Source organism: Rhinoraja longicauda, chromosome 16 (assembly GCF_053455715.1).
Source record: "Rhinoraja longicauda isolate Sanriku21f chromosome 16, sRhiLon1.1, whole genome shotgun sequence".
Taxonomy (NCBI): Eukaryota; Metazoa; Chordata; class Chondrichthyes; order Rajiformes; family Arhynchobatidae; genus Rhinoraja; species Rhinoraja longicauda.
Window position 1 is genome coordinate 46,920,775 of NC_135968.1, and position 101,711 is coordinate 47,022,485.

Below are 101,711 nucleotides of genomic sequence, written 5' to 3' on the forward strand. Positions count from 1 at the left end.
CGCATGTTTTTTAAGTTACAGAGTTTTTAAAGCGCTGCCCCCCCCCCCCTTTTCAGGGGGGCGCTGCGGTGCGGATTTAGTCTTCAGCTTGTGATGTCACAATGCCCCTGTGAGATGAGCTCGAGCTGATCCCCCCCCCCCCCCTTCAGCGTGTGATGTCACAATGGACAAGCAGCTGCTATTAGGTTACATTTTTTTATGAGAAGCACTTGGTCAAGTCAAGTCAATTATATTTGTAGAGCACATTTAAAAACAACCCACGTTGACCAAAGTGCTGTACATCTGAATAGGTACTAAGGAAAAAAATGAGACATACAGTGGCACGCAAACAGTTCACAGCACCTCCTCAATGAGCCTCAAACGCTAGGGAGTAGAAATAGATTTTGAGCCTGGACTTAAAGGAGTGGATGGAGGGGGCAGTTCTGATGGGGAGAGAGATGCTGTTCCACAGTCTAGGAGCTGCAACCGCAAAAGCTCGGTCACCCCTGAGGGACTGGGGAGGGGGACAACAGGGGTCATTGCGGAGGGGGCTTGGTGGTGGGGGAAAGAGGGGTACTGGGAAAAGGGGAGGTCCCCCTTCCCCCCTCAACCCCTTCATCCCCCCTCCTTCCCACCTCCATCCCCACTCCCTCCCCCCCTCCTCCCCAACTCCCTCCCCCCTCCCCCCCTAACTCCCCCCCCTCCCTCCTTCCCTCCCTCCGTCCCTCCATCCCAATCCCTCCCCCCTCCCTCCACCCTTCCATCCCTCTCCCCCTCCCCCCTCCTTCCACCCTCCCTCCCCCCTCCCGGTTACAATGGAAACCCTACGAGGACGGGCCCAACGGGGAAAGAGGGGTACTGGGAAAAGGGGAGGTCCCCCTCCCTCCCCCTTCCCCCTCCCCTCCCCCCCTCCCTCCCCCTCCCCCTACCCTCTCCTCCCCCTCCCCCTTCCAACGTCCCCTCCCCCCTCCCTCTCCCTCCCCTCCTCCCTCCACACCTCCCTCCTCCCTCCCTCCCCCTTCCCTCCCTCCCCTCCTCCCGGTTACAATGGAAACCCTACGAGGACGGGCCCAACGGGGAAAGAGGGGTACTGGGAAAAGGGGAGGTCCCCCTCCCTCCCCCTTTTCCCCTCCCCCCTCCCTCCCCCTCCCCCCTACCCCCCTCCCTCCCCTCTCCCTCCCCTTCACCCCTCCCCCCCTCCCCCCCTCCCTCCCCCTCCCCTCCTCCATCCTCCCTCCCTCCCCTTCCCTCCCTCCCCTCCTCCCGGTTACAATGGAAACCCTACGAGGACGGGCCCAACGGGGAAAGAGGGGTACTGGGAAAAGGGGAGGTCCCCCTCCCTCCCCCCTTTTCCCCTCCCCCCTCCCTCCCCCTCCCCCCTACCCCCTCCCTCCCCTCTCCCTCCCCTTCCCCCCTCCCCCCCCTCCCCCCCTCCCTCCCCCTCCCCTCCTCCCTCCTCCCTCCCACCCCCTTCCCTCCCTCCCCTCCTCCCGGTTACAATGGAAACCCTACGAGGACGGGCCCAACGGGAAAGAGGGGTACTGGGAAAAGGGGAGGTCCCCCTCCCTCCCCCCTTCCCCCCTCCCCTCCCCCCTCCCCCCTACCCCCCTCCCTCCCCTCTCCTCCCCCCTCCCCTCCCCCCTCCCTCCCCTCTCTCCCTCCCCTCTCCCCTCCCCCCTCCCCCCCTTCCCCCTCCCTCCCCCTCCCCTCCTCCTCCCTCCCCCTTCCCTCCCCCCACCCTCCCCTTCCCTCCCCCACTCCCCCTCCCGGTTACAATGGAAACCCTACGAGGACGGGCCCAACGGGCACACTTGTGCTAGTTCATACTTAAAATTTTCAGAGAAACATACTCTTATTTTTAAATCATCATGGTTTTCAGCATATTTTCAGCTATTTTATATTGTACGTTCTGAAATGCCTGAGGTTGGAATGAAAACTAATTAAACAATTCGTAGCAGGATAGTCTTCATTTGAAAATAAGATTACTGTCCTTTCTTGTCATGGGAAGCAAAAGCAATGTAAAAGCTACATATGTATTTGCCTGGTTCATATAAGCTATCCTGTAATCTGGCAGGAGGCTATTCTTTGTCTTTGTCTAGTTTAGTTTAAGTTATTGTCACGTGTACCAAGGTACAGTGAAAAGCTTTTGTTGCATACTAACCAGTCAGCGGAAATACAATACATGATTACAATCAAGCCATTCACAGAGTACAGATACATGTTAAAGGGAAGTAATGTTTAGTGCAAGGTAAAGTCAGCAAAGTCTGATCAAAGATAGTCCAAGGGTCACCACTGAGGTAGATAGTAGTTCAGGACTGCTCTCTGATTTTTTCTTGTGGTCTTGGATGGAGCTGTTCCCAAACCAAGCTGTGATGCATCCTGATGAAATGCTTTCTGTGGTGCATCAGTAGAAGTTGGCGAGGGTTGTTGGGGACATGCTGAACTTCCTAAGCCTTCTTAGGAAATAGAAGATTCCCTCCAAATATGTGGGAATTAACTTCCTACCTTGCGTGAGACACATTGTCTTCAGAGTGGCACATGCTGTAGCTGGCCAGTCAAAGCCTGGACGAGTCAAATCGCTGGCCTTTCGAGTATAAACCTTGGGGGCCCAGTGATAATCCTACCACCCAGTTTGCTTTATAGGATAAAACTTGGTCGAGCACATTAAGGAAACACTCACTTGGTTTTTGCAAGTTTTGAGTTGTCTGCAGTGCTGTGTGATGTAGTTCCCCAGGCTGTAATATTTACCAACAATGGTGTATTCATTAGGAATGTTTATCAATGTGGCCCCAGGCAAAAGTGTACATTAGATATTGCATGTTACTCACAGGAATTGGCATTGCCAGATAGGAAATTTACAGTCAACACCCTTCCCATAAATTACCAACTAGGAATGCCACTTGCTTTCCTAGGAAAAGCATGCATCGAAAAAGCGACAATCTTTGATTGGACCTTACTGGCTTGACCTTGCATTAAACGTTATTCCCTTATCATGTGTCTATACACTGTAGATTGTAATCATGTATTGTCTTTCTGCTGACTGGTTAGCAAGCAACAAAAGCTTTTCACTGTACCTCAGTACACGTGACAATAAACTAAACTGTAATGAATGAATCCTTTGTCAGAGCCTGAATTTAAATGCTTACCCACCAATTTCTATCTGGATCTTGTTATCAAAACTAAAACAACGAAGAGCCTGACTATGGGTCCTTATCCTAAATCACATGAATATCTTTCGACTTAGGCTGCATGAGAGAAACATTGATAAGAAGTGTAAAGCACTTTATAAGAAAAGACACAAAAGTCCTGAAATAACTCAATGGGTCAGGCAGCATCTTTGGAGAATATGGTTGGGTAACATTGCGGGTCAGCATTCTTGTTCAGAATGATTGTATTGGGGGAATGAAAGCTGGTAGAGAAGAGAGACAAAGTCAGGCAGGTAAGAGGCTGATACAGATGAGGACGTTAATTTGATAGGCAGATGGATGGATAAAGGCCAGAGATGAAAAGACAGAAGGTTGGAGACAAAAGGATTGAAGAGTTGTGAATTGTACAAATTCACATTACATAGATATATAGAAACATAGAAAATAGGTGCAGGAGGAGGCCATTTGGCCCTTCGAGCCATCACCGTCATTCATTGTGATCATGGCTGATCATCCACAATCAGTAACCTGTGCCTGCCTTCTCCCCATATCCCTTGATTCCGCTAGCCCCTAGAGCTCTATCTAACTCTCTTTTAAATTCATCCAGTGAATTGGCCTCCACTGCCCTCTGTGGCAGAGAATTCCACAAATTCACAACTCTCTGGGTGAAAAAGTTTTTTCTCACCTCAGTTTTAAATGGCCTCCTCTTTATTCTTAGTCTGTGGCCCCTGGTTCTGGACTCCCCCAACATTGGGAACATTTTTCCTGCATCTAACTTGTCCAGTCCTTTTATAATTTTATATGTTTCTATAAGATCTCCTCTCATCCTTCTGCGGATATCCAGACCAGACCATCCCACACATGGTGAAGGATGGCTCACTGAGGCTTTTCCCTGGTGGCATCAAGGCCATCCACCCAGCAACTGATGCTGCCCTGGTCTGGATGTCCACCCTTGACCTACAACTTTAGGCTGTGCATGCCATGCACAAGAAGTCCAGTGTGGATGGAAGGGCAGGGAGAAGCGAGAAATAGGTGGACGTCCAGGTGGGGTACGGGGGAAAGAAAGAAAGGGGAGTGTAGGGGAAGAAAAGAGGGGGAGAGGCTTGTAGTTATTTAAGATTAGAGAATTAAATATTCATACCCTTGTGTTGTAGTGGAATATCAGGTGCTGTTCGTCCAGTTTGTGTATGGCAATAGAGGAGGACCAGGAGAGAAAGTTGAGTGTGGGAATGGGAGGAGGTGTTAAAGTGGTTGGCAACCATCAGATCCAGTGGGCTTTGGTGAACCTAGCGCATGTTTGGTGAAACGGTCGCTGAATCTACGCTGGGTGCAGGAGGTCACATCGGAACACGGGATGCGGTAGATGCTGTTAGAGGGGTGATCAGTCCTCAGTGGAAGCCTTAACTTTGCAGCTCTATGTCCGCAGCCCAGTGGGTCCCCACTCTCCATCACCATGATCTCTTCTTCCGTTACCTCTGCCTCCGGGCATTGTTGTCTGGTTAGGGGTCCTCACTGTCCTGTGATAACCCAATCTCATGTCTCCAACATTCCTCCTCCTCATGGACTCTTTTTTGGAGAGATACAGTGCCCTTCGGTCCACCGGGTCCGCGCCGACCAGTGATCCCCGCACGCTAACACTATCCTATACCCACAAGGGACAATTTTTTACATTTACCAAGCCAATTAAACTACAAACCTGTACGTCTTTGGAGTGTGGGAGGAAACCGAAGACCTAGGAGAAAACCCACGCCGGTCACGGGGTGAACGTACAAACTCCGTACAGACAGCACCCGTAGTGGGGATGGAACCCGGGTCTCCGGCGCTGCATTCGCTGTAAGGCAGCAACTCTACCGCTGCGCCACCGTGATGCCCGAAAGTCAGTGAAGTCAGTAAAGTCAGTGAGGTCAGTAAAGTCAGTGAGGTCAGTAAAGTCAGTGAGGTCAGTAAAGTCAGTAAAGTCAGTGAGGTCAGTAAGGTCAGTAAAGTCAGTAAAGTCAGTAAAGTCAGTAAAGTCAGTAAAGTCAGTAAAGTCAGTAAAGTCAGTGAGGTCAGTAAAGTCAGTGAGGTCAGTGAGGTCAGTGAGGTCAGTAAAGTCAGTGAGGTCAGTGAGGTCAGTGAGGTCAGTAAAGTCAGTGAGGTCAGTAAAGTCAGTGAGGTCAGTGAGGTCAGTGAGGTCAGTAAAGCCTTCTTGACCTTCCACCCTCTCTGCACCCTTTTATTTCTTTTTTTCACTTAAATTTTTATTGATTTTTCACAGAGATATATACAGAACAGTACAACAGCATCAACATAAATAAAATAATTATTATTTTTTTAAATAGAATAAGACAGTGTGGTTCACTTACCAAATAAAAAATTAAAAAGTAACAATGATTGGTTATCTGGAGATATTTCAATATTCGCACAAACATACCATCTAGTTCTACATAACACAATCTTCCAATCTCTAGCTAGGCATTAATCTAGTTGGTGTTATGGCTCAAATAGACGATCCATTTCCCCCAGATCTTCTCAAATGAATTCTCCTTGACTCTCAAGAGATATGTTAGTTTCTCCACAGTAAAGATGTCTCGCACAATTTCTAGCCACTGTTCCTGTTTTGGACTTTTTTGCATTAAGCCACTGCCTGGTAATGGCCTTCTTACTTGCTGCAAGTAAATCTTTAATCAAGTAGGTATCTTCTATCTTCACAATATCTTTAATGCACCCCTGATATTTATAACCCAAAATATATTTAACAACTTCGTTAACATTTTTCCAGTATGGCCTTATCTTTGCACAGTTCTGTAAAATGTGCGAGTGGCCAGCCTCCATACTCCCCACAGCCTCCACACTCCCACACAGCCTCCACACTCCCACACAGCCTCCAACAGTGTTGTTGTGCAGCAAGTCGCCTGCTTTTTGTTTTGAGTGTTGTAAAAAACGAGTTAAATTCTTCCAGCAGAATTCTCTCCATACTAGTGAGTTTGTGGATGTGCATTGTGTCTCACACATTTGATACCATTCTCCTTCTGTTATTTGAATCTTTAACTCTGCTTTCCATTTTGTTTTTATGTAGAGCGTTGATTCTCCCCTGCTGCCCACCAGAGCTTGGTAGAAAGCAGCAATTACTCGAGGCCCCTTCTGTTTGTATGCATCCACAATCACCTCAATCACATTCTTTGAGGTTTCATCTAGTTCTGGCCTTATCTCTTTTGTAAAGTAGTCTCTTAATTGCAAGTATCTAAAACAATCTTGGTTTTCCAGACCATACTTTGCCTTTACATCTTGGAAGCTCATAAACACGGCATTTTCTGAAGCTGTAATGCCTTTATGTTATGTCATTGTCGTTATGCCTTTTTGTGCCCATTCTTTGAATCTTGAATCATACACCCCTGGCTTAAACTTTGAGTCATATGCGAACCACTTCAATGCGTGAACCCCTCTTTTAAATTTGTAGTTTTCCACGAAATCATTCCATATTTCTAACGTAAATGCTACTATTGGATCCATAGCATGTCTCAGATATTTGTCTCCCACCAAAATCTGGGTCTGATAACCCTGTATCTCCCTTTCCATTCCTTTCCATCGAGACTCATAATCAGGTCTACACCAACAAGCCAGAGGTCTAAGTTGAGCTGCATGAAAATATTCCCTCAGAGTTGGGAAAGCCATTCCCCCCTTGCTTTTCGGCAGTTGAAGTGTTGTTCGTTTTATTCTTGTTTTTTTTGCTATTCCAAATGAATCTAGAGATCATTTTATCCCAGGCTATGAATTTGTCTCGGGGAACATTAATTGGAAGAGATTGGAATAAATATAGTAGTTTAGGCAGGATATTAATTTTAACCGTTTGTATTCTGGCATTGAAGTCTAGAGGAAGGGTAGACCACCTTTCAACATCCTTTTTGATGTTTTCTTCAATTTTGTTATAATTAGTTTCAAACATGTTGGAAAGTGTTTTGGTTGTAGTTACACCAAGATACTGCATTGTTTTAGAATTCCATTTCAGATTATATGCATCTGTGATTTGTTGGGATGGAGAATATTTAATGAAAGAATTTGTGTTTTTGTTATATTCAGTTCATACCCTGAGTGGTATCCATATGTTTCAAGTAGGTTCATTAGATTTGGGAAACATATATCTAGTCGTTCAAGAAAAATAATGACATCATCAGCGAAAAGTCCAATGATATGTTCTTTCCCCCCTACTTTGACCCCCTGCAGGTCTTTTCCCTGCCTTATTGCTTGCGCTGAGGGTTCAACATACAAAACGAAGAGGGTAGGAGAAAGACAGCATCCTTGTCTTGTGCCCCTCTCCAACTGGATCCTTTTTGACAGGTTTCCATTTACCTTAATCCTAGCTGTAAGCTCCTGATACATTCATTTAATACACCGAATTGCATTTTCATTGAAACTAAATCTCTTTAGTACTTCATATAAAAATACCCAACCAACACTATCAAACGCTTTTTCTGCATCCAAACTAACCAAGACCATTTTCGTACCCTGTTTTTGAGCATTACCCACAATGTGGAGGGTTCTTCTAATATTGTCCTGTGTTTGGTGCCCCCTAATAAATCCAGCTTGGTCTTCATTAATCAGATCTGGTACAAAAGTCTGTAGTCTTTTGCAAATGATTGAGGTAAATAGCTTGTAGTCTACATTTAAAATTGAGATTGGCCTGAAATGTTTACATTGCTCTTTGTCTTTGCCTTCCTTAGGTAAAATGGTAATAATTGCTTTCTTCCAGTTAAAGCAAGGCAGGAGCAGAGGTCTTCTAGCTCCTTCTTAAAGGTCTTGTACCATTCTGGTGGAAACCCATCACTGCCTGGTGATTTACTAGCCTTAAGTCTACTGATTGATCTTTTTATTTCTAACTGCCAGCAAATGTCTCCACTCCCCTTACCCAATCCAATCTCACCCCCTGTGAATGCACAGACCTTCACTTTCTCAGCAACAGTCTCCACATTATCATAAACGTCACCGAGCAGGGAGGTGCCACTGTGGTCTGGTTCCCTGTCCTCATTGTAGGCTAGGTGGCTGACCTCTACTGTGCTGAGGCCAGGTGCCAGCTCCTGGACACCTCCTCATTGTAGGCTAGGTGGCTGACATCTACTGTGCTGAGGCCAGGTGCCAGCTCCTGGACACCTTATCATTGTAGGCTAGGTGGCTGACATCTACTGTGCTGAGGCCAGGTGCCAGCTCCTGGACACCTCCTCATTGTAGGCTGGGTGGCTGACATCTACTATGCTGAGGCCAGGTGCCAGCTCCTGGACACCTCCTCATTGTAGGCTAGGTGGCTGACCTCTACTGTGCTGAGGCCAGGTGCCAGCTCCTGGACACCTCCTCATTGTAGGCTAGGTGGCTGACATCTACTGTGCTGAGGCCAGGTGCCAGCTCCTGGACACCTCCTCATTGTAGGCTAGGTGGCTGACATCTACTGTGCTGAGGCCAGGTGCCAGCTCCTGGACACCTCCTCATTGTAGGCTAGGTGGCTGACCTCTACTGTGCTGAGGCCAGGTGCCAGCTCCTGGACACCTCCTCATTGTAGGCTGGGTGGCTGACCTCTACTGTGCTGAGGCCAGGTGCCAGCTCCTGGACACCTCCTCATTGTAGGCTAGGTGGCTGACCTCTACTGTGCTGAGGCCAGGTGCCAGCTCTTGTTGGACACCTCCTCATTGTAGGCTGGGTGGCTGACATCTACTGTGCTGAGGCCAGGTGCCAGCTCCTGGACACCTCCTAATGCGTACCTCGACTATTTCCCCACAGTTTACAGCACGGTGGCGCAGCGGTAGAGTTGCTGCCTTACAGCGAATGCGGCGCCGGAGACCCGGGTTCCATCCCGACTACGGGTGCTGTCTGCACAGAGTTTGTACGTTCTCCCTGTGACTTGCTTGGGTTTTCTCCGAGATCTTCCGTTTCCTCCCACACTCCAAAGACGTACAGGTTTGTAGGTTAATTGGCTTGGTAAATGTAAAAATGATCCCCAGTGAGTATAGGATAGTGTTAGTGTGCGGGGATCGCTAGTCGGCGCGGACCCAGTAGGCCGAAAGGGCCTGTTTCCGCACTGTATCTCTAAACTAAACTGAACTAAAAAGTTGAACATGAGACCATCATCTCCCAGAGTGCTTCTTATCTCTTCACCTCTAGCCATCTCCCCTCCACAGCCTCCAACCTCATTGTTCCCCAGTTACCCATTTCCAGCTTCTAATCTCCTTCCCAAAATCCACAAACAGGTCAGCCCTGGCAGGCCGCTTGTTTCTGTCTGCTCCTGCCCCACTGAACTCATCCTCAAACACCTTGACTCTATCCTCTTCCCCCTTGTCCAGTTCTTTTCGATCTACATCCAAGACACCTGAAAGCCCTTCAACTTTTCTATAACTTCAATTTGTGGGCTGGCATTGCCTCACCTTGACCATGGATGTCTAGACCCTTCATGCCTCATCCCCCACCAGGAGGTTACAATGGCCTCCGGTTATTCCTTGAACAGAGCGCCAATCAGTTCCCCTCTATTAACGCTCTCCTCAGCCTGTCAGAACGTCCTCATCCTCAACAACTTCTCGTTGACTGCTTTTACTTTCTCCCAGATAAAGATGTAGTCATGGTCACTCGCGTGGGCCCCATCTTTGCCCGCCTTTTTGTTGGTTACATCATACAGTCTTTGTTCCAAATGTTCAGTACCACTATTCCCCCAAATCTTTCCCCACTACCATCGATGACTGCATTGGGCTGTTCCCTGCTCCCGTGCAAAACATGCTGATTTCATAAACTTTACATTAACTTCCCCCATCTCTGTGTACTAAACTTGCCCTGCACATCTATAAACTAAAAATCTCGTTTGTTTGTTTGTTTGTTTGTTCCTGAACTACAGCCAAAACGGTGCATGATAGCGTGACAATTTTAGGCCCACCTTACTCACCGTCATCCCTTTGGTGCTAATGGAAGAAGTTTCATTGAAATAGGTGTTATATTTTTTAAGTTATTCACATTTTAAAGTTTAAATCTATCTCCTAGGGAGGGAGGGGGAGGGAGGGAGGGAGGGAGGAATAGGAGGGAGGATAAGGGGTGTTGAGGGGGATGGAGTGGGGGGAGGGGAAGGGGAAGGGAAGGGGAGGGGAGAGGGGAGGGGAGGAGGGAGGGGGAGGGAGGGGGAGGAGGGAGGGGGAGGGAGGGGGAGGAGGGAGGGGAGGGGAGGGGGAGGAGGGAGAGGGGGTGGGGAGAGGGGGTGGGGGGGAGAGGGGAGAGGGGAGGGGGAGGGGGAGGAGAGAGTGCTGCACCAATGCAGGAGGTTTAGAGAGTTAGATAGAGCTCTAGGGGCTAGCGGAATCAAGGGATATGGGGAGAGGTTGGGCACAGGTTACTGATTGTGGATGATCAGCCATGATCACAATGAATGGCCTTGCTGGCTCGAAGGGCCTAATGGCCTCCTCCTGCCTCCTCCTGCACCTGCACCTATGTTTCTATCTAAGTCTTCCCTCAACCTCCGACATTCCAGAGAAAATGATTCAAGTCTATCCGACCTCTCCCTGTAGCTGAAACCCTCTAATCAAGGCAACATTCTGGTAAATATATAAATGACATGGGTGAGCATGTGTCTGGGTTAGTTGGTCAGCTTGCAGATGGCATCTGCATTGCTGGAGTTGTGGATTGTGTGGAATGCTGTTCATGCAAAAAGTAGGATAGATTTCCGATATATATGTATAGAAATGTGCAGAGAAATGGCAGATGGAGTTTAATCCAAGCAAGTGGAAGGTGTTGCACCTCGGTTGGTTGAATGTAAATGAAAGGTATGCAGGTGATGGTGAAATCCTATGTGTAGGAAAGAACTGCAAATGCTGGTTTAAAGCAAAGGTAGACACAAACAGCTGGAGAATCTCAGCGGGTCAGACAGCATCTCTGGAGAAAAGGAAAGGGTGATGTTTTGGGTCGCCCTTCAGATGGACGATTCGGGTCGAGACCGTTCTTCAGACTGAGAATGGGTCTCGACCCGAAACGTCACCCTTTCCCTTTCTCCATAGATGATGTCTGAGCAGTAGTCAGTCAGAAACTTTTTCCCAGAGTGAAAATGTCAAAAAATTACAGGGCATAGCTTTAAGGGGCAAAATGTAAAGGAAATCTGTAGAGCATGTATTTGACACAGAGGGTGGTGGGTGCCTGCAACCAGCTGCCAGAGGTGGTGGTGGAGGCAGAGATAATAATGGCATTTAAGAGGCTTTTAAATAGACACGTCGATATGAGGGACATAGATTGTATGCAGTTCATCCTGACATCATGTTCGGCACAGAAAGGTCTTTTGCACGTTCTACTGTATGTTCTATGTTCCTGTTTCTGCCTTTTATGCCTGAATTTCCGTGTGTTTCAGCATTCCCTGGATTCCCTGGATTCCAGGGTCGATCCGCAGATTGATTACCATCTGCAACCAGTTTGAGTCGGCCACAAGAGCCAGCTCTTTGGCAACAGGCCCGACCGATCTTCCATCCCCTTCACCATCAAGCCTGACTTCTTGAAGGTGCTGGGGATCTGGTTCGGGGGGGCTGAGGCGTGTGACAAGAATTGGCTGGAGCGGATAGCCAAGGTGGGGAAACAATTGGGTCTTGTGGAAGCAGGGTTTCCTCTCGAGAATGTGGAAACATTTGATCAGTGTGAGGTGCTCTCGGGGCTGCTGTACTTGGGCCAAGTGTGGCCTGTCCCTCCCTCCTACACCACAAGATCACCCGTCTTCCGCTTCATCTGGGGGTCGAGGATGGACTGAGTGCGACGGGCCACAATGCACGGCAGACAACGGGGGTAAAAGCGTGCCCAATGTCGCGCTCACCCTGATGGCCACCTTCGTGTGTGGCTGCATCAGGCGGAGCGTAGAGCCAAGGCATGTGGGCACCAAGTGCCACTACCTGCTGAGGATCTACCTGTGTAGGAAAGAGCTGCACCTGTCCCCGGTGTTGCGAAGGATGGGCCTGGCGCAGATGCCACGCAATGTGCCAGTCAGCTGGACAATGCCGCACCATCTGTCATTCGTGGAAATGTTCTTCCGGACCAACACCTTTGACCACAAGTCCATCGGGCAGTGGTCAGCACAGAACGTCCTGCAGGCACTGCAGGGGAATGACTCCATGGATCCTGTGGCGTGGTTCCCAGAGCAGACTGCCCAGCTTGTCTGGCAAAATGCCTCATCGCCAGAACTAACCAACAAGCACCAAGACCTGGCTTGGCTGGCGGTGAGGGGAGCCCTCCCAGTCAAATCTTTCCTGCACCGCCGGAACCTCACTACCGGCGCACGCTGCCTCCGGGACGGCTGCTACGGAGAGGAGACGGTGGCCCACCTCTTCACAGAGTGTGGATTTGTAAAGAGAGTCTGGAGCGGTTTGCAGGGGTCCTCGTCACGATTTATGCTGAACAGCTCCGTCACAGAGGACTCTGTGATTTACGGACAGTTCCCAGGGATGCATTCAGAGACCGACATCGAGTGTTGCTGGAAGGTCATCAACTCGGTGAAAGACACTCTTTGGTCTGCCAGAGCTTTGTTGACCTCCCAGCGGAGCGAGCTGTCCGTCAAGGAATGTTGCCGACTGGCCCACTGCAGACTGCAGGAGTACGTGCTGAGGGACGCTCTGAAGCTTGGTGCAGCCAACGCCAAGGCTCTGTGGGGGAGGACCACAGTCTGGGGTCCTTCCGCTAATGGACACTGAGGGGCAGAGTCTAGTGGAGACACCCCTCAAACAAGGGAAGGGATATCACCCCAGGGGGGGCACATTAGTTCAGTATAGTTTAGAGATACAGCGCGGAAACAGGCCCTTCGGCTCACCAGGCCCATGCCGACCAGCGATCCCCGCATATTAACACTGTCCTGCACCCACTAGGAACAATTTTTACATTTACCTAGCCAATTAAACTACAAACCTGTACGTTGTTGGAGTGTGAGAGGAAACCAAAGATCTCGGAGAAAACCCATGCAGTCACGGGGAGAACGTACAAACTCAATACAGACAGCACCCGTAGTCGGGATGGAACCCGGGTCTCCGGCAGCAACTCTACCGCTGCTCCACCGTGACCACCATGAGCAGCAAGGATGCCTGGTTCGAGGATAGATTGTGAACACAACCAAATATGTCACTGATGAATGTATAAACGCAGTGAATGTTGGCAGAATTTTTGTATTGTTCTTGTTCTGTGTATAATTTTTATTATTCTGAATAGTTCATTTTTGGAAAAAAACTGTCTTTTAAATGTTGTTACTTTACCTCCGTCAACTACTTCCTCTGGCAACACATTCCATTTGGCTCCCTACTCTCTGAGGACAAGGTTGGCCCTCAGGTTCCTATTAAATTTTCCCCTCTCACCTTAAATCCTGCTGCCTCGTTTCCGATTCCCCTCTCCTGGTAAATATTCACCTCATTTATTTTCATGATGATTTTTATATCTTCCCTAAGATCACCCCTTATCCTTGTGCACTTCAAGGAGTAAAGTCCTGGCCTGCCCAACCTCCCCTAAAGCTCAGGCCCTTGAGTCCTGGCAACAACCTTGTAACTGGGTGGCATAGCAGCAGAGCTCCTGCCTTACAGCACCAGAGAACTGGGTCCCATCCCGACTACGGGTGCTGTCTGTACGGAGTTTGTACGTTCTCCCCATGCCCTGCATGGGTTTTCTCCAAGATCTTTGGTTTCCTCCCACACTCCAAAGACGTACAGATTTGTAGGTTAATTGGTTTGGCATAAATATATAGTTGACCCTAGTGTGTGTAGGATAGTGTTAGTGTGTGGTTAGTGTGTGTGGATCGCTGGTAGATGTGGACTTGGAAGGATAAAGGGCTTGTGCTGTATCTCGAAACTAAAAAAACGAAATCTTCTCTGCATTCTTTCTCGTTTAATGTCAGGTTGATGAGATCCTAATGGGCCGTTGCTAATCGTGCTTGGCTGAACTTCATGAGCCACTACGGATCTGATAGAAACATATAAAATTATAAAAGGACCGGACAAGCTAAATGTAGGAAAAATGTTCCCAATGTTGGGCGAGTCCAGAACCAGGGGCCACAGTCTTAGAATAAAGGGGAGGCCATTTAAAACTGAGAAGAACCTTTTCACTTAGAGAGTTGTGGATTTGTGGAGTTCTCTGCCACGGAGGGCAATGGAGGCCAAATCACTGGATAGATTTAAGAGAGAGTTAGATAGAGCTTTAGGGGCTAGTGGAATCAAGGGATATGGGGAGAAGGCAGGCACGGGTTACTGATTGTGGATGATCAGCCATGATCACAATAAATTGCGGTGCTGGCTCGAAGGGCCGAAGGGCCGAATGGCCTCCTCCTGCACCTATTTTCTATGTTTCTATGTTTCTAGTCCTCTGGTGAAGATGCTTGCACAGTACTGTTGGATTTACATCCAGCAGGAATAAAAGAACAGAGATGTATTTTCAAATGGAAATAGTATGCAACCTGGAGGAGTGCCTGCAGGTGGCAGTGTAACCACACACCTACTGCCCTTGTAGCTGGTGCCAGAGGTCGCAGGTTTGGGATGTGCATTTTAGTCGCTCAGGTGAGCAAACTCATCAGCGGTCACAGGAAGTGAGTATGACTGTCCTCGCCATAGGGTCGGACGCCTGTGTGTGACTTTGTTTAACGTGGGGAGACTGGTGCACAGACTGCCACCACACGGTCCTTAACAGATCTGGGTCAGGATCCAGTGGCATGGAGTCCAAGACGACCAGGGACCCTTTTCTGCTGCAGCCTTCATCCGCCTTCCCAGCCGTTGTGATGCTCCACTAAAGTCAGCCATCATCCTCCACCTGTTCCACCGTTGAGGTCTTGGTTGGATTGTTCTTTGTCAGGGACCTCCCCCTCGACCTGACCCTACCAGGAGTGTAGCTCCAGACGGCATCGCTCGGCTGAGCAAACTACAATGCAATGTGTAGATGGTGCTTATTGTATGCCAGGGGTGAAAGAAGCGTCTGTCTGGTGTTTGGTGGAGTGCAAATCCAACAGACTGTTTAGCTCTAGATTATTTCAAATGTCTTGGTAAGTGGAGAATATGTCATCATACTCTTGGCATGTGCCTTGTAGAGGGAGGGAAATCTGTGATGTATGAGGAGATGAGTTATTCTCGGCAGGATAGTTAACGCAGGATAGTTCATGTAGCCGTGGTCTATTAAGGCTTGTGATCACCAGAATGTTCATTATGGGAGGGCACAATGATAGCAATACAATTGAATCCCACGCTTGATCAAAGTGGTCATTGCCTATCATTTTACAGCATTAGTTTAGAGATACAGCGTGGAAACAGGCCCACCGGGTCCGCGCCGACCAGCGATCCCCACACATTAACACTATCCTACACACACTAGGGACAATTTCTACATTTACCAAGCCAATTAACCTACAAACCTGTATATCTTTGGAGTGTGGAAGGAAACCGAAGATCTGAGAGAAAACCCATGCAGGTCATGGGGAGAACGTACAAACTCCGTACAGACAGCACCCGTAGTCGGGATCGAACCCGGGTCTCCGGCGCTCCATTCGCTGTAAGGCAGTATCTCGTGTGACAGCGCCTAACGGCTGTGGCTCGCTGGCAGTCTGTTTGTCTTTTTTCCTTTTTTTGTTTGTGTGTTGGTGTTGGGATGGTTTTTGTTTTTGTTTTTGGCTGTGTATGTGTGGGGGGTGTGGGGGGGGTGGGGTGGGGTGGGGGGTAGTGGGGTGAGGGGGTGGGGGAAACATTTCTTTTTTTAGGTCTCTTCCTTGGGGCGCAGCTCAGCTGCGGGGCCTTCCATCGCCCGCGGGGCCTTCCATCGCCCACGGGGCCTTCCATCGCCCGCGGGGCCTTCCACCGCCCGGCGCGGCTCGGCCGCTGGACTTAACATCGCCGGCGCGGCTCGGCCGCTGGACTTAACATCGCCGGCGCGGCTCGGCCGCTGGACTTAACATCGCCCATTGCGGCTCGGCCGCGGGGCCTTCCATCGCCCGGTACGGCTGCGGGACGTTTCAGTGCCCGGCGTGGCTCGGCCGCGTGGCCTTCCATCGCCCGGTGCGGCTCGGCCGTGGGGACTTCCGTCGCCCGGCTCGGCCACGGGACCTAACATCTCCCGGCGCGGCTCGGCCGCGGGGCCTTCCATCGCCCGGCGCAGCCGCGGGACTTAACAGCGCCCGATACGGCTGCGGGACGTTTCAGCGGCCGGTGCAGCTCGGCCGTGGGACTTCCATCCCCTTGCGGGGGCTGTGCGTGTCGGTCGCCTCGGTAGGGGTCGAGTTGCCTGTCCGTGGGCGTGGGGGGAAGAGAGTTGAAGTTTTGTTGCCTTCCATCACAGTGAGGGGGTGTTTGGAGTCACTGTGATGGATGCTTGTGTTGGGGTCGTGTGTCTTGTGTTGTTTTCTTTTTTGTTGTGTTCTGTGACTGCTGGAAATGTAATTTTGTTCGGTATCTCGGTATCTCATGACAATAAAGCTCTGTAGCTCTGTAATCTGTATTCTACCGCTGCACCACCGTGAGCGCCCATCCACCCATGATCCACCCATGCCTGTATTTTGTCTCGGTCTCGCTACTTACAAACATAGGCGGCTTCATTTGCTGAGGTTGAGAGAGGAATTGTCCTTTGCTCTATTGCTTGTGAATGTCCACCTCTGATGAAATACAGATCTTTATGGACACGGATAAATATGATTGGAGCTGAGGACCCCCTGCGGTGGTGCTCTAGGGTTGGAATATTTGACCTCCAACATCCACGGTGGCACAGCGGTAGAGTTGCTGCCTTACAGCGCCAGAGACCCGGGTTCAATCCTGACTACGGGTGCTGTCTGTACGGAATTTGTACATTCTCCCCGTGACCTGCGTGGGTTTTCTCCAAGATCTTCAGTTTCCTCCCACACTTCAAAGACGTACAAGTTTGTAGGTTAATTGGCTTGGTATAAATGTAAATTGTCTCTAATGTGTAAGGTAGTGTTAATGAGCGGGGATCGCTGGTCGGTGCAGAATCGGTGGGCCGAAGGGCCTGTTTTTGCGGAGTTGGGGGAGTCCAGAACCAGGGGCCACAGTCTAAGAATAAAGGGGAGGCCATTTAAAACTGAGGTGGAAAAATCTTTTTCACCCAGAGAGTTGCAAATTTGTCGAATTCTCTGCCACATAAGGCAGTGGAGGCCAATTCACTGGATGAATTTAAAAGAGAGTTAGATAGAGCTCTAGGGGCTAGCGGAATCAAGGGATATGGGGAGAAGGCAGGCACGGGTTACTGATTGTGGATGATCAGCCATGATCACAATGAATGGCGGTGCTGGCTTGAAGGGCCAAATGGCCTCCTCCTGCACCTATTTTCTATGTTTCTATGTTTTTATTAAACATTTGTAAAGCCATGGTGAAAGAATGGGGGAGTGAGACTCATCAATAGCTCCTGCATGGAGCTGATGGAGGCATTCAGGGCCAAAGGACCTCCTTCGCTGCCATGTTCTCTGGCAATTATCATTACAGCAAGGTGGACTGATGAGATTGCATTCAGGTATATTTGGACAATGAGTTTATTCTGTGCATTTTATTGGTGATCCTCTATCCTGAATTATAGTTTTTCATAATGCATACTTAAGTGAATAAGGGAGGTGGCATTTCCTAAATTATTTACTCTGTTGGTTTTCCAAACCATTCAAAATCCATATCACAACCTTAAAATGTAAGAAGGAGAAACAAAGAATTGCAGATACTGATTTACCAAAAAAGATACAAAGTACGGGTAAGGCAGCATCCCTGGAGAACGTGATAGTGACGTTTTGGGTCGAGATCCTTCTTCAGACTGATAAATGTAAATTAGGTTTCCAATTAGATTGGGAACACCCAGTTTAATTATGTAATACGCCTTCATAGTGGATACCTGCAGTTGTAGGTCAACCTTACCCTTTGTGGGAGGGATATATTTGAATTATTTAAATATAATAAATAAACTAAATCATGTGTAATTAGAAATGAAAAGAAAGAACACAATAACATCTATATATTTAAAAATCTCATCTTGTATATATATATGTATGTTCCCGAAATACAGCCAAAACAGTACACGATAGTGCAACAATTTTAGGAGCACCTTACTCACCATTCACCTGCGGTGTGCAGTATCAAGTTTCGTTCAAATTGTTGTGCTATTATGTACCGTTTTGGCTGTATTTCAGACACATACCCCATAAAATAAACATCACCATTTTGATCTAATATTTAGGTGTTCAATGTTGTCAATAAATGCATGCTTCGTTGAATGATGACTCGAAGCAAATGCTCAAATTTTCTTCAAATTAAAGTTTGACCACTCAATAATATTAAAATTTTGTGTCTTTTTTTTCATCAACCGCTGTCACATCAGGAACCCAATGGGTCCACGGCTCGTCTAGTAAATCTATACATTCATAAGTCACAGGAACAGAATTAGGCCATTTGGCCCAACAAATCTACTCTGCCATTCAATCATAGCTGATCTATTTTTCCTTCTCAACCCTATTATACTGCTTTGTTCTCCATAACCTTTGACACCTGTACCAATCAAGAACCTGTCAATCTCCGCTTTAAAAATACCCAACGACTTGGCCTCCACAGCGGTCTGTGGCAATGAATTCCATAGATCCACCATCCAAAAGCAATTCCTCCTCATCTCCTTTCTCCTTTTATTCTGAGGCTATGACCTCTGGTCCTGGACTCTCCCACTAGTGGAAACATCCATTCCATATCTACTGTATTCAGGCCTTTCATTATTCGGTAACTTTCAATGCTTCCCTCCCCTGCCGCTTCATCCTTCTAAAACCAAGCGAATACAGGCCTAGAGCCATCAAATCACATCATACATTAACAAAATCTTCCCAGGATCTTTCTTGAAAACCTTCTCTGGACCTTCCCAAACTGCAGCACATCCTTCCTCAGATATGGGGCCAAAACCACTCATAATACTCCAAAAATGCAGTCTGACCAGTGCCTGAGAAAGCCTCAGCATTACATCCAGGGTTGCCAACTGTCCCGTATTAGCCGGGACATCCGGTATTTTGGGCTAAGTTGGTTTGTACCCTACGGGACCACCCTTGTCCCGTATTAGTCCCGGAAACTGTAGGCCCGGACACTGTAGCCCGGGGGTCGCGGCAGTCCCGGACAGTGTAGGCTCGGGTGCCGCCTAACGGAGGTTGCATAACAACCTGCCTCCCGGCCCGGGCAGCTGCCATTGGTGGAGTGGGACACGTTGGGCGGTGATGTCACCTTGTCCCTTATTTGGGAGTGAGGAAGTTGGCAGCCCTAATTATATTGCTGCTTTTATATTCTAGTCCTTTTGAAATGAATGTTAACGTTGCATTTGCTTTCCTTACCACCAATGCATAACGAAACATCAGAGATTTCTGGAGAAATCAAACTGATTCTTAAAAATCTATCTTCCCTTTTATAAATTTAATGAGATCACATGGAATGAGCTAAGAGGTAAGAGTGAAGCTAAAGTGTTTCATATGCACCAGGATCACAACAATGACAATAGACAATAGACAATAGACAATAGGTGCAGGAGTAGGCCATTCAGCCCTTCGAGCCAGCACCGCCATTCAATGCGATCATGGCTGATCACTCTCAATCAGTACCCCGTTCCTGCCTTCTCCCCATACCCCCTCACTCCGCTATCCTTAAGAGCTCTATCCAGCTCTCTCTTGAAAGCATCCAACGAACTGACCTCCACTGCCTTCTGAGGCAGAGAATTCCACACCTTCACCACTCTCTGACTGAAAAGGTTCTTCCTCATCTCCGTTCTAAATGGCCTACCCCTTATTCTTAAACTGTGGCCCCTTGTTCTGGACTCCCCCAACATTGGGAACATGTTTCCTGCCTCTAATGTGTCCAATCCCCTAATTATCTTATATGTTTCAATAAGATCCCCCCTCATCCTTCTAAATTCCAGTGTATACAAGCCCAATCGCTCCAGCCTTTCAACATACGACAGTCCCGCCATTCCGGGAATTAACCTAGTGAACCTACGCTGCACGCCCTCCATAGCAAGAATATCCTTCCTCAAATTTGGAGACCAAAACTGCACACAGTACTCCAGGTGCGGTCTCACCAGGGCCCGGTACAACTGTAGAAGGACCTCTTTGCTCCTATACTCAACTCCTCTTGTTATGAAGGCCAACATTCCATTGGCTTTCTTCACTGCCTGTTGTACCTGCATGCTTCCTTTCATTGACTGATGCACTAGGACACCCAGATCTCGTTGAACTCCCCCTCCTCCTAACTTGACACCATTCAGATAATAATCTGCCTTTCTATTCTTACTTCCAAAGTGAATAACCTCACACTTATCTACATTAAACTGCATCTGCCATGTATCCGTCCACTCACACAACCTGTCCAAGTCACCCTGCAGCCTTATTGCATCTTCCTCACAATTCACACTATCCCCCAGCTTAGTATCATCTGCAAATTTGTTCTTGCTTCAGATTTATTGCCACGTTAAACACAAGAACACAACAAATAAACATACAGTAAATTACCAGTTATTCTGGGTAATCCCGACCAGGATAGTGTAAGCAAAAGTAAGTTAGTTAGAGAAACTCCATTGTAGTTCGGTTCTGAGGTAAGGTTTAGTTTAATGTTAGCTTCAGAATTGAGGGACAAAGGTTTAGGGGTAACATGAGGGGGAATTTCTTTACTCAGAGGGTTGTGGCTGTATGGAATGGACTTCCGGTGGAAGTGGTGGAGGCTGGCTCGATTTTATTATTTAAGAGTAAATTGGATAGGTATATGGATAGGAGGGGATTGGAGGGTTATGGTCTGAGTGCAGGTAGATGAGACTAGGTCAGGGAGAATGGTCGGCGTGGACTGGTAGGGCCGGACAGGCCTGTTTCCATGCTGTAGTTGTTATATATATGTTATATGTTATATGTCATGGAAACAGCCCTTTGGCCCACGGAGTCCAAGCCAGCCAGCAATCACCCGTACACTAGTTCTATCCGACATACTAGGTACAATTTACAAAATAAACTAACCTACAAACCTGCACATCTATGGAATGTAGGTGGAATTCAGGATTAAATGGAATTTAATACAGAGAAATGTTGCATTTGTGAAGTCTAACATGGGCAGAACCTATACAGTGAATGGTAAGGCTCTGGGGAGCGTTGTAGAGCAGAGGGATCTCGGAGTGTAGGTACATGGTTCCTTGAAGGTGGAGTCGCAGGTAGATCGGGTGGTCAAAAAGGCTTTTGGCATGGTGGCCTTCATCAGTCAAAGAATTGAGTATAGAAATTGGGAGGTCATGGTTGGTGAGGCCGCATTTAGAAGATTGTGTTCAATTCTGGGCACCATGTTATAGGAAAGATGTTTTTAAGCTGGACAGGGTACAGAGAAGATTTACGAGGATGTTGCCAGGACTAGAGGGTCTGAGCTTTTGGGAGAGGTTGAAAAAGCTGGGATTCCATTCCCTGGAGTGCAGGAAGTTGAGAGGTGATCTTATAGAGGTGTATAAGATCATGAGAGGAATAGATCGGGTAGATGCACAGTCTCTTGCCCAGAGTAGGTGAATTGAGGACCAGAGGACATAGGTTCAAGGTGAAGGGGAAAAGATTTAATAGGGATCTGAGGGGTAACTTTTTCACACAAAAGGTGGTGGGTGTATGGAACGAGCTGCCAGAGGAGGTAGTTGAGGCAGGGACTATCGTTGCGATATCCCGAATGATCACCCCTCCAACGGTTATTTGAGCTTACCTGCTGCTTACCTTCTGAGACCAGATGGTTTAGCTATTAGTGCAACCACTTCACACGTCAGTGGACCTAGGTCAAATCCTAACCTGGGCTTTGTTTGTGCATGGCCTTTCTCTAGATGTTCCCATGCCCTCCCGCAGTTCAGTTATGTTGGTAGGATAATCAGCCGTTCTACGTTATCTCCAGTGTAGGTTAATGTAAAAAAATAAAGTGGAATTGATGGATGTGTGCAAGAGAGAATAAGTTGCAGAGATGTAGAGATAGGGATGTAAGGAGAGGGGAATGACTTGCTCTGTTGGGAGCTGGCATGGACCAAGAAGGTTGTTGGCTGCAACCTTCCCCCCTTCGACGAACTGTACACTACAAGGGCCAGGAAGCAAGTGGGTAAGATCATCTCTGACCCCTTTCACCCTGGCCACAAACTCTTTGAAGCACTTCCCTCTGGAAGGCGACTCCGGACTGTCAAAGCAGCCACAGCCAGGCATAAAAATAGCTTTTTTACAAGAGCAGTAGCTCTACTCAACAGTCAAAATGCGAGCAAAGTACCAAGGCAAATTCCTTGTATGTATACATACTTGGCGAATAAAATGTATTCAATTCAATTCAATTCAATTCAATTCAATTCAATTGGCTGAGGGGCCCCTCTTGCAAGTAGCTGTAAGTAAACATAAGATGTTGTCAACATTGTTAGAATGACACACACAAAACAAAAAATCAAAATGAGTTCAGTTATTTTTGTGCTTTGAGTCTACTGGAATATCTTCATTAATTTTCCTCGTCTCGGACTCATTGTGACTCATTCTGTGCTATGACTAACCCATTCTATTCTCACTCGTGGTCAATTTCATTGAAATTATTTTTTTCAAACCATCTAAAAATACGCAGGGAATGTTGCCGACTGGCCCGCTGCAGACTGCATGAGTACGTGCTGAGGGACGCACTGAAGCTTGGTGCAGCCAACGCCAGGGCTCTGTGGGGGAGGACCACAGTCTAGGGTCCTTCCGCTGCTGGACATGGGGGGCAGGGTGTGGTGGAGAGAGATGCCCCTCCAAATAAAGGATACTGGGTTAATGTCTGTAAATTTGGAAATGAATATCTGCATTGAATGTGTAACCTCCAGAAATGTCGGAGGGGGTTTTGAAAAGAAGATGTTTTGTAAATATTTACTACTTGAATAAAGTATTTTTTGATATTTTTTAAAAATCTAAAAATACTTTGATCACATTTTCACAGGGTAATCGGTATGCTCTCTGCTGCTTACCCTGCAACTTTCACTGCATTGCTACAGTTGAGTCATCATCTTCCCTTGTTCCCATTCATACCACTTCACTTATCTCTGCAAACCCTGCCTTTGCAAATGCATAAATTCCTCTCAAAGAGTAGTGTATAATTTTCACTGTGAAAGATGATTCATGCTAGTATTTCCATTCACTTGTATGAAGTTGTGCCTTACTGTTTCATTTTATTCAGTTAAGGTGTTCTTAAGACTAATTAAGCTTTAACAACAAGATCATATGGACCAAAATAAGCACATTTATACACAGTTTACCACACCACAATAGAGTATTATACAATTTACTATGCTTCAGAGACAGTTCCTTCCCAGCTGAATCATCCTACCACAACCAGAGTGCAGTGCTGAACTACTATCTACCTCTTTGGTGATCCTCGGACTATCCTTGATCGGACTTTACTGGCTTTACCTTGCGCTAAAAGTTATTCCCTTATCATGTATCTATACACTGTGAATGGCTTGATTGTAATCATGGTTTGTCTTTCCGCTGACTGGATAGGACACAACAAAAGCTTTTCACTGTACCTTGTGATAAGAAACTAAACTGCAACTAAACTGTGACTGTAACTATCATTATAATGCACAATTAGGTAGAGTTTCTGCTTTGGGCTTATTTGCATGAAGTTTCTGGATTGGGTTCTTCTCAATTCACTCAAGATTGTCTTTCACTATAATGCTTTTTAAACCGACATAAAAATTTGCCGTTCAGGCAAGACAGAAAGATAAAACACAAGGCTGGAGGTAAAAATCACTGGGCGATCACAGTGTAAACTGAGTAGGAAAATAACTGCAGATGCTGGTACAAATCGAAGGTATCACAAAATGCTGGAGTAACTCAGCAGGTCAGGCAGCATCTTGGAGAGAAGGAATGGGTGACATTCAGACTGATGTCAGGGGGGCGGAACAAAGAAAGGATATAGGTGGAGACAGGAAGACAATGGGAGAACTGGGAAGGGGAGGGGAAGAGAGGGACAGAGGAACTATCTAAAGTTAGAGAAGTCAATGTTCATACCGCTGGGCTGTAAGCTGCCCAAGCAAAGGATATAATAGAGAAATGGAGGATATTTAAAGGTGAAATTTTGAGAGTACAGAGTCTTTATGTCCCTGTTCGGTGGAAAGGAAAGAATAATAATTTGAAAGAGCCGTGGTTTTCCAGGGAAATTGGACACTTGGTTCGGAAAAAGAGGGAGATATACAATAAATATAAGCGGCAGGGAGTAAATGAGGTTTTTGAGGAATATAAAGAATGTAAAAGGAATCTTAAAAAGGAAATTAGAAAAGCAAAAAAAAGATATGAGGCTGCTTTGGCAAGTAATGTAAAAGTAAACCCCAAGGGGTTCTACAGATATGTCAATAGCAAAAGGATAGTGAGGGATAAAATTGGTCCATTAGAGAGTCAGAGTGGACAGCTATGTGCTGAGCCGGAAGAAATGGGGGAGATATTAAACAATTTCTTTTCTTCGGTATTTACCGAGGAGAAGGATATTGAATTATGTGAGGTAAGCGAAACAAGTAGAGTAGTGATGGAAATTAGGAGGATTAAAGAAGAGGAGGTACGGACACTTTTGAAGAATATAAAAGTGGATAAGTCTCCAGGTCCTGATAGGATATTCCCTAGGACATTGAGGGAAGTTAGTGCAGAAATAGCAGGGGCTATGACGGAAATATTTCAAACGTCATTAGAAACAGGGATGGTGCCGGAAGATTGGCGCATTGCGCATGTTGTGCCTTTGTTTAAAAAAGGTTCTAAAAGTAAACCTAGCAATTATAGACCTATTAGTTTGACGTCTGTGGTGGGAAAATTAATGGAAAAGATACTTAGGGACAATATATATAATTATTTGGATAATCAAGGCCTGATTAGAAACAGTCAACATGGATTTGTGCCTGGAAGGTCATGTTTGACTAATCTTCTTGAATTTTTTGAAGAGGTTACCAGGGAAATTGATAAGGGCAAGGCTGTGGATGTTGTCTATATGGACTTCAGTAAGGCATTTGACAAGGTTCCACATGGAAGGTTGATTAAGAAGGTTAAATCGTTGGGTATTAATAGTGAGGTTGCAAGATGGATTCAACAATGGCTGAATGGGAGATACCAGAGGGTAATGGTTGACAATTGTATGTCAGGTTGGAGGCCAGTGTCTAGTGGAGTGCCCCAAGGATCTGTGTTGGGTCCACTGTTGTTTGTCATTTACATTAATGATCTGGATGATGGTGTGGCAAATTGGATTAGTAAATATGCAGATGATACTAAGATAGGTGGAGTAGTTGATAGTGAGGTAGATTTTCAAAGTCTACAGAGAGACTTGGGCCTTTTGGAAGGGTGGGCTGAAAGATGGCAGATGGAGTTTAATGCTGATAAGTGTGAGGTGCTGCATTTTGGTAGGACAAATCAAAATAGGACGTACAGGGTAAATGGTAGGGAATTGAGGAATGCAGTGGAACAGAGGGATCTGGGAATAACTGTGCATTGTTCCCTGAAGGTGGAATCTCATGTGGATAGGGTGGTGAAGAAGGCGTTTGGTATGCTTGCCTTTATAAATCAGAGCATCGAGGATAGAAGTTGGGATGTAATGTTGAAATTGTACAGGGCATTGGTGAGGCCGAATCTGTAGTATGGTGTGCAGTTCTGGTCGCCAAATTATAGGAAGGATGTCGACAAAATGGAGAGGGTGCAGAGGAGATTTACTAGAATGTTGCCTGGGTTTCAGCACTTAGGCTACAGAGAGAGGTTGAATAGGTTGGGTCTTTATTCTTTGGAGCATAGAAGGTTGAGGGGGGACTTGATAGAGGTTTTTAAAATTTTGAGAGGGACGGACAGAGTTGACGTGGGTAGGCTTTTCCCTTTGAGAGTGGGGAAGATTCCAACAAGGGGACATAGCTTCAGAATTGAGGGACAAAGGTTTAGGGGTAACATGAGGGGGAACTTCTTTACTCAGAGGGTTGTGGCTGTATGGAATGGGCTTCCGGTGGAAGTGGTGGAGGCAGGCTCGATTTTATTATTTAAGAGTAAATTGGATAGGTATATGGATAGGAGGGGATTGGAGGGTTATGGTCTGAGTGCAGGTAGATGAGACTAGGTCAGGGAGAATGGTCGGCGTGGACTGGTAGGGCCGGACAGGCCTGTTTCCATGCTGTAGTTGTTATATGTTATATGTTATATGTTATGAGGTGCAGTTCCTCCAATTTCCGGTGGGCCTCACTATGACACTGGAGGAGGCCCATGTCAGAAAGGTCAGACTGGGAGTGGGAGGGAGAGTTGAAGTGCTCAGCCACCGGGAGATCAGGTTGGTTAAGGCGGACTGAGCAAAGGTGTTGAACAAAATGATCGCCGAGCCTGCGTTTGGTCTCGCCGATGTAGAGAAGTTGACATCTGGAATAGCGGATACAATAGATGAGGTTGGAGGAGGTGCAGGTGAACCTCTGTCACACCTGGAAAGACTGTTTGGGTCCTTGGATGGAGTTGAGGGGGAGGTAAAGTGAAGGTGTTGCATCTCCTGCAGTTGAAGGGGAAAGTGCCTGTGGAGGGGGTGGTTTGGGTAGGAAGGGACGAATGGACCAGAGAGTTATGGAGGGAACAGTCTCTGCGGAAAGCAGAAGGGGGAGGAGATGGGAAGATGTGGCCAGTAGTGGGATCCCATTGGAGGTGACGGAAATGTTGGAGGATGATTTGTTGGATATGCTGGCTGATGGGGTGGAAGGTGAGAACGAGGGGGATTCTGTCCTTGTTACGAATGGGGGGAGGGGGAGCAAGAGCAGAACTGTGGGATGTAGAAGAGGCCCTAGTGAGAGCAAACAGGGCTTCCCCTCTTCCCTTATAGATGAGGCTCTCACTAGGGAAACGTCACCCATTCCTTCTCTCCAAACCTGCTGATTTACTCCAGCATTTTGTAATACCTTCGACAGTGTAAAGTGAAACAAGTTCTAAAATAGGGATTGGAATTTGGTACATTGTTGTTTTGCAGATAGCAGTAGATTACTGCTCCAAATAGACGGGGACATACAGAACTGAGACAAGTCAAGGTCTCTCAAATGGAAAAGATCTTCTTGCAGATCTTCCAATGGATCTGCGGTATTTGCCCCAATGCAGGACTACAAGGGTGGTAAACAGGATTATTAACAGTGCCACAGGTTGCACCTGAACTGGAGGGGCACCAACATCTTTGCTGGGAGGTTTGCCAGTGCTACTCGGGAGGGTTTAAACTGGAATGGCAGGGAAGTGGGAACTAGAACAGCAGGGCAGCAAAGGGGAGGGCTGATGAGAAAGTGACGGTTATGACATGTAAGTCTCAGAGGAAGGGCAGGTAGGGGGAGGTTCGTGAATATGAGGAGAATGAAGGGCTAGAGTGTGTTTACTTCTCACTGGTGCAGACCAGTGGCATCAACGCCTGGTTTTAATGTGAAACGGCACACTGATAAGTGTGAGGTGCTGCATTTTGGTAGGACAAATCAAAATAGGACGTACAGGGTAAATGGTAGGGAATTGAGGAATGCAGTGGAACAGAGGGATCTGGGAATAACTGTGCATTGTTCCCTGAAGGTGGAATCTCATGTGGATAGGGTGGTGAATAAGGCGTTTGGTATGCTTGCCTTTATAAATCAGAGCATCGAGTATAGAAGTTGGGATGTAATGTTAAAATTGTACAGGGCATTGGTGAGGCCGAATCTGGAGTATGGCGTGCAGTTCTGGTCGCCAAATTATAGGAAGGATGTCGACAAAATGGAGAGGGTACAGAGGAGATTTACTAGAATGTTGCCTGGGTTTCAGCACTTAGGCTACAGAGAGAGGTTGAACAGGTTGGGTCTTTATTCTTTGGAGCGTAGAAGGTTGAGGGGGGACTTGATAGAGGTTTTTAAAATTTTGAGAGGGACGGACAGAGTTGACGTGGGTAGGCTTTTCCCTTTGAGAGTGGGGAAGATTCCAACAAGGGGACATAGCTTCAGAATTGAGGGACAAAGGTTTAGGGGTAACATGAGGGGGAACTTCTTTACTCAGAGGGTGGTGGCTGTATGGAATGGGCTTCCGGTGGAAGTGGTGGAGGCAGGCTCGATTTTATTATTTAAGAGTAAATTGGATAGGTATATGGATAGGAGGGGATTAGAGGGTTATGGTCTGAGTGCAGGTAGATGAGACTAGGTCAGGGAGAATGGTCGGCGTGGACTGGTAGGGCCGGACAGGCCTGTTTCCATGCTGTAGTTGTTATATGTTATATGTTATAAAAAGTGCTGGAGTAACTCGGCTGTCTGAATCAGTCTGGGGACGGGTCCCAATGTCATCTATCCATGTTCTCCAGAGATCTTGACCCGGTGAATTACTCCAGCACTTTGTGTCCCTTATGGCCGGTTGTAACGAGGATTTACTGTAAACGCACTATAGACTGAGTCTGAAGAAGGGTCTCGACCTGAAATGTCACACATTCCTTCTCTCCAGAGATGCTGCCTGACCCGTGGAGTTACTCCAGCATTTTGTGACTATCTTCAGTTTAAACCAGCATCTGCAGTTCCTTCGTACAACGTAGTGGAGGGAGTGTTGTCGGTTATTGCCAAAGACTGCAAGTGATGGTTAATAGACAAAAGGACACGAAGGGGTCAAGTAGACGGAGTGATGGGAGAAGCGGCAGGTGGCGCTGGTCAAGTGGGGAGCGGATAAAGCCACTGCCAACAGCTAGAACAACCATCAGCTGGTGAGAGGGGCTCACTACTGCAGGTGGCGACTCGCCAGTGGGGGTCGGAAGCTGGGGCTCTAAACAACCAGGGAGACGGTGGGTCGGCAGGCCATTCCATTCACATTCAGTTTTCATTTTATATTCGTTTTTTTTGTGTGTCATGAGCAGACCAGGGATGTATTCGCTCTGTCCGCCTTATCCAACCTGATCTCCCGGTGGCTCAGCACTTCAATTCCCCCTCCCACTCCCAATCTGACCTTTCTGTCCTGGGCCTCCTCCATTGTCAGAGTGAGGGCCCAGCGCAAATTGGAGGAACAGCACCTCATATTTTGCTTGGGTAGTTTACACCCCAGTGGTATGAACATTGACTTCTCTAACTTCAGATGGTCCCTGCTTTCCCTCTCTATCCCCTCCCCCTTCCCAGTTCTCCCACTAGTCTTCCTGTCTCCGACTACATTCTATATTTGTCCCGCCCCCTCCCTGATCAAGGTTCTCGACCCGAAACGTCATCCACTCCTCTCCCGAGACGCTGCCTGACCCGCTGAGTGACTCCAGCATTGACCGTCTACCTTCATTATTTAATGACCTCCGCTGGTCCGGGAAAACAGATAATCTAGAAAAACTCCTGACCCATGGATGCCGGAGTGATAGTGTTCAATCTGTAGTGACTGAAAACTTGCAATTGATGTAAAGCATAAAGGGTCTTTTGTGTGTGTTGCTTTATCACTGCGACAATATTATTGCGAAGTGGTATGGTAGGAATGGCCAGAAGTGTATTGTACCTGGTCATTATGTCACAATCCAGGGTCTTACTCTCCGAGACAAGGAATTGATGGTACCGTTGGAGGAAGAATCGATAACAGTAATCTTGGTTGTTCTACGGAATTATGTGGAAAGACATTAAGAAGATTTGTCGCAACCAAATTTCAACCGATATCACATCTCCACGTTGATTGGGAGACACTGATGAAGGAGGGTGAGATGGGTCTTCATGAAACGTCTGAGTGCAAGAAGACTATTCGGATGCATGGCAGAGAAACACAGGACATTTTGAAAACATTGAGTTTGGGGGGAAAAAGCCCGGAACTGGGCACGATGCAAATGTTCACCCATAGATTAGAATTTTATCACATATATTAGTATTTGCACAGTTATTGGTTGTAATTGTTTTGATTTTCTGTAACTTTGTGTAATTGTTCTGTTTTGAGTGCTAGAATTACTCAGTGGATTAGGCAGCATCACTGGAGAACATGGATAGGTGACGTTTCAGACGTTTCCTTCTTCAGACTGAAAGTAGGGGGGTGGGCATTAAAAAAAATTGGTCCATTAGAGAGTCAGAGTGGACAGCTATGTGCTGAGCCGGAAGAAATGGGGGAGATATTAAACAATTTCTTTTCTTCGGTATTCACCGAGGAGAAGGATATTGAATTATGTGAGGTAAGCGAAACAAGTAGAGTAGTGATGGAAATTATGAGGATCAAAGAAGAGGAGGTACGGACACTTTTGAAAAATATAAAAGTGGATAAGTCTCCAGGTCCTGATAGGATATTCCCTAGGACATTGAGGGAAGTTAGTGTAGAAATAGCAGGGGCTATGACGGAAATATTTCAAACGTCATTAGAAACGGGGATGGTGCCGGAAGATTGGCGCATTGCGCATGTTGTGCCTTTGTTTAAAAAAGGTTCTAAAAGTAAACCTAGCAATTATAGACCTGTTAGTTTGACGTCTGTGGTGGGAAAATTAATGGAAAAGATACTGAGGGACAATATATATAATTATTTGGATAATCAAGGCCTGATTAGAAACAGTCAACATGGATTTGTGCCTGGAAGGTCATGTTTGACTAATCTTCTTGAATTTTTTGAAGAGGTTACCAGGGAAATTGATAAGGGCAAGGCTGTGGATGTTGTCTATATGGACTTCAGTAAGGCATTTGACAAGGTTCCACATGGAAGGTTGATTAAGAAGGTTAAATCGTTGGGTATTAATAGTGAGGTTGCAAGATGGATTCAACAATGGCTGAATGGAAGATACCAGAGGGTAATGGTTGACAACTGTATGTCAGGTTGGAGGCCAGTGTCTAGTGGAGTACCCCAAGGATCTGTGTTGGGTCCACTGTTGTTTGTCATTTACATTAATGATCTGGATGATGGTGTGGCAAATTGGATTAATAAGTATGCAGATGATACTAAGATAGGTGGTGTAGTTAATAATGAAGTAGATTTTCAAAGTCTACAGAGAGACTTGGGCCTTTTGGAAGGGTGGGCTGAAAGATGGCAGATGGAGTTTAATGCTGATAAGTGTGAGGTGCTGCATTTTGGTAGGACAAATCAAAATAGGATGTACAGGGTAAATGGTAGGGAATTGAGGAATGCAGTGGAACAGAGGGATCTGGGAATAATTGTGCATTGTTCCCTGAAGATGGAATCTCATGTGGATAGGGTGGTGAAGAAGGCGTTTGGTATGCTTGCCTTTATAAATCAGAGCATCGAGTATAGAAGTTGGGATGTAATGTTGAAATTGTACAGGGCATTGGTGAGGCCGAATCTGGAGTATGGTGTGCAGTTCTGGTCGCCAAATTATAGGATGGATGTCGACAAAATGGAGAGGGTACAGAGGAGATTTACTAGAATGTTGCCTGGGTTTCAGCACTTAAGCTACAGAGAGAGGTTGAACAGGTTGGGTCTTTATTCTTTGGAGCGTAGAAGGTTGAGGGGGGACTTGATAGAGGTTTTAAAAAATTTTTAGAGGGACGGACAGAGTTGACGTGGGTAGGCTTTTCCCTTTGAGAGTGGGGAAGATTCCAACAAGGGGACATAACTTTAGAATTGAGGGACAAAAGTTTAGGGGTAACATGAGGGCTAACTTCTTTACTCAGAGGGTGGTGGCTGTATGGAATGAGCTTCCGGTGGAAGTGGTGGAGGCAGGCTCAATTTTATTATTTAAGAGTAAATTGGATAGGTATATGGATGGGAGGGGATTGGAGGGTTATGGTCTGAGAGCAGGTAGATGAGACTAGGTCAGAGAAAGTGGTCGGCGTGGACTGGTAGGGCCGAACGGGCCTGTTTCCGTGCTGTAATTGTTATATGGTTATATGGTTAATATGGCTGTAGCTGGAGGTCAGAAAAGACCAAGACATATCAGGGCCGACAACAAATGACCTTAGGCTGGGTGATACCCTGGGAGGTGAATTGTTGGTGATGTCGGAAAGTTTGAAAATTACATGGTAGATGAGTAGCTTATAATCTGTTTGACCCAAGAGCTTACACATGAGGGAAACATGATGGGAAACATGGCCAATACAGGGGATTTAAGGATGTTAGTGAGATAATAAATAGATGTGTCATGGTGTTTAGGTTCCACAGCACAGCTTGTTGAGTTAAAATAAACATTGGGGGTTGTAAACTAAGCTGAGGGCAATAAAACTGATCAGGGAATACTGACTTTTATTGTGCCCATTTGTTATACAAATGGGAGAGTGGTTTTCTAAGTAACAGGGAGCCTAAGCAGCTTCGGTGGGTTGTTGCTGATGTGGAATCTTGTCTTCATATTGCCTCTCCTTTCAAGACATTTCAAATATATTTATCTTACCAGTACAATGGAGCAAATCTTGGTGCCCAATTTCACTGAACCTCAAAGCCTTACATTCACTTGGTTTGGCCAGATGTGGAGGGTCTTCCTCACTAGTGCACAATATACTGAGATCAGAGTCAATTTGGCTCTGGGTGGTACAATATAGAGCCTCTGTGCAAAAGTTGTGACCACTGCCCAGTCCATCACCGGCTCTGACCTCCCCACCATTGAAGGGATTTACCGGATTCACTGCCTCAAAAACGCAGCCAGCTTCATCAGAGACCCACACCACCCTGGCCACACCCTCACTGACCCACACCACCCTGGCCACACTCTCACTGACCCACACCACCCTGGCCACACACTCACTGACCCACACCACCCTGGCCACACTCTCACTGACCCACACCACCCTGGCCACACACTCACTGACCCACACCACCCTGGCCACACACTCACTGACCCACACCACCCTGGCCACACTCTCACTGACCCACACCACCCTGGCCACACACTCACTGACCCACACCACCCTGGCCACACACTCATTCCACCCCTGCCATTGGGGAGAAGGTACAGGAGCCTGAAAACTGTAACGTCCAGGTTCAGGAACAGCTTCTTCCCTACAGCCATAAGGCTATTAAACACCACAATCTCAAATAAACTTTGAACTGCATAGATTATTATTGTTATTATTGCACTATTATCGGTTTTTTTTAAATGTACGTATGTGTGTGTGTGTGTGTGTGTGTGTGTGTGCATGTGTGTGTGTGTGTGTGTGTGTGTGCATGTGTGTGCGTGTGTGTGTGTGTGTGTGTGTGTGTGTGTGTGTGTGTGTGTGTGTGTGTGTGTATACACACTGAACTTTTTTCTCGTTTATTATATTGTTTACCGCGTACTATGTTTACATACTCTGTTTTGCTGCTGCATTTCATTGTTCTATCTGGGACATATGACAATAAAACACTCTTGACTCTCTCTCTTGACTCTGCACAATATCCAAAGGATGTGGTGAGAAAGATTGAGAAAGGGGCAAAGGTACCCTTGTATGACACTGGTTTTCATTGAGATTGACTGATATCCAGGTATATCTGTGGGTTGGCATCATGACTTACATGCCATGGTGGAACAGGTCATTGGAGAGACCTCTCCATCTCAGGTTTACCTCTTTTCCAAAAGATAGTCAAGATCATAGTACCTCTATGGTCCTCTAATATACACCAATCAGCCAAAACATTATGACCAATGACAGGTGAAGTGAATAACAGGGGGGGCGGGACAAAGAAAGGATATAGGTGGAGACAGGAAGACAGTGGGAGAACTGGGAAGGGAGGGGGGAAGGGAGGGACAGAGAAGCTATCTAAAGTTAGAGAAGTGACAGGAATTATCTTGTTACAATGGCACCTGTCAAGGGGTGGGATATATTAGGCAGCAAGTCAACAGTCAGTTCTTGAAGATGATGTGTTGGATGCAGGAGAAATGGGCAGGAGTAAAGACCTGAGCGACTTTGACAAGGGTCAAATTGTTATGGTCAGATGACTGGGTCAGAGCATCTCTGAAACGGCAAGGCTTGTGGGGATCATTGTCTTGCTGTAGAATGAACCGGCGGCCAATGAGTTTTGAGGCATTTGTTTGAACTTGAGCAGATAGGATATGTCTATATACTTCAGAATTCATTATGCTACTACCATCAGCAGTTGTATCATCAAGTGAGCCAGTACCTCCATCAGCCATACATGCCCAGGCCATAACAACCCCACCACCGTGTTTCACAGATGAGGTGGTATGCTTTGGATCTTGGGCAGTTCCTTTTCTCCTCCATACTTTGCCCTTGCCATCACTCTGATATAAGTTCATCTTCGTCTAATCTGTCCACAAGACCTTTATCCAGAACTGTGGTTGCTCTTTTAAGTACTTCTTGGCAAACTGTAAATTGGCCATCCTATTTTTGCGGCTAACCATTGGTTTGCATCTTACAGTGTAGCCTCTGTATTTCTGTTCATGAAGTCTTCTGCAGACAGTGGTCATTGACATATCCACACCTGACTCGTGAAGACTGTTTCTGATCTGTCGGACAGGTGTTTGGGGATTTTTCTTTATTATAGAGAGAATTCTTCAGTCATCAGCTGTGGAGGTCTTCCTTGTCCTGCCAGTCCCTTTGCGATTACTAAGCTCACCAGTGTTCTCTTTCTTCTTAATGATGTTCCATACAGTTGATTTTGGTAAGCCTAAGGTTTGGCTGTTGTCTCTAACAGTTTTATTCTCGTTTCTCATTCTCATAATGGTTTCTTTGACTTTCATTGGCACAACTTTGGTCCTCATGTTGATAAACAGTAATAAAAGTTTCCAAAGGTGATGGAAAGACTGGAGGAAAGACGAGGTGCTGAGCTCCCTTATACCTGCATTAAGGAGGCATTTAAACGCATCTGAGCAATTACAAATGCCTGTGAAGCCATGTGTCCCAAACATTATGGTGCCCTGAAATGCCCATTTCAGTGTACATTATTCATTGTCATTATACATGGTTTATACCCATGTAGAAACACAGCTGTAATTTGTGCATGGTGAAACCAAAATGTATAAAAATGGCCTTTAATAAAATCTGACAATGTGCACTTTGACCACAAGTGATTTTTTCTATTACAAATCTCAAATTGTGGAGTACAGAGGCAAATAAATAAATGATGAGTCTTTGTCCCAAACATTATGGAGGGCACTGTATATGAAATGGCATTTCTTTCTGTCTATTCACCACCATAAAATTATTTATCCATAAAATGGATAAGCTTTATCCACCACCATAAAAATGGCATTAGCAAGAAATAATATTAAAAGCCATTACTAAGTGAACCTCCAGCAATCAATGACTTAATTTTTTTTATCACAGAATTACATTAAAATTCCAATAATACCAATTTTAACACGAGATTTGGTGATTTATCTTGATGATACTGCACAAGCCTCAATTCCTCAATTGCCATTTAATAAATTTACAGTATTTTGACAGCGCCAATGATTGAATTATTGATCATCAGAGCACAGATGAAAGCACTGCTGGAATTGAGTAATAAAAGGTTTCTGGCCACGAAGCTAAATTTAGTAAATATTGAACATCCAAATAATTATTCCAAAAAATTACAAATACATTTTTGATATTCAAAGTAATAGTTTTTAGGACTAAAATAAAATAAAAACAAACATTAGAAATAATCACCTGGTCAGGCAGCATCTGTGGAGTAAGAAGCAAATATTATATTTGAAAAATGTGAGGTGTTGTATTTTGGGAAATCAAACATGGACAGGACCTACACAGTGAATGGTTGGGCTCTTGGGAGTGATTTTGAGCAGAGGGATCTAGGAGTGCAGGTCCATGGTTCCTTGAAGGTGGAGTCGCAGGTAGATAAGGTTGGCACATTGGCCTTCATCAGAGTATTGAGTATAGAAGCTATACACAAAATGCTGGAGTAACTCAGTCTGAAGAAGGGTCTCAAGCCGAAATGTCACCCATTCCTTCTCTCCGGAGATGCTGCCTGTCGCGCTGAGTTACTCCAGCATTTTGTGTCTACCTTTGATTTAAACCAGCATCTGCAGTTCTTTCCAACACATATTGAGTATTGAAGTTGGGAGGTCATGTTGCAGTTGCATAAGACGTTGGTGAGGCCACATTTAGAGTATTGTGTTCAGTTCTGGGCTCCATGTTATGGAAAAAATGTTATCAAGTTGGAAAAAATTCAGAGAAGATGTACGAGGATGTTGCCAGGACTAGAGGGCCTGAGCTTTAGGGAGAGGTTGAGTAGGCTGGGGCTTTATTCCTTCGAGCGCAGGAGGATGAGGAATGATCTTATAAAGGTGTATAAAATCATGAGATGAATAGATTCTGGTGGATGCATAGAGTATCTTGCCTAGAGTAGGTGAATTGAGGACCAGAGGACATAGGTTTAAGGTGAAGGGGGAAAGACTTAATAGGAATCTGAGGGGTAACTTTTTGCACAAAAGGTGGTGGGTGTATGGAACAAGCTGCCAGAGGAGGTAGTTGAGGCAGGAACTATCCTATCATTTTAGAAATAGTTAGACAGGTACAAGGATAGGACAAGTTTGGAGGGATATCGACCAAACGTGGGAGTAGTGTAGCTGGGACATGTTGGGCGGTGTGGGCAAGTTGGGCCAAAGGGCCAGTTTCCACACTGTATCACTCTCTGACTCTATATTTCATATTTCAGATTCATAACTTTTCATCTGAACTAGAAAGAGTTAAAAAAAATTGAGATGCAAAGAAAGGGAGAAAGAAGGAAAGAACAAAACAAAAATTAAATGAAGATGACAGGTCAGGATGAGGATTGGCGATGGAAAGGTAATCTCCACATTTGGTACGGTGAGCAGATTGTACGGTGAGCAGCAAATACAATGCACTAAATTAGAAGTGCAACTAAATTGATACCTTGTCTGAAAGGAGAGCTTGCAATCCTGGATAGTGCGGATGGAACAGCCGATGAAATCCAGTCATTCCCTCTGGAGGCATTGCTTCAACCACAACCTCACTTGTTCCTTCTCTCCAGAGATGCTGCCTGTCCCATTGAGTTATCATATCATCATATCATATATATACAGCCGGAAACAGGCCTTTTCAGCCCTCCAAATCCGTGCCGCCCAGCGATCCCCGTACATTACTCCAGCGTTTTGTGTCTATCTGATATTTTTCTTGTCTGTGTCCAAAATGGATCAAGACAAACCATCACCATGCTTAACCCATTAGTAATTTTGCTAAGTAGAATTCCAACTTGCCCAATATAATCTCTGCACACTAAGAAAAGGGAGATGACAAGGAACCCCATCATGTCTGTGAGAAGGAGATTCACCACAATATTGCCTGGGTTGGAGGTCTTTAGTTCTGGGGATAGATTGGATAGGCTGGGCTAGTTTTCGGAAGTGGATGAAGCTGAAGGGGTGACCTGGTAGAAAATGACGAGAGGCACTGAGAGAGTAGACGGGGAGTATCTGTCCCCCATGGTAGGGGTATGAAAAGAACAGGGCATAGGCTTAAGGCGAGAGGAAAGATATTTAAAGCGGACCTCGGTTTTTATAGAGAATTGTCGATCTCTGCAACATACCGCCGGAGGTATGTTTAATTTAGAGATACAGCGCGGAAACAGGCCCTTCGGCCCACCGAGTCCGCACTGACCAGCGATCCCCGCACATTAACACCATCCTACACACACTGGGGACAATTTTACATTTTATACCAAGCCAATTAACATTCATACCTGTACGTCTTTAGAGTGTGGGAGGAAACCGAAGACGAAGATCAAGTCACAAACAGCACGCTGGAACCCGGGTCTCTGGCGCTGAAAGACAGCAACTCTACCGCTGCGCCACTGTGCCGACCTGAGAGAATCAAATACAACTATTACCTTTGAGATGTCCGTCTACAGACACAGATAAGGTAATGCGTGGAAGTACAAGGTGGTGGTGCTGGCTCGAAGGGCCGAATGGCCTACTCCTGCACCTATTGTCTATTGGCACAATGTGTATGAAGGAACTGCAGATGTTGTTTTAAACTGCAGATAGACACAAAAAGCTGGAGTAACTCAGCGGCCTTCTCTGGGGAGATGTTTCGGGTCGAGCGAGACCCTTGTTCAGACTGATGCGGACAAATGGGATGAATGTAGATGGACAAAGTGGCCAGTATGGATATCACAGTTCTTAGCTAGTTGTGACTATTCATTCCCAACATGGCAATTGCGTGTACAATGTATACATCCATCCCCACGGGAGAATAATCTCGTCGTTGGGTGTCGGTCAGCGATCACACCACTACCAAGAGTAGATTGTTTGCTGTCAATCAACATTGCAACGCTGAATTAATCTTACTTTCTGAATTAGTGAAAGACTAAATTTCGTCTCGTGGGGAAAAAAAAATCAAAATGAAAGCGCAAATGAAATAAATATTTGTTTCTATTTATAACGCATGAAATAAATAACGCAGTAAAAGGTCACCCTTCAAAAGCAGTGCACTAAATCATTTCGAGAGTAAGCCGTGAAATGCTTGCGTTGCCAGCTTGTCTGTGGCATGGTTGCGAGACCTCACTTGCCATGAAGCAGCAACGCAAATAGAGCCAGTGGTTTACCCAGCTGAATCAATATGCTGAATAACCCGAGGCTCGCCGAGTGACATTGATATCATCACCCAGCGTTATTCCCTGCCACGTCAGGCGGCGGGACATATTCCACACTCGCTTTCAAAGTGTGCGAGCGAGCGGAGCGGAGCGCTGCTTCCATAACCTGCTTACGGCGAAACAGAACAGACCCGCGGGGAAATGAATGGACGAATGAATGGGTGAGTGAATGAGTGAATGGATGGATGGATGGATGGATGGATGAATGGATGGATGAATGAATGAACGAATGAATGAATGAGTGAGTGAGTGAATGAATGGATGGATGAGTGAATGAATGGATGGATGAATGGATGAATGGATATACGGGTCTGAAATTAACTTGGATACTCTCGATGGGAGAGAGCCGCCGATGAAACTGACGATATAGAACGAAGATGGGGTTGCAAGCATTGATGGGGAAGGGTTAATGCCGGGCGGGACCACGTGAAAAGTGACCATACTGAGGGAATTCCCACAGAGATGAAGCGGAGAGAAACTAACCGCGAGTTCTGAATGTAACTTGGGCGTTGGGCAGCGAGGCTCGCCCTGTTTCACTGTGGTGTCCAGCACCAGTTGGTACAACTCGGACTGCATGTCACACGGGAGAGAGGCTTCCTCTCCGTCCCAAACTGCTGCATTTTGGAGGGAATTAGCGCAACGCCGGGGAGGGAGATGGGGTGGGAGAATTTCGCCGCGGGCACGCCTTGGGCAGATGGATCTGCAGAACCCACCCGTTTACATGGACTTCCCAACCGTCTGAATGTCCTCCACGGCGAATCTACGGAATGATTGGCGTGCGAAGGCAAGGCCAATGAATGGCCATTGGCTGTATGGACATCGTAAACTGTAAAGGTTCCGCGCCGGCCAAGTGCTGAGAGCATTATGGACATTAACGGCAGCTACACAAGCAAGCTCAGCTGGCACACCACCCTAGAATATCTCAACTCCCCGGCCGACCCCGACCATCATCAAGTTACCCAACTCACCACCCCAAGCTCCCCACTGCACAACGGCAGTGAGTGTGGGGCCGAGATCCTGCCTTACGGCGACACGGAGAAGCTGATCATCGGGGCACTCCTGTCCATGGTCACCCTGCTCACCATCTCGGGCAATTGCCTGGTCATCATCTCCGTGTGTTTCGTGAAGAAGTTGCGCCAACCGTCCAACTATCTGATCGTGTCCCTGGCTCTAGCCGACCTGTCGGTGGCCTTGGCTGTGATGCCCTTTGTCATCGTGACCGACCTGATCAGCGGCCAGTGGATTTTCGGGCAAGTCTTCTGTAACGTCTTCATCGCCATGGATGTGATCTGTTGCACCGCTTCCATCATGACGCTGTGTGTCATTAGTATAGACAGGTGAGCTCTCCAACTCACTGCCTACAACCCGCGCTAGCGGAGTGCACCAGTGATGGCAAACTTCAAAGACATCGAGATAGTTTGGGCAGCGTGTCCGTGCCACGTCGAAGCCGGATAAGCTCACGTTTTACCGGGATGTACTTAACTGCCGACGCCAGGGCAATGTTGCTAGTAACAGGGCCTCGGAGAGGAATCTTATCATTGGGTACAAAGTTTATTTCGCCCCCCCCCCCCCCTCCCCCCTTCCCCCCTTCTACACTAGTCATCCTGTATTGTCGGTAGCGCAGCGGTAGAGTTGCTGCTTTACAGCGAATGCAGCGCCGTCGACTCAGGTTCGATCCTGACTACGGGTGCTGCACTGTAAGGAGTTTGTACGTTCTCCCCGTGACCTGCGTGGGTTTTCTCCGAGATCTTCGGTTTCCTCCCACACTCCAAAGACGTACAGGTATGTAGGTTAATTGGCTAGGTAAATGTAAAAATTGTCCCTAGTGGGTGTAGGATAGTGTTAATGTACGGGGATCGCTGGGCGGCACGGACTTGGAGGGCCGAAAAGGCCTGTTTCCGGCTGTATATATATGATATGATATGATATGATAAACAATGATGTTCAAAGCAAATGTGCTTTCTTCACTCTGATCCTTTCATTTTATTTATATTAGTTTATATTTATCATGGAGGGAGTATAGGAGCAAAAGACAAATGCAGAAAATCAACAGAGCGCTTCATTCCACCCCTCTCTCATACAGCTCATGACAGAGAACCGCAGTGGATAAAAACAGGATGACTAGTGGAGACGGGAAAGGAGTGGGGGGGGGCGAAAGAAACTTTGTACCCAATGATAAGATTCCTCCGAGGCCCTGTTACTAGCAACATTGCCCTGACGTCGGCAGTTAAGTACATCCCGATTAGAGGCCCCGGTAAAACGTGAGTTTATCCGGCTTCAACGTGGCACGGAAACGCTGCCCAAACTATCTCGATGTGGTCAGGTCTTTGAAGTGAATCCTTGCCTTCCGTCACTGTGGGGAAGGTGGGTAATGCGCTGTGGTGGATGGTCATGTTAACCTTTATGTCGGTGTGTGTCTTGGGTTTTTTTAGTATGGTAATATGGTAATGCGAATATCACTGGTACACGTGACAATAATTCATTTGAAAATACTTGTCAGTAGAATAAACGAGTAATCTCCATGAAAAATGGAAATACTGTGGTCGCTATAAAGGAGAAAGCTTACTTTAGTTTAGAGATACAGCGCGGAAACAGCAACGCCAGGGCAATGTTGCTAGTAACATGGCCTCGGAGAGGAATTTTATCAGTGGGTACATAGTTCGCATCGACCATTAACACTACTCTACACACGCGAGGGACAATTTACACTTACACCAAGCCAATTAACCTGCAGACCTGTACGTCTTTGGAGTGTGAGAGGAAACCGAAGATCTCGGAGAAACCCACGCAGGTCACGGGGAGAACGTACAAACTCCGTACAGACAGCACCCGTAGTCGGGATGGAACCCGGGTCTCCGGCGCTGCATTCGCTGTATCCCGCTGCGCCACCGTGACCGCCGTCAGGGCTAACGGAATCAAGGGATATGGGGAGGCAGGAACGGGGTAGGGATTTTAGATGATCAGCCGTGATCACATTGAATGGTGGTGCTGGCTCGAAGGGCCGAATGGCCCACTCCTGCACCTATTTTTCTATGTTTCTATGAATGGTGCTGCTTTCGCTTGTGGTGTAAGAGGTCATTAGAGACGTGGTGTTCCGAGTGTATCCCGTGGGTGAGTGCACAGTCATGTGTGTGATGGTCTGTAACACACCCTCACGGTCACGCATATATATGCCTGCTCCAGTTGTTTGTGCAGGAGTACAGTACTCATGTTGGGAATGTGCGGGAAGGAACTGCAGATGATGGTTTATACCGAAGATAGACACAAACTGCTGGAGTAACTCAGCGAGTCAGGCAGCATTTCTGGAGAGAAGGATTGGGTGATGTTTCGGGTCGAGACCTTTCTTCAGACTGAGTCGGGGGAGAAGGAGACACGGAGATAAGGAAAGGGAAGGTGTGAAAACGAGACATCAAAGGAGATGTGGCTCAAGGGAAATGAAGAATAGGTCATTGTGTAGAAAAAAATCTGCAGATGCTGGATAAAATCCAAGGTTGACACAAAATACTGGAGTAACTCAGCGGGTCAGGCAGCATCTCGGGAGAGAAGGATTGGGTGAGGTTTCGGGTCGAGACCCTTCTTCAGATAGCTCATTATTAGCTAGGAGAAGGTGGCAAACCAAACAGAGATACAATGTAATGGGGGACAGTCAGACTGGTCGAACTGGGAATGGGGAGGGATGGAGAGAGAGGGAAAGCAAGGTTACTGGAAGTTAGAAGTCAATGTTCATACCGCTGGGCTGTAAGCTGCCCAAGCGAAATATGAGGCGCTGTCCCTCCACTTTACGCTGGGCCTCACTCTGACCTGTTAGGATTTATTTGTTTTCACTTTCACACAAATGAATTGTTCAGAAACACGCGTGTTGTCCCCACTGCCTTTACATATACAAAACAGAGCCGATGTGGAGGGGTCGGTCCCAGCTGACGTGGGAACTCTCTCGGCAGTTTGGGTCGCAGCTGATCTCCGTGATAACTGCGGGTGGGATTGTACACGAACCCGACACTGAGCGTCAAAAACAGCGTCAAAAAAAGCAGCTCTTTCGACCAGTGTTACTATCAGTTGTTATTTTGTGCGAAAATAAATGTTGCGAAGCACAACTTGGCCGGACCTGTATAGTGCAGGTGATGTCACTCAGCGGGTCAGGCAGCATCTCTGGAGAGAAGGAATGGGGGATGTTACGGGTCGAGACCCTCCTTCAGACTCGACCCGAAACGTCACCCATTCCTTCTCCCCAGAGATGCTGCCTGACCCGCTGAGTTATTCCAGCATTTTGATCTACAGTTCCATGCTGCACTTTACAATTTTTAAACCCTCAAATCAAAATGATGAACGTTACTCAACTTTCCCGTCCTCTTTAGGCCAATCAAGTAGGCATTGGATCTGCATCCAAACCTTGCTTTTACATTTTAATAATGACCCAAACCCATTTTCCCCGTAGCATTTACCTCAAACTATCAATGCCGAACATGGCGACAGACACTGATCTTAATTGGAAACTCACCTGATGTTTAAAATGCCACGGTGGATTCTCTTTAAATGCACATGTTATCTGGTTCAGATGCAGCAAGTCTATTTACACGTGTTAAGTTTACACGGATAATGTTGCGCATCTTACGATGTGAAATGTAAATGAACCCAGTTGATGGATTTAGTTTTAACAAAATGTTTCTTTGCGATTTCATTCACCGGTCTCATATATTCTGGAACACGGGCTTGGGAAATCAATTATTTTCGTGACGAGTAAGTGGAAACAGGGATGCAATTGTGAAAGCTCATTATCAGAGAGCTTCACCATAACAATATCCCAGACCTTTGATTCCACTTGTAGTTTAATTTAAACAATCTATCCCAGATCATTTATACAGAACCTTTAGGCAATGCCCACATTCGCCACAAATATACATATTGGCGATTGCAATATTTGATGAATCAGCGAGAAATTGCAGGGAATTGTGGACACAGCCCAGACCATCACACAAAGCGACCACGCTCCCATTGACTCCATCTACACCTCACGCTGTCTCAGCAAGGCTAGCAGCCCAGACCATCACACAAAGCGACCACGCTCCCATTGACTCCATCTACACCTCACGCTGTCTCAGCAAGGCTAGCAGCTTATTCAAGGACAGTCGCACCCTGTTCACTCACAAGATCATAGATGATAGGACCAGAATTAGGCCATTCGGCCCATTAAGTCTACTCCGCCATTCAATCATGGCTGATAACATATAACATATAACAACATATAACAACTACAGCATGGAAACAGGCCTGTCCGGCCCTACCAATCCACGCCGACCATTCTCCCTGACCTAGTCTCATCTACCTGCACTCAGACCATAACCCTCTAATCCCCTCTTATCCATATACCTATCCAATTTACTCTTAAATAATAAAATCGAGCCAGCCTCCACCACTTCCACCAGAAGCCCATTCCATACAGCCACAACCCTCTGAGTAAAGAAGTTCCCCCTCATGTTACCCCTAAACCTTTGTCCCTCAATTCTGAAGCTATGTCCCTTTGTTGGAATCTTCCCCACTCTCAAAGGGAAAAGCCTACCCACGTCAACTCTGTCCGTCCCTCTCAAAATTTTAAAAACCTCTATCAAGTCCCCCCTCAACCTTCTACGCTCCAAAGAATAAAGACCCAACCTGTTCAACCTCTCTCTGTAGCCTAAGTGCTGAAACCCAGGCAACATTCTAGTAAATCTCCTCTGTACCCTCTCCATTTTGTCGACATCCTTCCTATAATTTGGCGACCAGAACTGCCCACCATACTCCAGATTCGGCCTCACCAATGCCCTGTACAATTTTAACATTACATCCCAACTTCTATACTCGATGCTCTGATTTATAAAGGCAAGCATACCAAACGCCTTCTTCACCACCCTATCCACATGAGATTCCACCTTCAGGGAACAATGCACAGTTATTCCCAGATCCCTCTGTTCCACTGCATTCCTCAATTCCCTACCATTTACCCTGTACGTCCTATTTTGATTTGTCCTACCAAAATGCAGCACCTCACACTTATCAGCATTAAACTCCATCTGCCATCTTTCAGCCCACCCTTCCAAAAGGCCCAAGTCTCTCTGTAGACTTTGAAAATCTACCTCACTATCAACTACTCCACCTATCTTAGTATCATCTGCATATTTACTAATCCAATTTGCCACACCATCATCCAGATCATTAATGTAAATGACAAACAACAGTGGACCCAACACAGATCCTTGGGGCACTCCACTAGACACTGGCCTCCAACCTGACATACAATTGTCAACCGTTACCCTCTGGTATCTCCCATTCAGCCATTGTTGAATCCATCTTGCAACCTCACTATTAATACCCAACGATTTAACCTTCTTAATCAACCTTCCATGTGGAACCTTGTCAAATGCCTTACTGAAGTCCATATAGACAACATCCACAGCCTTGCCCTTATCAATTTCCCTGGTAACCTCTTCAAAAAATTCAAGAAGATTAGTCAAACATGACCTTCCAGGCACAAATCCATGTTGACTGTTTCTAATCAGGCCTTGATTATCCAAATAATTATATATATTGTCCCTAAGTATCTTTTCCATTAATTTTCCCACCACAGACGTCAAACTAATAGGTCTATAATTGCTAGGTTTATTTTTAGAACCTTTTTTAAACAAAGGCACAACATGCGCAATGCGCCAATCTTCCGGCACCATCCCCGTTTCTAATGACGTTTGAAATATTTCCGTCATAGCCCCTGCTATTTCTGCACTAACTTCCCTCAATGTCCTAGGGAATATCCTATCAGGACCTGGAGACTTATCCACTTTTATATTTTTCAAAAGTGTCCGTACCTCCTCTTCTTTAATCCTCATAATTTCCATCACTACTCTACTTGTTTCGCTTACCTCACATAATTCAATATCCTTCTCCTCGGTAAATACCGAAGAAAAGAAATTGTTTAATATCTCCCCCATTTCTTCCGGCTCAGCACATAGCTGTCCACTCTGACTCTCTAATGGACCAATTTGATCCCTCACTATCCTTTTGCTATTGACATATCTGTAGAACCCCTTGGGGTTTACTTTTACATTACTTGCCAAAGCAGCCTCATATCTTTTTTTCGCTTTTCTAATTTCCTTTTTAAGATTCCTTTTACATTCTTTATATTCCTCAAGAACCTCATTTACTCCCTGCCGCTTATATTTATTGTATATCTCCCTCTTTTTCCGAACCAAGTGTCCAATTTCCCTGGAAAACCACGGCTCTTTCAAATTATTATTCTTTCCTTTCCACCGAACAGGGACATAAAGACTCTGTACTCTCAAAATTTCACCTTTAAATATCCTCCATTTCTCTATTATATCCTTTTCATAAAACAACAATTTCCATTTCACTCCTTTTAAATCCTTTCTCATCTCCTCAAAATTAGCCTTTCTCCAATCCAAAATCTCAACCCTTGGTCCAGATTTGACCTTCTCCATAATGATATTGAAACTAATGGCATTATGATCACTAGACCCAAAGTGCTCCTCAACACATACCTCCGTCACCTGACCCATCTCATTTCCTAACAGGAGGTCCAACACTGCCCTTTCTCTGGTAGGCACCTCTACGTATTGCTGCAAAAAACTATCCTGCACACATTTTACAAACTCCAAACCATCCAGCCCTTTAACAGAATGTGATTCCCAGTCTATATACGGAAAATTGAAATCACCCACAATCACCACTCTGTGCTTACTACTAATATCTGCTATCTCCTTACATATTTGCTCTTCCAAATTCTCGTTCCCTATTTGGCGGTCTATAATACACCCCTATAAGTGTTGCTAAACCTTTCTCATTTCTGAGTTCCACCCAAACAGCCTCCTTAATCGAGCCTTCTAGTCTGTCCTGCCAAAGCACTGCTGTGATATCCTCCCTGACAAGCAATGCAACACCCCCACCTCTTGCCCCTCCGATTCTATCACATCTGAAACAATGAAATCCTGGAATATTTATTTGCCAATCGCAACCCTCCTGCAACCATGTTTCACTGATCGCCACAACATCATACTTCCAGATGTCAATCCAGGCTCTAAGCTCATCCACCTTTCTTACAATGCTCCTAGCATTAAAATATACACATTTAAGGGACCCATCATTTCTTATTCTCAGTTTATTTCTTTTCCCTTCTTTCTCTCCTATATATTGGGTCTGAGTGTTTCCCTTTTTTGCCTCCTGCCTCACACACTGCCTATTAGCTATCTGTGTTTGAGTCCCTCCCCCCAACCATACTAGTTTAAAGTCTCCGCAGTTATTTTAGCAACTCTCCCCGCCAGGATATTGGTTCCCCTCGGGTTCAGATGCAACCCGTCCTTTTTGTACAGGTCATACTTCCCCCAGAAGAGGTCCCAATGATCCAGAAACTTGAAACCCTGCTCCCTGCACCAGTTCCTCAGCCACGTATTTATCCTCCACCTCACTCCATTCCTATTCTCACTATCGCGTGGCACAGGCAGTAAGCCTGAGATTATTACTTTGGAAGTTCTTTTTTTTAACTCTCTTCCTAGCCCCCTGAATTCTCCTTTCAGGACCTCTTCCCTTATCCTACCTATATTGTTGGTACCTATATTGTTGGTACCTATATGTACCATGACCTCTGGCTCCTCTCCCTCCCCTTTCAGGATATCCTGGACACGCTCAGACACATCCCGGACACCGGCACCAGGGAGGCAAACCACCATCCGGGTCTCCCGACTGCGTCCACAGAAACGCCTATCTGACCCCCTCACTATAGAGTCCCCTATTACTACTGCTCTCCTCTTCCTTTCCCTACCCTTCTGAGCAACAGGGCCGGACTCCGTGCCAGAGGCCCGGGCACCGTCGCTGCCCCCAGGTAGGCTGTCCCCCCCAACAGTACTTAAACAGGAGTACTTATTTCCAAGGGGTACAGCCACCGGGGTACTCCCTAGTCCCTGCCTCTGTTCCTTGCCCCCCCTAACAGTGACCCACTTGTCTACCTCCCGTGGTCTAGGAGTGACCACCTCTCTGTAACTCCTATCTATAACCTCCTCACTCTCCCTGATCAGACGGAGGTCATCAATCTGCCGCTCCAGGTTCCTAATACGGTCCCTTAGGAGCCCCATCTCGTCACACCTGGCGCAGATGTGGATGTCTGGAAGACTATCAGACTCCCAGATTCCCCACATCCGACACCCAGAACAAAAAAACTGCCCTGGCACTCATACTCTCCAAACAAAGCCCCGTGCTCGGTTACTAAACCTACTGCCCGGCCGCTGCTCCAACCGCTCCAACCGCCCACCCAAAAGAACTGAGTGATCTCTTGGGAGAGGCGAAAAACCGGATTAAAAACCCAGGCCAATTTGGGAAAAAATCCGGGAAATTCCTCTCCGACCCCAAGCTAGGCGATCGAAACTTGTCCGGGAGATCACACAGGTCTTACTCCTTACTATCCCCACACAATCCCCACACACTACTTCCCAAGCAACACAGCTTGGTGCTGCTGCTGCTTGCTGCTGCTGCTGCTTGGTGCTGCTGCTGCTTGCTGCTGCTGCTGCTTGCTGCTGCTGCTGCTTGCTGCTGCTGCTGCTTGCTGCTGCTGCTGCTTGCTGCTGCTGCTGCTTGCTGCTGCTGCTGCTTGCTGCTGCTGCTGCTTGCTGCTGCTGCTGCTTGCTGCTGCTGCTGCTTGCTGCTGCTGCTGCTTGCTGCTGCTGCTGATTGCTGCTGATAAACTAACCAACTTAGACAGTAGGCAATCAACTAACCAACTTAGACAGTAGACAGTATTTATTTCACAAAATGCTGGAGTAACTCAGCAGGTCAGGCAGCATCTCAGGAGAGAAGGAATGGGTGATGTTTCAGGTCGAGACCCAGCAAGATCAAGAGGCAAGAGTCTTGAGTTGTCATATGTAATGGCAATGGAACAACGACATTCTTACTTGCTGCAGTTTAACAGACCCATTAACGCAATAATATATAAGGTTTCAAGACTTCAAGTTTCATTGTCAGAGTTAGGCCCAGCGCAAATTGGAGGAACAGCACCTCATATTTCGCTTGGGTAGTTTACACCCCAGCGGTATGAACATTAACTTCTCTAACTTCAAATAGCCCTTGCTTTCCCTCTCTCACCCCTCCCCCTTTCCAGTTCTCCCACCAGTCTTCCTGTCTCCGACTACATCCTATCTTTGTCCCACCCTCTCCCCTGACATCAGTCTGAAGGAGGGTCTCGACCCAAAACGTCACCCATTCCTTCTCTCCCGAGATGCTGCCTGACCCGCTGAGTTACTCCAGCATTTTGTGTCTTCCTTCGATTTAAACCAGCATCTGCAGTTATTTCCTACACAGGTTTCAAGGGCAAGGTCAGTTTATTGTCACATGTTCCGGTTAAGTTACAGTGAAATTTGAGTTACCATACAGCCATACTAAGTAAAAAACGACAAGACAGACAGCCACATAAAGTAAAATTTAACATAAACATCCACCACAGCGGATTCCACATTCCTCACTGTGATGGAAGGTAATAAAGTTCACTCATCTTCCTCTTTGTTCACCCGCGGTCGGGGCTGTTGAACCATCCGCAGTCGCCGCTGCCGACTGTCCGAGGCCCTCGTGTCGGGATGATTGAAACTCCGGCGTCGGGACGGTTGAAACTCTCTTTGCGGCATGGAGCTCCCGAGTCGGCCTCTTCTTACCAGAGACCGCGGGCTTCACGGTGTTAAAGTCCACAGGCCCCGCGGTTGAAACTCTCCACAGTCGATCCCCGGCAAAGGATCACAGCTCCACGATGTTAAAGTCTGTACTGCGCCGTTTCATAAAACCCATTGAAGAAAGTTCAGGTGGTTTGCAGCCTGATTGCTGCATGAGAGCCTGATCTACAGGGATCTCCATGGCATTGCTGCAGAGATCATAGCTGCCACATCTTCCCAGCCTGGGTCCACGGGAAGTGAGTCAAAACCCAAAGGAGCAATCTCAATATCACTCAGAAATGTTGTAGTTAAGGCAATGTGACACACGTATTCAGTCTGGATTCATACTGCTCCTTCAACTACGGCACAGTGGTGCAGCGGTAGAGTTGCTGCCTTACAGCGCTTGCAGCGCCGCTAACCCGGGTTCAATCCCGACTACGGGTGCTGTCTGTACGGAGTTTGTACGTTCTCCCCGTGACCTGCGTGGGTTTTCTCTGACATCTTTGGTTTCCTCCCACACTCCAAAGACGTACATGTTTGTAGGTTAATTGGCTTGGTAAATGTAATAATTGTCCCTAGTGTGTGTACGATAGTGTTAGTGTGCGGAGATCGCTGGTCGGTGCGGACTCGGTGGACCAAAGGGCCTGTTTCCGCGCTGTAACTCTAAACTAAACTAAACTAAAAAAAAACTAGCCTCACAATGGGAATCCCTTACCTCATGCCTCTGACACCCCAGGCCCATGCTTCACCCGCAGACCATAGTATATGTGTATTAACGATGTTGTTTAATGGTTGGAATAAACATTGTGAGCTGTAAAAACAATTATTATTATTGGGAACTCTGGCAGACATGTGCAAATAGAAACATATGGTGTTTTAAACTATGTCACTCTGCTGTTGAGTTTGCTTGATTTATTGGGTTAAAATTGAAGGTTGTAGATTGTACATTGTTGCTCTAATTTCTCCCAATGAGTGAGTGATACCGGTAATATATAAAACCAACCAAGGTGGAGTTAAGAAGTCTATTTCTCCAATGGGAAGGATACCCATTAGAAATGTGCGTCATCACGTGGAAAGGCTTCTACCTACAAGTTACACGCAAGCTAATGGGTGCTCTTCTCCAATTCTTAAGCTAATCTTCCGTAATCTTGGTGTGGGCAAGCTTTTGTTTCATTGAGAATGCTAATTCATAACAATGATGAATATTTATCTGTGCTTTAACAAAGAGAAATTATCAAAATAACAGATCAAGCTTTTAACATTGAGTTGTTGCTTTAATATTCGTGCACAGTGTTGGCACGAAGGGCCAAATGGCCTCCTCCTGCACCTATTTTCTATGTGTCTATGTTTTAATAACGGTAGTCATGCATCAACTATTGTTACACTTGGTTTCCTTGCTATTTCTGTCTTTAAATGGATCACTTCAGTTCAATCTGACATGTCAACATCGAAGCAATGTTAACTGCTGTTTAAGTGTCGGTGCCTAAATATGATAGATTACTAATTGGTAATGTCTACTTGTTTCCTTTCCAATTGCTCTTGCTTTTGTTAGCTTGTCACTGTTATTTATTTTTGATGATCCATGCAATAAAACAACAAGGGATTATTATTTTCAACAAATATTTAAAAACATTAAATTGCTATGCTTCAGAAACAATGGTAACCTAGATGGAATTGTGTTTAATTTTGGCCCTGTCACATTTTCTGTGATAGGCTTCAAAATAATACAGAGATATTATATCCAGAAATTAGAAAGTGAAGAGGCCTCATGGTATGCCAAACTTCCATAACCTCAAAAGACATAATCAACGGATTCCATGAAGCGCACTAAACAGATCTTTATTGGTAAAGGTAGACACAAAAAGCTGGAGTAACTCAGCAGGACAGGCAGCATCTCTGGAGAGAAGGAATGGGTGACTTTTGGGGCGAGACCCTTCTTCCAAATTGGTAAATGTCCACTGCTCCATTCAGAATGAACGGTTTTATTAGATAACAACAATTCCAAAGTTGATCAATGTGAAAGTCGCAGACTTTCTGGTCAATAATAGGTCTTATCTGTCAAGTGCTTGTGAATGTTTTAATTATTTTATGAAACATCAATGACGTAAAATTAAGAGAACTGCATTTATTTCATTTTTAGGTGGTATTTAATAGTCTGATAGCCAAATGAGGTTTTGCTGACTGCCAGAATATTAAATACCACCTAAAAGGTATTTCAGGGTGGACCTTGCTCAGTAAGTCATTGGAGGCCTTGTCATCATTTAGACAATAGACAATAGGTGCAGGAGGAGGCCATTCGGCCCATCGAGTCAGCACCGCCATTCAATGTGATTGTGGCTGATCATTCACAATCAGTACCCCGTTCCTGCCTTCTCCCCATACCCCCTGACTCCGCTATCATTAAGAGCTGTATCCAGCTCTCTCTTGAAAGCATCCAGAGAATTGGCGTCCACTGCCTTCTGAGGCAGAGAATTCCACAGATTTACAACTCTCTGAGTGAAAAAGTTTTTCCTCATCTCCGTTCTAAATGGCCTATCCCTTATTCTTAAACTGTGACCCTTGTTCTGGTCTCCCCCAACATTGGGAACATGTTTCCTGCCTCTAAAGTGTCCAATCGCTTAATAATGTTATATATTCAATAAGATCCCCTCTCATCCTTCTAAATTCCAGTGTATACAAGCCTAATCGCTCCATTCTTTCAATATATATGACAGTCCCACCATTCCGGGAATTAACCGAGTGAACCTACGCTGCACTCCCTCAATAGCAAGAATGTTCTTCCTCAAATTTGGAGACCAAAACTGCACACAGTCCTCCAGGTGCGGTCTCACTAGGGCCCTGTACAACTTCATACGGACCTCTTTGCTCCTATACTCAACTCCTCTTGTCATAAAGGCCAACATGCCATTAGCTTTCTTCACTGCCTGCTGCACCTGCATGCTAACTTTAAGTGACTGATGAACAAGGACACCCAGATCTCTTTGGACTTCCCCATTTCCTAACGACACCATTTAGATAATAATCTGCCTTCCTGTTCTTTCCACCAAAGTGGATAACCTCACATTTATCCACATTAAACTGCATCTGCCATGCATCTGCCCACTCACACAATCTGTCCAAGTCACCCTGCAACCTCATAGCATCCTCCACAGTTCACACTACCACCCAGCTTTGTGTTATCTGCAAATTTGCTAATGTTACTTTTAATCCTTTCATCTAAGTCATTAATGTATATTGTAAATAGCTGCGGTCCCAGCACCGAGCCTTGGGGTACCCCAATAGTCACTGCCTGCCATTCTGAAAGGGACCCATTTATCCCCACTCTTTGTTTCCTGTCTGCCAACCAATTTTCTATCCATGTCAGTACCATGTGCTCTAATTTTGCCCACTAATCTCCTATGTGGGATCTTATCAAAGGTTTTCTGAAAGTCCAGGTCCACTACATCCACTAGCTCTCCCTTGTCCATTTTCCTAGTTACATCCTCAAAAAATTCCAGATTAGTCAAGCATCATTTCCTCTTCGTAAATCCATGCTGACTCTTAACGATCCTGTTACTGCTATCCAAATGTTCTGCAATTTCTTCTTTTATAATTGACACCAACATCTTCCCCACCACTGATGTCGGGCTAACTGGATTATAATTTCCTGTTTTCTCTCTCCCTCCGTTCTTAAAAAGTGGGATAACATTAGCTACCCTCCAATCCACAGGAACTGATCCTGAATCTATAGAACATTGGAAAATGATCACCAATGCATCCACGGTTTCTAGAGCCACTTCCTTAAGTACCCTGGGATGCAGACCATCAGGCCCTGGGGATTTATCAGCCTTCAGTCCCATCAGTCTACCTAACACCATTTCCTGCCTAATGTGAATTTCCTTCAGTTCCTCCGTTACCCTAGGACCTCTGTCCACTAGAACATCTGGGAGATTGTTTGTGTCTTCCTTAGTGAAGACAGATCCAAAGTACCTGTTCAACTTGTTTGCCATTTCCTTGTTCCCCATAATAAATTCACTTGCTTCTGTCTTAACTATTGTTTTCCTCTTCACATATCTGAAGAAACTTTAACTATCCTCCTTTATATTATTGGCTAGCTTACCTTCGTACCCCATCTTTTCTCCCCGTATTGCCTTTTTAGTTATCTTCTGTTGATCTTTAAAAGTTACCCAATCCTCTGGCTTCCCGCTCATCTTTGCTATGTTATACTTCTCTTTTATTTTCATACTGTCCTTGACATCCCTTGTCAGCCACGGTTGCCTCTTACTCCCCTTAGAATCTTTCTTCCTCTTTGGAATGAACTGATCCTGCACCTTCTGTATTATTCCCAGAAATACCTGCCATTTTTGTTCCACCGTCTTCCCTGCTAGGGTCTCTGTCTAGTCAACTCTGGCCAGCTCCTCTCTCAGGCCTCCATGGTCCCCCTTGCTCAACTGCAACACTGACACTTCCGATTTTCCCTTCTCTCTCTCAAATTGTAGATTAAAACTGATCATATTATGGTCAATACCTCCTAATGTCTCTTTTACCTTCAGTTCCTTTATCAAATCCGGTTCATTACACATTTAGTGTAGTTTAGTTTAGTTTAGTTTAGTTTAGAGATACAGTGTGGAACCAGGCCCACCAAGTCTGCATCGACCAGTGATCCTATCCTACACACTGTCCCACATACACTGGGGACAATTTACAATTATACCAAGCCAAATAACCCACAAACCCTTACGTCTTTGGAGTGTTAAACTGAAGATCTCAGAGAAAACCAGTGTGGGCACAGGGAGAATGTACAATCTCTGTACAGACAGCACCCGTAGTCAGATTGAACCCGGGTCTCTGGGTCTATAAGGCAGCAACTCTCCCGCTGCGCCACCTTTAGGCCAGGCCTCTGGAGTCCAGCAACCTGGCCTTCACACTGGGAAGATGTGGTGTGATCCCAGGTATCTTACGCTGGCAATAAGACGGAGAGCTTTGGCGCAAGGTTTGTCAGTCCCTGATCGAAAAAATAATCAATGCACTTTTAGAATTTCCATTTTGATTTACAGTCCAAATGTGACCAGTCAAGATTGAACTTACAGCATTAAATTCTGCAAAATCAATCAATTCATGAAAGATCTAAAAGTTACATTAGGACAAGCTTTTTCATAGAGTGATTGGTTGGAATTTGCAATGCCCCCCTCGAATAATGGAAGCAGTTTCACATGTGCAATTTCAAACATAACAAGGTATGTTTAGTTTAAGATAGACACTAAGTGTTGGAGTAACTCAGCGGGACAGGCAGCATCTCTGGAGGGAAGGAATGAGTGACGTTTCGGGTCGAGACTCTTCTTCAGACTGTCAAGGACTGATGGGCGGTACGGAGATAAAATGTAGCTGGAGACAGTCAGACTGGTAAGAGAACTGGGAAGGGGAGGGTATGGAAAGAGAGGGAAAGCAAGGCCTACTTAAAGTATGTTTAGTTTAGTTTAGTTTTGAGGTACAGTGCATTCAGAAAGTATTCAGACCCCTTCACTTTTTCCACATTTGCTACGTTACAGCCTTATTTTAAAATGGATTAAATTCAGTTTTTTATCATCAATCTACACACAATACCCCATAATAAAATAGCAAAAACAGGTGTTTAGAAATTAAAAGTAATTAAAAAGAAATAACTGAAATATCACATTTATATAAGTATTCAGACCCTTTGCAATGACACTCAAAATTGAGCTTATGTTCATCCTGTTTCCATTGATTATCCTTGAGATGTTTCTACAACTTGATTGGAGTCCACCAGTGGTAAATTAAATGGATGGACATGATTTGGAAAGGCACACACCTGTCTATATAGGATCCCACGTTTGACAGTGCATGTCAGAGCAAAAACCAAGCCATGAAGAAGAAGGAATTGTCTGTAGACCTCCGAGACAGGATTGTGTCGAGACACAGATCTGGGGAAGGGTATAAAACAATTTCTGCCGCATTGCAGGTCCTGAAGAGCACAGTGGCCTCCGTCATTCCTAAATGGAAGAACTTTCATAGAGCTGGCTGCCCGGCCAAACTGAACAATTGGGGGAGAAGGGCCTTGGTCAGGGAGGTGACCAAGAACCTGATGGTCACTCTGACAGAGCTCCAGAGTTCCTCTGTGAAGATAGACAATAGACCATAGGTGCAGGAGGAGGCCATTCGGCCCTTCGAGCCAGCACCACCATTCAATGTGATCATGGCTGATCATTCTCAATCAGTACCCCGTTCCTGTCTTCTCCCCTGACTCCGCTATCCTTAAGAGCTCAATCTAGCTCTCTCTTGAATGCATTCAGAGAATTGGCCTCCACTGCCTTCTGAGGCAGAGAATTCCACAGATTCACAACTCTCTGACTGAAAAGGTTTTTCCTCATCTCAGTTCTAAAAGGTCTACCCCTTATTCTTAAACTGTGGCCCCTTGTTCTGGACTCCCCCAACATTGGGAACATGTTTCCTGCCTCTAACGTGTCCAACCTCTTAATAATCTTATACGTTTCGATAAGTCTCATCCTTCTAAATTCCAGTGTATACAAGCCTAGTCGATCCAGTCTTTCAACATATGACAGTCCCGCCATTCTGGGAATTAACCTAGTAAACCTACGCTGCACGCCCTCAATAGCAAGAATATCCTTCCTCAAATTTGGAGACCAAAACTGCACACAGTACTCCAGGTGCGGTCTCACTAGGGCCCTGTACAACTGCAGAAGGACCTCTTTGTTCCTATACTCAACTCCTATTGTTATGAAGGCCAACATTCCATTGGCTTTCTTCACTGCCTGCTGTACCTGCATGCTTCCTTTCAGTGACTGATGCACTAGGACACCCAGATCTCGTTGTACGTCCCCTTTTCCTAACATGACACCATTCAGATAACACTCTGCCTTCCTATTCTTACCACCAAAGTGGATAACCTCATACTTATCCACATTAAACTGCATCTGCCATGCATCTGCCTACTCACACAACCTGTCCAAGTCTCCCTGCAACCTCATTGCATCTTCCTCACAGTTCACACTATCACCCAGCTTTGTATCATCTGCAAATTTGCTAATGGTACTTTTAATACCTTCATCCAAGTCATTAATGTATGTTGTAAATAGCTGCGGTCCCAGCACCGAGCCTTGCGGTACCCCACTAGTCACTGCCTGCCATTCTGAAAGGGACCCATTTATCCCCACTCTTTGTTTTCTGTCTGTCAACCAATTTTCTATCCATGTCAGTACCCTACCTCCAATACCATGTGCTCTAATTATGCCCACTAATCTCCTATGTGGGACCTTGTCGAAGGCTTTCTGAAATTCGAGGTACACCACATCCACCGGCGCTCCCCAGTAAATTTTCCAAGTTACATCCTCAAAGAATTCCAGAAGATTAGTCAAGCATGATTTCCCCTTCGTAAATCCATGCTGACTCGGAACGATCCTGTTACTGCTATCCAAATGCTCCGCAATTTCGTCTTTTATAATTGACTCCAGCATCTTCCCCACCACTGATGTAAGACTAACTGGTCTATAATTTCCTGTTTTCTCTCTCCCTCCTTTCTTAAAAAGTGGGACAACATTAGCTACCCTCCAATCCACAGGAACTGATCCTGAATCTATAGAACATTGGAAAATGATCACCAATGCGTCCACAATTTCTAGAGCCACCTCCTTAAGTACTCTGGGATGCAGACCATCAGGCCCTGGGGATTTATCAGCCTTCAGTCCCATCAGTCTACCCAACACAATTTCCTGCCTAATGTGGATTTCCTTCAGTTCCTCCATCACCCTAGGATCTCTGGCCACTAGAACATCTGGGAGATTGTTTGTATCTTCCTTAGTGAAGACAGATCCAAAGTACCGGTTCAACTCGTCTGCCATATCCTTGCTCCCCATAATAAATTGCCCTGCTTCTGTCTTCAAGGGACCCACATTTGCCTTGACTATTATTTTCCTCTTTACATACCTAAAAAAGCTTTTACTCTCTTCCTTTATATTATTGGCTAGTTTACCCTCGTACCTCATCTTTTCTCCCCGTATTGCCTTCTTAGTCATCTTCTGTTGCTCTTTAAAAGAGTCCCAATCCTCTGGCTTCCCACTCTTCTTTGCTTTGTTGTACTTCTGCTCTTTTATTTTTATGCTGTCCTTGACTTCCCTTGTCAGCCACGGGTGTCTCTTACTCCCCTTGGAATCTTTCCTCCTCTTTGGGATAAATTGATCCTGCAACTTCTGCATTATTCCCAGGAATACCTGCCATTGCTGTTCCACCGTCTTCCCTGCTAGGGCCTCCTTCCAGTCAATTCTGGCCAGCTCCTGCCTCATGCCTCTGTAATCCCCTTTGCTATACTGTAATACTGACACTTCCAATTTTCCCTTCTCCCTCTCAATTTGTAGAGTAAAACTTATCATATTGTGATCACTGCATCCTAATGGCTCTTTTACCTCGAGTCCCCTTATCAGATCAAGTTCATTACACAACACAAAATCCAGAATTGCCTTCTCCCTAGTAGGCTCCAGTACAAGTTGTTCTAAGAATCCATCTCGGAGACACTCCACAAACTCTCTTTCCTGGGGTCCATTACCAACCTGATTTTCCCAGTCTACCGGCATGTTGAAATCTCCCATAACCACCGTAGCATTACATTTGCGACATGACAATTTTAGCTCCTGATTCAACTTGCACCCTATGTCGAGGCTACTGTTTGGGGGCCTGTAGATAACTCCCATTAGGGTCTTTTTACCCTTACAATTCCTCATTTCTATCCATACTGATTCTACATCTCCTGATTCTATGTCACCCCTTGCAAGGGAGTGAATATCATTCCTTACCAACAGAGCTACCCCGCCCCCTCTCCCCACCTGTCTGTCTTTTCTATACGTTGTGTACCCCCTGAATATTCAGTTCCCAGCCCTGGTTCTCTTGTAGCCATGTCTCAGTGATTCCCACAACATCATACTTGCCAATGTCTAACTGAGCCTCAAGCTCATCCACTTTATTTTTTATACTTCGCGCATTTAAATACAACACGTTAATTTTGGTATTCACCTCCCCTCTCACACAATTGGCCCTGACCTTACTCTCTTATCCCTTCTAGAACTTCCCTTCCCATTCATACGAGAGTCCTTTGCAATTTCTCCTGTATTCGCTTCCCCTTTAACTCCATCTCCACATTCCCAGTTTGTCAACCCCTCCCCCCCACTACTTAGTTTAAAGCCACACGTGTAGCACTAGCAAACCTACCTGCCAGAATGTTGGTCCCCCTGCTGTTAAGGTGTAACCCGTCCCTTTTGTCCAGGTCACCCCTACCCCAGAAGAGATCCCATTGGTCCAGAAATCTAAATCCCTGCTCCCTGCACCAGCCCCACAGCCATACATTCATATCCCCGATCTCTCTATTCCTGCCCTCACCAGCACGAGGTACAGGCAGCAGTCCAGAGATAACCACCTTCGACGTCCTACTTCTCAGTCTTCTTCCTAACTCTTTAAACTCACGTCACAGTATCTCCTTCCTCTTCCTCCCGATGTCGTTTGTGCCCACATGCACAACTACTTCCGGTTGACCGCCTTCCCTCGCTAGGATGTTCTGAAGCCGGTCCGTGATGTCTTGAACCTTGGCACCAGGGAGGCAACAGACCATCCTCAAGTCCCGCCTGCCGCCACAGAATCTACTGTCCATACCTCGGACAATGGAGTCACCCACTACTATGGCTCTTCCCGACTTCGGCCTCCCCGGTCGAGTCTCCTTGCCTGGATTGGCGCCACCAACACATCCGCCACTCGGACTGGAAGCGTCTTCTGCCCCGACAGTTCCCAAGAGGGTGCACCTGTTTGTAATAGGCACAGCCACCGGGGTCTCCTGGAGTCCACATTCACTCCCCTTTGAAACGGTCTCCCACCTTCGCTCGACCTGGACCCTTGGCGTGACAGCCTCACAGTAGGTCCTGTCCAGGAAACTCTCGCATTCCCGGATGGCCCTGAGGTCATCCAACTGCTTCTCCAACTCCACCACACGTCCATTCAGGAGCTGCACCTGGACACAGTTCTTGCAGGTGTAGCTCCCAGAAGCTCCAGCGGTGTCCCTACCTTCTCACATCCTGCAGGAAACACACTGCACCAACTTATCTGCCATTACTTCATTGTTTAAAAAAAAAATCTGTCTCGAAAACAAGTGTAGCCTCCTCGCCGAAGACTTGCAGCCGAAGACCCGCAGCCGAAGACCCGCAGCCGAAGACCCGCAGCCGAAGACCCGCAGCCGAAGACCCGCAGCCGAAGACCCGCAGCCGAAGACCCGCAGCCGAAGACCCGCAGCCGAAGACCCGCAGCCGAAGACCCGCAGCCGAAGACCCGCAGCCGAAGAAAGACTCGCAGCCGAAGAAAGACTCGCAGCCCAAGACTCGCACTTTTCTCACAGGACACTTCCCTCAACAGTGCTGCACACCTTGTGCAAGCCGTGTTAATATCAGGCTCTAAATCACCTAATTGGCCAATTTGCCAAACTTCCAATTTAATTGATCAGCCAATCCACGTACTCACTTCTATCCTGTCTTCCTGACGAGCGTGGAGGTATGTGCTTTATTAACTGACTGCTAGCGTCCCTTTGGTGCTCTTTGTAACTGCCTTTCTACCTGTGATTAACACTCACTTACTTTGCTCGCTTTCAGCCAACAGTCGTCCTTGCTCCTTCTCTCCCGACCTTATCCTGACTGGAATCACTTTTTAATTACTTTGCAAAAATTTCTAAACACCTGTTTTTGCTTTTTCATTATGGGGTATTGTGTGTAGATTGATGTTAAAAAAAAAGAGTTTAATCCATTTTAAAATAAGGCTGTAACGTAACAAAATGTGGAGAAAGTAAAGGGATCTGAATACTTTCTGAATGCACTGTACAGCACGGAAACAAGCCTTTCGGCCCACCGAGTTCGCACCGACCAGCAATCCCCGCACATTAGCACTATTCTCGACACACCGGGGACAATTTACAATTTTACTAAGCAAATTAACCTATAAACCCGTACTTCTTTGAAGTGTGGGAGGAAACCAAAGATCTCGGAGAAAACCCACACAAGTCACAGGGAGAAGGTACAAACTCCGTACAGACAGTTCCCATAGTCAGGATCGAGCCTGGGTCTCTGGCGCTGTAATGCAGCAACTCTACCGCTGCTCCACCGTACTGCCCACAAAGTATGTACTTGAAGAAAAATATTTGCTGGGTTCGGAAAAAAGAATGAACTGGTTGGATTGGCTGGATTGCTCTTGCATTTCTCAATGCCATGGTTTTTTTGTCATTTTATACTGTACCTGTAATTTATCTGGCAGCTTTTGTAACTTTGAGATATAATGTATTTTACTGTATTCACATGCACCAGTTAGAAAGCACCTCCCTCCATTTTCAAGGTTAGCAGGAAGTTAACCTCACCAATTGATTAAGTGTGTTTAGAAACATAGAAACATAGAAAATAGGTGCAGGAGGAGGCCATTTGGCCCTTCAATTCATTGTGATCATGGCTGATCATCCATAATCAGTAACCTGTGCCTGTCTTCTCCCCATATCCCTTGATTCCACTAGCCCCTAGAGCTCTATCTAACTCTCTTTTAAATTCATCCAGTGAATTGGCCTCCACTGCCCTCTGTGGCAGAGAATTCCACATAAGGGGGCGTGGCTGCCTTCTGCAGCTGTGGCTCAACGGCAGTCTCTCTGTCTTTTTTTTGTTTTTGTCTTTGTTATCGTTTAAATGTTTCTTTTGATTTATTTTTAACTCTGTATATGTGGGGGGTGGTGGGGGAAACCTTTATTTCTAATCTCCTCCTCAACGGAGATGCAACCTTTACCGTGTTGTATCTCCGTTCGCGCTACGGCCTAACACTGTGGAGTCGGCGGCCACCAGCTGGGATTGACCTTGAAGACTCCGGTCGCAGGGCCTGGACTTACCATCTCGGAGGCTTCGGCCGTGGGCCCTGCAGACCGCAACATCGGGAGTTCGCAGGTCCCTGGCTGGCGACCGGCTTTCGGGAGCTCCAGCCGTAGCAGCTTCGACCGCCCCGGAGCGCGAGGTTTGATTGACCCGCTTGTAGGCCCTTCATCGCCCTGCGTGACCTGGCCGCGGCACTTTCCATCGCCCGGTGGGGGCTCAGGACTTTCATCGGCCTGCTCGGCTCGGCTCGGCCCTGGGACTTTCCATCGCCTGGTGGGGGCTTCAAAAGTCAGGAGCCTCGATCGCCTCGTGGCACCACAGGAGAAGAATGAGGAGGAGATAAGACTTTTCTTTGCCTTCCATCACAGTGAGGGTGTGCCTGGAGCAATCACTGTGATGGCTGTTTGTGTTAAATATTGTAATTGTGTGTCTTGTGTTCTTTATTGTTTATTGCCGGACCCTGACGTGAGAGGACGCTGGCGATATTTGTTCGCCGCTTCTCCGTCAGGATAGTTTGTCTGTTTGTTTTTATGTCTTGACTGTTTTTGTAAAGCGTCTTTGAGCATCTGGAAAAGCGCTATAAAAAATAAATGTTTATTATTATTATATTATTATCATATTTGCATCATATTTTTGCCTAATTGCCTGCAAAAGATACTTGGAAATGCACAACACTTTTCGGTGTAAAGGGCAACTTTGTGATATCAAGCCCTTTGTCAGGTGGGGACATCTCTTAACTGCTTAGGACAGTAAGAGTCTTATTCACTGTGATATCAAGTACACTTATTTGCAAATTCATACAATTTAAATGTAAAAAATGCAATGTAATGTAATATTAAGAGGTGTGATTGATTACAGTCTCTATAGATTTGATTAATCTCTGTTGTGTAGGAAGGGACTGCTGATGCTGCTTTAAACTGAAGATAGAAGCAAAAGTAACTCAGCGGGTCAGACAGCATCTCTAGAGAAAAGGAATAGGTGACGTTTCGGATTGAGGCCCTTCTTCAGACTGAGAGTCAGGGGACTAATATCTGTTTCTGTTTCTTGACATAGAGTCATAGATTGATACAGTGTGGAAACAGGCCCTTCGGCCCAACTCGCCCACACCAGCCAACAATGTCCCAGCTACACTAGTCCCACTTGCCTGCACTTGGTCCAATCATGACCTATCCATCTACCTGTCCAACTGCTTCTCAAACGAGGGGATAGTACCTCCTCTGGCAGCTTGTTCCATCCACCCACCACCCTCTGTGTGAAAAAGTTACCCCTCAGATTCCTATTAAATCTTTTCCCCTTCATCTTGAACCTATATCCTCTGGTCCTCGATTCCCCTACTCTGGGCAAGAGACTCTGTGCATCTACCCGATCTATTCCTCATGATTTTGTGCACCTCTATAAGATCTCCCCTCATCCTCCTACGCTCTATGGAATAGAGACCCAGCCTACTCAACCTCTCCCTATAACTCACACCCTCTAGTCCTGGCAACATCCTCGTAAATCTTTTCTGAACCCTTTCAAGCTCGACAATTTCTTTCCGATAACATGGTGCCCAGAACTGAACACTATATTCTAAATGCGGTTTCACCAACGTCTTATACAACTGCAACATGACCTCTCAACTTCTATACTCAATACTCTGACCGATGAAGGCCACCTTATCTACCTGCGACTCGACCTTCAAGGAACCATGCACTTGTACTCCGAGATCCTTCTGTTCTACAACACTAACCAGAGGCCTACTGTTTACTGTGTAGATCCTGCCCTTGTTCGATGTCCCAAAATGCAACACCTCACATTTCTTTGTATTAAATTCCATCAACCATTCCACCGCCCACCTGGCCAATCAATCCAGATCCTGCTGTAATCGTCCACAACCATCTTCACTGTCTGCTAAACCATTAACTTTTGTATCATCATGGTAAGTGTAATTTGTCCTGTCTTCTCGTGAAATCTCTGCTGGCAATCCATTATCTGAGTAAATCTGAATCAGGGACAGCATTATTGGTTCACAGTTGATTAGCTGCCAGATTCAGAGATATATTTTGCCTGTTTTGAACACTAACTTTCACATCGTGAAAAATTCAGGCAAAATGCCATTTTGAAGTTTAAGAAAATCCTAATTATTCATGGTCCATTTAGTTTAGTTTAGAACTGTAGTGTGGAAACAGACCCTTTGGCCCACCGAGTCTGTGCTGAACAACAATCACCCATATACTAGTTCTATCCTACGCCCTAAGGACATCCTTCCAGAACCAGGGGCCACAGACTAAGAATAAAGGGGAGGCCATTTAAAACTGAGGTGAGAAAAAACTTTTTCACCCAGAGAGTTGTGAATTTGTGGAATTCTCTGCCACAGAAGGCAGTGGAGGCCAATTCACTGAGTGAATTTAAAAGAGAGTTAGATAGAGCTCTAGGGGCTAGTGGAATCAAGGGATATGGGGAGAAGGCTGGCACAGGTTACTAATTGTGGATGATCAGCCATGATCACAATGAATGGCAGTGCTGGCCAAATGGCCTTCTCCTGCACCTATTTTCTATGTTTCTAGGACAATTTACAAAAATTAACCTACAAACCTGCAGGTCCATTAAATTGACCAGCCAGCCAATAGGTCCCAATTCCAAAAATCATGGATTCAGGTATTGCACCAAAGATCCACCTGCATTTGCTGAAAGAAATAGTTTCAATCGACAAAAATATCATGAATGCTATTTCTTTTTTTTTCATTAAAAAAAGTAGAAAAACTCAATAGGCCAGGCAGCATCAGTGGTTTTACCAAAAACTCAATAGGCCAGGTGATTTTTCTTCAGAACTGCAAGATGAACAGTTTTAAAACAACCTATGTTCAAGATGTCCTTCCCAGCTGAGTATTTCCAGCCATTCCTGTATAAATTAAGAGCTCTGTGTTGGTGGAGAGCATGAGTGATAAACTGACACAAGGATTGATGCTGCTGCTGCAAGGATTGGTGCTGTGGATTAATGTGCAGAAAGAAATGGCCCCATGAGAGCAAACATGAGAGGGAAACAGGGCAGTCTGCCAAAACACCAAAAACCCATAGCCTGAAAATATGGTAAAAGTTCCCGATTTGGCTCCAGGACACAGATCGTTCGTCCTTGCATAAAACCTTTCCCCAAGCCTTCATCCACACCGCCTCTACTCCCCAGGTCTCATTGTCCTAATGTCTCTATGAGCTGAGCAAGAAGCTGGCAGGATCAATGAAGAAAGCCGTGGCAGATTTTTGTAGTGATAGGCAACTGATGTAAAGAAGTGGATCCATTTAGGATGCATTCTCCAGAGATGCTGCCTGAGCCGCTGAGTTACTCCAGCATTACTCCACTATCTTTGGCAGAAAACCAGCATCTAAATTACTATTTAGGATGTGATGCATTAAGGATTATATTTTGTCAGATAGCTGTGGTCAGAACTTACAATTACTGTTAAAAGCAAAATTCATAAATTGAATCTTTTTTCATGTCCATCATCCATGTTTCAAATGTTACATCACTGTCATCGTCCGTCCTGAAAAGGCCACAAGCTTCGGGCGACACTCAGTGGGAGCCATCACTTGTACAATAGACGGTGGTGGTAGCAGAATTAGCTCAGGACACTTCCAGTTTCCAGCCCCGCGATGTGGACACTTCTGCTGTGGGGCCATAAATTGAATGAAGCAATAATTGCTAATTTCCACAGTACACTGGTGCAATAATATCACAGTGTAAAGCAAGAAGGATTTTGCCATTCAAAAATTGCAGCAGAAAGATTAGCACACAAATGAATTAGCACACAAAATGTGCTTCTTTTGTGTAGGAACCAAGCATATCAAAGGTTGTATTTAGAATTAGCAAACATGAACACATATCGAATTCAGGGTTAAGAAGAAATGTATTTAGAATTATATCCAGGAGATTAATGTTCTGCTGGTACCACTGCTAATTGACCACGTCTTAATCACCTTTTAAAGATACTGGAAGAGTAACATTCACGTATAGTCTTTTCTTTGACTAGATAGCACATGAACAATAGCTTTTGACTGTAACGGCACACGTGACAATAATAAACTAAACTAAAATGGCCGCACGGTGGCACAGCAGTAGAGTTGCTGCCTCACAGCAAATGCAGCGCCAAAGACCCGGGTTCCATCCCAACTACGGGTGCTGTCTGTACGAAGTTTGTACGTTCTTCCCGAGACCTGCTTGGGTTTTCTCCGAGATCTTTGGTTTCCTCCCACACTCCAAAGACATACAGGTTTGTAGGTTAATTGGCTGGGTAAATGTAAAAATTGTACCTAGTGGGTGTAGGATGGTGTTAATGTGCGGGGATCGCTGGTTGGCACGGACCTGGTGAGCTGAAGGGCCTGTTTCCGCACTGTATCATCTCATATCATATCATATATATACAGCCGGAAACAGGCCTTTTCGGCCCACCAAGTCCGTGCCGCCCAGCGATCCCCGTACATTAACACTATCCTACACCCACTAGGGACAATTTTTACATTTACCCAGCCAATTAACCTACATATCTCTAAACTAAACTAAACTAAAACTTAAAAAAGGTCAATCAGAAACCGCTTCAAGGAAACATCAATCACTTCAGTTCTTAAGAAAAAATAGAGTAATCTGTTTCATTGATTTCAGCCCAGGGGCTCCAATATCGACCTCACTCAAGGGATTTGAAAGAATTATTAATGGCCCACATCTGTGCCAAACTTTAGAGATACAGCACGGAAACAGGCCCTGCGTCCCGCCACCACAGCTAGTGATCATCCCACATGCCAACACTATCCGACACACTAGAGACCATTTTGTTTGTGGAAAGGCTCTTCAGCCCAGCAAGCCCACACTGACCAGCGATTACCCATACACTTCTTCTATCCTACACACTAGGGACAATTTACCGAAGCAAATTAACCTACAAACCTGGACATTTTTCAGGAAAGTGGAACACCCGGAGAAAATCCACGCGGTCACGGGGAGAACGTACAAACTCCATACATCCACGTGGTCACAGGGAGAACGTACAAACTCCATACATCCACGTGGTCACAGGGAGAACGTACAAACTCCATACATCCAGCACCCGTAGTCAGGATCAAACTCGGCTCTCTGTGAGGCAGCAACTGTACTGCCGTGGTGCTGTGCTTCCTGGAGACATCTGAACAATCTGGAGAACCAAGAAACTACATATCTTGAAAAACATTGTCCTCAGCAACAGAGCTGCTGCAGAGATGCTCAACAGTTTTAGGTTCATTGACACTCATATCATCAGCAACCATCCCTCGTCCTGTCACACAGATGCACTGACCAAGAAAGTGCTCAGTGCATTTATTTTCTGTGACTTTTGAAAAGAGTTGTCTTGTCCACGAGGATTCTCTCAAACTTCTAGAGATTACTTTAGAAAATATTAATAGACAATAGACAATAGACAGTTGGTGCAGGAGGAGGCCATTCAGCCCTTCGAGCCAGCCAGGGGGGAGGATGGTAGGGAGGGGGAGGAGGGGAGTGAGGGGGAGGAGGGGAGTGAGGGGGAGGAGGGTAGGGAGGGGGAGGAGGGGGGTGAGGGGGAGGAGGGGAGTGAGGGGGAGGAGGGGAGGGAGGGGGAGGGGAGTGAGGGGGAGGAGGGTAGGGAGGGGGAGGAGGGGGGTGAGGGGGAGGAGGGGGGTGAGGGGGAGGAGGGGAGTGAGGGGGAGGAGGGGAGGGAGGGGGAGGGGAGTGAGGGGGAGGAGGGTAGGGAGGGGGAGGAGGGGAGTGAGGGGGAGGAGGGTAGGGAGGGAGGGGAGGGTAGGGAGGGGGAGGAGGGGAGTGAGGGGGAGGAGGGTAGGGAGGGGGAGGGGAGTGAGGGGGAGGAGGGTAGGGAGGGGGAGGAGGGTAGGGAGGGGGAGGAGGGTAGGGAGGGGGAGGAGGGGAGGGAGGGGAGTGAGGGGGAGGAGGTTAGGGAGGGGGAGGAGGGTAGGGAGGGGGAGGAGGGGAGGGAGGGGGAGGAGGGGAGGGAGGGGGAGGAGGGTAGGGAGGGGGAGGAGGGGAGTGAGGGGAGGGAGGGGAGTGAGGGGGAGGAGGGGAGGGAGGGGGGGAGGGGGAGGAGGGGAGTGAGGGGGAGGGGGAGGGAGAGGGAGGAGGGGAGGGAGGGGAGTGGGAGGGAGGGGAGGGAGGGGAGTGAGGGGGAGGAGGGTAGGGAGGGGGAGGAAGGTAGGGAGGGGGAGGAGGGGAGGGAGGGGAGTGAGGGGGAGGAGGGGAGTGAGGGGAGGGAGGGGAGGGAGGGGATTGAGGGGGAGGGGAGTGAGGGGGAGGAGGGTAGGGAGGGGGAGGAGGGGAGGGAGGGGGAGGAGGGGAGTGAGGGGGAGGGGAGTGAGGGGGAGGAGGGGAGTGAGGAGGAGGGGAGTGAGGGGGAGGAGGGTAGGGAGGGGAGTGAGGGGGAGGAGGGGGGAGGGGGAGGAGGGGAGGGAGGGGAGTGAGGGGGAGGAGGGGAGTGAGGGGAGGGAGGGGAGTGAGGGGGAGGAGGGGAGGGAGGGGAGTGAGGGGGAGGAGGGGAGTGAGGGGTGGGAGGGGAGTGAGGGGGAGGGGAGTGAGGGGGAGGAGGGTAGGGAGGGGGAGGAGGGGAGGGAGGGGGAGGAGTGGAGGGAGGGGGAGGGAGGGGGAGGAGGGGAGTGAGGGGAGGGAGGGGAGTGAGGGGGAGGAGGGGAGGGAGGGGAGGGAGGGGAGGGAGGGGGAGGAGGGGAGGGAGGGGGAGGAGGGGAGGGAGGTGGAGGAGAGGAGTGAGGGGGAGGAGGGTAGGGGGAGAGGGTGCTGCACCAATGCAGGATAGGTTTAGGCCCAATGGGTCCACTTGGTCTAGTACTGGGCTAAATTGGTTTGTCCCGTATGGGACCTCCCTTGTCCCGTATCAGGGTCTGGGGGCGCTGTAGGCCCGGACACTGTAGGCCCGGACACTGTAGGCCAGAACACTATAGGCCCGGGGGTCGCTGTGGGCCCGGACAGTGTAGGCCCGGGCGCTGCCTAATGGAGGTTGCGTGGCAACCCACCTCCCAGTTCGGGTGGCTGCCATTGGTGGAGCAGGAGCACGTGACCGCTGGCAGGGTGGGGTCACGTGGGGGGCGGGGCACTGATGTCACCTATTGTCTCTTATTTGGGAGTGGGAAAGTTGGCAACCCTACTATCTACAAACTTCTTAAACATCAATATGGTATCTGGTTCCACCACCACCTCTGGCAAGGTGTTCCACCCCACCATTCTCTGTGTAAAAAACTTGCCACGCACAGCTCCATGAAACATTCCCCCTCTCACCTTATAGCTAGGTGCTCTAGTGTTGCACATTTCCAGCCTGACTATCTACCCGATCTATGCCTCATAATCTTATACACATCTAAGTCTCCCCTCAGCCTCTAACATTCCAGAGGAAACAATCCAAGTCTCTATATCATTGAGCACGGTGGTGCAGCAGTAGAGTTGTTGCCTTACAGCGTTTGCAGCACTGAAGACCTGGGTTCAATCCCGACTACGGATGCTGTCTGTACAAGTTTGTACGTTCTCCCCGTGACCTGTTTGGTTTTTCTCCGAGATCTTCAGTTTCCTCCCACACTTCAAAGAGGTTAATTGGTTTGATAAAAGTGTAAATTGTCCCTAGTGTGTGTAGGATAGTGTTAGTATTCCGGGTCTTCCCGGAAGTGGCTGCGTCTTGCGGCTGTGGCTCACCGGCAGTCTGTCTGTCTTTTACTTTCTTTGTGTATTGTTAGCGTTTAAATGTATGTAATGTAATGACCTATTTTTAGCCGTGTATATGTGGGGGGTGGTGGGGGGGGGGGGGGGGGAAACCTTTTGTTTTAAATCTCCTCCTCAACGAGATGCGACCTTTTCCATGTCGTATCTCCGTTCGCGCTACAGCCTAGCATCGTGGAGTTGGCGGCCTCCAGCTGGGTTCGACCTTGAAAGCTCCGGTCGCAGGGCCTGGACTTACCATCTCGGAGCCTTCAGCCGCGGGCTCTGTGGACCTCAACATCGGGAGCTCGCAGGTCCCTGGCTGGCGACCGGCTTTCGGGAGCTCCAGCCGTAGCAGCTTTGACCGCCCCGAAACATAAGGCTCGATCGACCCGTTCACAGGACCTTGATCGCCCTGCGTGGCTCGGCCTAGGACCTTCCATCGCCCGGCGGGGGCTTAGGACCTTCATCGGCCTGCTCGGCTCGGCCCGGCCTGGGTCTTTCCATCGCCCGGCGGGGGCTTAGGACCTTCATTGGCCTACTCGGCTCGGCTCGACACGGCCTGGGACCTTCCATCGCCCGGCGGGGGCTTAGGACCTTCATCGGCCTACTCGGCTCGGCTCGGCTCGGCCTGAGTCTTTCCATCGCCCGGCGGGGGCTTCGGGAGTCGGGAGCCTCGATCGCCTCGAGGCAGCAGTTTGACTGCCTGACCACGGGAGAGGAACGGAGGAGGCGATAAGACCTTTCTTTGCCTTCCGTCACAGTGAGGGTGTGCCTGGAGGAATCACTGGGATGGTTGTCTGTGTTATACTTGTGTGGTTATGTGCTCTTTACTGTTTGTGACTGCGTGGTAACGACAATTTCGTTCAAATTCATTTTGAATGACAATAAAAGCAATTTGATTTGATGTGTGGGGATCGCTAGTCAGCGTGGACCTGGTGGGCCGAAGGGCCTGTTTCTGCACTGTACCTCTAAACTAAACTAAACTCCGTAGGAAATCCTCTAATCCAGGCAGCATTCTGGTAAACCTGCCAACTGATCAGATGGACTCTATGGCATTTGGTCTTTAGTTCCCTATTAAGGCATTCATTATTTTTTCTATCATTGCTACATTTTATACCCTCCTCATTTAAAATGGTATTGATTTAATTGCTGAGGTTGCTTAAGAAAATGTCCACTGAGTCTCTGCAATGCGGTAGATAGGTGCCGTTCCTGTTGGCCTTTTTTACGTTGTGTTGACATGAATAAAATTATCAAGTATGAGTTTCAGTTTTAGTTCAGTTTAGTTTATTATCACGTGTAACGAGGTACAGTGAAAAACCTTTGTTGCGTGCTAACCAGTCAGCGGAAAGACAATACATGATTACAATCAAACTATTTACAGTGTATAGATACATGATAAGGGAATAAAGTTTAGTGCAAGGTAAAGCCAGCAAAGTCCGATCAAAGATAGTCCGAGGGTCATCAATGAGGTACAGTAGATAGTAGTTCAGCACTGCTCTCTGGTTGCAGTAGGATGATTCATAGAGTCATAGAGTCATAGAGTCATAGAGTCATAGAGTCATACAGTGTGGAAACAGGCCCTTTGGCCTAACTTGCCCACACCGGCCAACATGTTCCTCCTGCCCACGTTTGGTCCATATCCCTCCATACCTGTCCTATTCATAATAATAATAATGCATTACATTTATATTGGGATAGTGCCTGCCTCAACTACCTCCTCTGGCAGCTTGTTCCATACATCCAAAACCCTTGATGTGTGAAAAAGTTACCCCTCAGATTCCTATTAAATCTTTTCCCCTTCACCTTAAACCCATGTCCTCTGGTCCTCGATTGACCTACTCTGGGCAAGAGACTCTGTGCATCTACCCAGTCTATTCCTCTCATGATTTTACACACATCTATAAGATCTCCCCTCATCCTCCTGTGCACCAAGAAATACCCGGCCTACTCAACCTCTCCCTGTAGCTCACACCCTGTAGCCCTGGAAAAATCCTCATAAATCTTCTCTGTACCCTTGGCAGCTTGACAACATCTTTCTTGTAACACATTGCCAAGAACTAAACACAATACTCAAAATGCGGCCTCACCAACATCTTATACAACTGCATATGACCTCCCAACCTCTATACTCAATACTCTGACTGATGAAGGCCTATGTACCAAAAGCTTTTTTGACCACATCCTTCAAGGAACCATGCACCTGCACTCCTAGATCCCTCATTGAAAGTAGGCATGCAGGTGCAGCAGGCAGTGAAGAAAGCGAATGGTATGTTAGCATTCATAGCGAGGGGATTTGAGTATAGGAGCAGGGAGGTTCTGCTGCAGTTGTACAGGGCATTGGTGAGACCACACCTGGAGTATTTTAGGACCGAGATGAGAGAGTTTCTTTTAACACAGAGAGTGGTGAATCTGTGGAATTCTCTGCCACAGAAGGTAGTTGAGGCCAGTTCATTGGCTATATTTAAGAGAGAGTTAGATGTGGCCCTTGTGGCTAAAGGGATCAGGGGGTATGGAGAGAAGGCAGGTACGGGATATTGAGTTGGATGATCAGCCATGATCATATTGAATGGCGGTGCAGGCTCGAAGGGCCGAATGGCCTACTCCTGCACCTATTTTCTATGTTTTTTATGTTTCTATGCTCTACAACATCCCCAGAGGCCTACCATTCACTGTGGCAGTAGGCGAACTGCACTTGGTTGAAAAGGCATGAGGCCTTGCTTTTCTTCAGCACTGGGATGATCGTGGTCTTCTTGAAGCACAAGAGTTCCTCAGAACGGAGTCGAGAGAGATTAAAGATGTCCACAAATACTCCCGCCAGCTTGCCTGTGCAGCTTCGGAGGACAGGGCCAGGGACTACATCTGGGCCAGTTGCTTTCTGTGGGTTACCCTCAGGAACGCCAATCTAATCTCTGCTACAGTCACCCTGGGGAGAGGCACACTTGAATTTGATGGTAGACACAAAATGCTGGAGTAACTCAGCAGGTCAGGCAGCCGGTCAGGCAGCATCTCGAGAGAAAAGGAATGGGCGACGTTTCGGTTCATGACCCTTCTGCTCAGGAGAAAGGAGGCATGGGATGTACAGGAAAATTGGATCAAGTGTAAACCTGGATGAGTTTTAGGGACTGAGGAGCATACTAAAGACGGAAATGGGAAGAGGATAAACATAGAAACATAGAAAATAGGTGCAGGAGGAGGCCATTTGGCCTTTCTTATTATCACTTTCACCCAATTAACTTACAAACCTGCAGGTCCATTAAATTGACCAGCCAGCTGATGGTGGTACTGATTCCCCCAATCTGGATCAAAGACTGCATTCACCCTATCTAATTCCCTCATGAACATACACCTCTATAAGATCAACCGTCATCCTTCTGTGCCTCAAGGAATAAAGTGCTAGGCTGTTCAACCTCTCCCTATAGCACAGGCGCTGCAGTCTGGGCAACATCCTTGTAAAACATCTCTGCACCTTTTCCAGCTTAACCACTTGTTTCCTATAACAGGGTGACCAAAACTGGCAGGAGGAGGCCATTTGGCCTTTCCAGTGAATACAAGCCCAGTCTTTCCAATCTTTCCTCATATGACAGTCCCGCATTCATCAGTCAGGTTATTGAGTGTAAGAGATGGGACTGAAGATGGGTATAAAAAGCTGGAGTAACTCAGTGGGCCAGCCAACATCACTGGAAAAAAGGTATCGATGATGTTTCGGGTCGAGACCCTTCTTTAGACTGAGAGTCAGGGAGAAGGAACTGAGAGATAGGGAAAGATACATAGAACAAATTAATGAAAGATATGCAAAAAAACAGATCAAAGCCAGCATTGATAATGATCAAAGAAAGGTTGAGCCACAATGGTCCATTGTTGGCTGTGGTGAAAATGATAATAAGAAAGATTGGTCTCAAGTCATCATTTCTCATAAACCATTGTGATGGATGGAACGGAAGGCAATGAGATCAAATTATTATTCTGTCAACTGGACTCTGTATAGAGTTCATAATTGACATGAAGTGGCAATGCATAATAATTATTTTGACAGCATTTAACTTCCTTTTAGAAGGGCAAACCCAGCAGTTTCTCTTCTCACAAAACTGAGGTGAGAAGAAACCTTTTCACCCAGAGAGTTGTGAATTTGTGGAATTCTCTGCCACAGAGGGCAGTGGAGGCCAATTCACTGGATGAATTGAAAAGAGAGTTAGATTGAGCTCTAGGGGCTAGTGGAATCAAGGGATATGGGGAGAAGTTGGGCACAGGTTACTGATTGTGGATGATCAGCCATGATCACAATGAATGGCGGTGCTGGCTCAAAGGGCTGAATAGCCTCCTCCTGCACCTATTTTCTATGTTTCTAAACAGCATTGTCTTGTGGTACCTCCTCAGGTTCTCCAGTGTCGTGCCAGATATCAGATACTTAGCCAGATACTTTGTCAAATATCAGGTGCATACCTTCAACATCACTGTGCCCATATTCTAGAGTACCCCACCTACTTGCATAATGAGTGAGTGAAGAGGCAAAAATAGGGCTGGACAGCAAGAATCACTTTTATCACAAAATTGAAAATCAATGCTGTTGACATCAAACTCCAGCTGCAAAGGGAATCTTGCTTTTGTTTTGTTGCTAATATCGGGGGGTAATTCTGAAAACCACAGACCATGCTCATACTCCTCCATAATAACATTTACAATAGAACAAAGTTTAACAGAACTATTAGTGCCCGAGTTTAATACAGGTGTGGCTTAAATCATTTTCTCTAAGTACTGACGCCGCATATTATAGGCAAAAGATTTAGTAATGGTACTATTCTAATCTTGGCCGTTATCTGGTGTCCTGGTTAATGTGCACCTGGGACACCAGGTATCACCGTTCAACCCTCTGGAGACGTCGTGGGCTTATCAATGAAACGTCAAAAGGAGGAGGGTCACCTGATGATCCCGATGACCCCGATGACATACCTACCCCCCCTTTCACCACTCCAATCCCCTGCCACCATCAAGAGTGCCGACTTACCCCAGGGATTGAAACATCATGTCCTATTAGCTCTACTACTAATCAATATGAAACAATCAGAAAACATCATTACTGATTTCCCACCTGAGTGGTGCTAAAAATGCAGCTTTCACGTATAATTGCCATTACATACATGACTGCTGCAATGCACCAAGAGGTGTTTTGGAATGCACGTGTTGTGTTTCTAGAAATACCATTGAGTTTTCCGCTCTGGTGATAGAGAACATAGACCAGAGCAGCAAAGCAACGAGCCTTTCAGCCCACAATGTTTATGCCGAACATGATGCGAAGTTAAACTGATCTCATATGCCTGTACATAATCAATATCCCTCAACGCACTTCCATGTGCCCCTCTAAAAGAAATATAACTAAAGTGTGCGGTCAAGGAAAGAACGTTCACATCATGGCCCTGTTTCCACCAATCTTTCCACCACCAAGCACAAGAAGCACAAGACACCATTGTATGCAGATGCCGAGAAGTGTGTTCACCTCTGGTTGAACGTGATGTGGACTTGATAGGAACGGACTAAAGAGTTGTTGGTTGGAACCTGATGCCACCAATCATGACATGAAGGAACTGCAGATGCTGGTTTACACCGAAGATAGACACCAATTGCTGGAGTAACTGAGCAGGACAGGCAGCATCTCTGGAGAGAAGGAATGGGTGAAGTTTAGGGTCAAGACCCTTCTTCAGACTGAGGGTCAGGGGAGAAGGAACTGAGAGACATGAAAAGGTACTTAGAACAAATTAATGACATAGAAATTTAGAAACATAGAAAATAGGTGCAGGAGGAGGCCATTTTGCCCTTCGAGCCAGCACCACCATTCATTGTGACCATGGCTGATCATCCACAATCAGTAACCTGTGCCTGCCTTCTCTCCATATCCCTTGATTCCGCTAGCTCCTAGAGCTCTATCTAACTCTTTTAAATTCACCCAGTAAATTGGCCTCCACTGCCTTATATGGCAGCGGATTCCACAATTTCACAACTCTCTGGGTGAAAAAGATTCTTCTCACCTCAGTTTTAAATGGCCTCCCTTTCATTCTGAAAAAAACCCTGCAAATATATGCAAAAAGACGGGTAAACGCTAGCAACAACTATCAAGGAAAGGTGGAGCCCACAATGGTCCATTGTTGGCTGTGGGAAGGTTGATGAGTAATACACGCAATGGAACTCAGCAGGACAGCAGTCAAACTTGGAGGATGATGTAGGTGGGGGAGGGAAGAGAGAGGAAAAGCAAGAGTTACTTAAAGTTAATGATATCAATATTCATACCGCTGGGGTATAAGCTGTCCAAGCAAATTATGAGATGCTGTACCTCGAATTTGCATTAGGCCTCACTCACTCTGACAGTGGAGTAAGGTCAGGTTGGGAATGGGAAGGGGAGGTAAAGTGTTTAGCAACCGGCAGATCAGGTAGGTTTAGGCGGGACTGAGTGGAACAGTCACCAAGTCTGCGCTTGGTCTCGCCGATATACAGGAGTCCACACCTGGAACAGCGGATACAGTAGATGAGGTTGGAGGTGGTGCAAGTGAATCTCTGCCTCATCTGAAAGGGTCAGAGTCGAGGGAGGAGGTATAGCGACAGGTGTTGCATCCTCTGTGGTTGCAGGGGAAGGAGGGGGTGGTTTGGGTGGGAAGGGATGAGTGGACCAGGTATTTGCAGAGGGAACGGTCTCTGTGGAAAGCGGAAAGGGGTGGAGATGGGAAGATGTGACTAGCGTTGGGATCCCGTTGGAGGTGGTGAAAATGTCCCAGGATTACGTGTTGTATGCGATGGCTGATGGGTTGGAAGGCAAGGACTTGGGGGACTCATGGAAGGTGCTGTGGTAGTCTGGCGTGCACCTAGGAAGAGGGGAAGCAAGAGCGGAGCTGCGGGTTACTGAGGAGACACGTGTAAGGGCCTCATTCATGATGGAAGAGGGGAACTATTCCCCCCAAAAAGTGGACATAGAGTCCTAGAGTCATAGAGTGATACAGTATGGAAACAGGCCCTTTGGCCCAACTTGCCCATACCGGCCAACAATGTCCCAGCTACACCAGTCCCACCTGCCTGCACTTGGTCCATATCCCTCCAAACCTGTCCTATCCATGTACCTGTCTAACTGTTTCTTAAACATTGGGATGGTTCCAGCCTTAACGACCTCCTCTGGCAGCGTGTTCCATACACCCACCACCCTTTGTTTGAAAATATTACCCTTCAGATTCCTATTCAATTTTTTCCCTTCACCTTGAAACTGTGTCCTCTGGTCCTGGATTCCCCTACTCTGGGCAAATGACTCTGTGCATCAACCCGATCTATTCCTCTCATGATTATATACAACTGTACAAGATCACCCCTAATCCTCCTGTACCCCATGGAATAGAGACCAAGCCTACTCAACCCTACAGCTTAGATCCTCTAGTCCTGGCAACATCTTCGTAAATCGTTTCTGAACCCTTTCAAGCTTGACAATATCTTTCCTATAACATAGTGCCCAGAACTATATTCTACATGCAGTCTCACCAACGTCTTATACAACTACAACGACCTCCCAATTTCTATACTCAATATTCTGAATGATGAAGGCCAAAGTGCCAAAAGCATTTTTGACCACCTTATCTACCTGCGACTCGACCTTCAAGGAACCATGCACCTGTACTCCTAGATCCCTCTGCTCTACAACACTCCCCAGAGGCCTACCATTCACTGTGTAGGTCCTGCCCTTGTTAGACCTTCCAAAATGCAACAGCTCACACTTCTCTCTATTAAATTCCATCAACCACCTGGCCAATCGATCCAGATCCTGCTGCAATTTTTCACAACCATCTTTGCTATCTGCAAAATCACCCACTTTGGTATCATCAGCAAGCTTGCTAATCTTGCCCTGTATGTTCTCATCCAAATCATTGATATAGATGACAAACAGTAACGGGTCCAGCACCAAGCCCAGAGGCACACCACTAGTCACAGGCCTCCAGTCTGAGAAGCAACCTTCCATCATTACCCGAAGGTATTTATTCACAAAATGCTGGAGCAACTCAGCACGTCAGGCAGCATCTCAGGAGAGAAGGAATGGGTGACGTTTTGGTTCGAGACCCTTCTTCAGACTGATGTCAGGGGGGCAGGACAAAGGAAAGATATAGGTGGGGACAGGAAGATAGAGGGAGAACTGGGAAAGGGGAGGGGAAGAGAGGGACAGAGGAACTATCTAAAGTTTGAGAAGTCAATGTTCATACCGCTGGGCTGCAAGCTGCCCAAGCGAAATATGTGGTGCTGTTCCTCCACTTTCCGGTGGACCTCACTATGGCACTTGAGGAGGCCCATGACAGAAAGGTCAGACTGGGAGTGGGAGGGGGAGTTGAAGTGCTCAGCCACTGGGAGATCAGATTGGTTAAGGCGGACTGAGTGAAGGTGTTGAGCAAAACGATCGCCGAGCCTGCGTTTGGTTTCGCCGATGTAAAGAAGTTGACATCTAGAGCAGTGGATACAATAGATGAGGTTGGAGGAGGTGCAGGTGAACTTCTGTCTCACCTGGAAAGACTGTTTGGGTCCTTGGATGGAGTTGAGGGGGGAGGTAAAGGGACAAGTGTTGCATCTCCTGCGGTTGCAGGGGAAAGTGCCCGGGGATGGGGTGGTTTGGGTAGGAAGGGACGAGTGGACCAAGGAGTTACGGAGGGAATGATCTCTGTGGAACGCAGAAAGAGGAGGGGATGGGAAGATGTGGCCAGTATTGGGGTCCGATTGGAGATGACGGAAATGTTGGAGGATGATTTGTTCGATACGCTGGCTGGTGGGGTGGAAGGTGAGAACGAGGGGGATTCTGTCCTTGTTGCGAGTGGGGGGAGGGGGAGCAAGAGCGGAGCTGCGGGATATAGAAGAGACCCTAGTGAGAGCCTCATCTATAATGGAGGAGGGGAAGCCCCGTTTCCTGAAGAATGAGGACATCTCTGATGCCCTAGTGTGAAACACCTCATCCCAACCACAGATGTTTATATTTTATTATATTTTCATATTTCAGATACAGGCCCTTTTCGGCCCACCAAGTCCGCACCGCCCAGCGATCCCCGCACATTAACACTATCCTACACACACTAGGGACAATTTTTACATTTACCCAGTCAATTAACCTACATACCTGTACGTCTTTGGAGTGTGGGAGGAAACCGAAGATCTCGGAGAAAACCCACGCAGGTCACGGGGAGAACGTACAAACTCCTTACAGTACAGCACCCGTAGTCAGGATCGAACCTGAGTCTCCGGCGCTGCATTCGCTGTAAAGCAGCAACTCTACCGCTGCGCCACCGTGCCGCTTAGATGCGGCGTAGACGGAGGAATTGGGAGTAGGGGATAGACTTTTTGCAGGAGATTGGGTGGGAAGAAGTGTAGTCCAGATAGTTGTGCGAGTCAGTGTGTTTATAGTAGATGTCAGTCATTAGTCTGTCTCCTGTGATGGAGATGGTGAGGTCCAGAAACGGGAGGGAGATGTCGGAGATAGTCCGGGTATATTTAAGGGTAGGATGGAAATTGGAGGTGAAGTGTATGAAGTCAGTGAGTTCTGCATGGGTACAAGAGGTAGCACCAATGCAGTCATCGATGTAGCGGAGGTAGAGTTCGGGGATGGGGCCAGTGTACGTCCGGAACAGGTATTGTTCGACGTACCCGACAAAGAGGCAGGCGTAGCTAGGGCCCATGCGAGTGCCCATAGCTACGCCTCTGGTTTGGAGGAAGTGGGAGGAGTCAAAAGAGAAGTTGTTGAGGGTAAGAACCAGCTCTTCTAGGCGGAGGAGAGTGTTGGTCGATGGGGATTGGCTGGTTCTACGGTCGAGGAAGAAACGGAGGGCTTAGAGACCATCCTTGTGGGGGATGGAAGTGTAGAGTGACTGGACATCCATGGTAAAGATGAGGGAGTGGGGGCCTGGGAACCGGAAGTTATCGAAGAGATGGAGAGCGTGTGAGGTGTCTTGGACGTAGGTGGGGAGGGATTTAACCAGGGGGAATAGGATGGAGTCGAGGTAGGTGGAAATAAGTTCGATGGGGCATGAGCAGGCAGAGACAATGGGTCTGCCGGGACAGTTCTGTTTATGGATTTTAGGTAGAAGGTAAAATCGGGCCGTGCGGGGCTGGGGAACTATGAGTTTGGAGGCATTAGAGGGTAGATCGCCGGAGATGGTGAGATCCATGATGGTGTTAATGATTAAGATCTGGTGTTTATCGGTGGGGTCAAGGTCCAAGGATAAGTAGGAGGAGGTGTCTGATAGTTGTCGTCTGGCCTCGGTCCGGTAGAGGTCAGCACGCCAGACTTCCTCAGCCCCTCCCTTGTCAGCGGGTTTGATGACTAAGTCAGGGTTGTTGTAAAGTGAGTGGAGGGCTGCACGTTCAGGAGGGGAGAGGTTGGAGTTAGTGAGGGGAGTGGAGAATTTGAGGCGGTTATTGTCACTCCGGCAGTTGGAGATAAAAAGTTCTAGTGAGGGTAGTTGGCCAAGAGGAGGGGGTCCGTTGGAGACGGGAGAAGGGGTAATCAGTGGGGGGTCGGGACTCCTTCCCATGGAAAAAGGCTCGGAGGCGGAGGCGGCGGAAGAAGAGCTCCACGTCATGGCAGACGCGGAACTCATTGATGTGGGGGCGGAGGGGAACAAAGGTAAGGCCTCTGCTGAGGATAGACCGTTTGGTGTCTGAAAGGGGGAGGTCAGGGGGGATGGTGAACACCCGGCAATGGTGGGGGTTGGGGTCGGATGGAGGCAGAGGGGCAGGTGGAGATGGAGGGGACGTATGGTGAAGGGGTGGTGGGTTAACAGAGCAGAGGGGGGCATGAGGACCGATGTGGGGAGTAGTTAGGGTCTACATGACTGGGCCGGGCCTCGAAGCTGGCCGGGCCTTGACCCGTCGCTCGCCGGGCCTTGCCTTGCCGCCCGCTGGTCCTCGCTGTCTGCCGGGCCTCGCCGCCCGCCGGGCCTCGCCTCACCATGCCACGCGCCAGGCCTCTCAGCTCAGTGGGCCTCACCTCGGCTCGCCGCACCTCGCCTTGCTGCCCGCCGGGCCTCACCGCTTGCCGGGCCTTGCCTTGCCGCTCACCTCGCCGCTCACCTTGCCACCCACCTCGCCACTTGCCTCGCCGCAAGCCGGGACTTACCTCGCCACTCGCCGCTCACCGGGAAACGCCTCGCCGGACCTCGCCTTTCGCTGGGCCTCACCTCGCCGCTCGCCGGGCCCCTGCCGCGCCGGGCCTCGCCTAGCCGTTCCCCGGGCCTCGCCTCGCCACTCCCCGGGCCTCGCCTTGCCTCATATCATTGCCCGCCGGGCCTCGCCTCGCCTCATTGCCTGCCGGTCCTCGCCTTGCCGCCCGCTGGGCCGTTGTGATTTGCTGTTGAAGACCACTGGAGCAAGTATGTCTTCAATGAAATTAGGTATATGCAGTTTTAAATGAAACTCTTTCTTCGTAACTTAGTCATACATTTTATGACCATTGTTCTTTTATTCAATACCAAGAGAATTGGGATGTGTAAGGAAAAACCAAGATAGAAAAACCAAAACAAAACAATTTTTTCTTTGTTGTAAAAAGTGTTTCTGTTCAATAACCTTTCTATAAATACCAGAATATACTCATGATAGGCCTGACATTGTACATGTAGTCCAAGAACTACAGACTGTTGGAAACAATAGTCGTTTTTCACACATGAATGTAGTACAACGCGTATGCACATTTGGCGTGCATACTTTTGTTGCTGAAAAGTTGCATTGCCGTTTATCGAAAGCACAAGGTGTGGAGATGAGCCACATCCTCTGTACAGGAGAAGATCTCTGGATATGGGAGGGTTTCAGGGACATCACGAAGGATGTCGGGATCGGCCTATTACTTCTGAATGGGTGGTGCCCTGTAATGCTCAACTCTTGAAGTTGTTCAAATGTCACATTGAAGATATGCTCTTCTGTAAAGTCGGTCAAATACGTGTTCAAGTACACCTTGAAGGGGAGTGATCAAGCAGTTTTGGGAGTTAACAGGGATGACAAAATTGCACAGTACTTTACTGGCAGATATATTGGTCCATCGGAAGCGGTGGGACCAATCCGTGGATTTCCAACTCATGAGAGACGCCCCGCTGTCCTTCGACACCAGGTACATCTACCACAAGAACAACGAGTCATCATCAGAGTCGATGCTGGTCGGCAGGTGAGAAATAAGGATATCACGAGAACAACTTTAACTGAATTCATGGAATTGTGTTTTCGAGATCAATTTGCAAGAACACTGTACTACGCTGATTTTACACATGGAACAATAAGAAATGATAAAGAAGGAAGGTTGGGAAGATAGTGGAAGATAGCACCAATGCAGTCGTCACTGTAACGGAGATAGAGTTCGGGGATAAGAGCCAGTGTACGCCTGGAACAGGGATTGTTCAACGTACCCCACGAAGAGGCAGGCATAGCTGGGGCCATTGCGGGTGCCCATAGCTACGCCTTGGACGGAGGAAGTGGGAGGAGTCGAAGGATAAGTTGTTGTGGGTGAGGAACAGCTCCGCTAGTCAGAGTAGAGTGTTAGTCGAGGGAAATTGGATGGTTCTGCGATTGAGGAAGAAATAGAGGGCTTTGAGGCCTTCCTGGTGGGGGATGGAGGTGTAGAGTGACTGAATGATGAGGGAGTGGGGGCTTGGAAAGCTAACGTCATTAAAGAGGCAAAGGGCGTGTGAGGTATCTTTGACATAGTTGGAAGGGATAGGACCAGGGCAGAGAGGATAGTCGAAGTACGTGGAATTGATTTCAGTGGGACAGGAGCGAGCAGAAAGAGGGTGGAAGGCCATCTTGGGGAGTCCAAGAGGAGGGGGATGGGTGGAGTCGGGAAGAGGGGTCATCACTGGGTGGTGAGGTCTCCTTCCCTTGGAAAAAGGCTCAGAGGTGGAGGGGAACGGAGCTGAGGCGAGATCTGATGGGGGTTCAGAGAGGAGGGAGGAATGACGACTATTGTGTGGGTGGGTTGTGATCGGGGTAACCCGGTTAAAAGAGGGGGAAGGGGAAGACCCATCAGTCCTGAGGTTCCGTGTAGGAGGGGAGGAGCAGTAGGTCCCAGGAGGGTCAGGCCACGTGGTGTGGGAGTCTGCATTGTGGAGGCCGTGGGTCCAGTGCTGAGCCTGGGACTCTGGTGAGGCGACGGCGACGGTGACAGCCCGCTGGTGGGCGGTGGAGTGGCGAGGGTCGGCGGGGTGGCTGATGATGGCCCGTATGCGGCTGGAGTAAAGGTACGGGTCAGCTGGAGCAGCAGAGGTGGCCCCAGGGAGGCAGTGAAGGTCGACAGAGTTGGTGGCCCCAGGGAGGTGGTGAAGGTTGGCAGCAACAGCATTGGGGGCCTGAGGAGGCAGTGAAGGCCGGCGGCAGTGGCGGTGACACCAGGGAGATGGCGAGCGTTGGTGGCCAGGGTGGCCCCATGGAGATGGTGAGCGTTGGTGGCCAGGGTGGCCCCATGGAGATGGCGAGCGTTGGTGGTTGGGGTCGGGGTGACCCCGGGGAGAAGTTGAGCGTTCGTGGCCGCAGTGGCGGTGGCCCCGGGGAGATGGCGAGCGTTCATGGCTGGGGTTGGGGTGGCCCCGGGGAGATGGCGAGCGTTGGTGGTTGGGGTCGGGGTGGCCCCGGGGAGATGGCGAGCGTTCATGGCCAGGGTCAGGGTGGCCCCGGGGAGATGGCGAGCGTTCGTGGCTGCGGTGGCGGTGGCCCCGGGGAGATGGCGAGCGTTGGTGGTTGGGGTCGGGGTGGCCCCGGGGAGATGGCGAGCGTTGGTGGTTGGGGTCGGGGTGGCCCCGGGGAGAAGGCGAGCGTTCATGGCCGGGGTTGGGGTGGCCCCGGGGAGATGGCGAGCGTTGGTGGTTGGGGTCAGGGTGGCCCCATGGAGATGGTGAGCGTTGGTGGCCGTGGTTAGGGTGGCCCCGGGGAGATGGTGAGCGTTGGTGGCCGCGGCAGTGGCCCCGGGGAGATGGCGAGCGTTGGTGGTTGGGATTGGGGTGGCCCCGGGGAGATGGTGAGCGTTGGTGGCCGCGGCAGTGGCCAGGGAAGAAGGTGAGCTTTCATGGCCGTGGTCGGGATGGCCCTGGGGAGATGGCGAGCGTTGGTGGCCAGGGTGGCCCCGTGGAGATGGCGAGCATTGATGGCGGCGGCAGTGGCCCCGGGGAGAAGGCGAGCGTTGGTGTTGGGGTCGGGGTGACCCCGGGGAGAAGGCGAGCGTTGGTGTTGGGGTCAGGGTGGCCCCGGGGAGAAGGCGAGCGTTCATGGCCGGGGTCAGGGTGGCCCGGGGAGATGGCGAGCGTTGGTGGTTGGGGTCGGGGTGGCCCCGGGTAGCCGGTGAGAGGCGGCAGCGGCGGCAGTTTCGATGGCCTGGGCCTGGGAGCGGCCGGGAAGGGGGTGAGGGTGGGAGTGACGGTTGATGTTGGTGCTGCTCTTCGTGGTGGTGATGGTGTCGTGGGTCTCGGCCCTGTGGTGGTTGGGCAGGAGGCGAGATCCAGCGTTGGAGCTCTGGACCTGTGGGCGGTCGAGGCGAGGAGTGTCGGTGGTGGGTGCGGGCTGGAGGCGGGCAGGCTTGTGATCCTTGGTACAGTCCGGGTAGGCGAGGAAGCGTTTGTTGAGGGCATGGATCTGGCGTTGAATGAAGTGTAGTTGGGGCCCGTTGCAGGTGTGGGTGAGTGAGGCCCGGAGCTGTGGGACACTCAGAGCGGGGGCCTGCTGGTGCCAACACATGGCGTATTACATATCACATTCATGGTAATGATCTCAGAGCGGGGGCCTGCTGGTGCCGACACATGGCGTATTACATGTCACATTCATGGTAATGATCTCAGAGCGGGGGCCTGCTGGTGCCGACACATATAACATATAACAATTACAGCACGGAAACAGGCCCGTTCGGCCCTACCAGTCCACGCCGACCATTCTCCCTGACCTAGTCTCATCTACCTGCTCTCAGACCATAACCCTCTAATCCCCTCCTATCCATATACCTATCCAATTTACTCTTAAATAATAAATTCAAGCCTGCCTCCACCACTTCCACCGGAAGCCCATTCCACACAGCCACCCCTCATGTTACCCCTAAACTTTTGTCCCTTAATTCTGAAGTTATGTCCCCTTGTTGGAATCTTCCCCACTCTCAAAGGGAAAAGCCTGCCCACATCAACTCTGTCCGTCCCTCTTAAAATTTTAAAAACCTCTATCAAGTCCCCCCTCAACCTTCTACGCTCCAACCTGTTCAACCTCTCTCTGTAGCCTAAGTGCTGAAACCCAGGCAACATTCTAGTAAATCTCCTCTGTACCCTCTCCATTTTGTCGACATCCTTCCTATAATTTGGCGACCAGAACTGCACACCATACTCCAGATTCGGCCTCACCAATGCCCTGTACAATTTCAACATTACATCCCAACTTCTATATTCGATGCTCTGATTTATAAAGGCAAGCATACCAAACGCCTTCTTCACCACCCTATCCACATGAGATTCCACCTTCAGGGAACAATGCACAGTTATTCCCAGATCCCTCTGTTCCACTGCATTCCTCAATTCCCTACCATTTACCCTGTACGTCCTATTTTGATTTGTCCTACCAAAATGCGTATTACATGTCACATTCATGGTAATGATGCATTTATCATGGATTTTATCATTTGAAAGAAATAGGTAATTTGCTTTTTTACACAATTATTTCGTTTCGTTTTAGTTTAGAGATGCAGCACGATAACAGGCCCTTCGGCCCACCAAGTACACACTGACCAGCGATCCCCGCACATTAACACTATTCTACACACACTAGGGACAATTTTACATTTGTACCGAGCCAATTAACCTACAAACCCTGTACATCTTTAGAGTGTGGGAGGAAACCAAAGATCTTGAAGAAAACCCTCGCAGGTCACGGGGAGAACGTACAAATTCCGTACAGGATTCAGGATATCTTTATTTGTCATCCACAGTCCAACAATAAAAGCAATAAAATAAGCAAATTACACAACCCCAACCAACACAAAAAAAAACAAACATCCATCACAGTGAGTCTCCTCCAGTCCCCTCCTCACTGTGATGGAAGGCCAGAATGTCTTTTCCCCTCCCCTGCTGTCCTCTCCCGCGGTCAGGCTGTTGTCGTTGCCACGTTCCAGGCCGCGCCGGACGGTCAAAGGTCCGTAGCGGGCCGACCCAAGCCCCTTGATCCGGGGCGGGCGAAGACGCTGCCGCTGCCGCTTCTGCTGCACGTCGGGGCGTAGTCAGGATTGTACCCATGCCGCCCGGGTATTTACTCCAGGGTATTTTCCATTTCTTTATTAAGTCACCAGCAACAGTCCAGAATTGACATATTGAGTGATTACATATACAAAGACATGTTCACCAATTTTGTAGGAAAATAACTGCAGATGCTGGTACAAATCGAAGGTATCACAAAATGCTGGAGTAACTCAGCAGGTCAGGCAGCATTAGGAGAGAGAGAATGGGTGACGTTTCGGTTCGAGACCCTTCTTCAGACTGAAGAAGGGTCTCGACCCGAAACATCACCCATTCCCTCTCTCCTAGATGCTGCCTGACCTGCTGAGTTTCTCCAGCATTTTGTGATATGTTCACCAATTTTAATCAGTGTAGAATTAAAAAGCAAAAAGTTACAAATGCTGTCAATCTGAAACTAACACGGGAACAGTGGAAATACACAGCAGGTTAAGAGAAAGAAATAGAGAGTTAATATTTTAGATCGATGTCCCCAGGCATCAACTGATGCTGCCTACGTTGCTGAGTATTTGCAAAGTTTTTTTGTGTTTTTATCTTGTATTATAATTCAAGTGGAGGGTTCAATATATTATTGTAATGAAGACATTTGGATGAATATTTGTACCTGCTGCACTGGAAAGTTCTTATGATCATGGGTAAAATTGGAATAAGCTTTCTAAAAATGGTCCATGGCGGAAAAAAAGTAAATTTGTCTGCTTAACAATCTTCTTGACCTCCATTTCTGAACCATAATCATTCTTCCTTTATGATCCTGCATTTCCAAAAGTCACACATTACTTACTTTAATAACACATATAACCTTTAACAATTCACAGCCTGTTTGCTTTATCGACAATCTGATTGGACTCATTCATTCCTTTTCTGGTCCTTGCTTTTTACTAGTTGGCATTTGAGGTTTAACCTTCAGCAGAGTTTTAAATGCCTTTTCAAAAAATACTTAAGCTGCAATCAGTGTCCAAGATTGAGTCATTTTCTTTTATTGAACCATAAAGACACTTTTTTTGCTCATCGTATCAAATAACACTCTCTCAATTCTATCCTAACCTCTCTTCAAATATAAATGGAACAGTTATTTTTTTCCTCTACTTTGTCATTTCACTTGCTTTGCTACTGCCTGACCCACTGAGTTACTCCAGCATTTTGTGTCCATATTCAATGTAAACCAGCATCTGCAGTTTCTTCCTGCAGTTACTCCCTCTGGTTACACCCTGTTTCCTGCAAAAAGTCTATCCCCTACTCCCAATTCCTCTGTCTACGCCGCATCTGCACCCGGGATGAGGTGTTTCACACTAGGGCTTCAGAGATGTCTTCATTCTTCAGGAAACGGGGCTTCCCCTCTTCCCTTATAGATGAGGCTCTCACTGGGGTCTCTTCTACATCCCGCAGCTCCGCTCTTGCTCCCCCTCCCCCCATTCGTAACATGGACAGAATCCCCCTCGTTCTCACCTTCCACCCCATCTTCCGTCGGAAGAAGGGTCTTGACCCGAAACGTCACCCATTCCTTCTCTCCAGAGATGCTGCCTGACCTGCTGAGTTACTCCAGCATCTTGTGTCTTTCGATTTAAACCAACATCTGCAGTTTTCTTTCCTAAAGAGTTGATCTTATTCAGTTTACCTTGTCTATCTGGACATTGGCAAGTTCATTGACAATGTCCCACACGCAGGGCTAGTCTATCACTCTCTCCTCAACTCCTTTGTTACCCCTCCCCCCAAGGCATGTTAGTTTCCTCATACCCACCCACCCAAACCAATCCCTCCCCAGGTATTTCCCCAGCAACTGCAGGAAATGGAATACCTGCCCCTCCATGTCATCCCTCACCTCCACCCTGGGACCTCAGCACCCCTTGCAGGTTAGACAGAGATTCACATGCACCTCTTCATAACGTAGAAAATTATAAAAGGACTGGGCAAGCTAGATGTCGGAAAAATGTTCCCAATGTTGGGGGAGTCCAGAACCAGGGGACACAGTCTAAGAATAATGGGGAGGCCATTTAAAACTGAGGTGAGAAGTAACTTTTTCACCCAGAGAGTTGTGAATTTGTGGAATTCTCTGCCACAGAGGGCAGTGGAAGCCAAATCACTGAATGAATTTAAAAGAGAGTTAGATAGAGCTCTAGGGGCTAGTGGAATCAAGGGACATGGGAAGAAGGCAGGCACAGGTTATTGATTGTGGATGGTCAGCAATGATCACAATGAATAGCGGTTCTGGCTCGAAGGGCCAAATGACCTCTTCCTGCACCTATTTTCTATGCTTCTATGTTTCTATGTTTCTAACCTCATCTTTTGCATTTGAAGCTCCCAATGTGTTCTCTCTTCCCTCAATGAGACCAACCGTAGTCTAAGTCACCGTTTTGCTGAACACTTGCACTCGGTTTGCCAAAGCCTGCTGGATATTCCAGTTGCTAAACATTATAACTCCCCTTCCCATTCCCGTGCCGACCTTTCTCTCCTGGGCCTCCTCCATTGTCAGAGTCAGCCTATCTCATATTCCACTTGGGTAACTGACAACCCAATGGTGTGAACATTGAATCATCCAATTTTGTAATACTTCCCCACCCCCTCTCTCCTGCCAACCCACCCCTGCTGCCACCCATTTCTCCCACAATCCCACCTCTCTTCCCTCCCCCGCCCACTTCACATATCTGTCCCTCTGGATTTATATTTCACTTAGGGTTGCCACTGTCCCGTATTAGCTGGGACATCCCGTATATTGGGCTGAATTGGCTTGTCCCGTATAGGACCACCCTTGTTCCACATTAGGCCCGGGGGGGGGGTGCTGTAGGCCCGGGGGGGGGGGTGCTGTAGGCCCAGGGGGGATGCTGTAGGCCCGGGGCGGTGCTGTAGGCCTGGGGGGGTGCTGTAGGCCCAGAGGGGTGGGTGCTGTAGGCCCGGGGGGGGGGGGTGCTGTAGGCCCGGGGGGGTGCTGTAGGCCCGGGGGGGTGCTGTAGGCCCGTGGGGGGTGCTGTAGGCCCGTGGGGGTGCTGTAGGCCCGTGGGGGTGCTGTGGGCCCGTGGGGGTGCTGTGGGCCCGGGGGGGGAGGTGCTGTAGGCCCGGGGGGGGGAGGTGCTGTAGGCCCGGGGGGGGAGGTGCTGTAGGCCCGGGGGGGGAGGTGCTGTAGGCCCGGGGGGGGAGGTGCTGTAGGCCCGGGGGGGGAGGTGCTGTAGGCCCGGGGGGGATGCTGTAGGCCCGGGGGGGATGCTGTAGGCCCGGGGGGGTGCTGTAGGCCCGGGGGGGGGGGGGGGGGGGTGCTGTAGGCCCGGGGGGGTGCTGTAGGCCCGGGGGGTGCTGTAGGCCCGGGGGGGTGCTGTAGGCCCTGGGGGGTGCTGTAGGCCCGGGGGGGTGCTGTAGGCCCGGGGGGGTGCTGTAGGCCCGGGGGGGATGTTGTAGGCCCGGGGGGTGCTGTAGGCCCGGGGCGGGGGGGTGCTGTAGGCCCGGGGGGGGTGCTGTAGGCCCGGGGGGGTGCTGTAGGCCCGGGGGGGGTGCTGCTGTAGGCCTGGGGTGCTGCTGTAGGCCTGGGGGGTGCTGTAGGCCCGGGGGGGGGGGGGGGGTGCTGTAGGCCTGGGGGGTGCTGTAGGCCCGGGGGTGCTGTAGGCCCGGGGGTGCTTTAGGCCCGGGGGGGGTGCTGTAGGTCCGGATGCTGTAGGCCTGAATGCTGTAGGCCCGGACGCCGTAGGCCCGGACGCCGTAGGCCCGGACGCCGTAGGCCCGGACTCTGTAGGCCCGGACTCTGTAGGCCCGGACTCTGTAGGCCCGGACTCTGTGGGTCTGGAGAGTATAGGTCCGGAGGCCAGGGCGCTGCCTAACGGAGGTTGCGTAGCCGCCGTTGGTGGAGCGGGAGCATGTGGCCGCTGGCTGGGTGAGGTCACGTGGGGCGCGGGGCGGTCACGTCGCCTCGTCCCGTATTTGGGAGTGAGATAGTTATCTCCACATCTGACACCCTTATGTCTCCTTTTCATCGCTAGCCTTTGTCACTTACACAACCATCTGTCCCCACCTGCGTCCCCCTATCACTCGCCAGGCTTTGTTTACCCACACTTCACATTTTCAGCTTTCTTCCCACTACTACAGCCAGTCTGAAGAAGGCTCTCGACCCGAAACGTCACCCATTCCTTCTCTCCAGAGATGCTGCCTGTCCCACTGAGTTACTCCAGCATTCTGTGTCTGTCTTCCCTCCACAAATCATGTCTGACCTGCCGAAATACTCAAGCACTTTGTGAGTTGGATAGTCATACAGTCATAGAGCAAACAGCACTGAAACAGGCCATTCGGCCCAACATACCCATGCCGACCAAGCTGCCGCATCTTCACTAGTCCCACCTACCTGCGATTGGCTCATATCCCTCTAAACCTTTCCTGTCCATGTACCTGTCCAAATGTCTTTCAGGTAGACAAATCTCCTGGGCCTGATCAGATATATCCAAGGACACTGTAGGAAGCTAGGTAGGAAAGTCCAGGAGCCCTGGCTGAGATATACGAGTCATCATTTAATACAGGAGAGGTGTCGGAAGACTGGAGGGTGGCAAATGTTGTGCTTCTGTTCAAGAAGGGTTGCAGGGAATGCTGGGAACAACAGGCCAGTGAGCTTTTAACATCTACTGGAAAACTACTAGAGAGTATTCTGAGGGATACGATATATACACATTATGATGGACAATGGCTGAATAGGGACAGTCAGCATGGTTTTGTACGTGGGAGGTCGTGTCTAACAAATCTGATTGAGTTTTTTGAAGACATGACTAAAAAGGTTGATGAGGGCAGAGCTGTAGATGTTGTGTACATGGACTTCTGCAAAACATTCAACAAGGTTCCGCATGGTAGGCTGCTGTGGAAGGTTAGATCGCATGGGATCCAAGGAGAGAAAACTGAATGGATAGAAAATTGGCTCCATGGAAGGAAGCAGAGGGTGATGGTGGAAGGTTGCTTCTCGGACTGGAGGCCTGTGACTAGTGGTGTGCCTCAGGGTTCGGTGTGGGCCCATTGCTGTTGGTCATCTATATCAATGATTTGGATGAGAACATGATCAGCAAGTTTGTAGATGACACTAAAGTGGGTGGGATTGTAGACAGTGAGGATGGCTGGCAAAAATTGCAGCAGGATCTTGATTGGTTGGTCAGGTGGGCTGAGGAATGGTTGATGGAACTTAATACAGAGATGTGTGAGGTGCTGCATTTTGGGAAGTCTAACATGGGCAGGACCTACACAGTGAATGGTAGGGCTCTGGGGAATGTTGTAGAGCAGAGGGATCTAGAAGTGCAAGTACATAGTTCCCTAAAGGTGGCATCACAGGTACATGGGGTGGTTCAGAAGGCTTTCAGCACAGTGGTCATCATCGGTCAGAGTATTGAGAATAGAATTATTCACAAATGCTGGAGTAACTCAGCAGGTCAGACAGCATCTCGGGAGAGAAGGAATGGGTGACGTTTCGGGTCGAGACCCTTCAGACTGATGTCAGGGGGCGGGACAAAGGAAGGATATAGGTGGAGACAGGAAGATAGAGGGAGATCTGGGACGGAGGGACAGAGGAACTATCTAAAGTTGGAGAAGTCGATGTTCATGCCACTGGGCTGCAAACTGCCCAGGCGAAATATGAGGTGCTGTTCCTCCAATTTCCGGTGGGCCTCACTATGGCACTAGAGGAGGCCCATGACAGAAAGGTCAGACTGGGAATGGGAGGGGGAGTTGAAGTGCTCGGCCACCGGGAGATCAGTTTGGTTAATGCGGACCGAGCGCAGGTGTTCAGCGAAGCGATCGCCGAGCCTGCGCTTGGTTTCGCCGATGTAAATAAGTTGACATCTAGAGCAGCGGATGCAATAGATGAGGTTGGAGGAGGTGCAGGTGAACCTTTGTTTCACCTGGAAAGACTGTTTGGGTCCTTGGATGGAGTTGAGGGGGGAGGTAAAGGGACAGGTGTTGCATCTCGTGCGGTTGCAGGGGAAAGTGCCCGGGGTTGGGGTGGTTTGGGTAGGAAGGGACGAGTGGACCAGGGAGTTATGGAGGGAACGGTCTCTGCGGAACGCAGAGAGGGGAGGGGATGGGAAGATATGGCCAGTGGTGGGGTCCCGTTGTAGGTGACAGAAATGTTGGTGGATGATATGTTGGATCCGCTGGCTGGTGGGGTGGAAGGTGAGAACGAGGGGGATTCTGTCCTTGTTGCGAGTGGGGGGAGGGGGAGCAAGAGTGGAGCTGCGGGATGTAGAAGAGACCCTAGTGAGAGCCTTTGGACATGTCCCTGGATAGCATAGGTTTAGAAGGATATGTGGTAAATGTAGGCAGGTGGTGACTAGTGTACATGTTGATTGGCAAGTTGTGCTGACGAGCCTATTTCACACTGTATAACTCTATGATTCTAAGCTAAAGCCATGAAATATAATTGACATTCCAACATCAGAGACACTGCAGCCACGTGTGTAGGAACAGAGCGCTGCCACTAACCACTGTTTCTGTTGTTGCAGGTATTTAGGAATCACGAGACCACTGACATACCCGGTCAGGCAGAATGGCAAAGGCATGGCCAAAATGATTCTCTGTGTCTGGCTCCTGGCAGCATCCGTCACACTACCGCCACTCTTTGGTTGGGCTGAGAACATCAATGATGACAAGGTTTGCCTGATCAGCCAAGACTTTGGCTACACCATATACTCCACTGCGGTGGCTTTCTACATCCCCATGTCAGTCATGCTCCTCATGTATCACCAGATTTTCAAAGCTGCCAAGAGGAGTGCTGCCAAGCATACCTTTGCTGGATTCCCCCGGCCTGGTGACATGTTGATGGGCGAGGCAGATCAACGAGGGCTGAAAGGGTCAGAGGAATGCGCCAACTTTGCCCGCCTTCTGAAGAATGAGCGCAAGAACATGTCGATATTCAAGAGGGAGCAGAAAGCTGCCACCACCCTGGGCATCGTCCTTGGTGCATTCACTGTGTGCTGGCTGCCGTTTTTCATACTGTCTACAGCACGACCCTTTATCTGTGGCACCAAGTGCAGCTGTATACCCTTTTGGTTGGAAAGAACAATCTTGTGGTTTGGATATGCCAATTCATTGCTCAATCCTTTCATCTACGCGTTATTCAACAGAGATCTGCGGACAACCTTTCACAACCTGTTGAGGTGCAGGTACAGGACCATTAACCGTAAGCTCTCTGCTGCAGGAATGCACGAGGCTCTGAGGTTGGCAGAGAGGCCAGAACTGGTGCTGTAGGCAGAGCAAGCCCTTACAAACAGAATCTGTCTCAGGGAGAGAGCAATTCTCTTTGTCTGTAAACTGTTGTTGCTGTATCAGGAAATGTTTTATTCTTCAGGCATCGCTCATGCATCAGGAATCTATAGACCACGGATCCATAGACAATATCAGATTGGTAACGGTGGCGTTGGAACTTACAGGTTCATTCCCATTGATGTTTTAGTCTCCCTTTCTGTGTGTGCCGTGAAGTGGATCATCCTCAGTACCTCAGCAAAATGGAGTTTAGGAAGTTAAAGACTGCAATGCATTTTTTCCAGTGAGGAATGTGGAAGAGTCACTGTGGTGGATGTTCATGTTAAAATGTAGTTTGTGTGTCCTGTTGCTTTTTATTGGTATGACTGTATGGCAAATGAAATTCCTCGTATGTTGCAAAACATACTTGGCTAATAAAGTCTGATTATGATGATGATGATTATGATGATGAGAAGATTAATGATCTTCTTATTGGCACGCCATGTTGAGCAGCCTAACCAGCAGTGTCATTAATGCCTCTCTGGGATTAACAAAACCCACTACTGTTGCTGCTGCATGCCCTTCTTGTGCCCATTCTTTGTGATGACTTCATTCACCTCATACCCCACTCACAACCCCACCCGCCCACCACAGCCCAGCCCTTGTCATCTACTGATATAATGTGCATTTGCAAAGGAGCCACTAGATTTCCTATTCACCCTTGATCAACAAGTTCCTCAAATACCAAGAGAATGTTTCAGGTTTCCCACCACTTCCATTCGCTATCCACACTTGAAAACATGATTTTACCAGATGAATCTCAGCCAGCCCCTGCATTTGCCAGACTGTTTGCAGAAAAGGGGGTAGGGTGTTGACATGGATAGAGAATTGGTTGGCAGACAGGAAGCAAAGAGTAGGAGTAAATGTGTCCTTTTCAGAATGGCAGGCAGTGGCGAGTGGAGTGCCGCAAGGCTCGGTGTTGGGGCCACAACTGTTCACCATATATATTAATGATTTGGATGAAGGAATTAGAAGAAATACTAGCAGGTTTGCAGATGACACAAAGCTGGGTGGCAGTGTCAACTGTGAAGAGGATGTTAGGAGGTTGCAGGGTGACCTGGACAGGTTAAGTGAGTGGACAGATGCGTGGCAGATGCAGTATAATGTAGATAAATGTGAGGTTATCCACTTTGGCGGCAAAAACAAGGAGGCAGATTATTATCTCAATGGTGTCAGGTTAGGTAAGGGGGACATGCAGCGAGACCTAGGTGTCTTTGTACACCAGTCACTGAACGTTGGCGTGCAGGTACAGCAGGCAGTGAAGAAGGCTAATGGCATGTTGGCCTTCATAACGAGAGGATTTCAGTATAGGAGTAAGACCACGTCTGGAGTATTGTGTACAGTTTTGGTCTCCTAATTTCAGGAAGGACATCCTTGTAATTGAGGCAGTGCAGCATAGGTTCATGAGATTGATCCCTGGGATGGCGGGACTACCATATGAGGAAAGATTGAAAAGACTAGGCTTGTATTCACTGGAGTTTAGAAGGATGAGAGGGGATCTTATAGAGACATATAAAATTATAAAAGGACTGGACAAGCTAGATGCAGGAAAAATGTTCCCAATGTTGGGGGAGTCCAGACCCAGGGGCCACAGTCTTAGAATAAAGGGGAGGCCATTTAAAACTGAGGTGAGAAGGAACTTTATCACCCAGAGAGTTGTGAATTTGTGGAATTCTCTGGCACAGAGGGCAGTGGAGGCCAAATCACTGGATGGATTTAAGAGAGAGTTAGATAGAGCTCTAGGGGCGAAGAGGAATCAAGGGACATGGGGAGAAGGCAGGCACGGGTTACTGATTGTGGATGATCAGCCAAGATCACAATGAATGGCGGTGCTAGCTTGAAGGGCCGAATGGCCTCCTCCTACACCTATTTTCTATGTTTCCATGTTTCTAAACACATGTGTACATGTCCATACAGACAGATGGATTAGGAGGGAAAAGGAGGAATATTAGGATTAGAAGCAGGAAAGAGCTATAGACAATAGACAATAAACAATAGGTGCAGGAGTAGGCCATTTGGCCCTACGAGCCAGCACCGCCATTCATTGTGATCATAATAATATAATATGGCGAGTCTGGAGGCTCGTTCTTTGTTGAAGAAGTTTATTGCGACAGCAATATTCGATCACAAAGTTTACATAACGAGATTGCAGACAACCATTAAAACTAACTGTTCACTTCGAAGGAGTCTCTCAACTGACTCCTTTGGGCGCCAAAACCGCACGCGACCACGCTGTCCAATCAGCGGTCTCACTCCCTGGACCAATCCCTACGGTCGCACCCACACGTGACCTTGCTGTCCAATCAGCGGTCTCACTCCCTGGACCAATCCCTACGGTCGCACCCACACGTGACCTTGCTGGCCAATCTGAGGGTTCGACACCTAGGACCTCTCTCTATGGTCGCTACAATAATAATAATAATAAACATTTATTTTTTATAGCGCTTTTCCAGATGCTCAAAGACACTTTACAAAACAGTCAAGACATAAAAACAAACAAACGAACTGTCCTGACGGAGAAGCGGCGAACAAATAGCGCCAGCGTCCTCGCACGTCAGGGTCCGGCAATAGACAATAAAGAACACAAGACACACAATTACAATTTTAACACAAACAGCCATCACAGTGATTGCTCCAGGCACACCCTATATAAATGCACAGTCATTTGCCTAGAGTAGGGAAATCAAGAACTAGAGGACATGGGTTTGTTAGAGAGGAAAAGATTAATAGGAACCTGATTGCCAATCTTTTCACACAGAGGATGGTGGGTATACGGAACGAGCTGCCAGAGGAGGTAATGAAGGCAGGCATTATAACAACATTTAAAAGACATTTGAGCAGGTGCATGGATAAGAAAGGATTAGAGGGATATGGGTCCAATGTAGGACTAGTTGGGCTGAAAGGCCTGTTTCTGTGCTGTAGGACTCTGTGACTCCAAAATGGGGTAAGATTTTATTCAAATATGCTGGGCCCTTGCATGACAAAAGAACAGAAAAGAGAAATGTTGTGAAATTCATTTCCTAATCCATATTTTTGAGTGTATGCTGCTTTTGAGGAATATGATACTGGATTAATAAAATAAGCTCCAATACCTTGTTTCTTACTGAGCTACCAAAAGCCTTAGTGCTGTAAAATGATGCAAATGGGTGATCCATAGCACATCAGCAAGTGAAATGCTCAAATTGCTCTAATGCTCTAATACTAAATGCAAAATGCTCTAATACTAATCCATTATCTGTTGAGTTGTTACAAGGGCTTGGATGCCAATGGAAATGAAAATCAAGAAATGTACAAGTATGTGAATTAATATTACAGGGAGACACTATATGCTGGAGTAACTCAGCGGGTCAGGCAGCATCTCTGGAGAGAAGGAATGGGTGATGTTTCGGGTTGAGACCCTTCTTCAGACTGATGTCAGGAGAGGGGGCGGGACAAAGATAGAATGTTGTCGGAGACAGGCAGACTAGTGGGAGAACTGGGAAAGGGGAGGGGATAGAGAGGGAAAGCAGGAACTATCTGAAGTTAGAGAATTCAATGTTCATACCTGGGGTGTAAACTACCCAAGCGAAATACGAGGTGCAGTTCCTCCAATTTGCGTTGGGCCTCACTCTGACAATGGAGGAGGCCCAGGACAGAAAGGTCAGATTGGGAATGGGAGAGGGAGTTAAACTGCTGAGCCACCGGGAGATCAGGTAGGTTAAGGGACTGAGCGGAGGTGTTCAGCAAAATGATCGCCGTGCCTGCGTTTGGTCTCGCCGATGTAGAGAAGTTGACACCTGGAACAGCGGATACAGTTGATGAGGTTGGAGGAGGTGCAGGTGAGCCTCTGCCTCATCTGGAAAGACTGTTTGGGTCCTTGGATGGAATCGATGGGGGAGGTAAAGGGACAGGTGTTGCATCTCGTGCAGTTGCAGGGGAAAGTACCTGGGGAGGGGGTGGAAATTAATATTACATTTACATTACTTATCGTCTCAAAGAACTATTATCCCACATGGAATTCTTAACACCACAAGGGGAAGGTCAGAGCATTCTTAAGTTTGGTTTAGTTTAGAGATACAGCGCGGAAAAAGGCCCTTCCTGGTACATTAACATTATCCTACACTGGGACAATGTTTTTTTTGCATTTATACCAAGCCAATTAACCTACGAACCTGTAGGTTGGTGTGTGGGAGAAAACCAAAGTTCTTGGAGAAAACCCACACAGGTCACGGAGAGAACATATAAACTCCGTACAGACAGCACCCTTAGTCGGGATCGTACTGGGGTCTCTGGCGCTGTGAGCGCTGTAAGGCAACAACTCTACCACTGCGCCACCGTTAACTGGAAAGAGCACAGGAAAGCCAAGCCTAATATCGTGGATAAGACTCTCTCGATGACTATGAGCAAATATTAGCTGGCTACCTGAACTTATACTGTTCCTTGTCAAATGGGTTGAACATTCTACAAAGACAATCCTGGTACAATGCCACCAATAAAGTTCAATGTAAGCATTTACTCTATTGGGAAGTGGCTAACTTGATTCCTCAATTTTTAGATAACTAATCAAGAAACAACCCCCCCCCCCCCCCCCCTCCCCCCTTTTACAGACTCTCTTCCCCGAGCCCGAGTTAGATGTACACCCAATTCTCCCACAATCACGACTCCCCCCCCTTACCTCATCCTATTCCACCTATATCCCTTCATCTGGCTTCACATTTCTCTCTGTATCTCCTTATCTCACAGCCTTTTGTCCTTTCATCTTTGGCCTTTGTCTAACCATCTGCCAACCAGCCACACCCCCCACACACACACTTGTATCCACCTATCACTTGCCACGCTTTTCCCAACCACACCTCTCTTTTAGCTTTCTTTCCAACCCCCCCCCCATTACTGTCTGAAGGAGGATCCCTAACCAAAATGTTGCCTCTCCATTTCTCCAGACATGTTGCCTGACCCACTGAGTTACTCCAGCACTTTGTGTATTTTTTTGTAAAGCAGGATCTGCAGTTCCTCATGTCTACTATCTTGAGGCCAACTATCTCGTAGAAAATTACCTTGAGAACTGAATCTTTAACCCCTCCCCTACCCAATTCCCCCATCCCTGCAGTCAATTACAAGCCTGTTACAATTACAATGATATGCTGCAACCTAATCTTGGAGGACCCAGTACTAATCCTACCTAGGGTTGCCCACTTTCTCACTCCCAAATAAGGGACAAAAGGTGATGTCACCACCCCGCTGACGTCACCTGTCCGGATCTACAGTGCCCCTCCCCCCAGGCCTACAATGGCTCCCGGGCCTAATACGGGACAAGGGCGGTCCCGTACGGGACAAACCAATTTAGCCCAATGTACGGGATGTCCCGGCTAATACGGACAGTTGGCAACCCTAATCCTACATAATACCCTTTCCCTCTCCATCTTCTTAGGCCTCTATCAACTGACATCTTCATACAAGCTCCAGCCATCACCTGTGAACTACCTCAGGTCAACAAAGTCAAAGTCAAGGTCAAAAACATTGCCCGTCTCCGTCCATCCCTCTCCTCCACAGCTGCAGAAACCCTCATCCACGCCTTCATCACCTCCCATCTGGACTACTGCAACAGCCTCCTCTATGGCGCACCCTCAAAAATCATCAGTAAACTTCAATACATTCAAAACTCCGCTGCCCGTCTACTCACCCACACCCCGATCCATGACCATATCACCCCCGTCCTTTATAAACTCCACTGGCTCCCCATCCCCCAGAGAATCCAGTACAAAATCCTCCTCATAACCTACAAAGCCCTCCATAATCTGGCCCCATCCTACCTGACCGACCTCCTCCACAGGCACACTCCCACCTGCACCCTCCGCTCTGCTGCTGCCAATCTCCTATCCCCCCACATCCGGACCAAACTCAGATCCTGGGGGGACAGGGCTTTCTCCATCGCTGCTCCCACCCTATGGAACTCACTACCCCAAAACGTTAGAGACTCCTCCACACTCACCACATTCAAAACATCGCTGAAGTCTCACCTGTTCAGTACTGCCTTCAACCACTGAAGGTCACCTCACCTTCTGTCTCCTTTCTCTGTTCGTTTATTTATTTACTTATTTATCTATTTATTAATTTCCCTATGTTCTCAAAATCTCTGTAAAGCGTCTTTGAGTATATGAAAAGCACTATATAAATAAAATACATTATTATTATTATTATTATACGTCAGAAGGATTATGGATTTAGCCAAGGATTCCAGCAGAGTGCCAATGGGCAGATGTATCTTTAGGACATCCAGCAGGTGGGGTGTGCAGGTGGCCAGCTGAACAAGGCAAACACCATAATGACATTTTAATGGAACCTGTGCATGCATGTATCAAATATCCAAATCTTGGTGCAATGTACCTGAACTGGGTGGGTGTAATGTTGGCGCTGAGCTGGAACTAGGAAGGCAAATCATTTCCTTGGAAGAGTAGGGGAGTAAGATTTGATAACATTGACGTAACATTTGGTCACTCTACTAGAGGAAGGAAGTTGTTCAGCTGGAAAGACTGCCGAGAACATTCATCAGGGTATTGCCAGAACTTAAGGGCCTGAGCTATAGGGAGGGGTTGGGCAGGCTGGGACTATATTCCTTAAATGCAGGAGGATGACATCTTATTGGATGTCTAAGATCATGAAGAGAATAGAAAGTGTGAATGCACAGAATCTTTTACCCAGGGTTGGCGAACCAGAGGATATAGGTTTAAGGTGAGAGGGGGAAGGTTTACTGGGAACCTGAGGGGCAGGTACTATAACAACCTTTAAAAGACATCGGGACAGGAACATGGATAGGATTTAGAGAGCAGTGGGTCAAATGCAGGCAGGTGGGTCTAGTGCAGATGGGGCATCTTGGTTGGCATGGGCAAGTTAGACCTGTTTCTGTGCTGCATGACCCTGTGACCCTATTCATCCCAATGATGCTAAAATTACCATCTACCCCCAGTGGGCCAAATGGCCTCCAATATTCTAGGCTTTTGCATCAACTGCAAGCTTTTGCCCACGCTCTGCAAGTAACAACTGGAACTCTGAGATTTTTTATTTTTTTTTAGATTTAGAGATACAGCGCGGAAACAGGCCCTTCAGCCCACCAGGTCTGTGCCGCCCAGCAATCCACGCACATTAACACTATCCTACACCCTAGGGACAATTTTTTAACATTTGCCCAGCCAATTAACCTACATACCTGTACGTCTTTGGAGTGTGGGAGGAAACCGAAGATCTCAGAGAAAACCCACGCAGGTCACGGGGAGAACGTACAAACTCCGTACAGACGGCGCCCATAGTCAGGATCGAACCTGAGTCTCCGGCACTGCATTCGCTGTAAGGCAGCAACTCTACCGCTGCACCACCGTGCCGCCCTGAGGAGGCAATTACTGACAAGCTCTGCAGATGCTGTTGTCAGTGTACACCGATCAGCCAAAACATTATGCCCACCTGCCTAATATGCTGTTGGTCCTCCGTGTGCAGCCCCATACGCCGCAGGGTGCGATGCACTGTGTATTGTGACACATTCCTCCCGTGACCACCATTAACATTTTCTGTGCCTTGCGCCACAGTAGACCTTCTGTCGGTTCGGACCAGACGGGATAGCCTTCGTTGCCCTCGCGCATCGATGAGCCTTGGGCGCCCAACACCCTGTCGCTGGTTTGTGGTTTGTCCCTCCTCGGACCACTGTCGGTAGGTACTCACCACTGCTGACCGGGAGCACCCCACAAGCCTTGCCGTTTCAGAGATGCTCTGACCCAGTCGTCTGGCCATAACAATTTGGCCCTTGTCAAAGTCGCTCAGGTCTTTACTCCAGCCCATTTCTCCTGCATCCAACACATCAACTTCAAGAACTGACTGTTCACTTGCTGCCTAATATATCCCACCCCTTGACAGGTGCCATTGTAACAAGGTAATCATTGTTATTCACTTCACCTGTCAGTGGTTATAATGTTTTGGCTGATAACAGGCTGTAAACTTGGGATTCTGTTCTGTTGATTACCTCCGGCTGGAGCACAATTGCACTCAAGCCCTCTGTAGAAGATTCACCAATCTCTAGCATTATGGAGGACACGGAAGGATCACTTAGCTGAAATCACAACTTCCCAAATTGCAAAGTGCCAATGTATTGGTTGTCCCAAGTAATAGTCACTCTGGCAATGTAATAAATGGAGTGGCCAATCTCTGTACATTAAGGTTTTACAGACAATAATGAAACTGACTGATCATTTGTGTAAAGCACTTAAAAAATCAGTTTAATTATGAAGAAAGGCTTTATCAAGAAGCTGGATCATACGGTGCATCTCAAAGCTGATGTGGAAAGATGAGAGTAATTTTTAATTTAATTGATTACAGTGCATATAACAACAACAGTAAACCCCATCCCTCCCCTTCCCTACATAATCATGAAAACAAACAAACAAAAACAAACAAATAAATAAATAAATAAATGTTTAAAAAAAAACATAATTACAATGTGACAAAAAAGACAAAAACACAAAAACATGAGGCACGGTAATTTTCACAAGTCAAATATTTCCGTATTTTCACTGCTGGATTCAAAGAAGGTACAAAAGCCTGTGGCATTGAGGGGGTAGTTTTACTTGTCCTTAATATGCTGCAGCACTGGGTTCCATATGTTGAAGGACCTTTGAGGGTTGCCAGACAATTCATATCTCAACCTCTCTACGTGTAAGATGCCCATTAATTCTCTTAACCAAGTCTCAAACTGAGGAGCAGAGTCTGATTTCCATAGTTTCAAAATACATCTGTTGGCAATGACCATACCATAAACCAAGATTGTGTGAGCATTATGGTCTAGCTTCTCAAGCGTTGTGGAATACCCGAATAGAGCAGTTTCAGGGTCCGGAGTTAAAGTGACGTTTAAAACAGTAGAGTACCATTGAAATAAAAGACACCAAAAGTTGTGAAGTTTTGGACAAGTCCAAAAGTGGTGAGCGTGTGTACCCTCAGTGGTCTTGCATCTATTACACAAAGGTGAGAGATCAGGAAAGATTTTATGCAGCTTAACCTTAGAGTAGTGTAATCTGTGTATAACCTTGAATTGAATCAGTTGTAGCCTAGAATGAATAGAACAGGATTTTATACTTTTCAGTACTACCTTCCAGACGTCGTCATCAATTTCAATGTTAAGGTCTTCTTCCCAGGTTTGTTTTATTTTTAAAGTAGATTTATCTAGTTTGTTTGAAAAGATACCTTCAAAAGATGAGATTAGGTTCTTTGCTTCCGGGGGACCCAGCAAAATTTTGGACAATGAGTCGTCTTCGGGCAGGGACTCAAAAAGCGAATTGTTTTGTCGAACATAATTTCTCAGCTGTAAGTACCTGAAGAATTGAGTTTTGGGCAATGAGAACTTGGATTGTAGCTGATCAAATGATGCAAAGTGTCTATTTATGTAAAGATCTTTTATTGTAACTATCCCTTTACAGCTCCATTCTCTGAACGCTGTGTCTGAAAATGATGGGGGGAAAGCGTGGTT

General features: G+C 47.6%; 1 protein-coding gene across 1 annotated transcript; it reads left to right on the top strand.

Annotated features, from left to right (window-relative positions):
• The first annotated feature begins 38,533 nt into the window (after positions 1–38,533).
• On the top strand, positions 38,534–92,957 carry htr7 (5-hydroxytryptamine receptor 7). Its single transcript, XM_078412896.1, has 2 exons — positions 38,534–39,827; positions 91,429–92,957. The coding sequence occupies exons 1-2, from the start codon at positions 39,355–39,357 to the stop codon at positions 92,171–92,173; spliced, it is 1,218 nt and encodes a 405-aa protein (XP_078269022.1). The 5' UTR covers positions 38,534–39,354; the 3' UTR covers positions 92,174–92,957.
• Positions 92,958–101,711: the final 8,754 nt, after the last annotated feature.

What these genes read in the sequence shown, in the direction of transcription:
- htr7 (XM_078412896.1), top strand. Translation starts at nt 39,355, where the DNA reads ATGGACATTAACGGCAGCTACACAAGCAAGCTCAGCTGGCACACCACC. An exon ending in TGTGTCATTAGTATAGACAG is followed by an intron (nt 39,828 to 91,428) that starts GTGAGCTCTCCA and finishes CTGTTGTTGCAG; the next exon opens with GTATTTAGGAATCACGAGAC.